Below are 144,179 nucleotides of genomic sequence, written 5' to 3'. Positions count from 1 at the left end.
GTAACATTTATCAGACCACATTTTCAGAGCCAAACTAAAATTTACCTCCCCCTCGAATTTCCCCATAAGGCTTAGGTGTTTAAATGATCCAACTTGGAAAGACTTCCTTCTGCTGGATCAAGGACCACACTCAGAGCTGAGCCAAAGGTAATCTGTCCCAACATCAATAGCTTCAGGAGGAACAGAAAGAGGCTTAAGATATTATAGTAAGAAAGTAGTGGTGGGAAGACATATTGAGAAAGGACATAGGGTAGTTATGTGAAAAAAAAGATGAGGATGGAGAGTTCTTGTGAGATTAGTGATAAGAAGCTGGAGAATAATCGGGAATGGGTTTGAGTTAAGGAAAGATAAAGTAGCCACAGGGAAGGAGTGGAGATTACAGATGTGGTTGTAACTAGGATTCTCATCTTTTTAATGAATTGTCTTGGATAACACAGAAGCAATTGCTACCTGATCCCCCCAATAATTATGAGTGATAGGGAGCACCCATTGGATGATGTGGTGTGAATTTTCCAAGGAAAGGATTATTCTGCAGCCTAAAAGAGTCCAAAATTCCTTTAGAAATTGGAGGCTGTAAGCAGGAAACATAGTACCCTTCTTGTAATTGTATAATAACCATTTCTACTTAGGCTTGTTATTCCATCCACTTGGGGGAAACTAACAACTTTATAGTCCATGCCACCTTTCACAAACCTTTCAGTGGAGACTTTGATCAAATGCTACACAGTTCGACCTTATCATTAGAAGCATTTTACAACATATACATTTCACATGCCATGTGTTAGTCACAGTCTGTATCCAGGATTACAAGTCCTGGAGTCTTGGTTTATAATTTTGAACTTTCCGGACCACATGTAATATCAAGGATATAGCGTTTGTGATTAAACAATATATTGGAAGAACCTCATGGTAATGGCATTTGGCTAGAGTTGAAAGCTTAGCTTTTAATGTTTGTGGAGATCTAAAAGAACCTTGGTTTTTGTTTTCTCCAAAGGTCCTTCTCAGTTAACTGCATAATATCCAATTATGCATATAAGAATGAAGGGTTGAGAAAACCCAGCTCCTATTGGCATCTTTGACTCTAGAGATTATGCTTTCTCAAAACCAGTGCTTATACAACTAAACTCTTCCCTCTGGGATTTAGTTGATTGTCACTACTTCTGAGTTTGCCTTGCAAAGCCACAGACCCATTACTGCAAAATGCTCCAGTTTACAATGTTTTAAGTCTTGTGTCGAAGCTGATTTTGTTCGATATTTGATCAGAAAAAAAGTCAAACAAATATTTTTTTCCTGAAGTCTTAATAGAACTGTGATTTTACTATTTAGTTTTTAATATTGTAGCAGTTCAAGTACATCATTCTTATAGGTGTGCTAAATGACTAAAATATTTTGATCTTAAAGATGGATAAAAACTACAATTGTCGTTTACCGCAAGTAAGCAGGGGGACCACACGGAGTGCTTTATTTAGTCTGATTCTTCTTTGTGATGAGGGGAATGGGAGGCTATCATACCAGCCATGTCGCCTAAACAAATTTGCTGTGGTTGCAGGTGTCATGTTCATATAAAAAGATACGTCATATGTCTGGTTTGCAGAAATACTAGGGTTCAAGGAGTTTATCAATACAATTTCCCCTAATTTGTTAAAGGCATCATATAGATAGCACTTTCCTTAGATCAAAAGCAAGAAGTGGGTTTGCAAACTTTCCTCTTATTGGGAAAATTATAGTAAGTAAAATTCTCCATTTAGTGAGTCATAAGTTAAGGACTTACTATTGGCTTAATCAGGCACTTAGAGACCTGCACTTCAATCTTCTAGATCAGGGTTTCTCAACCTCAGCACTATTGACATTCTGGACCCAGTAATTCTTTGTTGTGTCCTGCGCATTGTAGGAAGTGTTCCCAACATCCCTGGGTTCTACCCACTGGTTGCAGAAGGACCGCCACCCCAGCTGTGACAACAACAAAAAATGTCTCCAGACATTGTTAAATACCTGGTGGTGGTGGGAGGGCTCTGGGGGGTGTGTTTGAGTGGGTGGGTGGGTGTGGGGTGGCAGGGTAGGGAGGAGAAATTTGAGAACCACAGCTCTAGATTTAGTTTATATTTGGATATTAATGCCCTAAGGTCTAGTTTTAGGAGCCTGTGATTGTTAAGGTCACGTGTCAACTTGGCTGGGTTACACTTGTGCAATTGTTTGGTCAAGGAAGCAGTGGCCTGATTGCTACTGTGAGAGTATTTAGAGTATTTCAATCATTACTCAGTTGACTGCATTTATGTCTGATTACATCTACAATCAACAAAGGAGTTTGCCTTCAGCAATGAGAGAAGTATCATCCAATCAGTTGAAGGCCTTAAAGGGAGAACTGAGGATATCAGCAGTCAGAAAGAAAAATTTCTTTCTCGACTTCAGCCAACCAGCTTCTCCTGGGGAATTCATGGAGTTCCCAGCTGCCCTAAGTATTTGGACTTGCCAATCCCCATGACTGTGTGAGCTGATTCCTACAATAAATCTCTAATATTTATACACATAGATATATCTAATATTTATACACATAGATATAGGGTTCTCTGCTGAACCCTGACAATTATAGGGCATCAGAAGTCTCAGTGAACTTCCTTTAATGTTGATAGTGGCCAGGGAGTGGCATGTACTGATAAGCAAAAGAGTAACTTTCTTTTCAAGGGAGTGGGCCATACCTATGTGAGCTCTCTGAGTGGGCACAAAAGGAGTGGTCATGACTTTTAGAATGGACCCTGGGAGCCATATTCCCATCTGGGGCAGAGCTCAAGGCACTCAGGTCTTTTGAAAGTGTTTGGGGAATCCAGGATGGTCACATTTCCCAAAGGCCCAGTTCACTCTCATGTGGATACATCCTTTGCCTCCAAGTATGAATCTCTGTAAAAAATTCAGCAATACGTACCATGGGAAATAGGAGCTAGCAAAAATGTATTGCCACTTCCTCTTCCCCTCCCCATGGCTGGCACCACTTTTTGATGCTGAGTCTATTGTCAGCCTCAAAATCTTTCTCAACACAGGGCTCCAGGCATTCACTACCAATATCTTGGAATTAGCACTCAATTAAAACCTTTGTTACCCTTGCTTTTAAACTGTCATCAGTTATTTTAATGACAGGGGTAGAAAGTGATGAAATATGTTGTTTGAAATATAACCTGGCAAAGTCCAGAGTGGGAAAATATTTACCAAAATTCCTAAGAAAATACTTATGGCACAACTGTAAATCCAGACAAAGTCGATTTGTTTCTTTGACACCTGTGACATATGACATGGCGATTTCTCCTCCCATGGTCAAATACTCAATTAGGTTAAACGAGAAATTCGGAAATGCTGGAGATTTTTGTGGACAGTATGAGGGTCGTAAAAGGCCTGAACTTAGCTCCGGTATATGGCAGCAGCCCACCAGGAGTCACTTTTGTGTGCAGTCCTGGAAACAGGAGAAATGGAGAGAACTTCGAAACGGATGGATGGGCTTTTGGAATATTCATGCCAATGTGTGGAAGAGAAGGGATGCCTTCAAATCTGTAGGATGTGGGTTGCTGAAAGAAGTTAGAAAATTCACCCTGAGGCAAGAATTTGCTGGGGGAAGAAAAGTGCCTCAAATTGGGATTGGTGGTGGATAAATTTGTGGCAATCAGAAAGCTCTCTCCCATCCTTAAATGTGCATAAATTCTGGAAATTTTATCCAACTTCACCAACCCACAGGGAACTAAAATCAAAGGGGTCAGATTAGTTATTGGGCCTAACTACTGAATCAGAAACTTTGGGGGTGAGGCCCAGCAATCTGTGTTGTTAATCTTGTTGTTAAACAAGCCCTCCAGGTGATATTGATATATGCTAAAATTTGAGAAAGCTGATCTAAGGCCATTCTTATGTAGCTTCAATTTGCATAGCAATCACCTAGGAATCTCCTTAAACTACACAGTCTCATCCAGTTGGCGTGAGGTGGGGTCTGAGGTTCTGTATTTGCTGCTGGACTGTGGACCACACTTTGAAAAACAGGTATCTAAGTTTGGTCAAATAATTGCAGTTTCTCTGGGAGAAAACTTTCTCTTTAACCCAGGCACGCACTAGCCCTCAGGGTATGAAGACATTACCAGTGGTGGGGAGGTGGGGAGGTAGTGAGGGCACCAGTGGAAATTCAAGGGGCAGCTGCCTCAGAAGCAGGGAAAGTTCATGTCTGAGGTGAAGCAGAGAAAGCAGAGAAAGGCTTCAGGGAGAATGAAACTAGCAGGCAAGTAGTAGAACTCTTCATCGGCCATTGAACTAGCTGGCTAGTGACACTTTCCTGGTGTCACCTGGTATCTATTCACAAGGAGGACGTGGAATGCTGGTGATGAGGTGGGTCTGGCTCCAGATTGATACCATTGCAATTCTCACCTTACATCTGACTGCTGCCAAGACAGCCGTGACTAGGAAAATGACAATTGCAAGGAGCATGTTAGGTTTCTATGACGCATTGGTACTTGATCCTGAAGTGCTTTCACCAGCAAGGAAATTTCTATGAAATCATCTTTGACCAAAAGGCCATTTCCCAACTTTTTTCAGCAGACTGGGCTCAGAGTGACTTTATTACTTCCAGAAATCAAAATCACTCTCAAAAGACGAAGTTTTTGCAATCACAGAAATTAGGCACAGTCTTTGAAGGTGGTTCCAAAGAAGTTGTAGGTATCTTGGGAATAAGGGTATAACCCTTCAAATGAGTACTGAGAAGAGTTCAACAATCATTTTAAGGTATAAGCTCTAATACATTAAAAATAACTTTTCTGGGTCATTTATGGTCGTATCTTGCATGTCTTGGTATAAGTAAATAGTCTCAGAGTTTTGTTTAGGAGGAGAAGAAAATGTGAGGACGCTGGGCATCTTGTGAGGAGCGGAGGAAACAGAGAAACTAAGGGCTGAAGAGAGAAACTGCTTTGTTTGCATTTTGTCTGAGGCCACCTCTTTAGCCTTGCAAAATCACTCTTGGTGGGAGGGAGAGGAAGAGACAGGCAAAACCTCTGTGGTTCAGTGAGGCGGCTCTCTCCCCATAGGGTATGCAACCAGACTCCATGCAATGTTAATTATCTGTTAGAAAAAACTGTTTATTTTACACAATTTCAAAAACAAAACCTCAGTTCCTGGGTAGACTCTGTTACTTAACTCTCTCAACTTCCATTTACATGTGCTCAATAAAAGTACATGAAAAAAAAATCATAAAGAGGTCTTTTTAAAGGTGACAACATATGTTCTTTACTTTCTAAACCAGAACACCTACACACATGGTGATTGAGTTACAGTCAGAAATGTGCTATAAAATTACATTTCCTCCCACTATTTTAGATTGCCTGTGCAGTACTGGAGAATGGCATTAATCTTAAACACAAAACCGATCTCCATTCCAGCCATATCACAGGGTTCTTATATTTTCTTTGGTTATTTTTCTCGGCTCAACTTCCATTGTTTCTCCAGCTCTAAAGTGCACTTTATTTATTTCTTTATTTTGTTGGAGTGCACAGTCATAGCAATTTCCTTGTCCCGGTTCCATTAACTTCCTGGTAGTATTGTTCAAAGTCTCCAGACTCTGATGTGTAATCCAACTGTTTCCCTAATATGTGGGAAGCTGCAAACTGCTTGTTTATGTCATAAACAATTCTTGCTAGTTTTCATTTTTTTTTCCCCCACATCTTTTCCCATGAAAATTCTGGCAAGGTCCTAGCATAGTGTTCCAGAGCTTAGCATAAACCTAGTGTAGTGTGAACAGTCTAAGAATGCTAATGATTGAATGAAGTAAGTAAGATTGATCTAGAACATAATACCAAGTCCCACCAAGTTAGGCCTAACTATTTGGAAAAGAAATCACTATAGAATATTTTCATGTTTGTTTCTTATTGAATTCCTCAAAGTGTCAATATTGGACTTTTTTCTATTTTTTCTTAAGTCCTCGATTCTACCCAACCTTCCACCATTTCCCAAGACAAAGACAAATCATCTCTTCACTTCATTAGGCAGATTGAGATCCTGTGACCCAATCCCTTCAGCTCCCTTTCCCTCCATCTCAGAATTCCTCCACATTGCTCCTTTCTCCTCTGCCTTGACTCTAAACCTAGAACAGGCATACATTTTTTTTTTTCCCAAAGAAAATCCACCAATCTGTGCCCATAATCTCATTCCCTCCCATAACCTTGCTTAATCCACCACCCTTTTCTTTCACCTTCACTTTCTCTCTTTCTAACTTCTTCTCTTTCATCTATTAATGATGGAACAATCTATAAATAAAAGATCAATTCAAACCTAAGCTTTCGTAAACATAACACTCAGTCTTTGGAACCATACCACACCATCACTTGCTTTGCTTTCACTACAGAACATTTTCTGTCTTGACTTGCTTACCTTCTGTTCCTTTTCAAACACATATCATGTCTAATTTGGTTTCCAAACTCCTCCATAAATGTTCAGAACTGAGATTCTGACTTCTTAAGCAGGCAGGAGTGCAGGGGTGGAAAAGAGCAGAGAAAAACTGGAGGTGGGGAGACCTGGTAGATGCCATGATGTTCTGCATTAGGGGCCTGCCAGGTGTCAGAAGAGGAGAGAACAGGTGTAAGAAATACTGCAGTGGTAAAAATCTACAGGACCTTGCTCCTAATGGGGTGTGGCATACTATGAGACTGAGGATTTTAAAAAGTGATGACATCATTTGTAAATATAAGGTCCACAGGAGGAGAATGTTAATGCAAGTGGGGTGGGGCTAATAATGAGATTGCTTTTCAACATGTTGAACATGTGGGGAAGTCAGAGGTTAGGCAGGTAAAGGTTGGAAATCAGGTTTAGGGTCTGAGAAAGTGATAAGAGTTAAAGAGACATACTTTCGAGTCTTTAAACTATAGCTGTGATTGTCCTGAGAAAGGAAATACATAGAAAAAGAGAAAAGATGACTCAGGACAGCACTTTGGAGAAATTCTACATTTCAAGCACAGGCGGAGAAGACTCTGCAGAAGAATGGGAAGGAGAAATCCAGGGTTCTGGAAACCATGACCAGTATCAAAAGGGAAAGAGAAGCTGGCAAGGTCAAGTGCTATGGAGAGGTCAAGTAGAAGCAGGAGTGCAAGGACCCCCTGAACGTGGCCAATTATTCTTTTATCTAACAAGAGCTGACTGAGCTGAGCATATATTTTAGAAACTAGACTAGAGAATCCGTAACAAACAACAGATTCTGTTCCCACCTTCAGGGAGTGTACATTCTAATGAAAGAAGCAGAAAATTAACAAAGAGTGGGCATTTCTCTGCTGTCAGTGGATCTGGGCACCTGTCAGTCTTCCCCTACAGGTGAGGTCTCCAGAATCAGGCCCCTTGAATCTCAGTTTTGGCTCTTAGCTCACTTATTAGCTGTGTGATCTGTAGCAAGTTATTTATCCTCTCTCTCTGCTTCGATTTTCTCATTGGTAATTAAAAAAGTGATATGGTATAATCAATATATCTGCTTCATAGGTTTGTGATATGGATTACATATTTTAATACAAGCTAAAGCAGTGCCCGACACGGAAAAAGCCCTCAATTACCAATAACAAAACTTCTGTGGTGCTTACTCAGTGCCAGGCACTGCTTAAAGGTTAACTTTTATAGCAACATTATGAAATGTATAATTATCATCGCATTTTACTTATGAGGAAACTGAAGCACAGAGAAGTTAAATAGCTTCTCCAAAGTCACACAGCTAAAAGTGGTAGAGTGGGAATTGGGACCAAGGCAGACTGGGTCCAAGTCCACATTCGTCTCTGCTGTTCTGCATTCCCTAAAGTTTAGACAAACTGGTTGCTTCCTAATTGTTCTTACATTTTCCAACTCTACACTATGGTTCATGCCGTTCCTTTTTTTTTTTCATTTTTATTGAGACTGTTCAGATACCATACAATTATCCAAAGATCCAAAGTGTACAATCACTTGCCCCTGGGTACCCTCATACAATTGTGCATCCATCACCACACTTAATTTTTGTTCAATTTTTAGAAACTTTTCATTACTCCAGACAAGAAATAAAGTGAAAGATGAAAAAAGAAAAAAAGAAAAGGAAACTCTAATCCTCCCCTATCCCTAACCAACCCCCCTCAATTGTTGACTCGTAGTGTTGGTATAGTACATTTGTTACTGTTTATGAAAAAATGTTGAAATACTACTAACTGTAGTATATAGTTTGTAATAGGTATATATTTCTTCCCTATATTTGTGCCGTTCCTTTTGCCTGAAACTCCCTTTTGACTCTAACTCGGCTGTTGAATATCCTACCTGTCCTCCCAGGCCCCATCTCAAAAGCCAATTACTACATGAAGCTTTTTCTTTTAATCAGATGTGGTCCCTCCTCCATTTCCAGGCAGCACTGTATAGTGGAGAGGGCATGGTCTTTGGAACCAGAAAATCTTTGTTCAATTTCTGACTTTGCTACTTATTTGCTACATGATTTTGGGGGAAATAAATTAAATAAATTTGACTAGCCTTAGTTTTTCCATTTCTCAACTGGGAACTGGGGATAATATCTCTTTGAAATACTTTTATAAGATTATTCACAAAAGTACATGTATAGTGCCCAGTACTTAGAAGATACATAGTAACTATCAATTTCCTCCTCTTCAATGACTTTGTTTGTATCTCTTCTTACTCCCACATTATTACATTTGTATTATAATTACTTGTGCATTTATTTATTCACCCCTTACTAGGCTATGAACTTGAAGAGAGAGATGATATTTTACTAATTTATTCTTTTCTCTATTTTTTCATTCTTGGTATTTTAATGCTCAGCAACACTTACACAGAGTGGAAGGAACTATGCGCATTTGCTACTCTACAAGTCATTACAGCTAACTAGGAATGTCTTTCACTGTGTCTCAAATGCACAGACTTGCTTTACCTGCTGATAAAGCCTTTTATCCCCAAAGTCAATAAACCTGGAAAATAGAGCATGTCATATCAACCTATATTATATTATATTAATCTATACTATGGTGAAATTATAGATTCCCGGCACTAGGTTTAATGGGCAATGGGACTTTTAGAATGTGAATAGTGAAGAGAATGATAAGGAAGAAGAGGAACATGTGTCAAAAGTTGAGTTTTGAAGCTTCTAAGGCAAAATTTGCTTCTTTATAATTTTTTAACAGATTCGATAATGGAGTGAAAATAAAGTCAAATATAATATTTGTGCTATTTGCCAGTGAATACTGTAAAATGTGTGATGAGGAAGAATCATGAAACAATCCTGGGAAAGAGATGTTTGAATTTTCTGAGGATTTAAAATATTTGTGCCACCGAGTCTATTTCTCGTACGTATATTTGATAGAAAATTGATGCATTGATTAGCGAAGAGAATGGAGGATAAGATGTCAGTATTTTATTTTATTTTTTTTTTCTCACTCAGTCCATAATAAATTGCATGACTTGGGTTAAGCAAGGTGTGCCAGATTGAATGTATTATGTCCCCCAAAATGCCATTATCTTTTTTTTCACTGTTTTTTTAAATTAATTTTATTGAGATATATTCACATACCATGCAGTCATACAAAACAAAGTGTACATTCGATTGTTCACAGTACCATTACATAGCTATGCATTCATCACCAAAATCAATCCCCAACACCTTCATTACCACACACACAAAAATAACAAGAATAATAATTAAAGTGAAAAAGAGCAATCAAAGTAAAAAAGAACACTGGGTGCCTTTGTTTGTTTGTTTGTTTGTTTGTTTCCTTCCATTTTTCTACTCATCCATCCATAAATTAGACAAAGGGGAATGTGGTCTATATGGCTTTCCCAATTGCATTGTCACACACCATGAGCTACATTTTTATACAATCGTCTTCAAGATTCATGGGTTCCGGGTTGCAGTTTGTCAGTTCCAGGTATTTACTGCTAGCTAGTCCAATTCACTAGAACCTAAAAAGGGTTGTCTATATTGTACATAAGAGTGCCCACCAGAGTGACCTCTTGGCTCCTTTTGGAATCTCTCTGCCACTGTAACTTATTTCCTTTCATATCCCCCTTTTAGTCAAGAAGATGCTCTCCATCCCACAATGCTGGGTCTACATTCCTCCCCCGGAGTCATATTCCACGTTGCCAGGGAGATTCACTCCTCTGGGTGTCTGATCCAACATAGTGGGGAAGGCAGTGATTTCACCTGCCAAGTTAATGCTATTATCTTTGATGTAATCTTGTGTGGGCAGAAGTATCAGTGTTGATTAGACTGTCATTCTTTGAGTGTTTCTGTGGAGATGCGCCCCACCCAACTGTGGGTGATGACTCTGATTGGATAATTTCCATGGAGGTGTTATCCCACCCATTCAGGGTGGATCTAAATTAAAACACTGGAGCCATATAAATGAGCTGACAAACCGAAGGAACTCAGTGCAGCTGAGAGTGACATTTTGAAGAGGAGCTACAGCGAAGAGGGACACTTTGAAGAATGCACAGAAGCTGAGAGAGTAGCTGCAGATGAGAGATAGTTTGAAGACAGCTGTTGAAAGCAGACTCTTGCTCTGGAGAAGCTAAGATAGGACAAATGTCCCAAGAGCAACTGAGAGTGACATTTTTGAGGAGCTGTAGCCTAGAGAGGAATGTCCTGGGAGAAAGCCATTTTGAAACCAGAACTTGGAGCAGATGCCAGCCACGTGCCTTCCCAGCTAACAGAGGTTTTCTAGGTGCCATTGGCCATCCTCCAGTGAAGGTACCCAATTGTTGATGTGTTACCTTGGACACTTTATGGCCTTAAGATGGTAACTGTGTAACCAAATAAGTCCCCTTTTTTAAAAGCCAATCCGTTTCTGGTGTTTTGCATTCTGGCAGCATTAGCAAACTAGAGCACAAGGTAAGGTGGGTTGAATTATGTACCCCAATAAGCACCTGTCCTTAATCTTAATCCACATCCCTGTAGGTGTGAACACATTATGAATGGGAACTCTTGAAGATGCTATTTTTAGTTAAAGTTTGGTCCAAATGAATGAGTGTGGGTCTTAATCGGGTATTGGTGGCTTTATACAGAGAAAGACACAGGGTCAAGGAGAAAGTCAACAGAACCTGGCAGTGAATGGAAGTGAATGGAGGGGGCATTACTACATGATGACAGGAAGCAGAGATAGAAGTCAAGGAACCCCAGGACCAGAATGTTATTGACTTTGTGAAGAAAGCATCACCTTGCTGATGCCTCAAGTTTGTACTTCTCCAAGCCTCAAAACCATGAGCCAATAACTATTGTTCTTTAAGCCAAGCTATTGTGTGCTATTTGTCATAGCAGCCAGGCAAACTGGGACTCAAGGTTTCTCACCTCTGCTTCTTTTTATAAATAAAATGAGAGGGACAGTGATGGCCTACATCACAAAGGGACCAAAGGGCTTTAAATGTGAGCCCCTGGTTTTGAATTCACTTCATGCTCGTCTCCAAATAAGTACAAAGTGGGAAGGAAATAATTCTTTGTGATTCTAAAGCTTTGGAGGAGGTGAGAATCATTGGCCAGCTAAAATCTCAGCACTATGTAATATTAAATGTTTTGTAGCCTTACTTAAGAGATTGCAAATACCAGAAAAACATACAATTGAAAGTAATTAAGAAAGTCTAAAGGAACCCAAACTGTTTCCAGAGTCCACTGCTTCCTGTTCAGCCAAAATATCCATTTTACTGGGTGAAATATTGTACAATTTGCTCTAAATGCCTTGGGTGTAATTAGTCCAAATTTCTACCCAACATATACATTAGTTATCAGTTATACACTTCCTTTTGAGAATTACATATTCTTTAGAAATTCCTGAAGCCAAATGAAATCCTTTTTGAAACAAAACACAGTAAATTAATGTCCTACTAAATACATTTATAAATGACACTGCCTGCTGACATGATTTGCTACCTGTTGAGTTATCACTTCAATGATTATCAATCTGTTTTGTACTTGTTATATTCTATTTTGCTAAGAATATTTGAATTAATTGTGCAGTTGCGTTAGTATTAATCTCTGTAGAAGTTTGTGTGTCCCTAAGTATAAGAAAAGCTGTTTCCATGCTATTAAATTTTGGAGATACACTAGATGGCAGAAAAATGGAATATGATAATAGACTAAGAAAAGTATATTTGAATTAAGCAAATAAAATATAAGCTAGTCTTAACACAGGACTTTTCTGTTCTGGTAGATGGGACCTGCAGTTTCTTGAACCTTATTATAGTCTAGCCAGATTATGAATAGAAACAGGAAAAAGGAACTGGGGTGGGGGGTAGAGAGTAGAGTATTAACAAATTTTTTTATTTTTTAATTTTTCTGCAAAAAGGAAGTACCTGCTATTTAGGGTTGTGAGTGAGATTTTGAGGTTTATTAAGAGTTTGCAAAATCATTTTTCTAGAACAACCTTTGAGAATGAGGATCAGCACCCATCTTGTCTGATTGATGTAATCAGGAGAAGAGGATTGCGGCATGACAGAAGTAAATGATCTGCATTTATTTGCTGAGTGATGGTGCAGGATCCTGTGCATAAAAAAGTAATTTGGACCACAATCCTCATTTCAGGACTGAGGAGGTATGCAGAAGCCCACAAATTATGTGCTTGGAAATTCTCTCTGCTGAAAATCTTCTGTGTAATAGAGCTTTTGTCTCTGCTGAAAAGCTTCTGTGTAATAGAACTTTTCTGACTCATCTCCAAGTTTAATATTCATTTGTTATTAAATCAGCTTGAGAAGATGTGGTTAATTTAATGTTCTGATGAACACCAATCACAGTTTACCAATTTTCAAATAGAAATCAGCAAGAATATTAATGGTAGGAAATGAATATTGTACACTACACATTTTAATAAATATTCGTCATGAACAAAGTTATATTTTTGGAAGGGGAAATGTTGAAAAGTGATGTAGTTATAATTACAAGGCTTGCATTTTTCTGCCACACAGGAGAGTCAAATGTTTACATGGTTAATCTCAGGATGCTAAATCGAATCTGACTGGTGTTTGAGAATTGGCCATGAGTCAGGGACTGTGCCTCTTTCCATTGTCCTAGCATCTAGCATTACACTGGCAAATAGAGGTGCTGCATCAGTGATTGCTAAACAGGCATAAATAATTTTAAATCATAGGAAACCCACAAACCTGATTTTTAGCCAATAATTCCAACCGTATTTCCTACTGAATCTTTTATTCATGCACTCAATACCTGTTTCAGTAGACCAGTTTGAATTTCATCACTTTTTGACACCGTCTTTATAAAGCCTCTGAATCAATTATTTCATTCTTAAAATGCTTTTTGGTACCAATGTGCATGACAGTCAAAAAGAGGAAACAAATCAGTGTCAAATAAGTGGTTTTGTGAGTGAATATGTCTACATGCTGAATTCAATGGATGCAATGTCATACCTTCCATGTCTATAAATTTGGAGGACAGTATTAAGCTGCCCGGCACACAGGTTGGTCACCAGCAGACACCGGTAAAGGAAAGTCCTAGTGAGTCACTCATGAGCCCGAGAAAGGTCCTGTGAAGTCATTACTGATAATGACCCTAGATGGACTGTCATGCTGTCAACCAGATATAGACTATCTGGCCCTGTACTAGGCACTGTGGAGCATAAAATGATGAATAAGATTTGAATTCTTTAGAGTATTTCCTCATTACAGATCATGAATTTACTTATTTGTCCACTTAACAGACATTTGTTGTTCTTTTTATAAGTCTATGGATAAGCATTGAATTTCATTTCTGAAAATAGTCTTGCTTTAAATATTATCCTCTAAAGAACTCCTTAGTTTTGAATGAAAGACTGAGCAGTAAAAAATAGTAGGAAGGATCTAAACTGATCAAAAAGGTGCAATAATATGGTCCATTAATCCATAAAAGTAGCGTGTTCCACTGAGGAATATTACATTGGGGAAAGAATGCATCTAATAAATATCATCTTAGATACTGTCAAAGAAAAATAGCTGACACCAAATTGGCTAAAGGAAGATTTTACTCAAAGATCTTTTGAGAATAAAAAGTTTGAAAAGATAATATAAAAATACAACTATTAACTGATTTCACTGCGGTTGCTAATATAACTGTGACCTGGAGCCCAGTGGAATAAAATCTTTTAGTCTTGAAGCTTCAGATTATCTTTATGCCATAATACTTTTAAGAGCTTAAAACAGTTCACTTAACCAATATCAACTGCTCCTTAATGACTATAAACTATTCAGGAAGAAAAAATGAATCATGATGGATTCCAATGTGAAATAGGAAGGAACATTAAAGTCATTTTGTCCAAATTTCCTATTTTATAGAAAGGAAATTGAGACCTGGAGAGGTCAAATGGTTGCTACAATGTTACTTAACTTGGGTACATAACTCCTACTCTAGTATTTTCCATGCTTGATGGCCATACTTCCATTGTATTTGATAAATTATCTTTCTGGTGCAAAGCAATATTGCTTGCATTTTGAGTGGTATATGTTAACTCAGTGAGTTCCTCATGTAACTCTTCCATAGACACTCAAAACTAAACCTTGCCAAACAACAGAATCAACTGGAATCAACCTGAACTGCCAAATGGAATATATTTTAATACAACAAAATATGACTACTCTGATAATTACCTGAATTTGAATTTGATTGTCTCAGAGAATGACTCTGTCCTCTTTGTACATTACTAGTGTCAAATCAGTAAGGGGAAACCCACCCTTATTAACCAAGTGCTCCTCACCCCTAAGACACTCCTAAAGCAGAAGAGGAAAGTGAGGCTCAAGGAAAGTCTCACAGCAAGTATGTGGCAGAGCTGGCATCAAATCCAAGTCTGCAGATTTCTTCTTCTATGCTCTTGCTAGTACACCAGAGGTTAAGGATGTGAGGAATGCTTGCTCCCAACACAGAAGAAATTGGATGCTGTAATAGGATGGCAATTGTTTTACTCAGGGATCACTGATTGTAAGGAGCACAGACACTTCAGCACTATCTTTTAAAGTGTGTTTATAGGTGGAGGTTACTACAAATACGCAGAGAGGTCTCAAAGAAATCTGGCAGAAGCTTAACCAGTCTTTTTTTTAAATGCGGCTTTATTGAGATATACTCACACACCATATAATCTATCCAAAGTATACAATCAATGGCTCAAGTATCATCATATAGATGTGCATTCATTGCACAATTTTCAAACATTTTCATTATTCCAAAGTAAAGAAAAAAATATAAAAAAATTAAAAAAGAAATGAAAAAAGAACACCCAAACCATCCTACACCCATTATCCCCCACCCTATTATTTATATATTTTTTGTCATTATTTTATTACTCATCTGCCCATACACTGGTTAAAGGGAATGTCAATCACCAGGTTTTCACTATCACACGGTCACATGATAAAAGCTATAAAGTTATACAATTATCACCAAGAATCAAGTCTTCTGGATTACTGTTCAACAGATTCAGGTATTTCCTTCTAGTTATTCTAACACACAAGAAACTAAAAAGGAATATCTACATAATGCATAAGAATAACCTCCAGATTGACCTCAACTCTGAGATCTCTCAACCACTGAACAACCAGTCTTTAAGAAGAATTCCTCCTGGGATCGCAGCAGCAGGGATCTTCACTCTAGCAACTGTTATCAACCTGTCCCAGCAGCTCTCCAGGCGACTTCTGTCTCGCATCAACTCATTCAGTCCACTGGTGTTTCCTGCGACAGGGGTCTGTTGTTTCATATTACACCTTTGTCACCAAGATACCGCTTGCTGATGGACTTGCTGATGGTCGTGTGCTCCCACTCCCCTACCCCGGGACAATCACTTGTAACCTGGGTTTAGGGGCAGGAAAAGTCTCCTGGCCTGATGTCTGCTCAGCAAGGCATTGGGTGGTTGAAGATTGGAGGATATATCAGTTACCCATCAGTTCATAACAAATTTCACCACACTTAGCAGCTAAAAATGACAAACATTTATCATCTCACAGTTTCTGAGGGCAAGGATTCCAGGCGTGGCCTGCCTGGGCTGTCTGCCTGAAGCTCTCTCTGAAGACTGAGTTCGTCTCAGTGCCCAAGAGGGTCCACTTCCCCATGATTCACTTGGTTGTGGGCCAGCCTCAATTCCTCGTGAGCTCTTGGATTGAGGCACTCAGTTCCTTTCAGGCTTATAGCCGGACACCTTCCTTTGTCCCTTGCCACATGGGCCTCTCCACAGGACAGCTGGGTCAATGCAGCGAGCAAGCAAGAAGAACCCAGAGCAAAAGAGCATGAGCAAGAAAAAGTTACAGTCTTTGATAACCTAATATCAGAAGTGACGTTCCATTGCTTCTGCCATACATACTCTCCTTGCTAGAAGTAAGTTACTAGGTCCAGCCCACACTCAAGGGACGGCATTACACAGGGGTGTGACTATCAGGAGGTGATGCAGGAGATTTTATAAGCTGCATACCACACAGAAGCAGGCAATCTCCACCTTATCTAACAAACACTGGTTTAATCATCAGATATATTGCACAAAACTTAAGTTTTAATGGGATTTGCCTCTAGCGTTAGGTACTAGTTCCCCACCCAGCCAATAGACGATAACAATGTCCATGACTATTTGCATTCAGCCTGGAACTTCTTTTCCTAAAAAAAGATGTTATATTTATTCCTTAAACGCAAAGAAAGTTCTGTTATTCCCTGCCTCTTACCATCACTGACTAGTATAAGTGGTCAGTTTGAAGCAGTGAGGGCCGGAATAATGCGGGAGGGAGCCTTTGCAGCAAAGCTGGATTTGAGAATAAGCAGGAAGCATCCACTGTTGGGGGAGGTGAGCCCTTGCCAGAGGACTAGCTGTGTAGCTGTTGAATCCTTTTGAGAGAAAGGTATTCAGAGAGGTCATGCATTACAAGGGGAGACAATCAGGGCGGCGTGGCCTTGGGGTCTTGTAGGTCTGCGACAGACACAGCTGCTTATGCTGGCGGGACCGTCAGCTCCGGGAGAGAAATCACTGGAGTTCTCCGTGAAGGCCCCCTATGGAATAAATAGGACTTAAAAACAGGAACATATGTCTTAACAAAGGGCATTTTCAGGTCAAGCAGCTCTGCATGCTTGTACACCTAAAAAGGAACACAGATAGGAAAGATATTTTGCGGTATGCCTTTTAAAAAGGACACAAAAATATTCCACCGACCTAAAGTAAAACATCAACACTTTCCTGAATAGGAAGGAATTTAGATTCTGAACTAAATGCTTTAATGAGTGACAGATAATAAGTGTGAATTGAAACTAATTGGTGTTTCAGATCACTGAGCTGGTAGAAAAACCATTTGTGATGAGGTCTGTATAAGTTAACAGTCACTTTTAAATGCCTAATTAAACACCGTTCTGTCCCTAGTGAGAATAAAAAAATATATTGTTGCTCGTTGCACTATACTTAACCAAGTGATTAAAGTGGGCAATCAGTGAACAGATTCATTTTTTGTGTGTGTGGCAAGACTCTTTTTACCCCGGAGTAGGCTGATGTAGGTAGCCCTCAGACAATGACACACTGTGGCACGTACAGATGGGAATACAGGCTGGCGGTGAACACGCACAATGGACCAATGTGAGAAAGGAGCCCTGAGACTCTTGCTGAACAAAAGGCAAAATAAAGAGACAAGGTGAGAGGTAGCTTGAAGATGGTTGATTTTTTCCCCCTTTATCCTGGGAATAATAATTAAAAGGGTATCAATAAGAGGATTTTCAAAATTATGCTATTTGGGCTTTAAGGATTAAGGGCAAAAGTGTTTGAAATGAATTATATTCAGGAGAGATCAAGTCTTAATACTTGTAATTTCATTTACTATCTGCTGGAGCTCCCTTGGAATTCAATGAAAAGGGCATTAAGAGGACAGCCTGACAGATGGAGTACTGGAATGGGATCAGGGAGGGGTTGTTCTGGGACCACTGCGCGTGGAAAATTTTTCTGGGTTTAGGGACTGAAGAGCTATTCTGGAAATTGTGTAATTTCTTAGGCATACAAGAGGTACTGTATTACAAGGTAAAGGAAGGCTAATGAGACATCTGCTTTTCCTTCATCTCCTCACACTCCCTCCATCCCTCTCTACCTCCCTTTCTCCCTTTCTCCTTCTCTCTCTTTTCCTTCCATTTTTCCTCCCTCCCTTTCTTCCTTCCTTCCTTCCTTCTTTCCTTCCTTCCTTCTTTCCTCCCTCCCTCCCTTCCACTACAGCTTAATGCCTTGCTGTAAAGCAAGTAGTTACTGTATGGTCCAGTTTTATACTATAACTGCATAACAGTTGAAGAAAAAAAATTCTATAATTAACCTCCCTAAATGTTTGCAGGGTAATTGAACTGACTCTACTTGAGCATAAGTAAGGGAGTAGGTGTTTTCTATAATTCCAGTCAGCAAACAAAAAACTAATACCAACACCACAGATGTTAAAGAAAAAAAAAGATAATATTCTGATTATTAATACACCTGAAAAACACTCTCAGGATACTTGTGTAACCCTCTATTTTGTGTGGAAACATCATTTGATGATGCAGGTGATGACGAATCACTTCTCAGAGAAGGGAGCAGCTTTGTAGAAAGTGTTGGCAAGAGGTCCTGAGACAGCTGTAAAGAATGATGAAAGAGAAAAGAATAGAGAAAAAATCAGTTGGGGTTAAATAGTGTATGTTTCAATCTTATTTCAACTTCCTCTTTCTCCCCACTCAGACCAAAGTAAAGGTGACAAGTCAGGGCATCTAGGAGGAGAAAGATGTAATATTTATGTATTACAGGTATACATTTATTTAGATTTGTAGATATGTATGTGCATCTACTGTATATGATCCATTTGTTTTGCTCGGTATACTTTTGCAGACCCTTTCAGCTCTTATCATTCTCCAGAAATGCAGAGTTTTGTATTTTAGCTAATACATTTGCTTTTTTTAAAAAAAAAAATCTTAATAAGACTGGAAATTTTTTAATGCATTTCCACCCCTCCCCCTACTTCTTAGTAATCATTTCCCTTAAATAGCACACACGGTTTCTTATGCACTATTTGCACTGATATTGGTTGAATGAGTTGATCAAAAACAGTCATGGTTTCTGAGACCACATTTTCTTCTAGTCTACCTCAGACTGCGCCAATTTGTTTGTGTTTCTGAATTCCGTAGTGATGCAAGTGCTTTGGCCATTTCTATCTTTGACCATAGGGGTGTCCACCTAGCCCTGCCCATCTGACTGGCCATCAGGGTGTCATGATCTCCCTGAGAAGGGTCAAATCCTTCTAATTTAAGCCTGCATTGCTTGACTAGACCTGATTAGATCTCGATTAGAGTCTCACAACCAGTATGTCAATTGAATTCTTCTTGAACCTTTATTTCTATCTTCCCCCCACACTCCAAGTTACACTGAAAGTCCCCAGTGGAAGTCAAAGGGAGAAAAGGGCTAGTGAAGTGCCCGATCCTTCCGCTGCTCCGTGCCCGGGAGGCCTTGACTGCTGGCCTTCTTTGGATTGGTCACACTGGGCAGGAACAAGGAAAAAGAAGCACTTGGTTCAGCGTGAGAGAATGCTTCCCACCTTCTCCTCACGAAGATCAGTTTGATTTTTCCCTTAAGTGCTTTATAGAAGCCCCCAGAGAATTTCAGGCATTGGTGAAACTGCGTTGCCATTTTCTTGAAGTGAAAACCAGTCTGGAGATACGATTATATTCCCAAAGAGCTTTAAAATACTGGTTTGCAGAAAAAGAACAAGGTTTTACTGACAAAACTGTTTTGAAATAAAGAGGTTGTAGGGTTAGCTCACCCATTTTGGGAGTTAAATATCCAAAGACAGTTTCGATTTTATTTCTTTTATATCTTATACGCTGGGGAGAGGGAATGCAGGGCTTAAGTACCTGCTCTGCAGCCAGGTAAGTGGATCTCATCATGGCACAGGCCTGTGACACGCACTTGGGTGTGATTCATGCTATCAAGTCCCCATCTGTTTGCTTCAAACTTCTACTTTCTTCTTGTTCCGTTTTGCTCTCGATTCTCCCAACTACTGACGTTCATTGTCTCATTTTAACTTCTGAAGTTTTCAATTTTATGTATGTTCTGATGATTTCTCCTTCCTATCTGATTTGTGTCCTATAGAGCCTTGCCTCAGACTAGATGAAAGTTGGGCTATTTTAATAAATTATTAAAGTAATAAAAATATTGATGAAACTATGCCACGATTTGGCCATTGATTATATCTTCACTGCTGGAGAGAAATTAAAATGTTAAAGGAGTTGTATTAACACCTTTGTAACTCCTTTAACTTCTTCATAATAAGTAATTTTCTCCCCAAAATGAGAAGTTGATGAAGCAGATATGGAAGAATTCCAAATTACAAAGAAATAAAAATTGCTTCCATATTTTGTTTATAGTTTTTGAACATCTCTTATCCAGATAACTCTAATACTCAGAGTTAATGATTTTTATTATAAATCCCTAAATATGTTTAATTCTCAACATGAAAGATTTGCTGTTTAAACTCATGAATTATCATGTTGACATGTTTATTTAAAAATGAAAAACCTAAAGTACACAGCAAATGTATTTAGAATTCCAATAAGTTACAGTGAATCCCCCTCCCCCACCCTCCTCTTTTAGGCTGAGATAAAAAGCTGCCATGGTATTTTTAACCATAATGTGAAATAAATCATAATTACTCTATGATTATCAATGTCTTAACCTGCTGATTTTCATATTGCTGAAAGTGATGTTCTGTGATAAAACCCATATGAACAACATTTAAAAAAATACAAAAAGAAAGACAAATCAAATCAGCCTACTCACCTTTTTGTATAATACTGAGGGACTTATGCTGGTAAAAATAGAACAGTAGGGTAGAAGTTGTTATAAAATGGAAAATAATTCCTATCAATTGCTATTTGTGCCTTGGCAAATGATTTACAATATTAAGATTTCAATATCAGTAAATTAATACAATAGGAATTAGACCAGAGGCATCATGAGGCTATGTAATCAAAATTCTGGGTTTTTTTTTTTTTTTTGGAGGTTTAAATTTATATGGGGAAAGCTGAGATTTATATAGGAAAACATCACAAACAAAAGTAATGGAATGGTAAGGGCTACTTTATTTCTGGTTGTGCACAAGCAAACCGTGAGGTAAGCTGCTTACAAAGAACGTGACACATGATAAACGGAGACTAATAATGTTAAAAGCATGATATGGACCTTTTCACTAATCGGTCCCAGGTATTAAGCTTGCCTTTACCCCTTTGATAACTTTCTGTGCCTATTTTATTAGCTTGTGGTGTCCTGTCCATCTCCAAGGCTGCAAAGTGATACGCCCCTATCCAAGGATAACACATCTCTCCTGTGTAATGAAGACTTTAGTGTCCTTTGGTAGAGTTTTATAATTCTTATAATTTTCTTTGTAACTCATTAAGTGGGTTCTTAGTTATTTCATGATTAGAGTTACTCTTGTGAATAGATCTTTTCTTCTATATGTGTAATTGGTTTATTCCTGGGGAAACTATTGATTTTGGTATATTTCTGTTGTCCCTGTGTATTTAGGTTTGCTTCTCCTTTTTGGCTGAGTTGACCACTTTGATGAAAAGATAGGTTTAAACTCATTTGTAGGCTTGTCTTTTGTAAATGAAGGCATATTTTTTCTCTTCATACCACTGTTCCAGTTTGCTAGAGCTGTGATTATGCAAAATACCAGAAATGGATTGGCTTTTATAAAGGGGGTTTATTAGGTTCCAAATAACCTAAGTTCTAAGGCCAGGAAAGTGTCCAAACTAAGGCATCAACAAGAGGATACCTTCACTGAAGGAAGGCCAATGGCGTCTGGAACACCTCTGTCAGCTGGGAAGGCATGTGGCCAAAGTCTGCCAGTCCTTAGCTCTTGGGTTGCATTTCAAAATGGCTTTCTCCAAAATGTCTCTGGGCTTCTGTTTCTCTTAGCTTCTCTCTCTCAGCTCCTGTGCATCTTTGCTTGTTCTCCCAGGGTGTTTTTCTCTAAGCATCTGGGGGTCCTGTGTTAGCTTCCCCAGGGCAAACTCTGGGCTTCATCTCTTAGCTTAGCATGTTCAGACGTCCTTCTGTCTGCATGTCCAGATGTCTCCAAGCATCTCCAAGCATCAGCAAGCATCTGTGTTGGCTCTTGAGATCTTTTAAGTAAACCAGTGAACCAATCAAGACCCACTCTGAGTGGGCGGGGTCCACACCCCCATGGAAATAATTTAATCCAAGGTCTCACCCACAGTTGAGTGAGTCACATCTCCATGGAAACAGTCAAAAGGTTCCACCCTAATCAAAAGACTAATAAATCTGCCCCTGCAGGATGGCATCAAAGAACATGGCTTTTGCAGGGGACATAATAGATTCAATCCAGCACAGTCCCCTCTGATCTGCAGCTGTAAAGTGTTGACCTTATATCTTCAAGTTAGGAAGATAGTTCCTAAGGAAAAAGGCAGATATTGCTTGACTTCACAGTTATCCCCCTTCCTTCCATCCCACCAACAGCTCAACCTGTATCCATGTGGCATATGAATGGACAATACGTTTTGTGTTTTCTGTTATTTGTTTCTCCAGTTTCACTTGCCAAGCAGGAGTACATCTCAGCATATTACTAGCTGCACTGTCTGGTGCTCATGTGTTGGGGAAGTTAGGTGTGGGTTCCCCCAAACCTTCTTGATTTGATCTAAATTGTTTTACAACTTTCTGGCAGTCTTGTGAGTTTGAAAACTTGTGACTTTCCTTCTGTCAACACAGATTAATTATGGTAGGCAGAACAGTGGCCTCCCAGAGCTTGCATGTCCTATTCCCCAGCGCCTGTGGCTAGGCTACCTTACATGGGAAAAGGAGCTTTGCAGATGTGATTATGATGTCAGACTTTGAGGAGTATCCTGAATTGCCAGGTGGGTCCAGTCTAGTCACATGAATCCTTAAAAGGGAACCTTTCCCAGCTGTGGTCAAAGGAAGAGCTGTGACAACAGAAGGGTCAGAGAGAAATTCAACATTGCTGGCTTTGAAGATGGAGGAAGGAGGCTACAATGCAAGGAATGTGGATGGTCTCTAGAAGCTGGAAAAGGCAAGAAATGTTTTCTTCTCTAAAGCCTTCAGGGAGGAACGCAGTCCTGCCAACTCCTTGATTTTAGCCCAGTGAGACTCCCATCAGATTTGTGACCTCTAGACTGTAAGATAAGAAATTTGCATTGTTTTAAGCCATGAAGTTTGTGGAAATTTGCTATGGCAGCAATAAAAAATGAGTACATTAATTTAACATTTTTTGGTTTTTTAAATTACTTTTTCTTAATTTCTGAGTTTAATGTGTGTGTGTGTGTGTGTATGTGTGTGTGTGTTCCATAGGGGGCACAGGAATAATAACTACTTTTGATAATATCTCACATTTAAAGATTTTTGTTTTATGGCTTTTAATATTTTATTTTAAAATAATTTTAGACTTACAGAAAATTTACAAAAGACCACACAGAGTTCACTATGCCCTTCACCCAGCTTCCCCTATGTTAATATCTTACATAACTGTAGTACAATTATCAAACTGAGAAAATTAATGACACAATACTTTTAACTAAATTACAGATCTTACTAGAATGTCACCAGCTTTTCAAGTAATGTCCCTTTTTTTTTGTTCCAGGATCTAATCTAGGACCCCATATTGCCTTTAGTTGTCCTGTCTCCTTAGATCCTCCTAAATTGTGACCATTTCTCAGTCTTTCCTTGTCGTTCATGTCCTTGATGCTTTTAAAGAGCACTGGCCAATTATTTTTTCAGATGCCCTCAATTTGGGTTTGTTGGTCTTTTTATTTTTAAGGAATGGACTTTCACATAGCCAGAGATCAGGCTCTGGATAGAAGAACATGATGTTGCCTTTGCTTCCAGCGGGTATATATATTTTTTATCTCTGAGACTTCCAGACTGAGTGACATCAAGTTCAGTAGACTTCTTTTTATAGGTATGAGTCTCCTCCAATGGTCCCTTATAATTCTACCATTCTATCCAAAAGTCTCTGAACAAATTCAAAACAGCTGGAAATAACTGCATACCTAAAACTGCTTCAGTTAGTAAACCAAATCTGGGTCTGATTAGTTGATAAATGCCTCAAGGAGACAGAGATTGGGGTTGGGTACAGTAATGATGGCTAATAACAGCAAACATTATTTAATAATTACAATGTGCTAGGAGTTATGCTAAATACTTTACATCCATTATCTCCTTTAATCCTTAGAGCAACCCCTCGAGGCAGATATTATGATTTCTATTTTCTGGATGAGGAAACTGCAGACCTGAACAGTTAAATAATTTGTGTATGATCATGTAGTTTGGAGGATATTACAGTTTGGAACAGAGGTGATGTGAAGGTTCATAAACAGGAGCAAAAGCCCCATATAAGACAGTTTATCAGACTTAGGTATAATGGAAGACAGGGTGCAAATATATGAGTTGAGGGACTGGAAGAAAACTACAAAATCAAAGATTCTTGGAGCTGAAAGTTTCCTAAGCAATTATCCAGATTATTTAAGCTCTTACAAATTGAGATATTCCTGCATTCTTTTTCTATGAGGGATATTTCCAAACCTTGCTTAATTCTTCACAAGACTGCCCATTCTGTCTTCGGACTGCTCTAATTGTTTAAGTCTTTCTACTAGGCTGGCAATTGCTTTTTGTAATGTTGTCATCGGTCCTAATCAAGCTCTCTGGGGTTAACAAGGTAAATATAGTGTCTTTTCATTTACAACCCTTCAAATATTTGAAATAGTTATTTTCAAAACTTTTCTATTTACAAGCTCTTCAGCTCTTCTCCATATAATATGATTTCTGCGGGTAGCTGAGCTTGTGCCTCAGCTTGCCGGGCCTGGGCCAGGGGACCTGATCACCCCCTGGGGAGGGTAGTAGGTACGGGCGTGAGTGCCCTCTGCAGCCCCCCCGAGCCTGGGGAGCGAGGTCGAGGCAGCTCCCTTTTCCTCACCCAAAATGTCACGGGCAGGGGAGGCTTGCCGGAGGAACCGCCTTTCTCCCAACTGCCCTTTCCCCACTTCCTTATCTTACCCACTCACTCCCTGGTGCCAAGGCCACTCCTGCCACCGCCAGCGCGCATGCACCGTGGCCAGAACAACCCCCGCCCGCTGCAACGGCTCCTGCGTCCTCTCAGAACCAATCCTAGCCCCTCTCCCTTCAATATTGCCATTTAAGGCTACTTCACCTCCTTTCCAGCCCTGCCCTTCCTACCAACCTATATAACCTGTGATCACCCCTGAATAAAGCTCTCTTTGGCGCATGCTCCTACTGGATGAAGTGTCTTGTCCTTATCGCCGCCCTCCACACCTTGCACGCCTCTCGCCGAGGACCCGGCCAAGTCCTCCGCCTCGCCCTCGCCTCCGGGAAAGAGCCCCCGCCGCCGGTACCCTTTAAGCAGCCCCGAGAGCTGAGGGCTCAGCTACCGGCCGCCCCTCCCCCCAGAAGCAGTAACCCCGACCGCAACTGGTGCCCCGTGTGAGGAACATCTCCACACAACAGTTTGGCAGGTCGCCCGCTCGCCCGGACGCCTCTCCAGCTTCCCGTTTCCTCGCCTGCAAGGTAAGGGCCGCCTCTCCTTCGCCGCTTCCGGAGCCGTGGGAGGTTCCTTGCTCCGAAGCCGCTCCTCCCTTCCCCCACGCTCTCTTCATCCAGTAGGAACTCCTCCCTTCCCCCACGCTCTCTTCGTCCTCTTGTATGCGCACTTCTATGACCCCCGTTCCTCCTAACGCTCTCCCTCTTCCCCTCCATTACTTTGCTGTAGTTCTTTGTATCTTTCTTTCCTCATTTGGCACCGTGTGCCTCTTTGCAACCGCCCCCCCCCTGACTGCTCCCGTTGCCAAAGGGCACTGCTTTCTGCTCTCGCCGTCTCCTTCGGCCTCAAGGCCACGGTTTATCTCATTCTCTCTGCTCGGTAAACTCCTCCTCCTCCTCCCCGCCAGCCGGGCCGGCCCGGCTCGGTAAACAACCCCCCCTCCTCTCCCCTCAGCTATGGGTAATCGTATATCTACATGTCAGGCACCTCAAGTTCGTGCTCTAGCGGGTCTCCTAGACACGCATCGCTGTAAAGTGTCTGTCTGGCAGCTGCAAATATACTGGGACCTCCTGCTGCCCTTTAACCCATGGCTCACCACTTGCCATCTTTGGGACCCTGTTACTTATGATCGCCTTATTGATCGAGTCACTAATGCCATGGAACATGAGAGCAAGCGTTTCCCTCCCGGCTTGCTCCCCACTCTGATAACCATCCGCTCCTGCCTTCAAGGCTCCCTCCCCCCTGATCGAGGCCCCGTTAAATCCAAGGAGGCCCTATCAACCCAGCCAACAGATTCAGATAGCGATACTAATTCAAATCATGACTCGGACACGGAGTCCTTAGTCGAGCAGATTAACAACGCGCTCGAGGTAACTCCCAAAAAGCAAAATAACACTGCGCCACGCCAAGATGGCGAACTTCCTCCTTCTTCTTCCATCGAGGGGAGTAAATGCTCTGGCGATGACATCAGCCCTAAGCTGGGCCGGAAACCGCATATGCTCTACCCCGCCCTTCCACAGGGCGGAGCTAGTCCACCATCTTATGCCTTGAACCCACCCTTTCACAGGGCGGGGCTGATCCACCATCTTGTGTCTTAGCCACGCCCACCGCGCCGCCATCTTGCGACGCTTGGGGCCTCCCACTCCCGCCTCCCCCTTCGGCGAGCTCCCCCTCGGAGCCGCTACCGGCAGCTGCCGCCGCTCCTTCCACCCTGCCGACTAACAACCCCTGGCTGCCTTCTGCACCTCAAGGCAACCCTTGGGGCAACACTCCCCCTACCCCCACTCCCGCGCCAAGCCCTCTACAAGCGCGTCCTCCTTTCTCTCGTGCCTTTCACTGCTTTCCTCTTAACCTTGCCCCCACCCCACAGAGGCCGCATGACTGGTATCCCATTGACTTAGATACTATCAAGCGGCTTCGCAGGGCCGTCAAGGAGGACGGGTTAGGTAGCCCATATGCTTCCCAAATACTACAGGATCTCGCCATGAACTATTGCCTTCCCCAAGACTGGGCCTCGCTTGCCCGTTCAATTTTTAACCCCGGTCAGTTTGTTGACTGGCGTGCTCACTTCCAGGCGGAAGCAGCTAAGCAAAGTGAGCAAGACGCAGCCATTGGAGTCTATCATCCCCCCGAAGCCTATTTGGGCACTGGAGCGTTTCTAAATGCGTCTGCTTATATTAATGTCCCTGCCACCTTCTGGACTATCCTCAGAGGCATCGCCTTACGCGCGTTTACCAATTGCTCTGCCTGTCGGCCTAATAAATTCACCAAGCTCTTCCAGGAGCCGAGTAAGCCTTTCGCCACCTTTGTCTCCAGAGTCGAAGAAACCTGCGCTCAAAAGGTAAGTGATCCCCAGGCCCAATATTACATGTGCCCATCCTCAAATCCTGAAAAATCGTGCTGTAATTCCCCCAACAAGTACTACTGTGCATACTGGGGGTGTGAAACATTAGCCACTAATTGGAAGCCTCCTGTTCCTAATCATTACCTTACCTTAAAATGGACCCCTACAGGGTGCAAACTCCCTACTGTTAACTGGCTCGGCCAAGAAAGTAAGGGATCCTGCACACATCTTAATCTTACAGTGCAGCTCCCCACTGATCCCTCCTGGTTACTCGGTCAAACTTGAGGCTTCAGAATCTATGAGAAAGGAGGCGACCGAGGATCACTTATTCTCATAAAAAAGGAGGCTGTAAGCCAACCATGCCAAAATACTACTTTAAAAACACCCTCTGGCATAGGTCCCAACCAAGTCCTTAACCCCCTTTTTCCACAGCTCTCCAGCCGCACCTTAGTTCCAACTAAACGCACTTCAACTACATCTCAAACCCCACCACCCCAGCTTCCTCTGCCCCCTTCTCGTTACTCCTCTCCCCTCCTCAGCCTCATCCAAGCCGCCTTTGCCTCAGTGAACTCCTCCAACCCCAATTTTACCTCCTCCTGCTGGCTCTGCCTCTCCACCTCTTCCTCACTGTACGAGCCCGTTGCCTCCAACCTCTCCTTTTCAGAAAGCACAGAAGACAGCCCCTTGGAGTGCAATTGGAATACCTCTGCCGTCCCCCTGACCTTTCATTCAGTCTCCTATACGGGAAAGTGCGTCCGCCCTCGCTCCAGTAACTCTCCCGACCTCACTGCCTGTGCCAGCTACTCATTTCCCAGCAGCTCGGCAAAATTTCTCATTCCTCATAACTCCTCCCAATGGCTCTGCTCCTCTACAGGACTTACCCCCTGTCTCAGCACAAATATCATCAGTGAATATAAAGAAACTTGCCTCCTAATCGTCCTTATCCCTAGGGTCTTATACCACAGCGAAGAAGATTTCTTCCTCCATCTAGAAAAAACTGCAGCTCCTGCCCTTCTACAAAAGCGAGAGCCCATCACCGTCCTCACAATTGCCTCCCTCCTAGGTCTTGCCGGCACTGGCACCGGAATCGCTGCACTAGCCAGTCAAGGCTCCGCCCTAACTCACCTCAGGGCGGCTGTTGACGAGGACATTCGTCACTTACAAAACGCTATTTACCATCTAAAAAATTCTGTCAATTCCCTCTCTGAGGTCGTGCTCCAAAACCGCCGAGGTCTTGACCTTCTCCTCCTCAAAGAAGGAGGCCTCTGCGCCGCCCTAGGAGAAGAGTGCTGTGTTTATGCCAATTCCACAGGTCTCGTCGAGGACAGTCTGAAAAGGGTCCGAGAAGGACTGGAAAAGCGTAAAAGAGATCGTGAAGCCACCAGTTATTGGTCCAGTTTTTTCACTCCCATCCTCCCATACATCCTTCCTTTTCTTGGCCCCCTATTAATAATTATTCTAGCTCTCATCTTAGGACCCTGCCTCATCCGCAAAATTGTCCAGCTTGTAAGGAAACAAACGGATGCCATTTTTTCCTCGTTCGTGCAAATCCAGTATCAGCGACTCGCCACCTCTGACGCCCCCCACTCCAAGATGACAGCCAACCCTCCGCGACCTCAACGCCACCGGTCAACCCGCCGACCGCGAGGCCCTTCCCAATCACCTGAACATCGCTCTCGCCTCGAGTTCCAGCTTCTCTGAACCCCTGAACTTTAAACCCCTCACCTTCGCCCAGCCCGCTGCAGCGAAGCCCTTGTCGAGCGCCCGGGCACCACACCTACACTGAGCTCCAGCCTCACCGAGCCACCGTCAACCCCTTTTTCCCTTCCCTGACCTCCCCCTTCCCTCACCCTTAGCGGGCCTCTCCGGTAAAGCCTCTTCCTCTAATTAGAAAAGAAAGGGGAATTGCGGGTAGCTGAGCTTGTGCCTCAGCTTGCCGGGCCTGGGCCAGGGGACCTGATCACCCCCTGGGGAGGGTAGTAGGTACGGGCGTGAGTGCCCTCTGCAGCCCCCCCGAGCCTGGGGAGCGAGGTCGAGGCAGCTCCCTTTTCCTCACCCAAAATGTCACGGGCAGGGGAGGCTTGCCGGAGGAACCGCCCTTCTCCCAACTGCCCTTTCCCCACTTCCTTATCTTACCCACTCACTCCCTGGTGCCAAGGCCACTCCTGCCACCGCCAGCGCGCATGCACCGTGGCCAGAACAACCCCCGCCCGCTGCAACGGCTCCTGCGTCCTCTCAGAACCAATCCTAGCCCCTCTCCCTTCAATATTGCCATTTAAGGCTACTTCACCTCCTTTCCAGCCCTGCCCTTCCTACCAACCTATATAACCTGTGATCACCCCTGAATAAAGCTCTCTTTGGCGCATGCTCCTACTGGATGAAGAGTGTCTTGTCCTTATCGCCGCCCTCCACACCTTGCACGCCTCTCGCCGAGGACCCGGCCAAGTCCTCCGCCTCGCCCTCGCCTCCGGGAAAGAGCCCCCGCCGCCGGTACCCTTTAAGCAGCCCCGAGAGCTGAGGGCTCAGCTACCGGCCGCCCCTCCCCCCAGAAGCAGTAACCCCGACCGCAGATTTCCAGTCCTCTTATCAGGCAGTTCTCTACTATTTGGTTACAGGTGAGCAAATGCCAGAAGACTATTCAAGTTTGAGTTTAACATAAAAAGCAAATGAAAGCCATTTAATAACTAAGGGAATTTAGGTGTAGTGCCAGCATAAAGCAGCCAGTTGAGTGTGGGAACATAATCCATAGGAGAATCTTACGTGCATGATAGAAGTCTGGAAAAATTCAGGGTAATATCATTTCAATAATTATTCCTTTTAAGATTTCCCTTAGAAGTACACGTAACTTAGATTTCCTGAGGACATAATCTGGAGCACATCTGAACATTTATAAACTGTATTCTGCCTGGCACTTAAAACATTTTCCTATTTAGGAGATGAGATTGGCAAATGAGACTTTTATCTTTTGATGCTATCAACTGATATCCTGCAGAAAAAGTTGGATGATGGATTTCTTTTGGAACACATGATCATTCTGTAATTTACCTCCCTTTCCTTCACCTCTCTTTCCTTACTTGTAACTGAACCCTGAAATAGAACTTAATCTGTCAGTTGTACTTTCTATTTGTTCTTTCTGCACAGCAAACACCATTATTGTAGACATCTAAACTATAAATTCTTGAAATTAAAAATAGTAAAGTAAGGGTATAACTTTTGCAAATATATTTTAAATTCTTTTGTATTTTCTAGGTTATTTTTAAATACTGTCTTGTAACAGGAAAAACAAAAACATAGTTAAGTCATGTCTTTAAAAATTTTTTTTTTGCCTAATGCTAATTAACCAGGGAAACTAAATGCTAAATACTACTGAGATTTTGAATCAACTGAAAATCAAACTGAATCATTCTTAATCCTTTTCTAACCTTGAATTCTCTTTGCAGCTATTCTGCAGTGTCCTGAAATGTTAGTGGTTATAATAATTTGTGGTTATTCCATTTCTGAAGTGCATTAATAGGAGTCCAAAAGATTATTACTGTTCATAAGACAATGAATTATACCCTTCTGAAGAGAAGTGAGGTAGATACTTTGAAATAGTTTAGAGATTTCACAAGCCATTGTAAAAAGGAATCAAAACAATTAGATTCTTAAATCTCCTTAAAATTTGTTCATTATTAAAAAAAATATATATAGGTATTAACTTTATATCAAGGACTTCTGCCAAAGAAATCAAGAAAGAAGTGTTCCCTGTTTGCTGAAGTCTCTAGCTGTAAGGACTGGGTGATCTTGGAGCTTTCAGTAGCTACTTTTCCCCTGCAGAGAGCTTGCCCAAAAATGAAGCCAACACTGCAGGATTCTCAGTTACCTGAACCACTAAATTCCCAATTTTTGTTTAAGTTCAACTGTGTTAATATCTGTCACTTGCTACTAAAATGTTTCTTACTAAGACAATATAGTGGAGGAAAAACCATATGAACTTTTTTGTTTTGACCTAAAAAATAGCAATTTCAGTGGTTAAATCCAATGTAATAGAAAATTCAGGTTGTTAGAAGGCTCTAAAATCCCATCTCCACGCATTACTTCGTGTTGTTGGCTCTTTGAGCTCCAGTTTCTTCATATTGAAAAGAGAGGCATAACTATCTACCTGACCTTCACATATATTGGTTGTGGAAGTCAAATAAGTAAAGCACATGAAAATCTTTGTAAACTATTTGGCTCTATAAAAATCTTATCTATCATTACTGAGTGGAAGATTTGATCCCATGATATGTGTTGCAGTTTATTAGGATGATCTTACCAGTGGTACTTAGACAAACAAATTCCTGGAATTGGTACCACATGTGAGTGTGTGAAGATGTCGAAGTTTGAGGATGTTATAAAGCCTAAGTTTATGGCATACAAATCTCCCTACCTATGTGGAATTCAGAGAGCTCATCAGTATACTGGCTTCCAGTGGTTGGTAAGACCTGATCAATACAGGGTTTTCTTACTTTTGAATATTCTTACTTTTGGATATTCTTACTTGTGGGTATTCTTATTTTTTGGATATTCCAATTTGTGAGAAACCTGAAGGAGGACTCAGTTAATAAGGTGTTCTTAGAAGTCAGGAAGAAACTGTTGGAGAAGAGAAGAAAACTAATATTTATTTAATACTTATTCTATATTGCTTTAACCAGTTTAGTTAATATTACAACCATCTCATCAGATAAATATTCTCATTTTAAAAGATGGGTTAACAAATATTAAATGACTTGATCAAGATCCCAACTAAGTTCCTGAGGCAAGATTCCAATTCAGAATTGTCCAAGTCTAAAACCCAGGATCAGTTTCTCACATTGTTATTGTTATTTTGAAAAATAAAGCCACCTAGTTCCTCTTCCTCTGCAAATTAACTAGGAGGAGAGGGAGATTGATGAGAGACCTTTGATCGGATATAGTATTTCCAGTCATATGGGTAAATCAAATTTTATGTCACATCTTCATGAATCCATAGAAATATTTAAGGGGGGTGCAAAGCTTCTAAAATTTAATTGTTATCTTTTAAAAAGGCTATTTTGATGCTTGGTATATGTGTACATGTACACATATGTACATACATGCAAGCTTACCTACTTAAATGGACACAAAGTAAATCTAAGTTTCATAATTAAGACTACATGGTATATAACTCAATAATTAGGATATAAAATACCCTAAAAAATAAAAATGGTCAAAACATGGAAAACCCAGCTTTAAAGAAATATTATAATGAATTGCATTGGGAGAAAGACAATAAATCAGTTGAATAAATACAGACTGAAATCTGGATAGAATTATCTCAAATGAGTTAATAGGTTAATTCAAAATAATATTTTAGGCTTCCTGCCATGGGCTCACAGATTCCTGAAGTCTGTCCTCAGCATCAGTTTTCTGAATCTGTTCTGTATTTATTTTAGTGGAAATGAGTGAAGAATTAAGACATAATTACTTTTCCATGATGCATGTGCTGCACTGGTGCCTTGAAAACAGTTTTCTCAAAGTTTAATTTATCAATTGGGGTGTAAGACTAAAACAAAGATACTCCATAGACATACACAAATATACACAGATACACATTTATCTCTTGTGAAGCACCCAGTGGGTACTATGGACATAGAAAAAATTATGTCATCATGAACAGGATTTGTTTTATAAATGATTTCTAAGTTAAGTAGTTGCTGGAAGATATTCCACTGACATTCTATGATATTCCAAACTTGGACTTAGCAGAGTTAGAATCTGCTTTTTATTGCATAAATTGATTTTAGCAATATTCATAAACAGTAACAGGATACCAAGATATGAACATTAAAGACTGTTACATCTTTTGAAAATATTCAGAAATATATACAATGTAATGTTTCAGATAAACATAAGTAGTCTTATGCTTAGCCCTGAGAAGAAATTTTTATCCAAAAAAAGAACTATTTCCAGACATTTTTATAAAAGTTACCTGATATTAATATTGTAACCTTATATCAAGTACTCGTTTTTCTTAATATTACCTGGATAAGCAGTAGAAGACTTTTGAAACTTATATAACAAATTTTAGTATCCAGAATATATAAAGAACTCTTGCAAATCAATAGGAAAAAGTTAGCTACCCAATAGGGGAAAAATGGCAAAGGAAACAAACAGTGCAATGTAAAGAAGGACCAATAAACATGGGAATGCGTAACCACATTGGCATATAGGAGATGAAAATAAACAACAATTTCATATTTATCCTATTGGCTAATGAGGATGTCGGAAAACAGGAATGTGTATTTATCCCTAGTGGAATTTTAAATCAGAATCACTTCTTTAGAGAAAAACTCAACATCTAGTAAAATAAAAGGTGCCTATACCTTTGATCCAGCAACTTCACTTCTAGGCGTCTTTTCTAGAAGAAGCAACTTAACTATTCTTTTTTTTAGGGTAATGGATAAAGAAACTGTAATTTAATCATATAATGGGATAATATACAGTAGTAAAGTAAATGAATTATGTCTACATATGCTAATATGGATAAAACTAAAAAATATAATTGAGTAAAAATCAAGCAACAAAATGAACTAAACAACATGAAACCATTTATGTAAATTTTAGAACACAGAAATAATGGGATATATATTTTGTATATCCATTCATTTATAGGTAAAGTACAAAATCAAGTATGGCAATGATTGACACTGATTTCAGATTAGAAGCTACCTCACAGGAGAGAGGGACAAGTAAGGGAGAAGTTTATTGCTTTAATTTATACTGTTTATTCTCTTAAAAATAAAGGATCTGAAGCACATATTGCAAAATGATAACATTTGTTTAGCCTCCATGGTAGGTCAATAGTTTTTTACATTTTCTGGTTTTTACAGATCTGAAATATTTTGTAATTAAACAATTAAAATGTAGCTAATTGAATATGACTTCAAGTTTAATGTGCTAAAATATATTGTTTTCGCCTCTTTTCTTCAGCTTTCCCATTCTACTTATCACCCAAAACTAAATCTTGGGCAAATTATTGCAATTGAATCCATTCATCAAGGTATGAACCAGTCACTGGGACTCCTTTAGAAGGCTCTGATCTATGCGCGTCAAATGTATTAGGATTCCTCAGAGGGATAAGGGAAGTGATGTGTCCGTAGATGAGTGAGCCATGTGGTGGACATCCTGGGACCTACTTCAGGGGGTAGCAGAGAGGGAAGTATGCAAGGACAGGGGAGATAGAAGTGCTTGAACTCTTGGTTTTGCATGATTTATGGGGTTGAGAATGTCAATATAAGCACTGCCACCACGCCAGCCAAGCTTAGAGAGGTGAGTGAGCCTTTTCATGTGGAAAGCCTGGTGGTATCCAAGACCCTGCAAATGGCCTTTCACTGGGATCAGGACTAGGGAAGGCAAAGGCACACAGGCAGGTAGCATTGCTTCCATCTGAACTGGTAAGGAGCTGGAGTACAATTCCCTGGGAGACCTATCTTCCATGCCCAAGAGACAAGAGGTACTTAGGGCAGTTAATAGAGCTGATGTTGGTCTAGGATGTATTTTGCAAACTCTGACCGTTGCTCTTTTTTCAACTCCCAGCTCTACTTCCAATCTCATTGACACCTCCTAGTCAGTCAGGAAGCACAGAAATGGACTTGGGTACCGTGTTTGTAGGATTACACTGGTGGAGACTCAAAGAGAAATGCCATATTTTGATGAAGATGGGTAGAGCAGTTGGCATTTCCTGGGCTAATAGCCTTAGGCAATGCCAGTTACTAACCAGATAGAGGCAACACCTCTAAATTGGTGTGCAGGTATCAATATATGTTTAGGGTTTTCAGAAATAGCTGATTCATTGTTCTGATTTTATAAGGCCAGGAGTTGGTATCTCACAATAAAGGGGAGATGGAAATAGGATTAGAAAATTGCCAATAGGTTGTGTTCTCAAAATGTTTGACATATTTAAAAAATACCCCAAATTTGACTGTTCTGTTTATGGAAAAACAAAGGGAAGTAAATTTGGGAAATGATTAAAGACATGTAACCCCCCTCAAAAAATATCCAGTATATCCTTTTCTTTTTAGCTTTATATGATAAAATTTTTCACTTACTGTATGTCCAGTTATGTACGTCTTTGCAGAACTGGATAAACTATCCATAATATTGCTGCTTTTAAACTGAGGCATAGTGTTCTTTTTCAGCTGCATATTAAAAGGTAAACAAGTATAGAAACTTCTTTGAAGATTCTACATGAATCTGTTGTTGGTTAAATTTTTCTTGCAGAAATCAAACAGGGTTTCCTGTTGCATGTTTACTGAACCCTTTTTCTCTGTAAAGTACAAAATGCAGTACTGCAATTTTCCCATTTGCTAATTTTTCCCATTGAACCCTTTCCTTCATTTCAAATATCTTCTTTCTTATAGTCCACCTCATTTAGCAGAAAATACAGAGGATTACAAACATTCTTGTTAGATACAAAACATTCCAGGAAATTTAATTTCTTTAGTCATGGACTTTAGCTATAATGATACTTTGCATTTGTATAACATCTCCGCTATGAGAAATCGGAGCCACTTATTCATTATCTGGAGACAAGCGTTATTATCATAATTTTGCATCCTGTGTAACTGAGTCACAGGAAATGAACCAGAAATAAATCATACCTGGAGTGTAACTTGCAGAAGAATGGCAAAAAAGGAAGGATGATTGTATTGTGCTTCATGCACTTTCAGACTCGGAAGACAATTTGTTCTGTTTTACCCTTTAGGGAGGAGAGGGTTTTACTGATGTGGGTCTGGGGTGAGAGTAGATGGGGGGTGGGGGGGCAGTGAATGCATATTTGGGACTGCTTCTAATGCTGGACCATACTTCCTACTAGTCTTTTCCTGATTCATCTATGAAACTCCTATGCCCTCAGCCTGGGCCTGTCCAGGCAGCTCAGGACTCATTTGTCTAGGCCTGGGAGACTTCCTGGGCTCTGAGCCCGTGGACAGCCACGTCTCTTGGGGGTGGGGGATGGGATGGCTCCCTGTGCCTGTGAGCAGAGGCGTTCCTGAAACCAGGCTGAATCGCCCATTGCTCTGAGGAGCTGAGAAGATTTCTGTTTCTATATCAGCATGCCCAGAATTCTTAGTTGTCTAAGGCTTCATCCCCAAGAATTTTCCCAGATCAATCCAGCTCCCCAAACAGAGCTGATGTTTTTGAAAGAAAGAGAAGCTAAGAGGAACCAATATGGAAAGGTTGTTCCCTGTGTGTCCTTGGTGAGGTTGAATTCAGCTCAGAGCTTCTCAATCACCTTAAAGCTTTCTTTGCAATTGAGAGTGTACAGCAGGGATTCTCTGCCACCATTTGCTTTACCTAACAGATTCAGAAAGAGCTGGGTTTCTAGGCTCTTACTGTAATAATAATAATATTATTCTTATTATCTTAATAAACGCTCTCACTGCCACCCTATTCTTTGGTGCATTCCACAGCCCTCTCCTCCCAGAACTCCATGCAATCAATTTTACCACCAAAACCCTAATCCTAACTACCGTATTTCTATGAATCCGAGCATCCTACCCACGATTCCGCTACAATCAACTAATACACCTACTATGAAAAAATTTCCTCCCACTCACTCTAGCCATATGCATATGACACGTGTCCACACCCATCTCATTCGCGACCATCCCCCCACAAACATAAGAAATATGTCTGACAAAAGAATTACTTTGATAGAGTAAACAATAGAGGTTATAGCCCTCTTCTAGAAATACAGGAATCGAACCCGTACCTGAGAATTCAAAATTCTCCTTGCTCCCACGTTACACCAAAAGTGAGAGAATCAATAGAAGTGACAAAACAGGGAGGGTCAAATGATTCTCCTTCTTTCAACTTGGACAACAGAGTTTTCATTATCCTCTGTAAATGGGGCTTTGTATTCAGCAGCTTTACTGCTATTTCTGTTTGCATCTTTTTATTTCAATGAAGAAACCAATGAGTGACTTACTTTCTAGCAAGAAATGCACACTAACCAACCTTTGAAACGAAAATTATCAGTCATCACAAGCAAAGAGTATGTTTGACTAATAAATTATACCATGAGGAATTACGTAAAAAGCTGAATTATCTGGAATGTCTCAAAAGCAGGATATTTTCAAGTAAGCCCCTGCAGTTTTGTTGGTCTTCATCAAAAAGCAAAATATAACTTCTCTTAGCTAATTCTCAAAGGGATTCTGCCACAATTAAGTAGTAGATTTGTGTATGACGAAAATAGAGCAAGTTATTGGAATTTTGAGGGGCTTTCTTTATTTGGCATCCCACCATTTTATACAATTGGCAACAATTTGGGCTGGAGAGGCTCTGACAAGAAGGCAAGCCAGAAAGAGCCAGAAAAAGGAGAACCCTGAAATATGTCATCTTTTTGTGTATATATTGAACAGAGAACAAAAAACTCTCATGAGAACTTCAAGAGAGGAAACATACCATGTCTGTCGCTAAAAGGGAAAGAATGTCATCGGGCCAGTAGCATTGATTAGAACAATAAGAACTTCCTGGTGCCAAGAGTCAGAACAAATGTGTGAAAAGTAATGAAGGGACATTACCATACTGAGCCTTTCACAGGAAAATGCTATATAAACGGAGGGATTCATGTCAATATTTGTATAAGGAAACATGCTTCAGTCTGATTCTAAGGCACTCGACAAAAAAATTCTTGAGGAACTTTGTACAGTATTAACAATACCAACAAAAAAATAATACACTTGGAGTTTGGGGTGGCCATTCTCATGGTAATGAAATGTGTTTCAACACTGATCTCTTATTGTGAACTTCGGGGCTACACGTCTCTCCGCTCCCGTCAAACGGAGGCGCAGCTGCTGGCGGCCGCGTCGGGGCGGCGTGGCTTTCTGCGCCCCAGCTGTGAGGTTCTCAGGTCTTCAGTGCACAGGCAGGGCACACTAAATTAGGAAAGATTATTGTTTCATTTATCGACTACACAATTTATAAACAGCAAGTATATTACTCGTTTCACGTTTTATTTGTTAAGGTCATTTTTAGCAAAAGCCGGGCACCCGGAGCCACGTCTAGGGCAGCTGTGTCTCCAGTCAACCCAGTAGGAAGAAAATTGCAAACATTATTGAAATGAAATTGGACGGATGGTTGCTTTCAAGGAGCACAACCTCCCACCTGCTTTCTCTGAACCACCCATTTGGGGGAAGTTGGTTACACTCTTTTCAGTCTTGCCGGCATTTCCCTCTGGCCTGTTTCCACTATCTTTTAAAAATAGGTATTTTGGTATGGAAGTAAAATGCAATAATCCAAATCTTTGGCCTCAGGTTTTGAGAGGTTTCTGTTATACTGGGAATTTTGAAAAAGAAAGCAGAGAAATGCAATTGAAAGAAACAGAAAAATAAAAGCTTTCTCCTTTCCCTTTAGCAATAACAAAGAGCAAGAGCAAGAGAGAGAGGGAGAGAAGGAAATAAGGCTCTTTTCTATTTTAACACTTTAGTGTATAATGGCATATGAATAATATCATCGTTTTTCTGCCATTTATTCAGATGTGAAGGAACTCGGTGAATAATAATAGCTGCTGTCAAAGGTATTTATATTTAAAAGGTCTTTATGTAAAAAAAAAAAAAATTGTCAGGACTGATTTTTCTCTGAGAGGATCCCACCATCTCCTAGCAACCAATATGGCTATCTTTTTGAATAGATGCTGCATTTACAGTGGGTGCATAACCTTTATGTGGAAGCATTTGCAAATTTAGCAGTCAGGACTCGCATGAATTCAAAGCAAGTTGTTAAACTGATCCCAGAGCCAGACTTGTCTTAGAAGTCTCAGGGGGTCTAGTCTCTTGGCGAAACCGTACACATGTGATGTGCATCTCCCCCTTCCTGTGTTGCCCGAGCCTCACATGTTCTTCAAATGAAAAACGGCCCCTTGAGTAACCTGTTCACAGCACTTTTATCTATTTAAGAAGAAAAACAAGCTAACCCGAGGAAATACAAAGATTTTGCTCTGCAAATTACTATACTAATGGAAAGATTATCTGAGAACGTCTAGCAGGAGTTCATCTAAAAAAAAAAAATTTTTTTTAAAGAGTAATGGCCACATTTGGAATTCAATCATCTCTTTTGCTACTGCATTTAGATTATTTGTAATAGATTAACGTCATTTTCATTCCTTCTAAATCTTGCAAGAGGGACTTTCCAAATATTCTAAAAACATTGGCTAGGGCTCCTAATCTCTCTCTGAGATAAATATTGTAATAACCAGATTATAAATGAATCATCAGAGACACAAAAATCATAGAATGAAGGGAGATAGAGTTGGAACAGAAGTGGTTTCCTGTCATTTCTAGTTCTATGAGGTTGTGTATAACAGCAGAGTAGATATTATCGTCGAAATAAAAAGCAGTATTTATCTCATGAGGGCATGCACCCTATTATAACAAGTATATGATTTTAAAGGAACATTTCTTTTTAAAAAAAGCTTAAAAAATGAACCCAGGGACCACATTTCTGTATACGAAGTATTCATGGTATAAAAAGGAATACACAGAAATCTCTATCATTCCTGAGCAACTGTGAAATGTGCAGCTGCCTTCCAGCGTCACTGCACAGTGCTTTCATTTGTCCCTGCCCTGCTGAAGGTTAATGCAACTGACTTTAGGCAAGGTTATGAGGTCAGCAAAGTTTGTCATCAGACCACCCTCTTTCCCCTTTTATGCTCTCTTTCTCTTCCTGTCTTTTCAGGTTTTCTCTTCTCTTGACCATCCAAATTGGAACCACTCAGATAACCAGATATGACACTTGTTTATTTATTGAACAATTTACTTTGGTTCTAATTCACTTGCATTCAATATAACGATGTGTTTTGAGTCTACTCTTTCTCTGTTCCTAAAAAACTTGTTTCCCTTATTAAAACAATTTCAGGCATCAGTAATAACAATCCCTGAAATTTCTGCAGTGCTTTTCAGCTTCAAAAGGATCCACTTTATCTCGTCTGTCTTCACAAGGACCATCTATAGGTATAATTATTAACACCAGGAAACTGAACTTTGGAGAGATTACCCAACGTGCTCAAACTCATAAAACTAGTAACTGACGATACTAGAGTTCAAGAGCAGGTCGACTCTGTAGAAATCATTTGCTCCTCTCCTTAGATCACACTACTTCTCACAAAGAAAATGGAAAGAGATTCTTGGAGGCAGGTATTAGGTGGATAGTAAGACTGGATATGAAATTAACATTGATTTGGTCCTTTGAGAGTCACTAGGAAGTCAGGGAGAAAGGATAGATTGTCTCCATTTATCTGGGGAGGCTAACTGCCGGGCAGGCCAGCTGACTCTGAAAACCACTTCGGTTGAAGGAGTTTGTATTGCTTTGTTCTGGGTTTCTTGTAGGGCATGGAGAGGGTCCTGCCATCCAATTTGTCTCTATCCTTGACAAACAAATGGCATCTGCATCATCTGCAAGCTTCTTAAGAATGCAGAATCTCAGAGCCTACTCCAGATCCCCTGGAGTCAGAATCTCTGGGGTGTGCTGCCCAGGAATTTGCACTGATCAAGTTCTCCAGGTGATTCTTAAGCACTTTGATGTTTGACAACCACTGCTCTGGACTCCTGCCTCATATTATGTCTCACTAAAGGGGAACTTTAATCCCAACATCTGAAATCTTAACCCGAAATAAACTCTTCTTTTCCTCTGTTACAAGACTTCCAGATATATATGTAGCTACTTTCCCAGAGGAAATTATTTTTATTGGTATTTAAAATTGATGACCTCCTTTTAGCTGATGTTCTACAACACATTTCTTTTACTCCCGTAGTCTGTCTCTAATGTGAAGTTTCAACCCAGGTCTCTGAAAGGTGTTTTTTACCATTGAAAAATGATGTGGAAGGAAAGAGGAGAATGTTCCTGAAAAAAAAATTTTGTGAAATAAATCAGAAAGGAAAATGTTTTGAAATCTATGTTAGATAGTGATATTGATTTGTTCCTGGAGTATTCCTGCAGTTCTTACATAGAGCACTGAAACGGATAGCCTGGATGAGGCAGGTGTAACCACAAAGCTGACTTTGGCTGTCATCTTATAAATATGAGACAGTTGATCAATTCAGTTACGAATCTAGTTAAATCATAGAGAAAACATCTGATTGGTTGGTTGTAGCTGTAAGGCCAACCTTTTTACCTGCTCACCTGATTCCATGAGATTTTCTCTTTGAATGAACTCATTTGATATTCTAGAGAAGATTTTCCAAGTATGCCATTGTAAACTATTTCTTTACAACTATAGACTGAGGCAGGTGGATTTATTGTCATTTACCAAATAAACTCTAGTTAGGTTGGAGAAAGACACCAGCTGTTCCAATATTTCAATGATGTTTTATTCTATGAAGCTTTTATTTAATCCTAAATACACATACTCACAAACACTCAGATAGACTACCCTTTTTAACAAATGTGTCACAAAGCTTTGTTTCAAATTATAGAAAAAAATAAGACATCTATCACATTGTTTTCCTCCCACTTGAAAAATCTTCCTTTATACATTTGCACAGGATGAAACCAGATGGGAGAGATGGGCTACAGGAGAGCAACTACTTGAAGAATACTTGAAGTGTGCTTTAGCAAAGATTTTAGAGTAAGTGGTCACTCCAACTAAGTTTCCTGATTCTGTCCAGAAATCCTCAATTCAGATACCAAGAAGTGGGTTGAGAGGCAATTTAAATACAGCTTTTGACATGATCAAAAAATGTATAATTGAGATAAATATTGTAATAACCAGATTATAATGAATACCTCAAGATTGAACTTGAGCTATACCTTAAGGTATTGTTTCTCTGTTGTTCTATTTTAATAGCACCAAATGGAGACGATAAAGTGACATGACAAATAGTCTGTTATTAAGTTTCAATGTGTCCTGCTGATTCCCATTCGTTCTCTTTTGTCAGGTTACTAATTCCATGCCCCCAAATTTCTCCCAATTTACAGTACTTGAACAAATACATTTTTCATTTATACCTAACTGGCAGTCTGACTGAAAATAGCAAAGCTGCTACCAAGAACTTCTTCCTTAGTAGCTTCTCTTTTGAAAAGAAGAGGAACTATTGACTCAACTGGGTTAGGAAGATACAGAATTTAGTTACCTTGACATGATATATTTTATTTATTCCTTTTTTCTTAGGATCCTTTTTTGGATCAATTTCATTTTTAGTTTGCAGATAGTATCTTTCTTTAGCTTCATTTTTACTTCATTGCTATCTCTCAGTTTCTTAAATTGTAGGCACTTTTCCTGGCATTTTATGACCGGATATTTCCTCTTGATTTTCAGACATTCTAAGACTTATTTTTTAACAAAAGAAATAATTCAAGATCCTTCAAGTGAAATGCATTTGTTGTAGTATTTTATCTGATTACTTATTATCAACAAGGCTGTTTATAATTTTTATTTTCCTTCATTAGTGTGCTACTCTGGCAGTGCACAATTGCAAAATTCATGATTTAAGTTCACAGAAACATGATCTGGATATGAAGAAAACTAATCTGGAGCAAATAAGAATTCAAATAAAAGAAAACACTTCAAAGGTCTGAAGGCCACATCAGAGGGCCTCTGCCATCCAACATAATTGTGTAATTGTTGAATCAAACAGTTTAGAGAGGAAGTAACGACAACAAAAAACCCTCTGCTACTAGACAGAATTCTACCTCACCATTCAACACACATGGTTTTCCATTCCATGTTTTAAAATCATAGAGGTAGAATTTCTACAGCTTCTTTGGCAGACTTTGCTCTCTAAATTGTTTTACTTGGTCCAAGTAAAACCTTTATGGTAGATGGTGATGGCTACTTAGTAGAAGTATAAGACGGATGTCACTGTAGAGATTTAGAATTTTTTTAACACAAAGGAGGATGATTCCTTTATTAGTTCTTTATGGTTCCTATATAATCAAGGTCCAGAATTTTTGGTACTACTCTAAGGATTACAGGAAACTTGTTCCCTATGACCTGTTTCTGATTTCAGTGAACTCCACAGAGCCCAAATTTCAGAATCATTTTTGGCTCTTTCCTTTCTAGCTTCATTTAAATTAATAAAAAATAATCCTCTCTATTCACCCTAGGCACCTTTCTAATCTTTCCACTCATCTCCATCCCTATCCTCACTGCCCTTACCTAAATTCAGACTACTATTTCCTTTCTTGATTTCGAATTACTCACCTGACTCTACTCTTCATTGTCCCTTCCATTTCAGGGATAAAATGTCTCTCTGTGAGGTGAATCTTGCTTCTCTCTCTGACATTTTCTCTACCTGCAAAACTGGAGGCTTTGCTTCCTGCCACCCCCCCCCCCCCCCACCGGCTTGTTTATCGATGTGTTCCCAATGCCAAGCTTGTCAAAAGGTCTAAGGTAAATGTTTAGTGACCATCTGATGATTGGAAGAAAAGAAAGGTCATTTTAGGCTGGAGTGATGAGAGATGGTTTCAAGGGTGATCTGGGACCCTGCGTATAATATTTTTTACTATCAATTATTAGGCTTAAATTATACTTGCTTGGATTGCTACAATAATGTTTTTATTTGGTTCCTTGTCCTCCCTATATTCCATTCTCTTATGGTTATTAATTCCTTCAGAGAGTCAGCTCTGAGGACACAGTCTTGGCATTACTCCTGTGTCCTGACAAAAGCTCACACAAATGAAATCCACATCAGAGTGAAGCATGGGGTACAGAGCCCTGGATGTAGCATGACTGAAGATAGAATCTTCCTTTACCATTTATGTGACCCAATATATTTGCTTTATTTTTGTAGGCATGTAACCCAGACACAGAGGGCATGTGATGCTGGAGGTATCAGTATAAGCTCTCTGCAAGAAGTGATAATGAAGTTGAACTGTGAAGGATGAGTGGTGGTTAGGTTGGCAGTATTTTCAGGGCCCAGAGAGCTTGGAAAATGGGGGATCAGTTTGGGAGACCAGATGTCCAAGGCAGATGGAACATTATATGGGGCAGTATAAAGTAAGATGTGTTCTAGAAACCAAAGGAAGTGTAGAGAGACTATGGTTAGAGACGAGGACAGAGAGGAATACAAGCCCAATGATGCAAGGCCTTGTAAACCACTTTAGAGTTTTAGACTGCATGTTTGAATAACTAGGAGTGTCAGAAGGTGAGGTCATTATGACAGTTACTTCCATGTGTCAGCTTGGCTACATTATGGTGTCTAGTTGTTTGGTCAAGCAAACACTGACCTGATTGTTATTGTGAAGGTATTTCATAGATGGATTTATATCATTAGTCAGTTGGTTGCATCTACAGCTTATTGTATCTACAATCAACAAAGGAGATTGCCCTCACCAATGAGGGGAATCTCCATCCAATCCATTGGAGATCTATAGCCTGTAGATTTTCTTTCTCTCTGGAGAAGCCTGACTAATATAGTCATATTTGTGTCTTGGAAAGATAACTTTGGAAAATGGAATGGAAGGGGGTGGGAAGAGAGGTTTGGAAACCAGTTAGGACACTTATAATTCCAGAGAGAGAAGGTGGTAGGTTTAACTGGATTAGTGGATGACTTTGAGAGACACTTAAGAAACAGAATAGATACGACTTGTTGATTGTGGGTGGAGAGAGAAAGGAATAGCAAAGAATCAAAGTGCTCCCTTAGTTCCTTGCTAGGACAATTGAGTTGGTGATATTGTTCAACTGAGACATACTAAGTTTCAGACTGAGACGTTTAATTGGAAGTGCTAGTAGAATATCCAAGTAGAGCTATCCATTGGACATTTGGCTATAGAGATTTGAAGTCTGAGAGTTCCTTGGCCAGAGATTGAGATTAGATAATCATTGACAGAGATAGAGTTATTGAAACTCTTGGAATGAATGAGATCAACTTTTAAGAATGTGTGGAATGAGAAAAGACGTTAAGACAGAAACTCGAAATATTCCAATACTTAAGGGGCTGGTGGAGGAAGGGTTTATGCAAAGGAAACTGAGAAGGAGCAGTCAGAGAGGTAGGAGAAAAACTAGGAGGGTGTGTTATGAAAACCTTGAGAAAAGGGTTAATGGAGCCAAAGGATAAAGCAGTGATTTTTGTGAAAGCCAATTCAGCAGAGAAATCAAGGTGAAAGGCAGATTGTGGTGGACCAAGGACTAAATGGAAGGTCAGGAAGATGACAGAACAAGTATAGACAGTACTTCCAGAAAGCATGACTGTGAAAAAGGCATTTGCTAGGAAAGAAGATTTTGAGGTTAGCTGCCCCTCCCTTCCTTTCTTGTTTTCAATGTGAATGACTTACACTTTTAAAAGTGGCTGGCGTGGACCAGTAGAAACTTGGAGATTGAAGGAACAGGAAGTGGTGTTGCTGATAATAGCGGGAAAGGGCAGACCCAAAGCATAAGACTCTGCAGGTGTGTATCACAGAAAGGTGCCTGGTGAGGAGGGACACTAGACTAAGATCCGGCCTTGGTGTGGTGCTGCACTAGCCCAGAGGAAGTGCATGATTTTTTGTAATTTATCTTCTCAAAAAGATACTTAAGGGAGTAAAAAGCAGTAGCTTATAGTCATTTGATTGAAGGAGGTTTTGGAGACATAGAAACGGATGAGCTCTGGAGTGTGAGAGGGAGAGTCACCCATCTTGCAGACCAAACAAAAGACGAAAAGAATGGGTGCAGTTGCACGTAAGTTTCCTTGCTTAGAGGTGAGAAATTGAGAGGGTTCTTCTCCCACTGCATCCCATTTTCTCTGTGAAGTAGGAGGACAGGTTATCTGTTGAGAGTAGGGATTGGTTTGAGGAGAGTTGAAAAGTTTTGAATTTAGGAGAGAGAGCTGATCATAAGAATCTCCAGGTTCTTACTGTGCTGTAAGATCTCAATGTTACGTAACTAACATTAGAATTTCACCACCTTGCAGTTCCGTGCAGGGTTTTCTCATGAAAGCAGGGCGTCAGCAGGAAGAATACTGTTTCTTAAATTAAACATGTTTGAAATGTTTGTTGAACCTTGTTCATGGAGTTGGTTGTATTTGGTCAAGTTGTCACAAATACATTACTGTATTTATTCACCTTCTTATCTCTGCTTCACAAGCCTAAATACCACAGGGTAGTAGCCTGTGGTTCTGAAGAGGCAGCAGTTTTCCTGTTTACCATTGCCATGTACTACTGCTCTTTTCAGATCCATTCTAATGAGATATACAATAAGTCTTGGGAAAATACTAGGAAACTGGGAATTTAAAAACAAGAAGGTAGGGTGACACGAGAACTATCCAGATGATGGATTCTGAGAATGCTGAGTAGGAGTTAAGAAAGGGCTGTGGAGCCTGCAAGGAAGTCTTCCAAAAGACTCCTTGACATCGGTATAGCTAGTGCACCCGGTCTGGGACTTAACAGCTTGATGTCTTCAGATATTTCCTTGCTTAAAGCTATGAGTAGTCTATTTTTTATGATGATGGCAAACATGTGGGCAGACAGTCTCAGATCAAGCTTCCGACCCTTCATTAATTTGTAATATAGTGGATCGTTCTCACTAAATATAAAACAATTTACCTGCACGCAGAAAGGAATTTGCTTAATACACTGCATGACCACGGGGCATTTGTCTATTCCACTTCCCTGCTGGCTGCCTTTGCTTTTAAACCCTTCACACTGACATGTACAAAGAGAGTGTACAGCAAGCTAACCTCCCACTTCCCTGCATCAATCCATACAGGTTAGTGATTAAGTATTAGGTGTTCACTTTATTTCACTGTCCATCTTATCCCTCTCTCCGCCCCTTCACCATTTAAAAGAAACTGAAGGAACAATCTTATTCATAGGTTTCAAGCTATTCCTGTATCAGTAACAACATATTCTAAAGCACTACATGCATCCGGGATTTGTCTCGATGTGGTCCATTTATTTTAATTTGGGACTGTCAGCCGAAAAAAAAAAAGTAATTAAACTTGTGACTAGCATGGGAAAACATTTTAAGTTCTAACGCTGCAGCCTGATACCCACTAGTTTCACTAGATTTCTTCTACTTGTCAGATCAAAGTCTCAACTCCTAAAACTCAGCCATGCCTTGATTAATTACTTCATACAATGAATTTGCAAATTATAGTTCTAAGTGATTTATGTCATTTTTAGCTTCAATCAGATTTTTTTGGTTACTCTATTCACTGAGCTAGTCAGGCTTTACCTTGGAGAAAGCATGGTTTTAAAATTGCATTACAGTGTTTTGTGCTTTGGAAATAGTTATACATAAGGGTTTTCAATAATGGGTTGCATCTTAATGAGAAGGTAGAAGAAACTTGTTATTTGGAGATCAGACTTTAAAAAATAGGAGTATGTCCTTCCTACTATCCCTAAGTTCTTTGAGCTGTGTCTTACCCTCTTTTTCTTATCTGCCTCAATTTCTGTCCCTCTGCCTAGAGATTTCACATATGAAATATAAGGCATTGCTTTTAGACTTTTCTCCCCAATACCCTCTCAAGATAAATAAGGCTAAATTTATTTGAAATTATTAATTTTTTTTCTCCAAAACTAAAATTGGGAATTGATTTGAACAATTTTTAGTTATCATTTAGAGGTATTTTTTTCTTCTACCTCCTTTCATCCTTTTGTATTTTTTTTTTTAATTAAAAAAAAAGTTTGGATGGAATGTCTCTCAAAATTTCAACACAACTGATGATGTGTTTCTTTAGATAGGAGACAGGAAAATCCCCTCCCTGCTTCCCTAGCCCAGATCTTTCACTGAAACTGGAAAAGAAAATCTCCTGTCAATTGAAGGCACTTACCTGACACCTGAAATCTTGCTTTAGGGATGTGCTTTCAGGTAGGGTCTGACAGCCTCTTAGCCCCCATGCTCTTAAAATATTTACTTAGTGAAGCCCTGGGTCATGTCCTAAGGAATCTGGGCTCTTGGATTTTAGAGGGAGTTGGGGGTTCATGGATCAGCCAGGTGTGTTGAAGATTCTTGATAGGCAAAATAGGAATGGACATAATCCGAAAAACCTGAAAGTAAAGATTTTTCAAGGGATTACCAACTGCTAACCAGCTTCAGCTCATATACATTTACAGCTCAAAAGGGTACATATTTATAAGTGGAGCTTGACTTCAAAATAACTCTGTCAGCACATGCACGCTTGCATTCATTTGAAAAAATACCCACATCAGTGACACAAAGATCATGGAGATTAATATTTCTCCTTCTTAGTCAAAATGATACTCATGGCAGTATTGTTATCCATGAGGCCAAAAATGAATAATATAGCCAAAAAATATTTAATAAAATATTTTTATTATGAAAGTGATACAAACCGCATTACAACTAATACAGAAAATAGAGGGACCAGTCATCCATAATCCCACTTTATAAATCTACTCCTAGTTTTTTGGGTGCATTTCTTTCTAATCTGTTTTCTTTTAGGTGCCTATTAACTTTTGCATTATAATCAGAGTATAAATATATTTTATGCATTATTTACTTCCCATATTATATCAAGTGCTTTTTAAATTACTGCTAGTCTGCATAATATTTCTTTGAGCAAATACACTATAATTTACTTAACCATTTCGCTATTTGGGGATATTTAATTTTTTTGATCAGCTTTTTTTTTCTTTTCATTATAAATAATGCTGTAATGAAGAGCTTGGTGCACATAGGTGTTGCAGGTTACTTTCTCAGGCTTGATTCCCATAAGTGCAATTACTGAGTCTTGATGTATATACAGCCAAATTATTTTTCTTTTAAAAGTTGATCAATTTATTCCATGAAGGGCAATGTATAATATACCAATCTCACTGCACTTTGGCTGACATTTTGTAATTATAATTTAAAGTAATGATTCACTAATTTAGTAGGTGAAAATGCTTTTCTTTGATCTTCTTGGATTACTTAAAATATCTTTTTGTAATCTTTCTCATTTAGCTATATATTTCCAGACATCTTTTACTCACCAAGTCTCTTCCCATCTTGAATGGTTAATTCTCAACCCTCATTTTACTGACAGATTTGATTATTTCTCCTTCTTGAAGCATTCATTTGGATTCTCTGACATAATACTCTTGTTTTATCCTCTCATTGGCAGTTTCTTTTTTGTCTCTTTTCCTGGCTTCTCTTTCTCTATTGCACCTAGAATATTTGGGGTTTTTTTGTCCTATGTACTAACCTCTTCTCACTTGCCAACCTCTTGCTAGAAGATGGTGACTTTTCCCCTTGCTATAAATACAATTCTTATATAGATGACATACATTCAGCCACATCTCTCCTCTGACTCATATTTCTGGTTCTTTATGGTATGAATTTACTAAACACCTCAAAGTTAACAAATTTGAGGCTGAACTCTTTGTTTTCTCCAAATTCTGTTCCTCTCAGTCCTCCCCATCTCAGTAATAGCATCCCTACCCAGCTGGTTGCTCCCATGAAAACTTAGGCATCTTTTTGACTCCTTCTGTTCCCTTCCACTCATTCAACAAGCCCTGTAACTTGCTCGAAATCCACCTATTTCCATCTATCTTTATTGTCTCCTCAATAGTTCAGGCTTTGTCAATCACCTGGACTATTACAATAATTTTTAGCTAGCACCCTATCCTCTCTACATTTCATTTGCCATTATGCAGCCAGAGTACCATTTTAAAAGCAAAAATTAAATTGTCTCTCCCCTACATATAATCCTTCAAAGCCTTTCCGTTGTACCTGTAATAAAATCCCTATTCCTTGTTCTGGCCTATGGCTTTGCTTTATTGACCCCTGCCTACTTCAAGCCTTTTCTCTTGCTGCTTCTCCTCCACAACCCAGCCATACCATCTTCTTCCTGTCCCTCTCACATACCAAGCACTGTCCTGAGGGGCACTGAGATGTGCCTGGGTCACCTGTTCCCTCAGTCTTCACCTGGATCTCTGCTTTTTGTCCTTCAGGTCTTTCTTTAATGCCAATATCTCAGAGAGAAATTTCCTAACCTCCTTATCTAAAAATATTTCCCTACTGTTCTAATCTCTATTTCAGTGTTTTGTTTTCTTAATAACCCTCATCACAATTGTACCATTCATCACCTTATTGACTCTTTACTATCTCCCCTCTGGACTGTAAGCCCCATGGGGACAATGGCCATGTCTGTTTACTCCACTGTGCCCACAACTCACGCAATACCTGGCACAATGAAGCGCTCAATGCATAGTTACGGAATGAACGTACTCTGTTTTCCTTTGTCTTTTGGACAACAGAGAACCACTGAAAGATTTTCGTTCTTGAATTGGCTTTTGGGAAGGTCATTTGGCAAAGCATGGAGCATGGATTACAGAAGAGCACAACTGGAGATCAAGTGAACCAATTAGGTACCCACTGGAATCTTGAGGCTAGAGTTGATGAGGGTCTAAATACAGTGATAATACATCTAATGTACTAAATACAATGCTGAGTGTGAAGTGAAAAGAATCCATTCAGTAGGGAACCAACAAAATTGGCTTTTAGATTTAGTTGATTGTTTGGTGCAGAAGATACATTGCTTCAGGTTGAAGATGGAATGAGAAGTTGGGCCCAGCAGCCCTTGGGTATTCTTCTGAGGTATGTGGCTGTGAAGGGAAGAAGAGAGAGGGTGGTAATCAGAGGGCGATGTAGAGTTGAGGGAAGGATTCCAATTTTTAAGGGAACTCTTGACCACATGCTCTTATTCTGTGTCTGGGGTGGTGCGGGGTGGGGAGGCAAAGATCTAATAGAGAGAAAGAGGTTGAACATGCAGGGAAAAGAGAGACCAATAGGTGAGTATAGCCAGATTAGTTTGGATGGTGCATAGAGCAAAATTGGAGGGCTTATTCTTGAACAGGAGAACAGGAAACACTTTTTTCCTTTGAGACTGAAATAAATGAGGTGAGTGCAGAAATATCTAAGTTCTAAGTATTGTCGTCAGTGGTTTTCTTATCCTTCTAGTTCTGGTATATGCTCCTTAAGGATGAGGATATGAGTTTATATTTCCTTGGCATCTTCCAAATGCATACCTAATTTTTGAGCACACACAGAAAGTCAATAAATGGTGGTTACTGTGTTAGGTAGGGATTGGACCTTCTTAAGCATACTTGTGCAAACTTGTTTGAACCACGGTGCCCACACCAACTCATACAGTAACAGTTTGGTTGGATTTTTGTTACTCTGGAAACCAATTACGAGCCATGTGTGGAGCATCTTTAACAAAAGAGTCAGCCTCTCAGATTGCTATTTGTCAAGTTACTCAGCTGCTGTAGTTCTCAGCATTCCACAGCTGGGCAGCATTATGTGGGATCGTGCTTCACTCTATCAAAACATTTCTCCAACCCACTGCCCATGTTTTCCAGTAGAGATCGACTTACTCTTCTTTTTGCTCATTTATTAAAGAAGGAAGAGCGACAACTTAAAAGGTCTCATGGCAGCTTTGTTTTGCTTACACAAGTGACAATGATGTGTGGTGCTGGCCTCATATCTGCTGCCCACCAGGACGTTTCTACATTGCCTGCTTGGTCCTTTCAGCTTTGTGAGCTCAAAATGAAGTGCAGGGTTGCAGAGCAGAGCCACGATGCAGCCAGGAGAGTCAAAGTCCTCTTATGTTTTTACAGTCAGCTGTGAAAAGGAGTCCAGGGTCGGGAAAAAGAAATCAGATCACAGATGTGTTAATAAAACAGACAGGATCACCTATAGTACTATGCTACCCTCCAGGCTCATAATTTTGATGGCTATTAGCAGCTTCTTATTGTGACGTGTTAATGTGGGAAGAAACATAAAAAATTGTAGAGGATTGATCTAACTCTTGACCTGTGCCTCCTTTGCTCTAGCTCCCTGTTGGAGAGCAGAGGATTTTGTTCCCACTGTGAGTCCTTTTATCTAGATTCAGTCTACTGAAATGTGTTAACTAGTGGCCTCTCGTTAATCTAAATTGGATATTGTTACTGGCTGAACAGGTTCAGGCAGGAATGGCAGTTTCTGGAAGATTCTTTCAATAGCGAATTTCAGCAAAAATATAAAACATGCATATAAATATATATCCCTATTTCCTTATATCACCTAAATTCAGAAAAACTCTTTCCCTTCCTTTGCATATTTACAGTTGGATATTTCTGGAACACACAGACTTTGAGTAAGTTGGAATTCGGAGGACGTTCAATGTGAAGGGGTCGTGTGTTCCAGCTGATCTACTGGCATGGGGATTGGAGAAGCAACCTGTCTAAAAATGTTTAGGCATCAAGGAAATTCTGAAATTGTATGTGTACACTTTCATGTGTGGAATTAATAAGCAGCTTGAGAATACAGTGTTAATTCATGTATGTTAATTGTTTTACACTTATAACTTGCATAGATATGTTAAAAGTTGTTTGAAAATGTGATCTGATAGCATATAATCTACTTCTGGGCGTTTGAGAATAAATGCATATGTTTATCTATCCTTAGCACTAACTGGATACCAATAAACATGTGTAAATAACTAAATAATTAAAACTGGCCCATGAGCCTAAAGCACAGCAGGCAAATATTTCACCAGGGTTTTTGGCATGGTGAATGCCACGTCCGTCTGCTCTGTTGTGTGTCAGGTCCTTTGACTAATGGTTGTGATGGCAATTCATGGATCCCAGATTTGGTTAGGATCTCAGAGTTATTGAAGAGCGTTACCTAATCAGGGGCTGAATGATTTCTTTGCCTTCCCAGACTAGTGGTCACCCAGCCTGTTTGAACATTCTTTTATGATCATTGTAATTTATAGAGACTGTAAAAATCACAACAACAAAAACAACAAAGCCCTAAGGATAACTATTTTTAATGTTTTATTTATTTCCTTCCAGTCTTTTAAGCTCATATTTACAAAATTGGGAATATAGAGCATGCTGTTTTGCCATCTTTATTTCACTTAATATTATATCACAAGATTTCCCCTATTCATGAAAATGAGCTTTGTAATGGCTGCATGGCACTGTATTCCACTGTATGAAGGTACCAATAGTTTATTTCTCTACTTTCCTGATGTTTGACATTAATTTACTACTATAAATAATATTGGTATAGACATGCTTATACCTGAATGTTTATGCTCATCTCTATTTCCTTAAGATAGATTCTGAGAAGTAGAATCAATTTTAGTGTTTTAATGCATATTCATTAAGTATTCCTGGGAATAATGTACCAAATTATACACCTAACTTGCCTGTTTCATAATTTCCTTGTTAATACAGGGTATCATCACCATCCTCATCATCATTATAAAATTTTTTATTTATTACCCTTATGAGTGAGGGTAATCCTTTGTTATTATCCATTTGTAGTTCTTCTGTGATTGCTTTATTGATGCCTATTTTTCATTTTCTTAAAATAAAATATTGGTGTATATTTCCATTGATCTATTTTAGTCATTCTGAACCTTGACTGCACATTAGAATCACCTGGGTGTCTTTTATATATACTAATGTCAGGCCTCTCCCCCAGAGATTCTGGTTTAATTGGCCTGGGGTGGCTCACATTCTTGTTTTTAAGCTACCCGGGTAATTCTGATCTGTAGCCAGTGGGGGACCACTGATTTCAACTCTCTAGCTACTAACATGCTGTCTTGTTATAAACGTTTTTCCTATTTACTTTTCAAAAATACACAGGTGTTGATTTTTTTTATAAAGTCCAAACGTGTGTTCCATAGGGCTTAGGGTATATATTTACAAGTCAGACTCTGCGTTTGTCCTTTACTAGCTCTGTCAACTTCAGCAAGTCATTTTATCTCTCACTGCCTCAGTTTTCTCTGCTATAAGGTGAGACTAATTACAGTATTTACCTGATGCCATTGTTAGAAAGATTAAACCGATTGGTATTTGTTAAGTACATACATCAGTGTCAAGTACATTGTAAGCATTGGATAAATGTAGTTTTTTTTTTCTTTTATTAATTCTTTGATTAGTTTTATTCTAAGGATGTCTTTTTCTACCCTGAGATAGGTAAATATTGATTCATATTCTCTCCCAAGTTTTATTTTTTCTATTTCTCATTGCCTCTAAGTCTGTATTTCACTCTTTTCAGGAATGAAGTTAACGTAGAAGGAAGAAACAAGTCCATCAGGTTCCAAAGGACTGATTTACAATTTCCCCAAGTCTGCATTCCGCTTAAACCACATATTTCTGATTTCTGGATACCAGTGAAATTTGTTTTCTGATATTATCTCAGCATTCAACGCCCATGTAAAATAACTTTGAAATGTACTTTGCTGTACTTTTGAACCATGTCCTCTGCTTGACTTAGGCCTCATTGACTCATGTTCACCTGCACACCTTTCGGGATCTCAAAGACAGACCAACTGTCAAATGGCTACAAATTACTTTTGAAATACCTAATGATGACAGGTTCAAAATATGTCTGCAAAAATCAAAGGGAAATAATATTATCACAGGCACATGACTGGATGAAAAATCACTTAGGGCCTTTAGTCCAAAGTATTTTACTTCTGTGGTATCTAGGAAAGGTGATTAATAATATTAAGATGGGAAATTTGATTATGGGATTTTGAATGAGCCAGAATAACATTATTAAAAAGCACATCTTGGTATCTTTCATTCTCTTACTTATCATGACCTTCTGCACACATAGTCATTTCTTTCTTCAATTCTCCTATATATTGGATGTCAACCTTATTGTTTGAGCCCATGAATTATATTACACAATACATTAAATGAAAGGAGTTGAACAGCAGCAAAAGCAACAGTAAAATTTTTATGAATTTCACTTTAGGGAAAAGTGTAAACATCTTTGTCTTTAACTTATCAATTTTAAATCAGCTTTTTAGGAGCAGCTTGCTGTGCATAAGTTGCTTTCAAGAATGATAGCATCAGCAAACAAAGAAGGAGGCTGGTATGTGCTAGCAGCTGTAGTGATGCCAGAAATTTGAGGGTTTCGGTTGTTGTGTCTGAGTCAATCTCAATTCTGTGGTCTCTGTTTTTATTTCCAAAAATCTTTAATATTGATAGAGGCCTTTTGAAATGTATGGCTACCTTAAAAATATGAAGAGGCTTTATATTTACATTCTTTATATCTTTTGAATTAGAATCACCAAAGAAGGTAATTCTTTGTTATAGATATCTGAACTAAATAAATAGTGCACGTTTTAACTTTTATGCAAATCAATTTTTTAGGTATGGGATTCCTAAAATCATAGATGCTCCTACTTGCATAAATGCTGAGAGATATAACAATATAATTTAAGTCCACCACTGAGTTAAAATTCAGGCATAGAGAAATGTTTGAATGAATGAATGGAAAGTTATTTGCTCTATTAAAGAAAAATAAACATATCAGCTGAGTCATTGAATTATGTTCCATATGTTTAGTAAGTCTAATATCCCATTTAAAGTAAAGATATTGGACTGCACTGCACTCTATTAAGTGTTGAGTCAGATTTTCCCAGGCATCATAGAAGAACTACTACTGTAAGTTACATTAGTACTTGGAGGCCACTGGAGTACCCTTTAATGCAATAAGACTGTGTTTATTAAATTTCCGCTCATGCAGTTTCTGAAAGACTAACTCCCAAAGAGTAGTCCGAGCCTTAGGAAAAGCTAGCTCTCTGGCTTCTCCTTTTGGTAGCAATAGGCTAATGATGGGGGTGGGGTGGGAGTAGAACAATTATTTTTCATCTACTTCAACCTCTGCAGGAAAACCTCTGTTACAGCCGGTCACGTTTCTCTTGTTTACTTGGCTGTGGACATTTCTGTTGCGTAGTTCTTTTGTTTTTTCTGGATGTAATCTCTGATGCACATGGAGTTCAGACAATGTAGATGACCCTGTATTAGATGCACAGAGTTCTCTGTCAAGATATTGTTGTCCTTCACTGGGCTCAAGTCCCATTTTAGCATGAGAGAGAAAAAAAAAAACAATGGAGACAAATTTAGACACTGATGGGAAAAGAAATTCAGTGCACTGTCCACCCCAGCCCTTTGAAGCTACACCCACAAGGCAATTTCCTTTAACCTTCTCAGGGATTCCCAGTGACACAGAAGAGACTGTGTAAGCAAAGACAGACACCAGATGATTAACATTTGGCTCACCTTTTCCAAGTTAAGTTCAACTTGCAGGCATCCCTTTTCTTCAAAGAAAAAAAAAACAACAACAACAAAAAACCCAGTACCAAAAAAAAAAAAAAAAAAAAAAAAAAAAAAAAAAAATCATTTATCCCAAACAGAAGTGAATTTAATCTCTCTGTGAAGGTCTGGACCATGATCTTTATCAGCTTTTATTTTCCCAAACATTCACAATCAGCACTAAACCTTGCATCAGATGCAGTTTATGCTTTTCCACATGCATGCGCAAACCCATGCCCTCTGACAGTGAGTGAAAGGGAATGTTTACTAGGCCCATCCTTCACTCTGTTTCCCATTCCAGATAAACAGCTTTATCTCATATACTTGTGTGCTCTCTGCTCCCCCTAACGCTAGACAATGCAAATTTAGCCAGTGATGTGAAGAGACATTTATCAGCAAGTAAGATGGATGACTGATTTTGAAGGTATCAGAACTGTATGATATTTATGCTGGGATATATATGTCTACTGCAGTGGCCTAGATAATAAGTGCAGTAAGCAATAACAGTGCACATCTCCTCTTGGACTAGGTTGTTAATGAACTGTGAAAGTACACAGATGCAGTCATAAATACATAATACTATTTCACATGGAAATAACGTCTGGCTTAAAACCATCTATCACATTACTGGGAGATCTTGTTTTGGTTGGTCACTGAGAGTCTTGCAATTTTTTAACGTCCGTAATAATTATACATGTTTTAGTGGGAAATACAGCTTATAGGTGCTTTGTTAGCATAGCATCAGCATTAACATAATTATCTTAAATATTCAAATTTCCAGGCAGATTTAAAATCTCATTGAATAGGCTCTAAACATTTATATCAGACATAGTTATTTCAGTATATATATGTGTATCATATTTTGCTTAATTTAAGTGGATGCAACTTACTGAGCACAACTTTCTAGGCCTGCAAGCTTTTCTCCTGGTTTTAGATTCTGGTGGAGCCACTTCCCTTGCATTGTTTTTCTCCTCGGGTGTCCATTTGTTAAACATAGATGAAAGAGAATGTGGTTGGGGAGGCAGAGAGGAGAAAGGTAGATGGCATTCACTGGCACATGATTGAATGAGAGGACTATAAGACCGGGGTGGAGAAAAAGGAATCCAATGTTTACTTGTTATCTTCTTAATTCTGAAGAAGAGTTTGGCTGGCTGAGTGTAGGTGAACACACAGAGAGCATAAAATGGTTTAAAATAGAGGAAATGAAGTGAGGTGCAGGAAAATGCAAATGGTGCAGGAAAATGCAAATGCACAGTCTAATGCATGGGTCTTTTATCACTTTTCTTAAAACATACACAACTTCCTGGTTTCCCCAGAAAACATTATCCCACCCCAAATCCTAGACGTCTTTTGTAGCAGAATTGAGCACATTTTCACTTGAGACATATTTGAAACACCATATATTGAAAACTAGAATTTTTATCCTTCAATTTTGCTACCTTCCTTTCTCTCCTTCCATTCTTTTGCACAGCATTTATTAATCCTTGTCCAACATCATCTTGCCAGGATGGCTGAAAACTACCTTTGCCCTGCAATGCCTCTCATCTAGAACAATACAGCTGTCCTGCACCTCTTCACTCCACTGACTCTCCATCTCATTTCCAATTTCCGTGGGCTGCATCTTTTCTTCCTTTCTTTCACCTTGTTATTTTTCTCTCCCTGGATTGTTATCTTTTCTCTTAGAAGCAATTGTACTGTTCACTAGCAAATCTTTAGGATACAAAATGGAAACAAAGGCATGCTACATTGTATAAACCAAAATTGCATCATATAGTTAAGGTATGAGGAGCAATGTAGAGAGGATTCAAATTGGGTAAAGAATTTACACTTTATTTCTAGTCCCTAACATAGCAGCTAAAGACTTTATGAAGGTAATAATGATTATCTATTATGTTCTCTTGATGTGTTACACCTTTCTATTCATTTAGCACAATGAATATATGGTCAGTTCAATGATTCCTTCTGCCATATGAGAGGATATATGTAATCTGGGACAATAGCTTGTTTTGATCTCCTGTCTAAATTCTCTTTTTAATGAAGGGACTCCAGAATCACAGGCAAAAATAGAGTATTGCATGAAAGACTGGAGAGGAGAATTTAGAACAAGGTTTCTCAATCTCAGCACTGTTGACATTTGGGGCTGGTTAATTCTTTGTTGGGGAGGGCTGTCTTATTCATCGTGGGATGTTTAGCAGCATCCCTGGTTTCTACTCACTGATGCCAGTAGAACTCATTCCCCCTCCTCCCAAATGTGAAAACCAAACCTATCTCCAGGCATTGCCGAATGTATCCAGGGGACCAAGGACACCCCCATTCAAGACTTTGGAAATTGTAGCAATAATTACCTTCTCGCTGCAACAATTACCTTACCACATCAAGTTCAGAGCATCTGAATCTACAGCTCCTGCATCTTGGACCTTTTTTCTTCAGAACTTTACATGCTTATTTCCTCAAATCATTCTGTTCAAAAGTCACATCCTTGGAGAGATCTTTCCTGATAACTCTCTCTTAAATTATTCTCCACTGCTTCCTGGCTCTACCATCTCTACCTTCTTAACTTACTTCATTTTATTTCATAGCATTTATCCCGACCTGAATTTATTTTATATTTTTATTTGTCAGTGTGTTGTTGCCTCACTCACTAGAATATAAGCTCCTTGGGACATTAAATTCTAATGTGTTCACCAATATACTCTATGTAGTACCTGACATAGAGAATGTGCTGTATGTGTATTTGTTGAATGAGTGAATGGAGGGAAGAGGGAATTTGTTTATGTCCTAAACTGACGTCCCCACAAATCTTCCAGTTTCTATTCATTTATAAGTAAAACGGTGAATTCTTCCCACCATGGAAGATTTATCAGAAAATAATAGGTTCTCACATTCAAATTGAATAGGTCCTTGGTATTTAATCTTTACTTCTCACGCAAAAGAACATTGTGTGACTATTGTTTCTCCTTTTTCCTTTTCTAAATCATTATCAAGATGCTGAAGGAAATGATGCTAGTGATTCAACCAATGATTCCCTCCCTGAGTCAAACTTCAGTTCCTTAATTTAAAAAAAAGTATGTTTGTATATATTTTTCTTTCTTTCTTTTTTCCCCTTATTGAGCCAGTTTCTACCCTGGAAAGGAATGATTTTTGGAAGCAAGCTGCTGCAAAATGTGTTGGAACTCTCAGTGTTTACTTGCATGGAGAGCCTCCTTCTAGTAAGTAGAGGATCTATGGTTTTGCCAACAGCCTCATCATTTGTGTGAACCGCAGGGCATACAAATTTACGATCTTGAAATGTGATGTTCCTAGGAGGAAGAATATGTAATGGTGTATGAATAAGTCTATTTCCTACAGGCATTTATAATCTCCCTGCTGCTCTTACTGTCTCTTTAAGTAAGTTCTGCTCTATGGTTAGGGCAGGGTCTGTGGGCCAGACTGCTTGGGTTAAATACAGGCTCCACCATCTGCTAACTCTCTAACCTTGGTAGGATGCCCATTCTTTATAGGCCTCAGTTTCCTCAACTGCAAAATGAAAATAAATAGTTCCATCTACCATATAGGATTGTTGGATTATTAAGTGAGTTAATATGCGTAAAGCACTGGAACAGTGCCTGGCATACAGAAAGTACTTAAAAACGGTAAACTTGGTTGTTATTTAATGCTGTGTAATCCCACTTTGGGGTTTAAAAATCCTGTAAATTCTTGTTGGGAATATTTTTTGGTTCGACTGTGCTCAATTCTGGCCAAACATAATAGAATAAAACAATGGGAAGCTTTTCTTTTTCATTTTAAAACAACATTTATCATATTCCTTATTTATATAAGTATTATTTGTTCATTGTAGAAAATCTGGAAATTAAAAAAATAGGAAGATACAAACTGTACACACTCAACATTTATGTGTATTTCCTTTTATGTGTATATGTGTATAGAGAGAAATAAAGTTAATTAAGCTAAATTTCCTTTTAAAAAATAAACTCATTAATTGTTTCCATTACTAATTACTTTATAAAATTACATTTTGTAAAATACACACACACACACACACACACACACACACACGCACACACACACACACGAGAATAAAAAACTATATCACGCATGTCCTACCATCCAGTGGCTATACACAGTTAACATTGTGTTATATTTCTTTTTGGGTTTTTTTTCTACACATAATTCTGTTGTTGTTTTTGAACTCTAATTTTTATATTGTGATCTATGTTTTTATTTGCAAAAGAAATAAGAAAACAGAATGGACAAAAATTAGAGAACTGTCCTAAAAGTGCCTTTGACAGGCCCCGTGTATAATGAAGTCAGTATTTTGTGAAGTAGGATGAATTCAGACTTGGAAATGAGATAGCACAGGGTTCTAATACTCCCTCTCTGGCTGACTAGCTGTGCGATCTGCAGCATTTAACCTCAGTGAGCCTCAGTGAAATGGGGATAATAACGATTCAATTGTACATAGCAGATATGTAATATAGATAAAGCACCTGGCCTAATCCTGGGGCATAATATAACCTGTGCTTCTCTTAGTTCCTTCACATATTCTCCCAACCAAAGACATTGGAGAATACACCTGGACGCAAATCCCAATCTGTTCCTAATTTGTTGGGAGACAGAATTCCACTCTCCACAGGCTCCTACCTGCCCCTCTCCCCATCCCCTCACCTCCTGCTTTTTGTTTTTTAAGTTGTGAGAGCGCCTTGGGAGGATACTTCCAAATGTTATGATTGAAACTTTGCATTTGGAGGTGCCCAGAAATGCATACTGCCTCCCTAAGAGCAGAAGATATCTCACTGTGGCTCTGCAGCTCAGCGTTGAAAGAAGCAGGTTTGGGAGAACTCTAATTGACAAGATAATCAATGTGCAAGACTGAGCTCACTGTTAGCCTTACTGATCTGAAACGAGACCTGAGCTTTATCTTGACCACACAGCCCCAAGCCTGCCCTTTATCAAATTTTCTGCATAGGGATTTGTCATCTGAAAAATAAGATTCTTTTGGTAAAAAAAGTTCAGAAACAGCAGCTGTAAACAATATCATTGTTATAAAGAATTTCAAGAACTTGAAAGCATTTCTTATGGTTTCTGTTTAATAATTTTCAGACGTATTGTCTTCTGAGTCTTAAGATGATGTTCCAATCTGCTGATTGTGTGCATTTTTTATAGACTCCAGTAGAGTTTTAGCAGCCCCTTCTATTTTAATATTGTTTCAGTGTGTGTTTGCATGTATTTCATTCTTAAATTAGGTTGGCTTTAACTATACCTGGTGTTTTCCAACATTATATGTGTTTTGCTCTTGGTGGTCTCCCATTATCCATTTAGATAAAGGCAACAGATAGTTTGGATAAAAATATAAGACAGATACTCTGAAGAAGTTCTAATGGTGTGAGAGAAAATTCATAATATAGCATTAGGGGGAAAAAGCATTATAGCATCCTATGTATTATCATCTCAAGTGTGTATAACAATGCTCTCATACACTTATATGTAAGTACTGCGTAAATTTTCTATATGAATGGAATGAATCACATCACTGTAGAGCTGGATTTCGACATTTCACATGTTGTTCCATATGCCACTCAGTATTTTCCAAATTTTCTGTAATTAACATGTGAAATTGTTATGAAAGAAAATATCTATAGAGATCTTTTCTAATTTCCCAAATATTCAAATTATTTGTCTCTCAGAAATTATGTATATTTTATTTATCAGAACACATTTTTTCATGATACATATGTGTGCTTAATTTTCATGCTAGATTAGAAACAACTTGAGATCAGGAATTGAACTTTCAATTATTGTTGAGTTATACCTATCTAAATGATGCTCAGAAATGTTGTTGGGTGATCCACTGAACTATTTCAGAATGAAGACACAGAGTACCAAGTATTAGAAAATAGTTCTTCTCTTTACCCATCAAATTTATAGTATCTGTTGAAATTGATCTTCCATTGTTAAGTGAAAAACCAAAAGAATTATAAAATCCACTCAGATCAAGCTCCTATTGGATTGCTAGTAGTGATATTGATATGATAAAAGTTTTAAGTATGAAAAGAAGTGATGAGCTGATTTTTCCATCAGGATACCCAACTATAAATGACTCGAATTTCACACATCTGACTCAGAGAATTCTATCCCTGTGCTTTAATTGGTTAAATAATTAACACAAATCAAGTTTGATATATGCCTAGATTATATAACTAATTAAATGCCAAAAGCCCTATTTACTAGAAAATACATGATCCCCTTTTTTCCCTGAGGCTCTATATCTTGGTGTCTGAAATTCCTACCAAATTAATCCATCATTTGTGGGGTTAAAATCATTGTCTGTAGCAGGCATTTATGAAAATGCAAATATGGTACTTTAGAGGGGAACCATTAATACATTAGGACCCACTAGTAGTTTAGACCTGATAAGTATATCAGATTAATTCATCAACCAGTGAAGCACAGCACCCTATGAGAGTGGAAACGAGAACAGATACATTTTTATGATAGCACACAAGAGATCTAGTGCATTGGGAGTTTCCTATAGTGCAGGATTGCTTGGGAAACTTTAGGTAGCCAGGGGTTAGCACAGAGGCTCTGGTTGGTTAGGGATTTCATCAGGATCTGGACCTGAAGCTAGTGCTCTAGGTGAAATGTACATTCTTCAGAGGTGTATAGATGTGCACACATATCTGACTTGTTAATAGAGCACGCTGTTCACAGTTCCATGTTCTGGATGTTTTTACCTCTGCAATAGTACCGGGCAGGAGAGGAAAGTGTCAGGGACAAGGATGTGGTCAGTGTTCTCCTCAAGTCAAAGAAATGCAAGCATTAACAGCAGTACCTAGAGTCGGAATCCTACTCTTTCTATATGTGCTAAGAGAGCTATAGTCCTCCTAACTTCTCACTCACGAGGAGAAAATCCTTCCTGATAGAATGGGAAGTAGGACGCTTTGCTAATATGAAGCTACCAGTAATATCACACAGCACTCCTCAAGTAATCAAATAAGAGTATATAAACAAATCAATGAACTCCAAAGGAGAGAAGTTCACACGATGGAGAGAAGCGGAAAGTTACTGTGAGAACAACTTGTCAGAGTCTGAAGTAGCTTTCAGGGAAGTTTAAGGTGGTTCTTAAAAGAAAAATTGCTGGTTGAGGACACTGAAGCCACAAAGGTAGTTTTAAACATTGACTGACTGCAAAAGCACTAGGGAAAGACAAGGCATATTAAACAGACTATAACATTTTGAAACATGCCAACTTAAAAGTCTAGTCTAGGGACAGATGAAAGCCATAGCTATTTGACTCTGTCCTTTTCCAAATGCAGTCTCATAGCAGGGATGCCTTTGTGAGACAATGGTAAAATGACAATTAACCAACCAATACTCTAAACATACACACTTCAGGGAACCATATATTTTTAGCTGTTTTCCTCATTCTGTGTTGCTTTTAAATCAAATTCAGTCTTTCAGCTATTGCTAAGAGGTTGGACATGTTGTCTGGCAAATGAACAGTTCCTTTGCCAAGTAACTAGATCTCACTCTTGCTAAAGGAAGAACATTGTTCACTAAAATAGTTTGTCTTTTGATGCCAAAGGAAATCAAATTGTAATCAAGGGCTGAGAACAGACTGAAATCATAAAGGCTGTCTTGCCTCAGATTTTGGCAACCTCACATGTTCCCAGGCATATTAAATATAATTTACATTCACAAAATGGAGAGGCTTTATTACATTGGAAATTTGTTTTAAATAATGCCTAAGTGAACGACTGATGGAACAGCCAGCATCGCTGTCCACCAATGGCTCGGCTGCAGTTCAAGGACAGAGAGAATATAGCACAGATAAGAAGGAACTTAGATTTTGTTGAAAAAATTCAATATAGACAGAATTCCTTTAAGTGAACTGTGTAACTTTATTATAACCATATTGAAGTATCTCAGACATATCACCGTGGATTTTTGTTTTTGTGTTTGTGTGGGGTTTTTTGGTGGGAAGGGGTATAGGAATAAGGCGTGAGAGGGTGTGAACTTTTCTTTATAGATCATGAGTTCCTTGTGTTGTCCTAAAGATGCAATGCAATTCAAAGTAAATCTCATTTATTGAATGTGTATATTGCCACACGTTCTTCAAATGTACTATCTCATTTAATCCTTGAACCAAGATTTTAAAATTATATTTGCCTTGTTTTAGGAATCCAGAATTGAGGCTCATGGTGTGAGTAATTTACCCAAGGTCTCAAAGCTAGTAAGTTTCAGAGACAAGATGCAAGTTCAGGTCCCTTAGATTGCAAAGCTAATGACCTTTCTGCTTTGCTATCCTGTGCGGTGGTGACATAAATGTCAAGGAAGGAAAAAGAGTATAGTGTGAGCAGAATGTTTATGTCCACTGCCAACCTTACTCTGAGAGGTGACGTGTCCTGAAAGAGTAGTTTTTTGCACTTATAAAATGAAGCAGGGAACTGAGGTGATTTATTCAATGCCCCCAAATACATTTTCTTGGTTCTCTCTCTCCTGGGGAGTCATGGGAACTAGGTTGGTCTTGGTCATCTGTATGTGTTGCCCCATTTTCCTTTGCCTTTATTGATATGGTCTAACCAATGGTAGTGAAAGCACTATATTGAACTAGACAATACAGTACGATTTGGGCCCATTTATCTCGGATCAGTAGGCTTTGGAATATATAAAGTTAGGGCCTCCCTCTAGGTGTATAACTACATCCCCATACCTGGTGGGGCCCAAGAATATAAAAGATAGAGGGTGAAAAGAATTCTTCTCACGTTCAATATACCAAGGAGAAAGCATTTTCTAGATTTAAGGGAATAATTAAGTGATATCTGACTTATTTAAAGTATACATTTTTGTCTGAAAAAGAAATATTCACTTTTTATTAAAATGGAAAATAATCGAGGAAACTTTTTCCCTTCAAATTTTTCAGATGATATCCAGTTGGCTAAATTTTTCAAACTATTATGTTCATCAAAGTTTACTCATCTTTCAAAAGTGATAAAAAAATAAAAAAGTTAACCAATGCAATAGATTATATAGAAGTCACAGAGGCATCTGTAAGGCTTGTTTTTATTAGCTCCAGTTTATTTGTTTCTTTAATTTAACTTGATTTAGTAATATTCCACATTTAGGTACACAACCAGCTAAGCTACAAAAAAGAACCAAAAAAGCCTAATGCTTTGAGGACTAACATCATAACAAGATTTATATACGGAGTCCATTTTACTCATTGGCACAGAGTAATGAATGTTAGAAGCAGGCTACTATAAAACAAAATCCATTACACAAGCAACTGATTGCTGAACTATCCTCTGCCCTTCACTCAGCAGCTTTGCAGTATTTTGTTTAACAGAGCCAATCACACAAAGGAAATTATTATTCCACTGAAGGCTCAAAGGGGAAAATTAAAGTCATCAAAAATCTTATTTGAGTAGGCATTTTCTTTGAAAATGTGAAGCATGTTTTGATTCATCCTTGTCCCTTGCCAAGAATGCCACAGAAAGGACAAGTTTGGCCCTCAACTCCAAAGGTATAATTTATATTGCTTAATCCCATCCTCTGGAAAAGAAGAGGGTAACCCCCTTTCTTTTCTTTTTGGCAGGGAGAGGTGAGAGGGACATGCAAAGTAGTATAAAAAAATCTAAACAGGAATTCTCTGCAGCTGTTCTAATGTGGAATAAAAAACACTGCTGAAAACAAAGCAACCGAGGAAGCAAAGGTCAAACATGGAAGAGCAGAAAGTGGTGTTGATCCGAGGCACATTGGTACAACTGGAGCAACCCAACTTCCTTCCAAGGGGCACCTCTGACCCTTCCTGCAGGGTGAGACTCTGGCCTGTGTCAGCTGGCGTTTGATCAAACGGCAGCTTCCTCTGGACGTGTGCCCCTGTGCCAAAACTACAGCCACTCGGTGTGATGAAGATGAGTAATTTTTCCCTAGTGGCAGAAACATTCATGCCATGTTTTCTATCAAAGTTATGGACAATGATTGCATTTTATGATAATGAGAACAAAGTGCATCATGGCTAATGTGGGGAGTTATTTTCCCTCCTAACAACATGTTTCCACGTGTTGCATCCTCAGGAAAGACACTCTGGCATAGATTTCCCCAAAGAGAAACTGTCTTCAGATAAACTTTAATAATAGAAGATGATACCTGAAAGAACCCAGTGTTTATATAAGCCTTTAATAGCTTTAATGTCTTACAAGAAAAGAACCAGGAAACTCTCCCTACCATGTCAAGGAGACATTTACTCAGAATTCTTTTTTCTTGCACTTATTAAGTAAGGATCAGTTCTCTAATTCTGGGAAATGACCCCCAATTTTAGGCTGGTGGTTCTTTCCCATTATTCAGATGGTGGTAAGATGGTGGTTTTATGGGATAATTAAGTATTAAAAATATAACATTTTATTGTTTTTGTTAGTGTTCACAATCAGTTCCTTGAAACATAACCTGCGTCTTATAATGATTAGAATTCAAACAGTAGTAGCAGCACTTCCTTTGAATCATGATCTAATGCAAAAAACAATACAGTGCAAATAAATAGATTTCCTCCACCACGGCCACTCAAGTTTTCCTTATTATGCATGTCTTCATTGGGTATTCAAAATTGGGAAATGTCTTGACAAAGAGTTTCTCTCACTTCCAAGTTAGAAACCTCTTTCTCACCATTCTTTGTTCCTCAGATAAGTCCATATGCTTTTTCCCCCATTCAACTAAGACTGTGACTAAGTTCAGTAGCAGCCACTACCAAAGTTTGCACCAATTGTTGGAGTGGTGAGTGAAGGTCAGGCAGGACTGATGGGGACCCCTTGGAAATGTCAGCCTGTTATATTTATAGAGTGGAAAAGTTCAAGGACCAAAATATGGACCTTGCATATTGTTATCAGGTCATTAAGGAATACGAGCCAGCAATGAATTCTGTTTTCTTTTCTTCATGCGGGGAAAACTTGCCACTCTCCTTCCTGCGTTTAGATGAATTTTCATGCATTTCTCCACAGGGGTTTCCCCTGAGTACCCTGGGGCACAGTGGGAGTGAGAGAACAGTGATCTGATTTCCTTCAGAGAGACACAACTGACCCATCCTTTTGGACATATATATTTTATGGTACACTAGATGCTACCACAGGAACTGCCCTTGAACAAATCCAGAAGAAATAGTCATTCAGTCACTGATTCAATTACTATTTATTATGTGAGAGCATTGTGAAAGATACAAACAAGTTTAAGGTATGGTCCCACATATCAGGAGATTTACATCACTGCCTAATTTAAACTCATTGCAGTTTTAAATGACTTCATCAGCGAAATACGTTTGTCTTGGCTTCCACCACACTGAGCTATTCTTTTTCTGAGCATTCCTGAACATATTCTGCATGCTGCTTTGTCTCTGCTTTGTTATTTACCCCAAGCCTGGAATATATTTTGCCAATAATTAATTGTGTGCTCTTGTGAAGGTAACTTAACCTTTCTGGACTTCAGTGGCCTCATCTCTAAAATGAAGGGTTGATGCTAGTTCAAATTGGGTTTCCCTCATTGGATGTCCGGAGGGTGGCTGAAAAGACAGGATTCCAGCTGTCTTGCTATGTATTGGAATCTCCCGTCATATTTGTTTTGAAAAATGGGTTCTGCTGCTTTTAAATCATTGAACTAGATGATATCATATTGCCACATGACTAAAAAATTCTGTGATTCCAGGATTTAGTAGAATTCCTGGGAGTGAGGGTCCAAACTGACCCAAAGTGATATTACTAAAGAATTCATCATTCAAAGCCTTTAGGGCTGCCATCCCTAATCTCCGGGTAGGAACTTCACCAACTGATCATTCAGGGTCTGTGAAATCTTATTTCATTTTAGCTCTCCAGCCTTATTTTTCCAAGCTGCTCTACAATTTAGATAGTCAAGAACATCCCTAATTTTCAAATTATCTGATGCTTTCTGCTTTAGATCTTTGTTGATACTATTCTTCTTGCATCAAAGTCATATCCATCTTATAAGGACCATCTCAAAAATTGAAGATATACTTCCCACCACATTTGCTATATTATCCTTTTGTGTATTCTTTTTGGTTTACTTTTTTAAATGTTCAATTCAGGGGTTTTTAGTATATTTTATATATTCGGGACACAAGAACCTTATCAGATATATAGTTTGCAAATATTTTATCCCTTTCTGTTTGTTATCTTTTCACTTTCTTCATAGTGTCCTTTGAGACATAAAACTTCTTAATTTTGATGAAGTTCTTTTATCCTTGTTTCTTTTGTCACTTGTGCCTTTGAGGACATATCTAAGAAACGCTTGTCTAATTCAAGGTCATGAAGATGTAAGCTGATGCTTTCTTCTGAGAGTTTTATGGTTTTATCACTTTCATTTAGGTCTTTGATCCATTTTGAGTTAAGCTTCTATAAGGTGTAAGGGAAGAGTCCAGCTTCATTATTTGGAATGTGAATTAATTAAGTTGTCCCAGTACTATTTATTAAAAAGACTATTTTTTTCCAAATTGTTTTGACAACCTTGTTGACAATCAATTGCCACAACTGAAAGAGCTGATTTCTGGACTCTCAATTCTTTTTCATTGATCTCTATGTCTACCCTTATGCCAGTACCTTACTGTCTTGATTTCTGAGTTTTGTAGAGAATTTTGAAATCGGGAAATGTGGATCTTCCAACTTAGTTCTTTTTTTTCAATATATATATATTTTTTTTTTGGCTATTCTGGTTACCTTGCATTTCCATATGAATCTTAAGATCGGCTTGCCAATTTCTTCAAAAGAAGCCAGCTAGGATTTTGATAGGCACATCCACTGAATCTATAGATCAATTTGGTTAGCATTGCCATCTTAACATCATTAACAAGGATATTTTGTCTGATATAGTTACTCCATTTCTCTTTTGGTTACTGTTTGCATGGTACATTTTTTCCATTCTTTTATTTTCAATCTATTTTTGTCTTTGAAATAGACAAAACTGTCTTGGAGACACCATATAGTTGGATCACATTTATGTAATCCATTTTGCCAATCTCTGCCTTTTGTTTGGAGTATTTAATCCATTTACATTTACTGTAATTACTGATAAAGTAGGATTTATATCTGGCATTTTACTGTTTGTATTTTATATGTCTGATGGCTTTTTTCCCTTTCTATTCCTTCTTTACTGACTGATTTTCAAGTTCACTGATTCTTTCTTCTGCAAGTTCAGATTTGCCATTGAGCCATCTAGTGACCTTTTACTGTACTTTTCAACTCCAGAATTTCTATGTGGTTCCTTTCTATAATTTCTACTCTTTATTCATATTCTCTGTTTGGGGAGACATTGTTCACATACCTTCATTTAGTTCTTTAGATATGGTTTTATTTAATTTTTTGAACATATTTATAATAGCTGATTGAAGTCCTAGTCTAGTAAGTTCAGCATCTGGGCTTCCTCCAGAACAGTTTCTAATGATTTAAAAAAAAAAATGTGTGGGCCATGCTTTCTTGCTTTTATTCATGTCATATATTTTATAGAAAATGGACATTTTAAGTACTGTAATACAGCAGCTCTGGAAGTCAGAAATATCCCACTCCAGGGTTTGTTGTTGTTGCTTTTGTTTGTTTTCTGGAACTAATTCATTTAGTCTGTATTATTTGTTATTTGAGGTCACTGACATCTCCACTTGGTGAGTTTAGTGGTCAGTTAATGAATGGACTGAGATTTCCTTGAATACCTTGAACCAATAACTCTCCCAGCCTTTGACAAGAGCTTCTCTCTGTGTGTTGGAGTGGTCCATGTATGTTTTTCAACACTCCAGGTATCAGTTTACTTCTTTTCACTAGCTTATACTTTCTGTTTGTGCAAAGCTTCAAGGTTAGCCATAGGTGAGACATTAGAGCCTTCTCAGGTGATTCCTGGGTATGTGCACTGCCTGCACATGTGCAAGACCTTCTAGATTCCCAGGATTATGTTGGCATATCAGAGCTTTACAAAGACTCTAGGACATCTCATTCCCCATCTTTTCCTTTTAAGTTTCTTGACCAGCTTCTCATTTACTCCAACTCTACCAGTGGTTGTTTTTGATAAATGCCCTCGGGGAGAAATGGTTTGCAGTGAGTGAGCTCTGGGTCAGGTGAAATAAAGAAAAGCTCTGAGGGTGAAGATTTCTGGGCAACTGCCAGATAGGTCAAAATTGACAGTCCTGGGGAATGGGGCTTCTGGGTATCTCCATACCTGCCCTGTCTGCTTCAGTGGCTGCTAGGCTGCTAGTTTTCATGACTACCAGGGTATCTTATGGAGATACAATTGTTTTCTTGAATAAATTCTCCTAAGATTGTTTCAAGTATTTGGATAAATTACACAGTTCTGGAAAAGTTGATTTTTTTTTTTTAATCATCATTTTATTGAGATATATTCACATACCATGCAGTCATACAAAACAAATTGTACTTTCGATTGTTTACAGTACCATTACATAGTTGTACATTCATCACCTAAATCAATCCCTGACACCTTCATTAGCACACACACAAAAATAACAAGAATAATAATTAGAGTGAAAAAGAGCAATTGAAGTAAAAAAGAACACTGGGTACCTTTGTCTGTTTGTTTCCTTCCCCTACTTTTCTACACATCCATCCATAAACTAGACAAAGTGGAGTTTGGTCCTTATGGCATTCCCAATCCCACTGTCACCCCTCATAAGCTACATTTTTATACAACTGTCTTCGAGATTCATGGGTTCTGGGTTGTAGTTTAATAGTTTCAAGTATCCAACACCAGCTACCCCAATTCTTTAGAACCTAAAAAAGGTTGTCTAAAGTGTGCGTAAGAGTGCCCACCAGAGTGCTCTCTCGGCTCGTTTTGGAATCTCTCTGCCACTGAAGCTTATTTCATTTCCTTTCACATCCCCCTTTTGGTCAAGAAGATGTTCTCCATCCCACGATGCCGGGTCTACATTCCTCCCCGGGAGTCATATTCCACGTTGCCAGGGAGATTCACTTCCCTGGGTGTCTGATCCCACGTAGGGGGGAGGGCAGTGATTTCACCTTTCAAGTTGGCTTAGCCAGAGAGAGAGGGCCACATCTGAGCAACAAAGAGGCATTCAGGAGGAGACTCTGGAAAAGTTGATTTTGACAATTTTTTTTTTCCCATGTTCTTCTTGCTTTAATGGAGGAGTAGATTTTCAGAGGTCCTTACTTATCATCCAGAAGTGGCTCTCCTTTGTGGTATTCTTACATGTGCATATTATCTTGTTTCTATTAATTCACTCTACGCATTAGTCCAGTGATTCTATTTACCTTTTATTTAAATGCCAAGGCAGCTGTAAGATTTAATCTATCTTTTGTGTTATGTATTCCTGAGTATTGGGATTCTGAATGATGGGCTCCTTGGTAGAGTTTCTTTGGCAGATAGTTAGGGACAGAAAGTAGATGCCCATTGAAGTGAAGTGGATTTTGGCCTTGATTTCCAGCCCTGGACTTGCACTTTTGGTATCTAACCAATTACTAACTTTTGGATGGAGATAGCAGTGGATAACATATTGGAGACTCTTACTTTTCTTGACACAGATGTGAGTTCTAATTTCTTTTCAGATCCTCCTCCAACAGAATATAGAAAGTTCTTAGTAAGAATAGAAGCATGTACACGTGGGTAAAATGAAGCTGATTCTATGATAAATGATGGCATTGCTTTTGTAATAATCACATTAAAAGACACATGAAAGCAAAACCAATTCAGTAATGGGAACTAAGATTGCAAAAGAAATTTTCAAGGAATACTTAGCTATTATTTCTCCATTTTAGCAATAATATGCAAACACATAAAATATTATGAGTGGGGATTTGGTCTAATTAAAACATAAATAACAATCCTCATGCTAAGTATTATGTCAGCCATAAGTGACAGTCAGGGATGCCAGGAAAGTCATTTTCTGTCCCTTTTTCACAAGTTAAAGCATATAATGAGGAAAAACAAAGGATTGGACTAATGCGTCTATTCCCAAATTGCTTTACTTTAAAATATGATTTTCTTGATAACTTGAATGTATCTTTAAACTTAAGGAAGACTTGCAATGGGAGAAATCGATTTTTTTCACTTTACTGTTTTTTTATGTGCATATGTGGAGAAAATAGGCTGCATGCTGCTAGAGATATGCCAATTTCAATTCAAAATATTAGGGCAAAAATATTAAAAGCAAAGTTACATTTGTTGTTATTTATGGTTTTACAGAAATAACTCCTGCCCTGTTCTTTAAAAAGCGGAAAAAGTTTTTCTAAAGTGATTTATGTGGGTTTTTTTGTTCGTTTGGTTGGTTTTTTTTTTTTTTTTTTTTTTACTTTAAGGTTGACTGTGATATTAAAAAAAAAACTCCTCCTTACTTTCAATTTCTAAATTTGGATTTTTTATGTACACTTAAGTTTATTATTTTATAGAACACCCACTGTGAATACCTAGTCCATGTGTGGCACTGTACCATGCTAGGCACTGAGGTGGCAATAGCAAATCAAACTCAGTTCCTTTCATCATGGAATTTCAATGTTTAGGAGGAAACAGAAGGAAAGCAAATACATTGCAACAAGCTAAGTGCTACAAGAGGCACATTTCTAGGGATGAACCAGAAGTCTCAGGGTACAAAGGGTTGAGAAGGAAATGGAGTGGAGTTTTCTACAGGGGAAAACCTAGACACATGCATGTATGTGGGAAGTTAGACAGAGATGGGACAGGCAAGTTACACAGAATAATTTATTTTGGTATTCTAAAAGCAACATTGCCAAAAGAAATAAATATGAGCCATATTTGAGACATGACAGATACATTACAAAAATGTAAAAAGGAAATCAGGGAAAAAATTTTAATAATAAATTTTATATAACCCATACCATCCAAAATATTACCATTTCGGCATATAATAAATATAAAAATCATTAATGAGGCATTTTGCATTCTCTTTCATATTAATGGTCAAAAATCTGTACTCCTATAGCATGTCTCAATTTGTGTACTAAATTTTCACTTGAGACACTTGATCTGAATTTAGATTTCATAAAACTAACAGTTGAAAATTAGATTCACCTGCTCAAGTTATTCCAAACTTACTTAAATGCTTTCCAATAAACTGAATTATTCATTTTAAAATTTTAATTTGAATTAATTAAAATTAAATAAAATTTATAATGCAGCTCCTCAGTCACACTTGCCACATTTCAAGCACTCAATAAGCACACTATTGAGCACTTATAATGGAGAGCTCAGGTCTTGGAAATAACTGGCATATGACCCTGCCTTGAATTTTCAAGGTGCTTGGTTCATAGGGTCACTGGATAAGTATTTGCTGAATTAGATTAAATGAAGAAGTTGAGACCCAGTCAGGTTAATTGATTTGCTCAGCATCCCCCATATAATAAAAAGTAGGTAAAGATAAACTAGAACTCAGGCCTCTTGCCAGCTAGTGAACTTTTAAAATAGTATTCGGTGTTTGAGTTTCAAATCATGAAGAGAAAGAATTTGGATAGTGAGGGATTTTCTGAAAATTTTTCCGACTCGATTTGGTTCTCGAATTTGGAGAGAGAATGCTCTAATAGGAAGAGTTTGAATAGCAAGAAGTACCGTCATTTCCTCTATTAAAAACTGGGAAAATGCAGTAATAATAAATAAAAAAATAATGAATTTTATTTAGTGTCTTTTACCTATAGAGCATTACCATGGATCTGAGGATAATCTAGTTCAAGTGTCTGAAATGCATCTTCCTCTTCAAAGATGAAAGTCTGCAGAAGTGTCTGTGAAAGGTGTTCAGATTCAGGGTTGGAACAGAAGCAAGTGATGGGAGTGTGGGAGCATTGGCTTATGCAACTTCCTTGAAAAAGGGGTGGTTGAAATTCACCTTGTTGTCTGGACAAATTTCTTACCTGGTCCCTAGATACTGAACTTTAAGAGCTAGAGAAAGTTACATTTAGTTCAGTGTGAACTAAAACCAAATCGTTGTGGTTTAAAAAGTTATTGTTTGGCTTGATTAGAATATCATTTGTTTTCATCATAGTTGGAATGAAAGCAGTCAGTGGCAAGCCATTACATTTTAAGCCAATATAGCTTGTTTGAAATGGGCTACCTTATAGTCTGCCAATTTAAAAAACAACTGCAGATTTGTTTGCATTGTGTTTATATATTTAGCTTTAGAATATTGCAAGTAGAGAGAAAAAGTTCCCATTTCATTGATGGATACATCTTCTAGGAAGAAACCCATGTCAAATGACAGCACCACTGGGGTCAGTTGCTCTCTCTCCTCCATGGCATCCATGTTTATGTGAGAACCTCTAACGGTTGCCTCTGTTGATCCCATTGAGAGGGACCCATTTGCTGTTGACTCAGGCTCTTTCCAAACTTCACCTACATCTCTACAATGTCACACTTAAGTTTAGCTTCATAATATATCATTTTGATAAGGGAGATGGCAATGACTCTCTTATGTAGAATAAAGAACAGTAGTACTCTTTTCAGTATTATGATGGTTTTGGCTAATTGACATTCAGTGTTTTATTTGGGAACGTAATGGTGTATCCTAAAAATACATAAATCATCTTTACTACCTGATGTATTAAAGCTACTGTTTTCAGCAAATCTAATAGTTACGAAATGACCGCCTATGAGAAAAAAAGGTATTTTTAATGGAAACTTGAGGCATTTTTGGAAGCTGACAGGAGTAATTTTTGCTAGTATCCATAATCATTATGAGCTTTCTGAACATGTTCATTTACCCTCCCCCAATTTAAAAAGTACAAGCTTTTTTCTTCCACTTTTTAAATGAATCATGAGCTAAATATAAGTCCAAATGACATACCCTTAAAATAAATGGTTGTCTCTTTAATATAATTAAGAGATAAGTGTCATCCAAATCTTCATTTATTTTAGGGAAACCTAGACAAAATCATTATCTACTTAAGTAGGGTATATTCTATAAATTATATTAATTTGCTAATATGGGTTTAGAATGATTAAAATTCTGAAATTTAAAGTTGACATGAACTCAGTCTTAATGCTACTGAAGTAAAACTATTTCACAGAGGAATTTTAAAAGATATACAATCTTAAGTTTTGAGTATAAATTTGGTCTACTTGTGATTATGATACGTGTATTGGAACAACCCTGCATTTCAGCGGTGCAGAATTTCCTTATTTTATATCTGAGTTGTGTGTGAAGTTGGTTGGATGAATTTTCCATCCTGACCCAATCTGATTCCACAAAATGAGGCAGGAAGCCAGAGCAGAAAGCCAACTGCTGAACTTGCCACTAGCCTATGGGGACATGTTCGAGACAGCCAGAGTTAGTCAGAGAAGTTTCAGGCTTTTTGAGTGGTAAGGCAACTTGTAAACATATGGAGATAAAATGATACTCTCACCGTTATTACAGATTATGTTCTTTTTGCTAATTTTTAAAAGTCCTCTTACTTATGAGGGACAGATAGTTAAATAAGAAGAGATGTGAATAAAAAGTCTAGAGTTAGGCACTACATTTCATGTTATTTTGAGCATGTAACTTCGGACTGTATCCTAGTTATTCGAAAGCACACAGAATTTACTTGATTATTATTAGTCAATCTATCCATAACTTAGAAAAATCTATTTCCTTTGAACTCTTTATTGAAGCAAAGCTAATCTAATGTTTTATGATATACTGGATAAAATTACACCTTACGTACAGACATTAATACAATAACACATCCTTTAGCATCTTCAGGGAATGAGTTGTTTCACATAAATGGATTATCCTGATTACTAAAGCTTTTGTCTTTGGATTAAAATAAACTTAGAAATAAGGTTTCATTTTATTTTTTCACTTTTGTCAAACATCAATTTATAAGGATATATGAACTTAGCTACTTAAACAGAAATACTTGACTTTTTAAAATTTAACTTTTCCTTGATGACTTAGAAACATTTATAGAGAATTATGATACAATAACATTTTTAGTGTAGCATGCCTTTGTTAAGTTCAGTGCACATAAAAACTACCCAAGAGCTTGTCAAAAATGCATATTCTTGGGACTCATTTCAGAATCTTATTCAGTAGAGTCGGGTAGTGTACAGAAATCTGCATCTGTGGCAAGCTTTCCCCATGATTCTCATCTAAGGAGTCAGGGGACTCATACTTTAAGAAACCTTACCTTAGAGACCATTATTTAGAAAAAATAATAATCCAAACAACCACATCTATCATTGTCAGGCACTGCTCTACATCTTTCCGAGAATGAATTCATTCAACAACCCTATCAGACAGGTATTATTTTCATTCCCATTTTTCTGATGTGGAACTGAGGCCCGGAGTGATGTAAGTGTCTTTCTAGGGTAAACTTAGCTAGTAAGTGGTGAAACTTGGATTCAAAACTAGCCTCTCTGACACCAGACTTAACCATCATGCTGTACCACTCAATTTAGATAAGCAAGGGTAAATGTTTCTAAAATCTTTTATAGATTTGTTGCTTCCAGTCTCCATGTTAGGTTCTCTGTGTGTTAAGGGCCCCACTAATGTGGTATCAGTCATGTAAGATGGAGCAGACCTGAGGGTGGGGGATTGCTGAGAACCACTCTTGCTAGCAAGCTCACATGCTTACTTGCCCTCCTTTCTCTTCCTGATTTGCTAGTCCTAACCAGTTGTGCAATTCGGGAGCTGGATTACCATTTGCAATAGAGTTGGATCTAAAACACAAGCAGCTAGGCTCTGAGTGGCATTTAAAAATAGCTGTATTTAGTGAGTCATTTTTCTAAGGATAAGGATAATGCTGATTTTATAGTAATAATATGGACTCATGGTGGAAAATTTGGAAAATTAGTAAAATATCATGGAAAATGTAATATGTAAACAAGCCGGAGATACTACTATCAACATTTGAATCTATTTAAAATATTTTCTATATATTTACACATAAACATGCAAATATGGATTTGTGTGTTTAGATATAAATATGTAGGTATCATATATATATAATGCTATAATCTATGGTATATTGTTTTACACTATGGGATAACACTGTATATAATACTTTACATTATTCTTTCTTTGTTTAACATTGTTCTTTGAGCATTTTCTCATGATATTAATAATTTCTGGAAACTTTTTTCCATTAAAATTACAGGCATAATTTCCAATCATGGCTGTATTTCAATTTACATAAATCTGAATCTACTTTTGAATTTATCTTATTTCCATATTTAGCAATTATAAATAGTACTGAGAGAAACAACTTTGTATATAAATTTTGTCCACAGTTTGGATCGTTTCTTTAAAATAGAGTTCTAGAAGGGAAGTTACTGGGTTAAAGAGTATGATGGTTAAATTTATGTGTCAACTTGGCTAAATTACAGTATTAAACACTGCCATAGTTATTACTTAGTTGGTACTATGGAGATATTTCATAAATGGGATTAACATCTATAATCAGTTGACTTTAAATAAAGGAGATTATCCTGGTAATGCAAGTGGGGCTCATCCAATCATTTGGAGGAGGCCTTAAAAAGCCAAGAATTCAGGGTTCTAGATCAGAGGGAATTCTTCCTGGAGACCATATCTTCCCCTGCTCCATGGCCTCCCCTACAGTCTAGGACTACACCTTAAGCATCCACACTGAATGTTATCCTTAAAAAATAAATATGTGCTTAGTTAACAATTAAAACAATGTTATTTTAATTTTAATTTGTAGTTCTTTGATTATTATTGAAGTGGAAAATTTTCCCTATATATTTCTTAGCAGTTTATTTTTCTTCCTTATTACTTGTCTGTAGGTGTTGTGTTCCTCTTTATCTTACTTTATTGAGCTATGGTAGCTTTTCATATGTAAATTTTGGCCATATTTTCTATAAATATTTTGAGGGATTCTCTTAGGTTTGAAGAGAATGACTTTGTGACAGCAGTTTTGGGTTATTTAGAAGTATTCAATTTATTTCTGTGCTCTTGGCTCTATTAGAAACAGTTGATGCTAGTCAAAAAGTGACTTACATAAATGCATGGTGTATTTTGTTCTGACTAATAATTGTAGGTCAAATTGATATTTTACTCAAACCACTGATTTTTCAGAGACTTTGCAAGAATATAAGTTGAATGACATTTTTAACTGCTTTTTATTTCATCTGATTATTTTCAACCTCTGTCAACTACATGCCAGAAACATGATCTCAATTTCTGATATGGCATATTAGGCTCACAGAGGATAACTGAAGGTCAAGATATCAAAGCAAGTATCCATCCTGAAAGTTTTTAACCTTTTCTACTACATCAATTTGTTCACTCTTACAAATAACAATACATTTTATATGCTTTTGCATTTTCTGACAATTTAAGTATATGTTTTAATAGTATGACTCAACATTTTATAAAAACATCTAACAGAATTAGTTTTAAACAATTATAGAAGAAATAAGAAATAAAGTTTTAAGTTGCAATACAAGTAAGAACAGTACTAATTCAGACTGAATTTCAAAGACCATGCCCTGAAACCCCATCCTTAATTCTGTAATTAAACATGTATTTCTTTACTCAAAAAAATGATTTACTTTATTTCAAAAGAAGTAGAAGCAACAGCAGCAGTGAGAGAGGAAGAAGAGAGAAAGGGGAAGGATACAAGAAGCTGACTAACCAAACCCCAAAGAGTCTACTAAAATTCTCACTAGTTCCAACTCTACGAATTTATTTCAAAACCTTATAAGGTTTCTTCTTCTCATTAAAAAAATGAAAACAAAAGCCAAATAAATTTATTTTTAAATATCAAATGTAAAATGAGGGAGGGATGTCAAGGTCTTAATATTGGCCTTAAAGGCTTTAAAATATTTAAATTAGAAATGGACTAAATTAGGAAAATAAAACAACATTTTATGAAGGGAATGAATTCTTGATTAAAAAAAAAAACACTTACAGCAGAATGGTTTGTGTTCAGGGATTTTAATAAACCTAATTTGGCAAACACTGTCCTATGTCAATAAACCTGGTGGCCAAAGAGAGGAACAGTGAGCTCCTGTGTGCTTGGTTAGAGCCCAACCAGCATCGTGTCTATCTCGTGGAGTCATGCCACCAACAGAGTCCCTCTTCTATTCAAGTCTCTCCTCCACCTCTTTTGCAAATCTTCTCCTTCCCTCAAAACTTTATGATGTTTTGACTGGATTCTGAAGGTGGTTTGGAGCATCTGGGCTACCATCCTTCCCCCTCTTGAACAATGGCGCCCAGGCAAATAGCCCTGAATCATCCAAAAGCAAAACCCATCAGTAATGACGGAGCTGCTCGCCATGTATATCCATCACTCACCCTCAGTTAGAGACCCAGCAAAGCCAGAAAAGCCCTTATTCTTTCAATCTCAGAAGCAAATTGCTTGGGATTGTTCCATCATGTTTCCCTAGGTCAATTCAGCCAAGGTGTTGCTCATTTTCCTCCCTCCACACCCAGCTCCTTTCTCTGGTCATCAAGCCTATCTCCACTAGCCGCCAATTTCCCCAGGATGCTTTGCTTATTTTGGTTAAGAATTGACAATTATTGTTAACTTGCAGATCTAAAGGGTTTCTTTCCCCAACCAGAGTTGTGCACAAACCCAAAAGAAGCATTGTTAATACAATTCCTAAAGCATTATGGACTTGTTGGTTTTAGCATGACATAGCACGTAGTTGGAATGAGGCATTCCACTTTGGCTCAGTGGAATTTGTATCAAATCATTTGACTCATCTATCTATGTCTCTTTATTTAAAAAAGAAATAACAGCAATGTTAGGTGTGTGGGTATTTGGTGAGATTTCATGGCTGCCGGAGAAGGGTGAATGTATTTGTGGGGATGGGGGAAAAAGGGACTGCTGCTGGGTAGAACCTTCTCCCTCTTCTTGTGTCTCTGGTTGTGCCATCTGCTTTGAATGCTGTGCAATGGGCAGAAGACAAAGGGTAGGGGGGAGAAAGGAGGCAGAAGAAAGGAGTCCTGCAGGAGGAATATTAGAGCAGGCAGAGGACAGGAAGGAAAGGAGAAAACGGGAGGATAAATACATTCTTTATTTGGGGGCAAAAGTGGTGGTGGGGGGATGGGATGGATACAAAGTACATCTGAAAATCTGGATAACAGAGGATACCTCCATTTGCTCTTTGCTTTTTTCCTGTTTTCCTCCATTATCTCTCGGGCCCTGCCACTCCCCTCTAAACATACTCTCTACCAGGTGCAGAAGACAATCCCTTTTTTGGGAGTATCTTCTTGTTGACTGCCCCATATACAATTTTTAACCAATTAACTAATCAATCATTCGAAAAAATTAGTTTTGCTTTCTGTCTTCCATTTGTGTAGCTCCTGTCCTGATCTTGTATGATAATAAGTCCCAGTTGAAGGGATGGGTCCTCTCTCCCCACCTTCTGGGGAGAGATATCTGATGGAGGCAGTGAAGGGGGAGAGTGATGTTGCGGCATGTAATTTGATATCAAATTGATATCAAAGCAGTGCTTAATCCCATTTCTTTGGTTGGTTTTAGTCATGTTATTTAATTTATTTTGATATGCCAAATAACATTAAAGAAATGCATGATATTTTTACATTCACAAAAAGGGAACACAAGTAAAATAAATTAACAACAAAGAAATATAGAATCTAAGCAAGCCAGTCTACTGGTACAGAGAAGGAAAGTCTGGAGAAATTGTGATAAAAATGGGACCTTTAGTCACTTTGCATAATCATCTGTGCAAAGTTATGACTGAGAATCAAGGGTAGTTATTAAATTTCATATAAATAATGCACTAACTACTATTTATAGTCTGCTGGACAATACTAAAAGATGGAAAATCTTCATGAGCTAATTGTATTATTCTACCACAGTGCTTTATATAGTATACTTCTACAGACTATCCTTACTATAGTTAGTTTTTTGGAAATTTTAAAATTGTATGCGATTGTCTCTTTACATGGAAGTCCAAAACTTTTACTATTGAGGGAAAATAGTAATAAAAAAGTACATTTAGGATTACAATATCTGGGAATATCTTTTTAAACTCGTTTTAGTAATTCAATGGACTTTGGAAGCCAGAACTGAGTCTCTTGGATATTCAGGTTTTGCAAGGTAAAGAAATTTGTTATTCTTCCATTGGAAATGGAAGTATACATTATGACATCATTTCTACTTCATGCTGAAAATTGGCACCATCCATATCCATTCACTCACTCACCTCAATTCCTCTTCAGAATACCAGTCACAAGCCAGGACTTTGAAAAATGTAATTTTAAATAGAGAAGCATGTAGTTGACAGGAGGGAAGAGTATGACGGCAGGCTTGGCAGCCGTAATTGGAGCACTGCAGGTCAGGGAGACAGAGGACAGCTGATGTGCACTTGGAATAAACAAAGCATCTCCCATTTGTATAGTCATCTGTAGCACAGCTGCCAGGTGTGAAATTCACATGCGCTGCTCTGGTTTCACCTTCCTGGACCCTCAGCCATGTGAACTTGGCCAGCCCTGAGTAGATGTGGGCAGATGGGCACACGGAGTCCCACTCTGACCTGTGCTGTTACAGGTTTAGCTTTGCTCCTTTATGCCAGCTTGTTTTATTTGTATACACAGGAAGCATAAAGGAGGGGAGAGGAGGAGAAGTGGACTCATTAATTGACAAAATTCTGTTATTTAACCCTTTATTATAATGTCATAGGTCACATCACATTTTCCAAAACAACAATGAAAATCAAATCAATGGGCCTCTAGATCTATGGAGGCCCGTTGTATACTGGGGAATATGAGTGATAAAAATCACTAGAACTCTTTGCTATCTTCTGTGAGAATGAGGACCATTCTCAGAAACCAGACTGTTGACATACCAGAAAATGTCCACATCACACTGAAGGGAGACACAGTTATGGTGAAAGGCCCCAGAGGAACCCTACAGAGAGACTTCAATCACATCAATATAGAATTCAGTCTCCTTGGAAAGAAAAAGAGACTTCAGGCTGGCAAATGGTGGGGAAAATGAAAGGAACTGGCTACAGTTTGCACTATCTGTAGTCATGTACGGAACATGATCAAGGGTGCCATACCAGGCTTCCATTACAAGATGAGGTCTGTGTGTGCTCGCTCACTTGCCCTTCAACATTGTTATTCAAGAGAGTGGGTTTCTTGTAGAAATCCAAAGTGAAAAATATATCCGCAGGATTTGGGTGAGGCCAGGCATTGCTTGTTCTGTATCTCAAGTCCAGAAAGGTAAATTAATTCTTGAAAGAAACAACATTGAACTTGTATCAAATCAGCTGCTTTTATTCAGTACACCTCAACAGTTAAAACAAGGATAGCAGAATATTTTTGATGATATCTGTGTCTCTGGAGAAGGAACTGTTCAGCAGGCTGACAAATATGAACTAAGAGTTGTCCAACTATGGAAACAACAAGGTTCCAGATGATTCCTGACACTTATTTATGATATTTTAAAGATGCAATAAAATTAACCTGTTAAAAAAGGAAATGACTATATGTAGAATCTGCTTTGAAGGACTTCAGTTGAATTGCAGAGATAAGACATATACACACACATATATGAATAGTAAAAATAATACTAAAAAGCTTAAGCAACATTTAAATAAACTTTTTATTTTGGAATAATTCTAAGTTTACAGGAAAGTTGCAAAAATAATACAAAAACAATACAGAGAATTCCAATATATCCTCTTCAGGGATACTCAGATTTACCAACTTTGAACTTTTTGCCACATTTGTTACATCATTCTATCTATCATCTAGCTATCTACTCTATCTTTTTCTAAACGTTTGAGAGTAGGTTTCATATATCATGTTCCTTTAACATTTAATACTTCTATGTATATTTCCTAAGAACAAGGATTTTCATTTATGAAATCACATTAAGTACAGTTAGCAAGTTCAAGAATCTTAACATTGAATAAAGCACATTCTATATTCACCTTTTTTCAATTATCCCAATAACGTCCTTTCGGGAATTTTCTCCTCCATTATCAGATCCAGTCCAGGATTACCTATTGTATTTAATTGTCAATGTCTTTCTCTCTTTCTTTTTTATTAGAGAAATCGTAGGTTTACAGAAAAATCATGCAGATAGTGCAGAATTCCCATATTCCAACCCCCACACCCCAGAGACACAGTTTTCTCTATTATTAACATTTTACATTCTTGTGATACCTTTGTCACAATTATTGAACTAATATTGTTATAATTATTAACTATAGTCCATATGTTACCTTCAGGTTCATTCTTTGGGTTGTACAGTTCTATGTTTTATTTTGTTTTTAATTTTTATTCTGGTAACAGACACTCTCAAGTTTATCCTGTTTGTAATTGATTGGGCTTTTGGAATATGTATATTCATGTTTTATTTAAAGTTTTGTTTTCTTCCATTATTTCTTTGAATATTCCGTCTGCTCCTTTCTCTATTTCTACTCTTTCTGGGACTCCTATAATTCATATATTGGCACATTCGATAGTTCCTACAGGTTGCTTATTCTCTGTTCACTTTTCCTCACTCTTTTTACTTTCTGCTCCTCAGCCAGAATAATTCCAATTGTCTTATTTGCGAGAGCTTGGATTCTTTCTTCTGCCAGCTCCAATCTGCTGTTGCATACCTTTAGCTCCAGTATTTCTGTCTGGTTCCTTGTATGATTTCTGTCTCTTTATTGAGATTCTCATTTTTTTTTTTTCAAATATAATTTTCCTGATATCCTTTAGTTCTTTCTCCATGTTTTCCTTTAGCTCTTTGAGCATATTTAAACTACTTTTGAATGTCTTTGTCTGGTATGTCCGAAGTCTGTTATTCTTCCTTGATGGTTTCTGATATTTTATCTTGCTCCTTTGCATGGACCACCATTTTTTTTTTTTTTTTATAATTCAGTTTTACTGAGATATATTCACATACCAGACAATCATCCTTAGTGTACAATCAACTGTTCACAGTACCATCATATAGTTGTACATTCATCACCCCAATCCATTTTTGAGCACTTTCCTTATACCAGAAAGAATCAGAATAAGAAAAAAAAAATAAAAATAAAAAAGAACACCCAAATCATCCTCCCATCCCACCCTATTTTTCATTTAGTTTTTGTACCCATTTTTGTATTCATCGATCCATACACTGGATAAAGGGAGTGTAAGCCACAAGGTTTTCACAATCACACTGTCACCCCTTGTAATCTACATTGCTATACAATCATCTTCAAGACTCAAGGCTACTGGGTTGGAGTTTGGTAGTTTCAGGTATTTACACTAAAAAGTTTTATCTATATAGTGTGTAAGAATGTCCACCAGAGTGACCTCTTGACTCCATTTGAAATCTTTCAGGCACTGAAGCTTTATTTTGTTTCATTTCACATCCCCCTTTTGGTCAAGAAGATGTTCTCAATCCCATAATGCCGGGCCCACATGCATCCCTGGGAGTCATATGCATGGACCACCATTTGCTCTTTTGTTTCATGCTTTGTAATCTGGATATTTTGATATTTTAATGTGTTACCTCTGGAATTTAGTCTCTGAGGTGTCTTTTTTTAAGCTGGTGTCTAGCTTGTGTTAAGACAGAGATTTCCTTGAAAATCAGGAACAACAAAGCAAAAAGCAAAAATCAAACCAACCAAACAGAAAAGCCCCAACAATTTTAGTCTTTATAGATTGGCTCTGTGTTGGCTGGTGTTCTATTTCATAGCTTAGCCATCCTAACAATAAATAACAGCTTGAGGAGAAAGCCTGCAGTCCTCTCCATTCTTTTCTGAGCAGGTTATCTTGTCCTGGGCAGGTGCCTATGGCCTCAGGAATCCCCCTATTTACACAGTACTGTATTTGCCCTCTTCCCCCTAGGAAATAGTCTTTCCTCCTGGTACTGGGTGCATTAACAACTATCTTAAAGCTGGTAATTCCTTGTCCCAGGCCACTGCAATTTGATTTTCCTTACTCTAATTTAGCTGTTCTGGGAGCAGCTTCTGCATGCAAGCCAGAGATGTCCTTCAGACTACCTCCAGAAAGATTGGTACAGACATAAATACACCCCAATATGTGCTAAGTGGTTACTCTCCTTTTTCCAGATCCAGGACCAGAGACCCACACTAAGCCAGGGAGGGACTGCGGGAAGGACAAGGAAGAGCATCCAAGTTTTTCCTACCATTTTTAAAGTGCCTTTTTGTTGATTGAGTGCTCATCCAGTTACTGCAACCTTTAAATGTTCCTGGACTCTGAGAAAGATGTTTTTGCTTGTTGTTTAAAAATTCTGTGGGCAATGGGAGCCTGGAATGTCTCACTCTGCCATCTTGGTGAGGTCACTCAGACTTAAGCAACTTTTTAAGAGTATATGTAGACAGTCCTGATTTATAATGAGCTTCCAAATTCCTTGCATTCATAAACCTATTATCTTACTGTAGAAACTACTCAGTCTGCCCTAGACACATTTGGAGAAACTAAAGCATCTCATAGAAATACCAAGAGCCCCCTTGAAGAAATCCTGGAGTGCCTAGAAGAAGCTTTTGAAGTCACTTGGGGAAGGTAGTTCTTGCTTCTTTGGGGGGCCATGTGTTTCTGGCATCCTAAATTGAAACTCAAAGAATATGTTCACACAGAAACAACATGAAAGTGGTGAGGGCAATAATAAGATTAATACAGTGTTATATTAGAGTTAGATAATAATTTGTGTTAAATAGATATTTGGGACACTGATTGGGAGAGTAACTTTCATTTATGATACTAATTTCATTGAAAAATGTGTTCCACATTCGATATACATGGTTTCTTGATAAATATACTTTTTAGAAAACAACCAATTTGTAAGTCAGGGCTGATTGTGAAAGAGATGTCACAAGGCAGTATATGATTCGTTGCCAAATTTGTTCTGGGAGCAGCTTCTGACAAAAGGTGTTATTAGAGCTCAGAGGCAGAAATATCTCGTTTAAGCCTAGGATGGTCAACAAAGACCAAACTTAGAGATCTTGGAATGGAAAAGATTTTCAGATCCCAGCCATACCAGCTCCTTGTTGGTAAAGACAGGTAATGCATTTTATAGAAGAAGCAATCCAGACCCAAGATTTGACAAAAATCAGTAGCCAACCATGTTGGTTGAAATAAGCCAGACAGAAAAGGACAGATATTTATGGTTTCATTTATATGAGATAACTAGAAAATGCAAACTCATAGAGACAGATGGTAGATTACAGTTTTCTGGGGTGGGGGAGAGGGGAATGGGAAATTAATGCTTAGTGGGTACAGTTTCTCTTTGAGGTGATGGAAAAGTTTTGGTAACAGAAGGTGGTGATAGTAGCACAACATTGTGAATGTAACGAACACCACTAAATTATATTCTCGAAAGTGGTTAAAATGAGAAATTTTATATTGTATAAATGTTACCACAATGGAAAAGAAATAAAATCAGTAGCCAGTAAGTGGAAGAGAGGGGAGCTCCCTTCCAGGCAGGGCCCTTTTCACTTTAGCCTACTCTTTCCTTTAAAAATATACCTGGTCAAGGAAGGGTAAAACTCAAATAGTAATGAATAAGCACCAATATTCTAATTTCAGAGGCACGGGACCCTGGTACAAAATTTTACATTGAAAAAGTTGATACGAGTTTCCTAGAAGCCAGTTGATAAACTTATTTCCTAAACCTGATTTATATTAAATAATTACCATTATGATGTTAAACCAGCTTAAATTCTTTGGGCCAGATTCTCCTTAGTTCATAAATTACCAGCTGGAGTCCTCAGTTTTTTTTCCAGTGTCCTCCATGGACTCCTAGTGGCCTAAAAGAGCTAACAGGCAACCTGTCTGCTTGTCCCTTCCACACCAGCAACTAATTGGCTTCCTTGGAATGATTTCATTAGAGGGGAGAACAGATGCTCCCCTGTTTCTTATCTGGTAGTGCTCTGCTCACCCTGCACCTCCACTCCTTGAGAAGTTTACTTATCTCATCTATTAAAAGGACATGAAAGTGCTCTTTCGAAGATACTAGTGAACTTGCACTTCACTCTCCACATCACAGTCCTCTGTCGGAAGGATTCTTTTTGAAAAGATACTTCTTATCTTGCTTTACTTTGAAACCCCTTCAAAGGAGAGTTCTGACCCAGGCAGAGTCAATGTTGATGGAAGATAAGTTCTGCTTCTGGGGACAGAGTTCTGAGTTATGCTGAGGAGAGAAGGAGGGATTCGGTTTGCTGGTTAGCTGATTTCCATATTAATGACTTTGTTGGTATGGTCTAGTCTTTAAAAATGAGCGCCAGATCACTTTGACGATTGTGAATCTCCTTTACATTTTTTGATTTGGAATTCCTAGTTTGACAACTTTTTTTTTTTTTTTTTTTATTTAATAAGGCTCTTTTACTAAGATTCTGGTCTGTTTTTAACTATTTCGAAACTTTGATTTATCTAAAAAGGTGTGTTTGTGATGCCCATGTGCAAAGTTTTGTAAATTGTTTATAGTTATGTGCAATGTAAGGAAATTGGGTATTATCATGTGAATGCTACTTTCATTTATTACTAAAGATTAAGGTGTATGTATACAGGAAATAAATTTTGGAGTGAATATACTTAAATGATAAAATCCTAACACATTGACAGCATTGACATACTGGTGTTATAACATGAATAAGGACAATGACAAAAAGTGGGTTAACATTCATCTGTAATATATATAGTGATTTCCAGTCATATTACAAGTTATCACCGCTCTGCCATGTCTTAGAAATGCAGTTTATCTAGTAAATCATTGTAAAGTGGTACTTTAAGAACAAATCTATTCATTAAAAAAAAAAAAAAACAGTAATAAGGGATTTTTTTCTTGTTGTTTGCTAAAGAAAAGTTTTGCTGCAATAAAGGTATTTTCAGAAAATGACCAACTTACTTCATTCCTATTAGCAGCTGAAGTTAAAAAAGAAATACAGATGTGGCCCGATTTTGTTACTTGGTAACTGGAAGTATACACATTTGAGTAGGAAAGACATATTTGCCAAAAGGATGCATTTTGGTGACACCCCACTCCCTCTCTGGGCCAACTGCTCTTATTTGTGTATCAGGTTCAGTCTTTGTTTTGAGTTGGAGCATCTGCCTTGAAGTGTGTGCGGGTGATTTCCAGTTGGAAAAAGCTCATTTTACAAAATACCCTGTTTGAGCTGCTTATAGTATGGTCCGTGGGTTTCTCAGAGTTGCCAGAGGATGATTGCTTATTCAATGCAGCGGCTCTAATTAGCTCAGCCTTCTCTGGTGTCATAGCTGGGAGTCCTGCTAGGACAAACAGATATGATTGCTTATGCTTCCTTCTCATGAAAAAACAAAATAGAGAACCCCAGACTGTCCTGGACATTAAGATTAGTGAAGTAAGAAATACCAGTTCTCACTGTGATTTTAAATTGTTCTTGTGCGGCTTAGATTTTAAATTGTCTTAGCAATATATCCATACATGACAGCAAATGGGAAAGGGGCAATACTAAATAGGCCTGCTCAGAACATCACGACAATCTTACCCCAGGTTTCTTACCCTAACATTCTGCCTAGGTATAATCTGGAAGCACTGTTTTTGCTGCTATTGCAATATTAAAATGATGCAAATGGTCAAATTTTGGAGCTCTGGGTCAGGTAGGCTACAATGGTACATGCAGCTGAAAGCCTATCACAGTAAAAATGTTGGACTAAACAGGAACTAATTCAGAAAGGAATCAGTAGGCCTGACATGTTTTTACAAGGTGTTTCAAATTGATTGGTTGATCCTCATAACATCTGGAGTAAGGATCCACAGAGAGTAGCCCTCTGGAGGGTGCAAATAAACTGGGATTAGAATTGAGCCAGAGCAATTAGTCCATTAAACCCAAGAAAGCAGTGAGGGAATTTTTTATATTGTAATTGGATGATAGATGGCAAGTGATGCTTCATTTTGGGGAAAATGAATTTTAAGTATGTTAAACCCAATTAAAGTAAATCTTTGAGCCATTGCATTCTGAGCAAGATAAGCAAAATGGCTCTGAGCCTTTACTACATGATATTATTCCAACAGGAGCATATCCCATTTCTTTTTATTTATCCAACTGCTCTCATCCTTTAAGGAGCAACTCAAATTCTAATTCTATCTCCTCCATGAAGATTTTTCAGCTTATGATAATAGCTATGCTTTTCTGCTAAACCCTTTATTTCTCATCTTCATAACAACTCTGTGAACATTTTACAGATAAAACAAGCCCAGGTTTTAGAGCGGTTCTTTTATTTGCTCTCACAGCTTATGAAAGGTAAAGTCAGAATTCAAACTCACATCTGACTGGTTCCAAATCCTAGGCTTGGCATTAATGCACATGCCTTCTGAAAAATGACCCCCCCCATATTGTCATTAATCTAACATTTGTCTTTATCTTGATCATTATTTAAATGTCTATTATACATTATGCTTACTATTTATCAATATTACAATTCTTTGAAAGCTATATTTCTAAAGAAAATTTCCTAATAACCAGCACAGTTTGCAAAAAGTAGGTATTTAAATACTGTAGATGTGACTTTACTATTTAAAAAAATGAGAAAGAGGCTTATGTGCTGGGGCCAATGCTTGTCTTTACCATAACTGATATGGCCCATGTATGGTCTGAAATGATAATTCATGATAATATTAATGATAAATAATGTCTCTATGTGAGGTCTTGTTCTGAACATTCCCAATGTGGTATTTATGGGTTTTTCACTCCTGTTCTGAGACAACTCCTTGAGGGGCTAACTTGTATGGAGCCCGGCATGAAAAAAAAAATAATTTACCAGATTAAATGAATGATTGAATGCAAAAATGACCCTTACACAGGACAACTACACTCATTCATGATAGAGGAAAAACTTTTTCTCTGTGGCCAGTCAGCTTGTACCTTTGAGAGTGCAATTTTGTCTCTTTATAGAGAAATTTCTGGATAAATAAGCTTTTTGTTTTAAAAAATGCAATTTTATTGAGATATATTCACACACCATGTAATTCATCCAAAGTATACAATCAGTGGCTCACAGTATCATCATATAGTTGTGCATTCATCACCGCAATCAATTTTAGAGCATTTTATTACTCCAAAATAAGGAAAAAAGTAAAAATAAAAAAGAACACTCGAAACATTCCATACTCCTTATTCCCTCCTATTATTTGTGTATTTTGTGTGTCTTTTTTATTACTCATCTGCCCATATACTGGATAAAGGGAGTGTCAGTCACAAGGATTTCATAATCACACAATCCCACAATAAAATCCATATAGTTATACAATCATCATCAAGAATCAAATCTACTGGATTACAGTCCAACAGTTTCAGGTATTTCCTTCTAGCTATTCTAATACACTAAAAACTATAAAGGGATAGCTATATAATGCACAAGAATAACCTCCAGATTGACCTCTTGACTCCATTTGAAGTCTCTCAGCCACTGAAACTTTATTTTGTTTCATTTCTCTTCCTCCTTTTGGTCAAGAAGTCTTTCTCAATCCCATGATGCCAGGACTAGGCTCATCCCTAGGAGTCATGTCCCACATTACCAGGGAGAATTACACCCCTGGGGTCATATCCCACATAAAGGGGGGGAAGGTAGTGAGTTTTAAGTAAGTTTTAATAGCACTGCTAATCCCTGCTGCATGAACAGAAAATAACATATTTGGGCTGGGGTGATGGCATTGCTCTGAGAGGATTTCCATTATGCTTGTGAATGTGTTGATGGTCATCATCTTCCTTATCATTTGGACAGAATTTATAATATTTATCTCCAAGTGGATTTCCTTTCTCTGTAGAGATGCTATTTTGGTAGTTATCACTCTTTCCTGTACAAATGTCAAAATCTGCTTAGCAAGGAAATATCAGTGAAATGCTTCATCTTGAAAACCACAGTTGATCTTGAAGCTTGTAATTAATAATATGAGCAATGTCACAACAAAGTTGATTCTCCTGAGCCTAAAGTATAAGTTCTTATGAATCATTTGGTATTTGGGGTGAGGTGAAGGGAGATAAGCAGGAAAAAAATGCTGCATTATGATGTTTGCTATATGAGATAGAGAGGAAAGAAATTAATATTTGACAATACAACATAGTTTTGCAGCATGCATAGCTCATTTATTTCACTAACATCTAGGATACCTTTGAAAAAGGCAGTGAAGGAGAGAAATATGCCCAACTAATTACATAATTGCATTCTTTCTCATATATCCTACATCATACATGACAAAGGAACATAGGAGATGGCCTGTGGCTTTGATCCTGAAAATCATAATAAAATCATAGAATGTCAGTGCTGGAACAGATTTTAGAAATCCTTTAGGTCAGCTCATTTTTATTTGGGATTGTCTACCCTTACCTCCTGATAAGAATCTCATAAGAGCTTGTGATGTGATATAATTCTAACACAAGGCAAAACTAAATAGCATTGGCTCAGATTAATAGATTCATTTAGTCATTCATTCAATCATCCAACAAACAGGCATTGAATAACCACTATAAGTCAGTTCTGCACCTCTAGTTTCTAGGGACATGGGATGTCCTTTGCCCTTGGGAAACTTACGGGCTAGCACTGGAAACCAACAAGTAAACATATACTTCTGATACTATATGATGCTGTTAAAAGATGTGTGTTTATAAAATTCTATGGAAATGCAGAAGAGGGAATCTTTTATTCTGCTTGAGTTAGGGAAAACCTCTTAGAGAAGATGCATTTGAATTAGGACTTGAAAGATGAATGGATGTTCATCTGTTGCAGAAAGGAAAAAAAAAAAGGAATGTTATTCCAGACAGGAGGAGGAGGTGAAAATATAAGGTGAGTTCAGATAGAAATGAAAAATTTGCTATTGTTTGAAGGTGGATGGGTAGATAGAAATGATATCTACCATTTAACCTGAAGCTTTATTGATCGTACCTGTTGGAGTTTTTTAATGGGTAGGAACCCTACATATCCCGTTTCTTCTTTTCAGTCTTGAGCAGGAAGCAGTATTCATCTCCAGAATCATTTAGGTATGCTATGTAAACAACAAGGGGCAGCCTTCACAATAGCCTTATTTTCCTAGAGTTAGGTAAACAGGAACCAAACCCTGTCACATTATCAAAAACAAAGACAGCTGGAAATAATCACACTCTACAAATATACAGCATTTTTGTGATTTTATTTTAAAAAAAAGAAAAAAAAAATGATGAAAGGTGATGCATTTCCTAAATAGATACTCTTGACACTGGAGTATTTCATATTTCCTGTCTTTTCTTTCTAACCCATTAAAAACCATCCCTTTAGTTCATGTCTGTACTTTGATTTTCACAAATCCTCCTGAGAGAGTTCCACTTGACATTGAACTTTAGAGTTTAAGTTGGTGGTAAAGTCACAAAATGAAACAAAAGTACTTATCAGCCAGTGTAGACAGCCCAACATAAAGCTGAAGGAGTTTCAACTGCTCGACCTTAAGAGAGCTGTGGAAATCTTGATGGCTTTTAAGGACAAGTAGCAAATTTAAAAACAGGGAAATCAAATCCCATAACATTTCTTTAAGACATACTAGTACACTTGGGAACCATTTGTGTCTTATTTTTATGTTTGCATTTTCTCTTTGAAAATACACTTGGCAAAGTGCCTGCAGAACAGTAACTAGTAAGAATAATTAAAGCCTTTCTGCCAGCCTTTCCTTAATTTAACTGAGCCATCCATTCCGATTAAACTCAATTCTCTTGCTGTAGAACTTTTGCAAAGGTCAAGGCTCTGCTAGATGAAGTTTTTATTTAAATAAAGTCAGAAGCTTATTTCTATATATCTCCTTCCAACTTCCAAAAGCTCCGAGGATTCCCAACCCCTTTTAATCCTGGATCTTCTGATTCCTCAGCCAGCATAAAAACCTCACATTTGCAAGACAAGAATATGTCTTCATCAAAAATTGCATTTGCCAATTTGTTATTCCTTCTTTTAAGTGCCATTTTTTTGAGGACCACTGTAAAAGTTGTGACAGAAATAGGATGGCTTGTAGATTTTAGACAGAAATAACAAAGTAAGAGGCATATAGGCATTATACCACCCACAAAAACTGAAGCCATTGATTGGAATATATCACACAAAAACATGGTTTTCAAATAGGAGTAATCAGTAGAATTGCCTGTATTTTCCAGTTAGCTTCCTTAAAATAGGCCTCACATCAGAAAATCTTATCCTGTTGTTTTACCTCCTTTTGTTTGCATTGCTTATTCTGTCCTTTTATCCCTCTTTTTTATTTTCCTGTGAAAACAATTGTATGAAACTTCATTTAAGTGTTCCTCAGATTTTTCAATCATCCTCTCCCCAAACCCATCATTGGCCGGTTTTATAATACCAGGATGAAATGTACTTCTTTAGTGTTGTACTTATTAAATGCTTGTTGACTTACTAAGGAAAAAAAAAGTAGCCTCAGGTATTTGCATCAATTTCCATTCTCCCCAATGTTCTAGTAAAAATGGAGAATTTCTCTTTGTCTATTTGTTTATATTATAAGGGTCTTAAGGGTTGATTGATGTATTTTTGGTAAATTTTATATGGCAACTAGCAAATATTTGACACTACCAGGAAATTATTTTATTTTAATGATATTGGTGAACAAAGCTCCACTGTGCTTAACTGAAGCTTATAGTTTTCCTTAGGTAGCTGTCTTTGCTTGCCAGGGCTGCTATCACAAATACCTCACAAGCAGTTGGTTTAAACAACAGGAATTTATTGGTTTACAGTTTTAAGGCTAGAAGAAGTCTAAAATCAAGATATCAAACAGGCTTGCTTTTTTCTTGAAGACTGTAGCGTTCTGGTCTTGCCAGTCTTGGCTTGTATCTCTGCTCTTATCAATGGTAGCTACAAGTGAACTTCAAAATAAGCATTTGTTAGCCACTTACAATAAAGTGGGAAAAATTCTTTGGGTAAAATCACTTTCTCTCACACATATATGTCTTAATTTCCTATTCAGATTTTCATACAAATATGACAGATCTTGATTTGGATTATTATGCTTTTTGATCCAAGCCGTACTTGATTTGAAAACAGCGAATTTTAAAAAAGGATTTGTAAACCACAGTCATCAGTGTCTTGCTTTGGAAATCTCATTTTGGAAAGGATTAATGTTTTAAAAATATTTATAAATTCGATCTCCTATTCATGTGTTCATATTTTGAAAGATTTGACACTGAAGTTTGCATTTAACCTAAAGAGGTTAGAAACTTTTAAAAGTAAGAAAATCTGACATATAGGCATAAAAAGGAGCATGGTGGGAAGGATATTCCAAAGGAGACTTCCAGATGAGCTCACTATTGACGTTTCCTTGATATTCAGCTCCCTCCCTGAGGAGAAGAGGATCTCTCACCAGTTGGCGTGGGATGTGATGATTACATAGGCAGTCCCCTGTTCATTACCATTTTGTCACCACCCTGCTTTATAAACAATCTGTTATTCACTATCATCTGTATTTTGCTTTGGTTACCACAGCTGTCTGAGTTTATTTTCCCTATTGACTTCTTTGTATTTTTTTTTTCCAAATGTCTTACCTTTCATTCATTTTGAATAAATTTCATTTTCTTGGATTGGCTTTGGTAAAACACTTCAGACTAGGGATGACAGCAAGTAACTTTGAAATATCAGAGACATGTTCCATGGCATTATTCTCCCAGCACCCTTTCTGTGTCTTTTCCTAGCATTATTATTTCTGTGTTATTGTCTTGATGTCCTTTTTTTTTTTTTTAAGTTAATCCATTGGTGAACAAAACCTCCACTACTCTACTAGTATAAAATTTGCCTAGAGCCCTTATTTCATTGCTCTAACATCACCTAACCATTTATAGAATCCTAGAATCAGTGTAATGAAGATTGAGTAGCAGAGAAAGAAAATAGCTCATCAAATTAGCTCAAAATTCCTGGAAAAAAACAACAAGCAGCAAAACTCCTACAGAGAGAAACTCAGGAGTAGAAAAATTTCAGGCAGCCCAAGACTTCATTACAGAGAAGTTAAGAAAAACTGCAGAGATGTTTATCTAGGGGGCAATGTTTTTGAAGTTCTCACAAGCACTCAAGCTGAGCCTTGATCAGCAGACCTCTGAAACTTCCTTTTGCTTGATTTAAAGTTGCCATGGGCTTAGATATGGAAGACTGATTTGGTTAGCCATTGGCAGTTTAGTGTGTTGGGGTAGAAGATCACTTCAAACCTTTGAAAGTGACTGTTTGGTATCCTTTAAAATATGTAAGTAAGCAAGAAGTGTAGCTACGTTGGAAGCAAAAGTGACATTTCAGGGGAAAAATACATGACCTAAAAGAAAGGAGGTAAATTTGAGTGATGCATGAGGACTATGTCTCATTTTTCTAATGAATTCACTGGTATGAAAGTCTAACTGTAAGTAACTGGCCAGCTAATACAGGGATGATGAATGGCTGGACATTACTGTGGCAACTGAGCTTCCAGGTAAGAGTCAGTGCATATTTATTTGTTTGCTTGTTTATCTTTGTTTAAAATGGTTGTACTAAGATTGGACCAATGAATTCATTGCCCCTTCTTAATTACTGTCAATCTGAGTATAATTTGCTTCCAATTCATCTTTCTAATATTTGATAAACTAATGGACAATAAGTATTCACTTTGCAGTTTTCATTGTGACTACCATGATAAAGGTAGGTAAAATATAAAATAATAGCACAAAGAAGACTATTTGAATAAATTATCAATATGACTAGGTATATTATTATTACCAATTCTGTTTTCAAAAGAGTCCCCACATATATCCAATTCAGAAATGGAATTAGAGGCATAGTGATTTGCTTTCTGACAATAAAGATTGGTTAGAAGAGAAGCAATTTCCTTAATTAAAATGTTTCCATTACAATTCTTTGTAAACATTCACATCACACCTGTGTCTGAATCATTCATTGACAGAGCATCTTTCATTCCTGTCTAGACTAATGGGAACACATTTTTAATGCTTCAATTTTATGACCATTTTAGCAAGGCAGAAGGAGAATTTAAGGAATCACACAGGCTACAGCTATCCAAACTTTCCTGATCCTATTCTAAGGACTTCGAACTTTCATAGGCATACCTTTAATTTCAAGGAAGATTTTAAAAGTCCACTTGTAGATTTGCTGATATGGATATTGAGTTTCGAAATAAAGTACCCACCATGTACAGAAAATATTTCTAGGTATTTTTGTCATGTAAGGAAAAGGATTTTTCTTTAATCAGCATACCTCGCAAAGTCAGCAAAAGGTCAAAAATCACACAGCGTTTCATTCCATAGGTCATCAGAAATTTTAATGGTGAAGCGTAAAAAAATAAAAAAACAAACTGATGGGAAAAAAGCAAAAGGTTCGTTACTGTTTTAAATAAAATATTCCCTTGGTAAAGGTAACTAGATATTGAAATAGGCTGACACGAAATCTCATATTTCCTTCAAGTGTGACTAATGTAACACTCAAACAACATGCATAATCCTCAAGTATTAAGAGTCTCATAAAAGAACACTTCACCAAGTATGAACAGCTGAAGGTGAGGGGTTGTGCCTCAGATAGGCTGTCTCTGTGTGGAATATGTTGGAGTTGAGGCTGCTTTCTCAGTGGAATACTTGTCCGATAGCAAAGGCTCCACTGGCCTTGGTGGGTATTCTTGGACTCGGCCTCCCTCATTCCTCACTGTTTAAGTCTTAGTGGACAAGATAAAACTAAACAGTTTGTTTTGATCGGTTTGTGCTATTTTACTGTGAGGTGGAATAGTCATTGAATGAATGGGCATTTTTAATCCAAATTCTATCCCTTAGAAAGTAAGAGATGAACAGTGAAAAGGTAGTTTATTGTGAAGTTTTACTTTTGTTTCCTGATAGATATTTAAGACCTTTGGTCTCGATAATTCAAAAATATTTATTGCCTTGGGATCTATTATGAAGTCATCCATTAATTCCTGTTTGAAAACTTCTCAAAAAAAAAAAAAATCCAAAAACAAATCAGGTGACAATTAAAAATAAGCTAATTATTAATCATTTATTTTTATTTATACATATGTTACAAAAAATGTTTGAAGCAAATTAAATATTAAAGCATATATTAAATGAAGCAATTAAAATACAAAGAGAATGAAGATAAATTAAAGTAACAAAGAAAGAAATGAATCATAACTTAATGTTGAACAGCAAATCTGAATTTGAGCTTCCAGAAAGTAAGCGAAAAAAGATAATTGGATAGATTAAAGAATATTGGATAGATTAGATTAGGTTTGTCATATGAAAGGGAAAAAAAAAAGACACAACAGAATAGTGAGACATAGTTTTTATTGACTTAATTCTAAGAACAGTTCTAACAAAAATTGATAGTTTATATTCTGGTGGGCCACTTTCAACCATGGTTTTGGAAGAGATTTTCCTACCTAGGTCTAATCCCATTATTATCCACACTTGAAGCATTATGTTTCTCTCCTTCAAAGTACCTATCAGAGTTGTACTTTGTGTGTGATTATTTATTATCTGTGTCTTGCACTAAAGAATATAAATTCTAAGAATAGAGGCTAAATCTACTTTTGCTCTCCATAATATGCTTCAAACATAGGGCTGGCATAGGGAAGTACTCAATAAAGATTTGTAAAATTATTTAATTGATTTCTTCTAATGAATACCTTTTGTACATCCCTCCATATATAAATCTCAAGACATTACATTAAATTTAAACTTCTGAAACAAATTTCTGTAAGCGTGTGAAGATAATACAGTCTAGTTGTTTGGGTTTGTGATGATATGGTTATTTATTTAAATGAATTAGAGAACCCACAGTGTTCCTTCAGATATCAGGTGTCTCCAGTAGGTTTTTTGGCAAATGCTGGCCCACAGCGAATTCATGGCTAAATTTTCAGAAAGGGAAATGCTTGATCTGTTATTCATTGAAGAAAAATCTATAGCAACATTGAGATGGAACAGTTCATGTTCTTCTGTAAGGATTCAGAGGTCTGGATTATGTTCTTGCCTAGATGGGGAGCTCTGTTGCTTTCCCTGGGAGATAGTGTGATGCAATGAAATGAGAGTGGGACTTGGGAGCCAGTCAAGCCTGAGTTCAATTTCCAGCTCTGCCAGTTGATACCTGTGTGACATTGTGATATTGAGCAGATACTCATGTTTAAGCCACAGGTTTATTAAATGTAAAGTGGAGATAATGACGCCTGCTACTTCTCAGAATTAATGTCAAGGAAAGTGATGATGAAGGAAAGTATCCAGTGTATGGGAGGGAAATATATGGAATTTGGTTTTTCAATCAATGGTTTCTTAGAGGCCATTTCGTTAATGGAGTTGAATAATGCCATTCAGATTTACAAAAGGTAAGCCCAATTCCTGGGGGGAGTTCTGGAACCAGGAAGACTTTGGGGGTCAATAACATATCATTGACAGTTTTCCCAAAGCCTCCATAATACCTGGCACATATTGCAGCGCAATCAATAATTGCTGAATTAAAAGTGAATGTATAAGTTAATAAATTTTCATCTGAAACCCCTTAATTTTCTTTTAGGGCTAGAATAAAACCTTAGAGTCAAAAAACTTCGGAGTTCATCTTCGCTTCTGCATTTTTTCCCTTTTATGGGCTTATCTTTTGAATTTCTGGGATTTTGACAACCCTTGAAGATTAGTGGAGTTACAAGTTTTTAAAAGCCAACATTGTCCTGTCTCCTTTTTGCCATCTTGAGCACATCTTAAAAGAGTCTGTCAATATGCCTGGGCTAAGGTTATACATACAACATAAGGTTTATTTGACCACAAATTACGTATTTAATGGAAAGAAAAATATCATTGATTTTTACAGTATATTTTCTGGTAAATCTTTCTTTTTCTGGAAGCCAGCAGGCATTCAATGGACTTCATTAATAAATGAACATATGCCTTCTATTTAATTTCATTTAGACTTAATCTTAATTTATTATAGTCTAGGTGTCCCTAATATGCATAACTGCTTTAGTTACTAAAATTGGGATATTCAAAATTTCCTTTATAATAATCCATATTTCATAAAGGGATAAACAATTGTCTTTGTTTGGGAAACAGATTTCTATTTTAATAACTTACACTCTCCCATCTGCTCCAACCACAAATTGAACATACAATTTATCATCATGACAGGATGATGCCAGGTCAGAATCATTGGGCAGGAACAGAGCTTGAGTCCACTGTCTTCTGAAAAAATCACTGGGTCCTTTGTCACTCCAAACGGGTTAGTTTGAAGAACCATAGTATGATCCTGAAAGAAAGGGCACATGCTTCCAATTGATCTCAGAAGCAACACAGCTATTTTAGAAAGAGATATGGCTAAACATATGAAATAATATAATTATACTAATATACCAATTCCTAAATCTTCAAGCAATTATCCTAAGCTTCTGTTAGCAGTTCCAGAAAATTAAGTAATCCAAACTTTGAAAATAAAACACTTTTGTGTAAAGGTGAAAAAAAAATGATGAATGATAATAGGAAGCTTGAGCTCTAGACACTGACTCGACAGTCCACAGAAAAAGTGATGGACTACAAGTAGGCCCTTCGTGAAGTCAGAGGCTTAGCCCGTCAGTGAGTTTGTACCTTTAAGAAAAAAACACAGATGTCAACTCTGGGAAATATCAGATGTTTTGGAATTTTGGAGTGGAGAAAACTCATCTTGCTGTGCTTTACATTTGCAATTGTTACCGTTTGTTTACTAATTCTAATAAAATGAGTCATATTAAGTTTCTAAATTTTTAACCTATTTTGTTTAAATCTTCTAGAAGTTTCTGAATATCACTACAGGAACAAAGAAAATTTGAATGGCAAAAGAAAATAGCAGACCATCCATATGTATGGTGTCTACATTTTGTTAAAAGTGGTTGAAGGCTGTGACAACAGGTGGCCCCTAGAACTCAGAGAGCTGAATCAATTAAGTTATTACATAATGAAAGGAAAGTTTGTTTCCCTCATTCAGCAACTTGATGCTAGCTTAGTCAAGGACACTAAACATCTGTAAACAAAATCAAAAACAGAACCCATGGGTCAAAGGAAGGAGGATGATCAGCATAGTAAAAGAGGGTTAGAGGAGCAAAGATGGCCAGTTCTCGCCTAAGCCCGTTAAGACAGAATGAAGGTTTTGGAGGAACAAGTACCTCCAGTCTCCAGAGAGATGGAATATTTCACTGGGCCTTTCCAAAGCTTATATAAAATACCATCCTCCAAACATTTCTATTTTTCCCTGTTTGCTTCCATTATAGTTTATTAAACAAGCTATTGAGTAATAATTTGGCTTCTCACGTACCATTGTAAGTGGACACAAGCATCCCAGAAGGATAGGATGCTCCAAGAACCTAGAAAGACATGGCTCCCTCCATAAATGACTGAAGTGGCTCTTGGATTTGTGGAACAATTCCTTGTCAATCTTGTGATGGTGAATCTGATGTTGTAAATGTAGTCACAACTGGGTGCTCTACAGTTTCTTAAAAATCGGTTTCTGAAACTTGAAGGCGGAGAATAAGATGCTAGAACATGGTCACTTAATCCATCTGTTGCTTCCAAAGAGATGCCGCCTGCACCCAGTCAGCCTCCCTAGGGGATGAGGAAACTCAAACCCAGCAGACATTTCACTGTAGTGAAATGAGGCTGATGTAAGTACGGCTTATATAGTCAGTCTCATTGTTTTGTACAAGTGCCTTGAGCAAGGCTGAGGTCCTGCAGTCAGCCTGGGTTTGTATCAGAGCTCTACCACGTGACTAACCTTGATGACCTCACCTCCATTTTCTCATCTGATAGTATCTGTCACATGAAGTTTTTGTGAGGATTAACTGTGTTAGCACAAGAAAAGTGTTTGGAAAAGTTTGCAGTGTGAGTGCTGGCTTTGAGGAGTGGCACAGATCCTGTAAATCCTAGACGAGATTCACAGAGGAGGAAATGGAGGCCCAGGAGGAGAGAAGAGGTTTGTTTAAGCCAGGAAGGCCTAGCTGGGATGGGAACTCAGGGCTTCCAATTTCTTCCTTACTTCTCACTACTTGACGTTTCCTCTTTCATTCTGAATTTGACCTTTCAATTAAAGCAACTCTTGCTGGGCTTTCATTGACAGGTTGTACTACATTCATTCCAATATTTGTATGAGGCTTTTACAAGTATTTACAAAATATTATTTTATATTTTCCTGCTCTATCAAAATAAGTAAAATACCCTTAGATTATCCCTGATGAAAACTATTTCACATTATCATGTTTTCTCTTAAATACTTTTACATTTTTCTACAGAATGGTGAAAATATAGATTTAATAAGTTTTTTTCCAGGCAACTGCAAGTTAGTGTTGAAAAATATTCATATGCCTTTACTGTGGATAAGTACATCTCCTGTCCTACATACAGCCAGGAAAAAAAAAAAAAAAGAAATGATAATAAATTTACCCATTCTAATAACCTGCTTCTACAATTTCTCTGCTGAATTATTTTATTTCTTTCCACCTAGGAGAAAAACCAACTGAATGAGTCGAGGTAGGTCTGTGAGCATGGACAAACATTTCCCATAGGGGACTGTGTGTTAGATTTTGCACATAGAACCCAGACTGGTGGGAAATTGGAAATTAGATTTATGAGAAATTGATGCTGATTCTTAACTTCTTCCCCAACTTACAACCCTTTGTTTTCAGAAGAGTATCTGTTTCTCAGGAGCAAAGGAGAGAATCCAGAGTGAGAAACTAAAGAAAAATGAGGAGTCCTGGATTGGCATGATTTCAAAGTATATGATAAAATACAGAAATTCATAGGCCTGTGGCTGAGGTTGAACTGTTTCGGTCGTGCCATAGAGGGACTCAGAAAGAGCTTTAAAAAGCAAAGAGGGTTGGGGGACAACTCAGTAAATGTTTCAGGATGCTGGAGCCTAAGAACAACTAACAGCTGTTAGTTAAAACAGCACCCCCCCAACCCACTTACTTTTGGTGGTTTCTAGGTAAAGTGGTAAGGATTTTGACAGAGCTATTGTGTTCCTCTAACCCAGGAAAAGAAATTCAACACTCTGTTGCATTCACCCTGTGAACAAGCCTCATTTTATTCTGGGGGAAACAAACTGAAATTTCAGTGTAGACAAGATGGCTGTTTTCTGTTTCAGATACCCTGAGACTATTCCTAACAGAGTGTAACTCTTAATCAGGGTTGTTTATTCACACTGAAAGCCACTGCAGGTCATGTTGTTCGTTCGGTGCCATTTGGTCTGCCCTTACGCCTTCCTGGACAGGAAGTCCTTAAGATTAAAGATTGTATTTTTATGGTCTCATGCCTGCCTACTCCAAGCTATTAACTGAAGAGAAATGTAACTGGGAGTCAATTTCTAGAAAGGATATTAACAATCATTTGTGTGTGTGTCAGCATGAAAAATAGGAGGAAATCAAGGTGGAGTAATAGAGGGAAGAAGCACTATAGAGAAACCAGCTAAGTAATTGTTTGGAATATTGGATATAAGGGTGTTTCTGTGTTGAAGCAGAATTTTCTCTTTTGAGATCGGTGGACTGATTCATCAGTATTGCACATGTAATTAAAACAAAATTGATAAAAAGCAAAAAGACATCTGACTTAGAATATTAAGAGCTAGGCATATTCTAAGTCCAAATAAAGGATTTCATCTTATGCTCTGCAGCTGCCTTTCACAAAGGACTCTTTTTCCAAAACAATATCTTGGCAAACGGAAACAAGTAAATTTGTGAAGAAAGTAAACTGCATGTGAGTGCAAGAGAGAGAGGGTGTTTGTTCTTCAGTCTGTCTGGTTGCTGTAGCTTATCCTGCAATTATTTAAATGGAACACATTTTGAAAATCTAGTTTCTTCATTCAACCCTGGTGGGTGACTTACGATTCTGCATTTCACGTACACGCAATTTGAGTTTATATTTTTACATGAAGTATTTGTCAAGGTAAGGTAACAAGGTGCTGTCTATGACCAAATTATATCTGAAAAAATTCTTTAACTTTTCACAATGGATAATTATTAATACAATAGGAAATTCATATTTATTTCCCATACATGTGGCTTTTATGATGGTTTTAAGACTCACAACTTTGAATGTAAGTTGTAAGAGATGGCTGCATTTTTTGGAATTTTGGACGTGAGTATGTCTGTATATGCGTGTGCCATGTTTGAGTGCTCCCTTTCACATAAAAATGAAACTATTAACATTTTATATGGGGAGTGTATTACAACATTTGCTTGTTTCTAATTCTCTGTTAATCTTCAATGAAACCAGTACTAACTTAGTATATTTTTTGCAGACTGAGTCACAAAAATATTAAAATGACCTTTAAGATGGAAAATTATTTAAACAATTTCTGTGTTATCAATAAAGCAACTGCACGCTAATATACAACAATGACTATGCACATTATTTTCATGTTCATTTGAAAACTGGAGGGTGAAAAGTTTGGAATTAATAAAATAAATCCTTTCTAAAGGAATAGTAATAGCAGCTTCATGTTGGGGGAAGGATAAAAATAATATTTGATCTGAAATATATACCATGTAGAATTTTTTTTAGGAAAATGCAAAAAAGAAAATAACAATCATCCATAATCTCATTGGCCAGCAAGAACCACAGTAGACATTGTTTTTCCCAATTTCAGCTCCTTTTATGTGAACATAAATATGTGTAAGTAGCTCTAAACCACCTATCAATGAAGGTATTTCTTTTACATGAGATTCTGCTTTGTAATATATGTATTATGTATATACATATGTGTACATATGTATATGTAATATATGTATTATGTATATACATATATGTACGTATGTATATGTAATATGCTTTGTAATGATATGACAAAAACATTTTCTAATTTCATTGTTCTACAAATTAAATATTATTTATTTAATCAGCCCCCTATCATTGAGTGTTTACTTTGGTAACACTTTTTTTTAATAGCACATATTTTAAATGGTCAATTATCTCCCAAACTCCTCCTTGCTCTCCTCCTGATATTTCAACCCAGAGCTCTTCCTCATAGATTTCCCCCCTTGAAATCCTCTCATTATACTGCACTGATAGCTAACATCAAGCTGCAAATTTTATTTTGGATTTTTCATCTGAAGTAAAAAAAAAAAAAAAGTTCTAAACAGTTTTCTTGGATGTTCCCATTTGGATCATATGGATTTTTAAGACCCTGGATATTATTTTCAACCATTTTAGGTGCATAGTTACAGCACTTAAATATTAACATGGATTGTCCTTGTACTGATTTCCTCAGACACCCTGAAGGTGGCTTCCTCCCAATCTGTTAAAGCCAATTTTGCACTTATCTGACAGGGCTAAGATTGCTTGCTTTCCTGTTATTTTCCTCCTTTTTGTCTTTATATAGATTACTTTTTATAAACAAAAGGTAGACATTTTACACCAGTGACTGAGAAGTTTGGCTTGATTAGGAACCGAGGATGTATTTGTGAGAAGGTGTGATGGAACGCTGTGCTTACCACCTGGAAATGAGCTCTGCAGGTGAACTTTATTTCTGTTATTCAGATAGACTCATTGCTATGTTAGCCTCCATCCTGATACTTTCAAGGAAAGGAAAGTTTTTCACAGTTCATTCACATAACCAATGAAATGTGAAATAGGTTCCACGGTTAGCTAAAAATCCTGGATTTCTTTGAGCCACATCCCTAAGAGCTTTCTTTATTGTCCTCTGCATTAACTTGGAGACATGACTATAGAAACAATTCCAAAGTATTTATTCTACTTATGCATACACATATTATTATTTTTTTTACTTCAAGGGTTTGTTTTCTTTTTGAGAAAGAGAAAATGAGCAATTACTTATTACTTTCTTTTATTTCTCTATGTTTCTTTTTCTCCAAAGCTAAAATTATTAATAAACAAGTTACAGAACACAGAAAGGAAACAAAGTGCTTGGATTTGTTCAGACTCTGACAAGTAGTAGTCCTTCCATGGAATCTGTGAATACAGTAAATGGATTCTCACAGGTATCAATATGTGCAAGTGTATAGTTGCCAGAAGACAGTAAATCTACACCCAAGATCAGAGATTGTCACTAGTGCTGCTATAAAATAGAAAAAACAAAGCCCCATGATAAAAGCATGTGGAAGTTTGTTAACTTGAATGTAGTAAATTAAACAAACTAGAGTGATCAGAGTGTGTGTGTGTGTGTGGGGGGGGGACCCTAACCAAACTAATTAAAATTTTAACACTCCTCCCCAGAAGATTTGATTGACACTTAATAGTTAGGCGAGTCCATTTGTTTTTAAAGCTGAAGTTCCCACAGGACAAAAATAACACAATAGCTCCCGCTTGGCAGCTTGTGGACAAGTGCAAGGAGCATGGAGAGGCTCTGACGAGTCTATTGAAAAAGCAGCTGTTTCTGCCTTCACTTCTGACCTACTGGTGCACTCTGGGGTGGCTGCTTCCAAAACTCTTTCACTCTTCACTCGAAGCTGCTTGCTATTCACGGGAATAGAAGCAAGGCGTGTATTGGTTTCAACTACTCCAAGAAACAGATGCGGCAATTACCTTTAGAAGCAGGAGCAAGATGGACTTTGAGTGGTGGCCTGCTTTTATCATGGTGGTCCGTCCGGGGGGAACTTTTATTGCTGGTAATCCTTTTAGATCTTCAGCACCAATTGATCATCCTCACTTCAAGCTATTGTCAACACAGATGGCACTGGGTTTGGAATGCAGAGGGAGACAAATCCTGCTTGTATTTATACACTTTATCTTTCTATTAAGAGATTTAACTATGAATGCTAGTAAAAAAGAAAGAATATTGTCTTCATATTTTGTCTTTCTGTTGTTAAAACTAAGTAGGACACCTATACAGATTTAGAGATGAGCTAACATTAAATATTTATATAATATATATATTCATGTTTGTGTATATATATATATATATATATGGTACATCCATGAAAGATGAGTTTTTTAAAGATTTTTTTTGTAATAAATTGTTCACCTTTTTATTTAGTAATTACGATACCAAAAGGAAGAGTTTGAAATTATTTCCTTATTTTAAAAAATGAAAAATTTGCATTGTTTTCTTATTCTAACACATTATATTAGGGCAGTGCTTATCAGACCTTGTATACGTAAGATTCACAGGACAGGTTTGTGAGAAACACAGATTGCCTTGCTTTTGATGATTCTTGTACAGGTCCCAGGACTTTGGCTTTCAGCAAGTAGGCCTGTGAATCTGATGCTTGGGGGCTGCAGGACCTCCTGGAGAAGCTCTGAGGGGGATTTCTCTGTTTGGCTCTTCCTATTTTAGCAGCATCAGCCCCCAGGTAGTTCCCTGACAGCTATTTCCTCACTTTTTTTTTTTAATTATTCAAAAATGTCTTTTTTGACTTTTCGCGTCAATAGCTGCTGCCTGGTCTGGCTTCCCAGACTTTTCACTCTTTACTCAGCAACTCTTACTTCTCTCAGGGACTCAGGCCCAGGATCCCCCTTTCCTCTCACCAATCCCAGGGCTGCATTGTTTCCTTCCATTAGATGATGCTCCTTTGTATATGGGCCTACCAAGCCCTGCAAACCTTTTAAAAACTTCTGTTTTGTCTGTCCCTCTCTCTCACTCCACTCATGGCTAGGAGGGGAATGTCTGTTTTGTATCTTTTCTGATGTGCCCCAAGCCTTACGTTGTTCCTGGCAATAAGCAGGTGCCCAATAAAAGTATGTTAAATGAAAGATAATACTAATGGGAATTTAATAAAAGGCAGAAATTATATTATTAAAAAATAAGCCCTATGGAAAAAAGCTGTTAGTTGTAGTGTAGCAGATGCTGAGGTGCACGACTTGGATCTTCCTTTCGAGACAGAAGTACTTGTTTCCGCAGCTGCTGGGAGTGTGGCCTGCCGAGGGCCAGCCAGAGTCCTCCTCAGGGAGGACTATCTTGTCCAAGGTTACGCCGCCTCCCGGTAAGGAGACCATATCCAGTGACCGGTTGTTGTTGGTTCTGGGGTTCTAAAAGGCTCATCCCCTTGCATCAGTTGGTGGCAACTCTGAACAATTATCACAACTTCAGAGCTCCCCAGGGGAGCGGTTAAGGCCTCTGCTGCAACTGCACCATAATTCAACTTCTGCCTCTGTGTGCTCCTCCTTTTCTCACATACCCACAGTTCTGATCTGGAGGGCATTCCCCAGGGAACAACCTGTGCATATGCAAAGCTCCATTTCACAGTCTCTTTCTTAGTATAACTGAACTTTGCCATTTAGCAATTTATTTAGATCAAAAATTTGTTGAAAATATTTATTCTTCTTGAATTCAGCCAAGACACAATATTAGCTCTACGAAGCTTGGAGACAACTATATTGTTACAAATTAGTAATGAAATATTTTTGTAAACTTCTTTACGAAACAATATGTATTTATCCGTGGCGTTCCAAAGACTGGCCACTCCAAACAAACTAGCATCGTGTATGTAGCTTGTGTAGAGTTGTAATGGACTAAATCTTTTTCCATATGTATATTTTTTAATGTGACTATTATTGGCTTATTTCTGGAGCAGTGTGGGGTGTGGGGTGGATGAATACTGTTCCTTGCTCTTTATCATCCTTTCATCAGTAAATGCAAAATCTTCCCAAACTAAATTTATTTTAATTATGAAAAACAAGGTCTTGGGGTCAGTCCGAAATCCAGATCTGAGGTAGCTTTCCTAGAGTTCAATCCCTAATGCACAGTTAATACCTAATGCACAGTTTTCGTAAGAATTAAAGTGACAACATTGGTTAATTTTTAGCTCAGTGCTTGGCCTGCAGGAAGTACTGACTGAATAATGGTTATTGTTTTTTCTTAGCAATTCCCTCTCCCTGCACACAAGATGATGGGCTGTTTGAGGAAAGCCCAGCTGTGATTCACTGGGAGGGGAGGAAACAGTTAATGTACTAGTCTCCAAATCTGAGTTTAGTTCTGTAGCAGGGTGGTGGTGGGGGGCAGTAAGCTCATTTTTTTTTTCTTCTCTGGTCTCCAGAGAACATTCTCTCTGGGTCCTTGGCCTCAGAAAGTAGTGTTATCAAGTGTGCTTTCCTGGGCACAAAGTAAGATGAGCATCCCTGTGCGCTGCACACATCCCTCAGGTCTTATTTTCAAGTAGAAGCCTGTCTGGGTGGAAGGAAGATAGCCCGACACCAGGGTCAGCCCTGCTGCGTGGTGTGTCTGCCAGGAAAGCAGGTGGCCAAGTTCTCCCAGGTGCGAGGGAGCAGAAAGGTAATCTACCTGCCTGCACATCATGAACATCGGGCTTCAGTGTACCACATTTTGATCTACAGTGAGTCAGTCTTTCAGCTCTTACCCCTTCCGGCTTAGTTTGGCTCTATATATTAAGTAATTTAAATGAAGGATTAGCAAATCTCGTCTTTACTATGCTTAATTTTGGTATAGTTTTAAGCTCCAGATCTGAGGTGATCCCCTTTCCATAGAATGAGCACTATGAAAATATTTGTTTACTATATATTATTGTATGGCCTGTATGATTTTTGCAGGCATTTTATTTGTTTACTTCTCTGAACTTTTTTATTGAAGCATAATGTTCATAAAGTAAAGAACACAGGTTTTAAGTGTTCACTGTGATGAATTTTTACAAATATATATAGTCACGTAAACAACACATAGCTCAACATCTACCAGCATCATAATACTAGAATCTCAGAAGCCTCCATCTCGCCCCCTCCCACTCAATGCAAGATAACTATGATTTGGACTTCGATCCTCTTTCCCAAATTATATTTTGAGCCTTGAGGACTTATTACATGTCAGCATTGAACTATTTAACATGCATTATCTAACACAATTAATTGTAATTAAAAACAAAACATAAAACCTCTGTGAGGTAGCCAAAAGGAAGGGAAAACAATGCCTAGGAAAAATCAGTTACTTGCCCAAGTTCACCGAGCTAGCAAGTGGCAGAGTTGGAATTTCAACCTGGACCAGCTGATAACAGAGGCCAATACTTAATTTTTATATTATCTCCTATTTCTCCCAGCAATTCAGATATTACATAAGAAGGATAATAAATGGTGAAAACCAGTCAGCAGAGTTATTAAAAAAAAGTGGTCAGAAGAATTGTTTCTACATATGGCATTTCTTGTATATTTTTCAGACCTTGATCTCCAGGAGATCCCCTGGAAGGTATTTATCTGATCTGTATTAAGAATATGATAACGATGGCTAACCAGCACTGTTCTAGGTATAGATAGCCTCATATGTATTATCTTATTTAATCATCACAACTCAACCTTCAGAGGCAAGCACTAATATCCTTCCTGTTTTACAAGGGAAGAAATAGAAGCACAGACTAAGTAATTTGCCCAAGGTCATAGAGCTAGTACATGGTGCCTCCCGGATTTTAACCCAGAGCTTGTGCTCCTAGACACTACGCCATATATATTTTCTTCTCCATGTCATTTTCAAAATAGGTTGAAATCATATCAACAAGCAATAAAATTAAAACAACAAAAATTCAAGAATATTTAATAAAAAGTGAAATACAAACTCTTTAGCCTAAATTTATCTTGATTTTATTATATCATTAACACCTAGATTTGCAGAAACTATTTATTAGCTAAATGATAGGGGTACTTTTAGCCTTCAAGATAAATGTCAACTAGATAAGAGTTTTAGAGAAATGAGAATTAAATTAAAATCTCCATATCAAGGTTATATTTACCATCGAGCAGACCATCAGAACCCAGGGTTTCTAGGTCAGATGTATCTTGAAGAGACCACCCCAGAAGTCTAAGAGTCTCTGCCTTGTGCTTGATGATTTGACAGAGGATACCAGGCAGGGTTATAAAAGCCAGTTTCCTAGCCAGTGTTTTGAGTGATGCTAGATCAACTTCAGCTCTTTTTTATATATATTCTAAACTATTGTCACCTGTGCCCACTTGATTTGTGTTTTTTCTTAATCCCCAATGGAATATATTCTTATATCATCACCTCCAACTCCCTGAAATGGATCTTTCCCTTGGAAATCTTTCAGTCTAAACTGAAACACCTCAGCTACTGAATAGCCATTAATGTGTCTCTCAATTTTCATGATCAAAGGTGAAATTTTCAAAAGTGCATGCCTAGCTCTTCAAATGATTTTCCTAAGATGAAACATCTGTCAACCCAAAATGATTTATGTGTGTTGAGGGTGAGGTTACAGGACCCAGTCCTTCCTCAAGTAGGTTAAAGCAAATTAAAAATAATAGGAAGCTAAACCGCACAAACTTATATACATTTATATACAATACCCATTTTAAGTAAAGCGTCTAAATTTCTTAGCCACTTACTGAGGATCAATTATTCAACCTGCTGGGAGTTAATTATTCCTGTGGCTCTGATTTACATGATGAAGATTCAAATTCAAATGAAAGTATGCTAGAGTCAAAGCAATAAACATAGCTCCAGCTGCTTCTTTTTATCTTTTTTTTTTTCCTAATTAATAGAGTATTATTCTCTTTCTGGAATCATACTTAGGAAGTGAGAAAATACAGTATATATGTAAAATCCTGTGACACAAGAAATCAGAGAAGAGTAAAACCAATGCAACCTGGGATTTTCAGGCAGACTTTATTGGGAATGTAGAATTTGAGCTCGTCCTTGAAGAAAGTAGGATTTGGGTGAATGGAAAAGAAGCAGAAATATATTTTGGTGTGAAGCAACATTAGTATAAGTAGGAATGTATCTTTTGTTGGGAAGTATGAAACTAATTCAAAAAAAGAAAGGTTTAATATGGGGATTTATGTTGATACGGTTGGGCTTATAAATTTGGGTCCAAATTACAAAGGACCTGTGGAATTGTTTAAGTTCAGGATTAAGGAAAGACATGATGAAAGCAATGTCTCAGTCTTTTTTGGATCAGTCAAAAAAAACAGAAACTTTAGGCAAAGAGATGACTTTGAAAACAATTGAAATAAAGAAGCAAATAGGAGTGGAACTGAAAACAGGGAAAAAAAAGGAAAATTGGAAAAAAAATATTGTGGAATAATAAATGTTAGGGAAGGGACCAATCAGGATAAATGAATCCATTGGATCTCAAGGCATTAGGTCTAACAGTGCTACTCAGTAAAAGAAAAACAGGGGTAGAGAGCGTTGGAATTCTTGAAAGATAGCAAATTTAATTTTGTACATGTTAATCTTGATGATATCCAAATTGTGATGTCTGGTATGTATGTCCTCTAGGATGGTAACCATTGCAAGGTCATACAAAATTTTCTGTAACAAAGTTAGAGATACCATGACATGCCAAAGAGGACAGTAACCACTTGGACAGAACTGGTGTTTGCCTGATGTGGGGGTTAAGAGAGCAGTCAGAATCTAGGATAACTCGTTCTTGGGTCATTAGGCATTCTACATGGTGAGACGGGGGACAGAGAAGGAGCAAGTTTCAGGGACTGGAGCTGATGTGGGGAGTTGTTGACTTCAGTGTTGAGCAGGTTGAGATTGAAATGTCAAGGTAAAGATGCCTAGGAAGTAACTTTATATATTGATTTGGAACTTAGAAGAGACTTACGACTGGAGATGTTTTAAAAGTCAACAGCACATGGATGATTGAAATGGAGGAGGACCACTGTGAATTCTGCCAGGGGGTACACAGCATAAGAAGATAAAAAGGCTGGGTGCAGAATCCCAGGGACAACAACCTTCAAGGGGCTGGGACAACAACAGTTTTGTTGGTGGCACTAGAGGTTATGTTGTTTTGACTCATATTACTTGATTATATCCCCTAGCTCAGGGTGACCAAAGTAACAAATTTATTTACAATTTATACATTATTTCTTCCCTCCTTTTTTGTTTCTAATACAACCATTAATTTATAATAAGTAGAACTGGCATACAGTATAGAAGAATTTACCCTTATAATGCTGATCTCAGCCTGTTTTCTTTCATTCTCTTTGGACATAAAGTTTTGATGAAAGTTGGGTCTCACCACTTCTGGTCATCTGATGGCATCAATAGTGGGGGAGTTTTGCTTGAAAGAGAAGGGAAAGAGAGAGTTTAGAGGGTAAGAAAGAAGGGAGCTCTTATTTGAGTACCTACATTGTGCCAGGTACTTTACAATCATTGATACATTGACTCATTTAGCTCTTATAATGGCATGTGAAGTGGATATTGCTCTCCCAGTTTTACAGATGAGGAAGATCAAGGTTAAGTGGGTTGCCTGGGGTCAAATAGCTCGTAAGGACTACAGCTGGAATTTCATTCCAGAATTGACTCTTGCTCTTTTAGGACTAGGTTACCTGTTTTCTGTCTTTCCTTGAATCTTTGACCTGTGAGTTTTAATTAAGTTACAATGACCCCCCACAATCCTCTTCACCGGGTGAGTGAAAGGATAGGAGTTTGGAAATATCCAGGAAAGGAATTGGAGACAGAGCTCAGGTTGTGATGTCTATGTGGGTCTACTACCACATAGAAGACTATGTCTCCTTTGAACAACCAGCTAAATTTGGCAGGGCAGGAGAACAAAATGACTCAAAAAGCAGAGTCTCAATCATGTCCTCTGTGAACAAAGACAGTATTGTTTCTTTTTTTCCCAATCTGTATAACTTTTACATAATTTTCTTGTTTTATTACATTAGCTAGGACTTCCCTCATGATGTTGAATAGGTGTATGGGACGGGATATCCTTGCTATCTTATCTTATTTCATCCTTAGTAAATTTTATGAGAAAAGAACTATTGTTTCATTTAAGATTCAGTACTATCACATTAATCCCTAGATGTGATATTTCTGGATGAAATGGAATATAAACATTTAATCATATTTATTACCAATTTTCTCTTCTTTGGATTTGTACAAATTTTTACCCAACTCAATAATATTTGAGAATACCTATTTCCCCAATCTCTTAGCACATGGTGTGGTGGCTTGGAGATGTATGTACCTCAGAAATACATGTTCTTAAAATTAATCCATTCCTGTGGGTGTGAACCCATCATAAGTAGGACCTTTTGGTGAGGTTACTTCAGTTAAGGTGTGGACCAGGGTGGGTCTTAGTCTTATTATTGGAATCCTTTATAATAGAATGAAATTCAGACACACAGAGAGAGAAAGCCACAGACGGAGGAGCCAGAAAGTTGAACATCAATGGAACCCAGAAGAGAAAGGAGAGACCAGGAGACACTGCCATGTGCCTTGCCACGTGACAAGCTAAGGATCTAGGATTGCTGCAACCAGCCCCCAAATGCCAGTCTTCAGGGAGGAAGAATTGCCTTGGTTTGGATTTTCTCTTGGCCTCAAAACCATAAGCTAATAAATTTCCATTGTTTAAGCCGATGACCCACTGCATGGTATTTGCTTGAGCAGCCGAAGAAACTAAAACACACAATATGCTATCAAATATTTTGATTAAAAATTGAAATTAAATTCAGGTAAAACTGACACAGGGTTTATGATGAAAACCAAAAGTTTCCTTCCTTTGGCCTCCCTTACCCTAATTTGTTCTCCTCAGTGGCAACTACTTTAAAATATTTCAGCTATTTCTTCTTTTATTTATTTCCATATCTTAAAACAGTAATCTCATCATGCTATTTTTTAATTTTTGACTTTAGATATTATCTATTAATTTCCTGCTATGATTCCTGAAGATTGTTTTATACCTTACTTCCCCCTCATCTGCTTATATACTACTTTCCCTCCACTCATCTTTCCAATATGATTATATTAACATTTCTGGTAAAGGTTATTCAGTGTTTACATTATTGTGTAAGTATTATTCATAGCTGAGTCACGTGGTATACTGTGGCTATATATAATTTCTTCCTGTTTTTTTTGGCATTAACAATTGCCTCCTTTCCCACTTGCTTAGTTCTCTATGTACATATCCTTAATTTATCCCCAAATTTTCTGCCAGAGCAATAAATTCTTACTAGGGTCAAAATCATCAGATATTATATGCTTCACTTTAAACAAAAACCAAAAAACAACAACAACAACCAAAAAAAATACCTTTTCCTGAAGCCCCACTTCCTCTTGGCAGCTCTGAACTGGTGTGTTCTATAGGCTGGCTGCAGAGTTGTTATCTCGAGTTCCTTTCCACCATCAAATGAGAATTCTGTCAACTTTCTTCCCATCTCTGAATTCTAGATTCTTCTCTTATTTTGATGAAGTGCAGCCTCTACTAACTTCTTAAAAATGTGTGTACAGGAGATACATTCTTCAAGAACCTTGATTATCTGAAAATGCCTCATTTTGCTTGCCTTCTTGAGTGGTAATTTGGCTGGAAAGAAGACTTCTGGGTTGAAAACCATTTTTCCTCAGAATTTTGAAAGCATTGCCTATTATCTTCCATTCACCAATATTGTATTTTATTTCCAATTCTAAATTCTCATCTTTTATTTTTAGTTTCTAAGGGCTTTCTTGATATCTGATGGTCATTCTCAGCCTTTTATGTGTCTTATTTCATAAATGTGCACCTCCCCTCTCCACTGCTCCTATTACTTCTTTTATCTTTATCTTTCACATTAGTGTTTCTTCTCAAGGATCTAGTCCTGGCTGGCTGTTCACATTTCAGAGTGTTCATGGCATGATTTATCACCCCTGGCCTTTAGTGAAGGATAGTAAGGTGGCAAGCTGACTTGTTGACTTGGATGAATCCCTCGATGTTGGTGTCTGTTGCTCATGTATCTCGGTCTCTCTGTATCTCTAGAGAGCAATGCTCCATCTCCTCCCTGAGGACCACAACTTTGATCGCTGGTCTTCTCTGAGCTGATGGGCTTCATTATTCAGTAAGTGCACTTTCAAATATTCCCTCTTGCATCTGCTCCCAGGCTCCATCCTTCAGTTGAACAACTTTTTGCAGAGAGTGAAACTACTGTCTTGGCTGGCGTGGAGAAAACTGGTAGTTTTGTTGTACCATGTGGCAGATATGATTTGAAAGTGTAAATTATACAAATTTTCAGCCATGCTCAACCCACCACTTTGAGAAGTACCTGTTGTATCTAAATCCTTATCTTTTCCTGGGCCTTCTGGCATAAAGTTGCTTACTTATTGTTGGCTTCATCCCTGCTGATTTAGGTTTCAGGGTTTTCCAGGCTGGTAAATCACTTGCTATTCAGTTCCAGCTGCCAAACTTTGTTGGCATCTCTTATCTTCTGTTGCCTCCTCTCCTGTTCTCTTTGAACTTTCAGGTGTGTGTGTGTGTGTGTGTGTGTGTGTTTTAATTCCATTGTAACTGTAGTGGAATTTAGAGGGAATAAATGTGCAAAAGGATAAGACACAAATTTAGCCATTATTTTATCTTTTTGAGTTCTCTCTTTTGGATTTTTTTCCTCTTTTTATAACTCCTTGATTTAGATCCAAGCTCTTTTATTTTTATTATTTATTTGTGAGTAATATTAATACTTAAGGCATGACTTTTTCTCTGCATACTATTTATTCATTATTATTTTCATCAATATTATTTTCAGGATTTTATACTTTGTTTTACATCTTCTGTTATTAAGAGTTGTTTAAGAGAGAGATTTAAAATTTCAAGTGCTACATTTTAAATTTCATTTCAAAAATAGTTTTTAATATATTAGGATTATGAAATACAGGCTTATTTCCGTAAACTGGGGATGAGCACCTTGGGATACCAGGGATTTGTACTTACCAGGATTAGTAATTGGCAACATTCTTAGATCAGGGTATGGCAAGTTTTGTAGCATTATGTTTACTATCATTCCTTTGTGACAGTCTAGATTAAAAGATAAATGTTGTTTTAAATTAATGGTACAATAGTTGTGTGAGTACCAGTGTTCCGGTTTGCTAATGCTGCCATTATCCAAAACAACAGAAATGGATTGACTTTCATAAAGGTGGTTTATTTAGTTACAAAGTTACAGTCATAAGGCCATAAAAGTGTCCAAACTAAGGCATCATCAAGAGGATACCTTCACTGAAGAATGGCTGATGGCGTCTGGAACACCTCTGTTAGCTGGGAAGGCACGTGGCTGGCATCTGCTCCGGGGTTCTGGTTTCAAAATGACTTCCTCCAAAATGTGTCTGGGCTTGTCTCTCTTAGCTTCTCCAGAGCAAACTCTGAGCTAGCATCTCCAAACATCTCCAAGAATCTCTAAGCATCAGCTCCCAAATGTCTCTCCAAAAGTCTCTCTTGGTTGCTGTGCCGGTTTGATAAATGTATTATGTCCCCCAAAACACCATTATCTTTGATGTAATCTTGTGTGGGCAAACATATCAGTGTTGATTAGATTGTAATTCTTTGAGTGTTTCCATGGAGATGTGACCCACCCAACTGTGGGTGATGACTCTGATTGGATAGTTTCCAGGGAGGTGTGGCCCTGCCCATTCAGCATGGACCTTGATTAGCTCACTGGAGCACTATATAAACTCAGACAGAAGGAGCGAGCTTGATACAGCCAAAAGGGAAACTTTGAAGCATGCTCAAGAGCTGAGAGAGGAACTGAGGTTTACAGAGACATTTTGGAGATGGCCTTTGAAAGCAGACTTTTGCTCTGGAGAAGCTAAGAAAGGACAAATGCCCCAAGAGCAATTGAGAGTGGCATTTTGGAGAGAAGCTAAAGCCTAGAGAGGAATGTCCTGGGAGAAAGCCATTTTGAAACCAGAACTCTGGAGCAGATGCCAGCCACGTGCCTTCCCAGCTAACAGAAGTTTTCCAGACACCACTGGCCATCCTTCAGTGAAGGTACCCAATTGTTGGTGCATTACCTTGGACACTTTATGGCCTTAAGACTGTAGCTGTGTAAACAAATAAACCCCCTTTTATAAAAGCCAATCCATTTCTGGTGTTTTGCATTCCGGCAGCATTAGCAAACTGCAGCAGTTGCTCTGGAGCATTTTGTCCTCTCTTAGCTTCTCTGGAGCAAACGCTGGGCTAGCATCTCAAAGCATCAGCAGCATCTGGGCCTGTGTCAGCTCTTAAATTCTGTCTTACTCCAGTGAAATAATCAAGACCTATGCTGAATGAGTAGGGTGAAATCTCCATGGAAACATTCAATCAAGAGGTCAGACCCTAATCAAAAAGATTAATAAATCTGCCCCCACAAGATTGCATTAAAGAATATGGCTTTTTGGGGGACATAATATGTCCAAACTGGCACACCCAGTTTTTGCATATTTAGCTTCATTTAGGCATTCAATCTTCCTTTATTGATCTCTGAATTCCAAATACTTTACCAAAGTATGTCCTATTGTTGACAGCTCTTTGTATTTTTGTAATTGCTATTGTTGTTTCTTTCCAAAAAGTCTTTTCTGAATTTTGGAATGGTTGCAGAGACTCCTTTTTGGGGGTAGCAGCACCAATTATTCATATGTTGGCTTTCCTTTGTCCTGCATTATCTATCATTTCCTATCATTTTTTTCTCTAATACTTTTCAATTCTTAGTTCATTTCTGTTTCATTTTTCTTACTTTTAAAATTCTATTTTCCCTGGCTCTTATTAGGTTTCTACAAAACTGTGTATTTCTATTTTGCCATCTCCAATACGGCCTTCATGTCTGAGATGTTATTTTTTTATTTTCCACTTATTTCTTGAACTCCACTGTTTCAGGTTTCATCTTTTCCTGTTTTCTTGACGTATCTTCCCTGTGTTTTTGTATTACTACATGGAACTCTTGTTTTGTAAAAGTTATTTCATGATATTTTTTATAACTATATATCTGTTATAATTTTTTTAATGTGCTGTGTCATTGTTTTTCTGATGAGTGTTTTTTTTTTTTAATTTGCTTCATTCATTTTTCTTACAGTTGTATGGGTTCTGAACTGTTGTCATTTTCAACTTTGGATGAGGCAAATTCTAGGATAGCAGGACTTCTTCTTATGGAAGAGGATTGTATGTGTGATTGTATATATATTTTAGCTTTTATTCAAGAGAGGCCAGCAAGTAAAGAGCTGCTCACAATGCAGTGCTCTTTTTTCCACTCTTCTTCAGTAACAGAGGCTTCCTGGAAAAAATGACGTGCTTACATGGTTCCCCCCTTAGCTCCCTGTGTGTGTCTCCTGAAAGCCAACCCGATCTGGAGTAACTCCTGCTACCAGCCCTTTTCTGCTGCACTAAATAAGCTTGTGCAATGTGGTGGTTACTTTGAAAAATTGTGTTTTCCCCACTTAGCCTAAAATCTACAACTGCAGGCATCCCCTCTTCATATCATCCATAACCCCTTCCTTCACTATTTTTGGCAGCCTTTTCTCATATTTTATTGATTTTTCAGGTGTTACTATTTTCTGTAAAAATCAATGCGTGTGTCTTTTTCTTTTTCTTTTTTTTCCATTCTCCTAGTTGCTTTTGGGTGATTATGAAAGAAGAGGAGGGAAATACTCTCCTGTCTTTTGTCTTCCTAGTTGGAAAACAAAATAGGCTTTAAATCAATTAATTAATAAACACAAGACATAACATTAAATATTAAGAGGTATATATGGATGAATTAGGAATTCTTTCCCTTTCTAATAATCTCACAGTTTATTAATGTGATCAAGAAATACAAATATGAATAGAAAACTAATCGAAAAATAGACAATAAATGATTGATGCTTAAAGAGACTGTATGCGTATAGGAATTTGGACAAAGGAAAAATTGCTAGGAGATCTAATGGTCATGCTTGGAAGTTAAATCTTCTCCATTCCCTGCTTCCCCCTACTTGGGAAGCCTGCCAAAGTCAGAACAAGCCAAACTCATTCCACCTCTGCTGTCTATTCTTCCTTCCAGAGTTATCCACTGCAGATGTTGCAAGAGAAGCCTCTTTATAGAGAAAAGGGTAAAGCAACGTGTTGCCATGAAGAGTTTCCCAAACAGTGCCTGATCTCAAGAATCACCTGGCAAAACTGTAACTGAGTTGGGATCTCCAGCGCAAGACCTGGGAACTGTATCTTTCACAAGGACCCATAGTGATTTGTACACTCAGACAACTTTGGAAACCCTTACCATAGTGGACAGAGCAGTGTGCTGGATGTTAAGAGATCTGCATTTCATTTCTGGCTTTGCCACAAACTTGGTGTTTGATTTGGGTATGTTTCAATCTATCTGGGTCTCGATTTTCTTGTCTGTAAAGAAGGGAATTTGACCTGATGTCTAAAGTCCCTTCCAACTTTAATGCTCCATGATTATCCAAAAATATGCATTTGTTTTTTATAAGAGAAAGGAAATAAGGAGGATTAGCGGCAGGGGACAAGGGAAAGGAAATATGAAGGTCTTTCCCTTGTGTACAAAAGGGAATGAGGACTTTTCTCCTGTTATGTCTGGAAAAGAATTTCTAAGAGCAGAGCTTAAGTTGAACAGAGATTCAGTAAGATTTCAGTTTTAAGTGAGAAAACTAGAACCATTTACTGGCCCAGAGGGAGAAGATGCATACATGTTAGACGTGATTTGTATTAATTATTCTGTGATGAGCAATCATTCACGTGAACATTAAGTTTCTCAAAAGAAAAATCATAAAGTGCCAATGGGGTATTTTCCTCTCAACTTGATCACCTGAAAACCTTTTGGTTTTTATCTAAATGAAACCTCAAGTTTTTCCCTTAGTTGCTTTTCAGAAATAATGACTATTTTCTTTCTTTAGAAGTTTGATTGACAGGTCCCTACTAAGGAGGGAAAATGAATTTCAAAGGCAGACCTTAGAGAAACTGTTTTCTCTGTTCTCTCTGGACTTTTGTTGCTCCAGGTGTTACAGGAAAAACAAATTTCTCAACTGGTCTAGTCCTTAATAACAGTATTATTAAGATCCCCAAGCACATCTGATATTGCTCTTCCAAAAGAGTCTAGGGAGCTCCCTTCATTTATTGATGCAGCAGCCACAAAGGGATCACATTTTGCTTTGTTTGAAGGACCTGAGTGCCCTTATTATTTTTGTTTGTAGAAACACCGCGGTACTCTTGAAAGAGGGGGGAGGGCAGGGAGACATGGAAAAGAAAACAACCGTGGTCTCTGGCTGCCGATTGCCTTTTTTATTCACTTGAAAAGCCTCTTGGTTGATTGATTTGTGATTTGGATGTCACATCTCTGTCTTCTCAACCCAGCACTCTGAAGTTTGTGCCTGCCGTGCACAGCTGATACTCAGCAGTGTATGCCATAAGGTGAATGATTATGGTGGGGATATTAATTGGTTTGTTCCACCACATTTTCCTTGGAAGTGCAGCAAACTTGCAATTTTCAACGGCTGTGGGGGGCAAGAACAGCATGCATAAGTGGAATCCGCAGAAAAATAAAACTTCCTGCTTTACTGAATAGTTTCCAAAGTTCTACTGGATCAGAAGTGGGCTAATCCTGAAAGCAATGATCAGCCAAAGGTGGGGGGACATTTGCAATAGCCTAAGGCAAGGGACGTGAGTCTTATGATGCTAATTTATTGTGAGAACTGAAGATGAGAGGCTGAGGAAGGTTGCAATTGCTCAACCTAAGCAGTATAATTACAGGTGCTTAAACAACTCAGGTCAGGAAAAACTCTGGAAGGTCCTACTTATGAGGAAATTAGAATTCTAGAAGGCATCCTTCTGCAACTGTGACCCCTGAGGAGTATGAAAAATTGAGTCACCAAATCAATTTTTGTTGCACAGGGAAAGTATCCTGCAACTTTGGGTCATTTTTGTCAAGCCACGGAGAGCAAGCTATAAGAGCCAATTCAGAACAGGGAGATGAGGCAGGTGGCATGAAACAGCCATTCAAAATTTGATGTTGGTGCAGTAGGAGAAATAGCCTGATTTGTGAAAATGACCCCCCAAAATTGACCATATCATAGTACAGAGAAATAATTGGAGTCACATCGGATAAGATAAACTAGTTAGTATTGTCTAAATTGGCTTTGTCACCTTCATGATTCCTCTTCTTTACCCACTGTGAAAAATGCAAGCCCCAGAAATGAGAGCAGGGTTCTAGGCATCAGAGCCTTTTGGGATTCTTGATGCTCTGCCTCTTGTTCACCCCACACCCTAACACTTTCTAGTTTCACTGGCCTCAGTTACCTTTCCTTACATTTGTCAACGTTTCACTTTACTGCCCAACCCCTTTTGTGCCAATGTTACCAGCCCAAAGTGGTGGATTCTTTGCTCGATGGGCTCAAACAACCAATTCCTGAGACACTGGGGTTTCAAAGAGAGAGAGTTTCATTGGTAGGTGCGAAGCAGGAGACCAGATGGCCTTTGGGTCCAAAGTCTGTCTCCCCAAACTGCAGTAATTTTGATAGTTTTATAGTATCAAAAGATGGGCATGTTTTAGGATAATGAGCACAATGGCCCCAGATGATGTAATTAGAAGTGATCTAATTATTGAGCATGTGCAGATTGACTGCATGCTTAGTCACAGGACATACGGAAGAAAATGGTGGCCTTAATAGGATGACGGGCATGATTTTTAGTATTATAATGTGGTATAGGTGACTTGTAGATTAAAGTCTAAGCTACTCTGCACATCAGGCAGGCCCATTTTGGTTAGATCCAGCTTTGGTCTTTGGACTTGGGGTGGGTTAGTTCTGGGCTGACCCAAGACCCTCTATCAATAAACATTAGGGGCTGTCTTAAAGTCATAAGGCTTTAAAGTTGAAAAAAAGGATAAATGGGTACAAGTGAAGGTTAGTTACAAGGATTTTACAATCACAAGAGCACAAAATAAAGGCTAAACAATCATTGTGAGACATCAAGGCAGCTGGATTACAGTTCAGAGTTCAGGTACAGTATTTCCCTCTGTCTACTCTAATATACCAGAAAGCAAAAAGGAATATCTATATAATAATTCAGTAATCATGATCAGCCCTTAAATCCTAACTTCTCAGTTACACTGATTGTGATTCTTTGTTTAGACTGTTTCCATGGTGCCTGGAGCTTCTGTCTAGAGGCTTTCTTGTGGCCTCCCTTCCTTCAGAGACCCATAACCATGGAGCAGCCTAAACTGCAGCACCTTGGGGCTTCTGCTTGCCAGGAGAGGAGTTTAGACAAGCAAACTCTGTACAAGTGGGCAATAAAAGGTGGAATGATATATATTAATGACAGTGCTTAGCACAGAGATTTCCAGTTCAGAGCTTTGTACCAGAGGCACTTCTCCCACTCCCTCACCACCACTGTTGTGTGTAGCCCTCGTTAGCTCTCTGCTGGTTTATCTGAAGAAGCCTAATAAATTGGAAAAGATTCAGTATCAGAGATACCTGGGTTCACATCCCAGCTCTGCCACTTACTAGCTGTCTTTTTTGATGAATCTTATAACCTCTCTGAGCCCAGTTTTCTCATCAGTTGATGGTAAGGGTGGGGTGTAGGATGCTAATAATAATAACACCCACTTGGAAAGTTGGTTATGATGGTTGTGCTTAGCAAATTATAGGCTCCCCAAAATGTAGCTCTTCATCAATTCAGTCATTAGATATTTCTGAGTACATATATTGTGCCAGGAAATGTTCCAGTTGCTGAGAATGTAAGAATGAACAATGCAGATTCCCTTTAGACACATTTTCTCAGCCATCGGCACCTTTCTGCTCTACTTGCATGGAAGCAATCATTGTAACACTGCCCTAAGAATCCCTTCCGCCCTTAAATTTTGGCCATGCCTGCTATAGTAATCTCTTCACTGAAGGAAGTCTTCTGGCCATCTGCTTTAGCAGCTCGTATTCTAATATCACAGAACACTGTTGGAGAATCTCTTTCTCTCTCACATGTGTGTGCATGTGTAGATACGACACCCGTAAACCACACACCCACCACCTACATACTCACTAGATCAAATTTATGCTCCCTTGTGGGGCTTAAACCCTTCAGTCACCTCTTGTTAAATCCCTGAGCATATTCCCTACAACAGTTGTTGCAAATATTTTCCACTTCTGAGCCCCAGATCTCACCTTTACTTCCTCGTATCCAGCAGATGAACCTGCTCTGAGTTTGTGATAATATTTCTCATGAAATCCTCTCAAATCTCGGTTTTCTTGTGATGCAGATAGACCCCTGTGCTTCTAAAATCTATGATTAGACATGCTATTTGTTATAAACTTTTAAAGTTTCTTTTCTGTTCACTGCCTCAAAGTTTCTCTGCCTCAGAGTTTCTTGGGCTCTCACTCCATTTCCTCCTCCCTACCTCTGTCAGAGGAAGAAATCTCCTCCTTTCTTAAGGTGAATCCTTCTATGTCAGATCTTGATTCCAAGCCTTCCCATTGTCTTTGGGTTAGTGCATTCCTTATCATTGTTTCTATCCCCTTCCTACTTCTTCAGTCTCTTTCTCTCTTCCCTTGTCCATAAACATGCTCTAGACCTTCCTGACTTAACCCAACAAGCAACACCATAAACCCCACTTTATTTTTACCCTGCTACACTATAATACTCCCATTCTATTTTTTCCCTGTAACATCATACACACACTTCTTTAAAAAAATCTCTTCAAGCAAATATATTTTACTAACTCATATATAGTTAGTGATTCTATTTCATAAAATTGATATATTTTACTAAACAAATAGCACAAAATTTTTACTAACATCTGTTTCCTTCACATTTTCTTCTTAATACCCTTTTCTATTTTTACCATTTTAATAAAGTATTTTTACCCCACACCATCAATGTCTAACTGTAAAATCCAATTTTTTTTTTTGTAGGATTTTCTTCCACTGATTTTCTTATCAGCACTTGACTGCTGATGGATTGTAAATTAAAACCTTGTAATCTCCTTAGCATCATTCTGCCACATTCTTGATTTAACCTAGGGGCCAGCAGACATTTTCTGTTAAGGGCCAGATAGTCTACATTTTCAGCTTTGTGGACTATATGTTCTCTGTTGCAACTTCTCAACTCTGCCTTTGTAACATTATTTTACCATTCGTGGTAGGCTGACAAATGGTCCCTCAAAAGATATCTGTGTCCTAATTGCAGGAACCTGTGAATATTACCTTATAGGAATAAAAGAGAAGTCTTTGCTGATGTGATTAATTAAGGATCTTGAGAAGGGAAAATTATCCTGGCTTATCCAGGTGGGCCCTAAATGCAATCATTTGTATCCTTATAAGGGGACCAAAGGAGATTTGAATATATATTCAGAGGAAGAGACGGCCATGTGAAGATGGAGGAGGAGCTTGGAGTGATGAGGCCATGAAGATAGAAGCTGGATGAGGCAAGGGGTGGATTCTCCCCAAAGCCTCCAGAGGGAGAGTGGCCCTGCTGACACCTTGATTTTAGCCTCGTAAGACTCATTTCAAACTTGTTACTTATTGACCATTATCTCACATTCAGAAGGTCTTCTTCCTTTTGAGGTTTATGCTGTTAGGTTATACCCTCATGCACCTTTTCTTTTGTTGTCATTGACCAAATCCCTAAACATGCTCTCAAATTATTGTGGACTTTGGCTCCTGACTCATAATTTTTCCACCCTGAATCTAACCATTGTCTTGTGACTTTAAGACCCAAGATGATATCCAATCCAATTCCTAGCTTCTGAGTTCTTGACCACCTTGACTTCAACAAACTTTTTTTTCTTTACTTCAGCCACCCACTTCCATAACCACATCTTTTGCTGTATTGTCCCTCAAATTATTACACATTTCGAAACTTCAGTTCCAACCTAGATATGTAACTTGCACTGCCTATTTTTCTACCTACCTCAGTTCCTGCCACCCATTACTCCAGCTCTTTGACCAGAATCAGTGATCCGTTGCTTTAGTTCTTCTGTCTCCTTTCTTTCCTGTATAAACCTCAAGGAGAAATGCTTTGGCCATTCTTCTGGGAGTCCCTTAATTCTATTGCCTCCTTATTCTTCCATTGCACTTGGATTGAAAATTCCCAACTTCAGATCAGTGGTGTTAAATGCCTCCTTTATACTACCTGAAACTCACGGTCTCCAACTTACAGTTAGCTACTCAAAATCCTTTGGTCATTCTCTTGTAGGACATTGCATCTAGTCCCCTCACTACCCAAGTTTTTCTTCTCTGGAGAAGTTCCAGTTTATTAAAGTCCAAGTAAGAATTTAGTGCTTCCAGGAGAGACTCTTTCCCTGCCCTATTTACCTAAATCTTATTTTCTTTTTTTAATGTAGGCATTGCCTGTTTTTTTTTTTTTTTTTTTTTTTTTTTATAGCCAGACAAATTGAAGACTCCATCACTTCAGTTTACAGTCATGAAAATTTTCTTCTTTTGCCTGTGTGTAGTTGTGAAGCTGTTTTTCTTTTCTTTTCCTGTTTTTTACACTCTTTCATTTTTGATCCAACTAGAGAGTTTTACAAGTCCAGGCATCTGAAGTACACTGAGGCATCTATGGTTTTTAGTCTGCCTTCAGCATTCCATTCCTCCCTTTTCTTGCCAACAAAACCCTCCTTGTGCATCAATATTTCATGTGATTTATTTGGGAGTTTGATTTCTCTCTTACTCTTTTGGACATTAACTTCAGGAATAGTCTCAATCTGAATGCTTGGCCAATCAAAGGATTTTCTCACTCTGACCTGGGAACCAAATTGGGGCAATCTACGCCTTTCACAAGATTTCTGCTGGAAACAGCAAGAAAACACACTTATTCTCTGGTACCGTGGCCAGTGCTAGCCTAGGGCAGTCAGTGGCTGACACTGAGTCTAAGGCTGGCTGAGCCTACAGAAACAAAAGCAAATCTGAAAGATGGAGAGAAACTTGGAATCCCAATCATATATTTCAAGTCCCATGGGCCATCTCCCCACCTTCGGACCCTCCAAACTACAAAAGCCAATAAATTCCCTTTCTTAAGTTTTTTTTCAGATTGAGTTTCTATGACTTGCTATGGAAAGAAACCAGACTAAACACCTTCTAAAATTACTTGTTTTTTATTCTATCATCCAATGTATGTTTCAGGAGATCCTAATTTCTTTTCATTAAAAAAAAAAGATCAGCAAGACAAATATGCTCATCAGATGAGGACAGAAAAGGGCTCTTCAGCTTCCTGATGTGGCCATCATTTTAATTTGAGATCAATTGATCATTCCACATATTTTAAGAAGAGTCCTTCCACTGATGGCAAATTCCTCCCTCCATGTTGCTCACAGTATTACCATAATATATCTTTTCAAAACTGTTGCTAGAAAGTGCTTACATGGTGTTTATCCCATTCCATAGATGAGTCCTTCTAGTAATAGTATGAAGAAAATTATCTAACCAATGCACAAATTATTGTTTTAAGTGCTTATGGATAATTATTTTAATAACTCATTTTGAGAGTTGACATTCAGTTCACCTGTCTATACTTTACAGAGTTCATCTTTTCTAACTTCTTCCCAGCGTCCACAGATCTGCAAAGATTACAACGGTTTGTAATCAGAGATTGCAGCTGCGATTAATTTAGTTGGAATGATATATTTCGTTTAGAGTATGGATCATGTCTGAATGCTACCTTATAATGCCTTCATCTACTTGAGGTATCAATTTTCTCTCCTGCATATTTGTACTATTTTTCAATGCAAAACTAGTCTCCTTGAGAGAGTCAAAACAGGGTTTGAGATGTTTGTCATTCTCATAACTCATATATATTCCAGTTCTAAGACCTGGGCATTTATTTTCTACTTTTCCAAATATAATCAATAAACTTTTATCACATAATTTCCGATTTACAGTTTGCAACTTTCTTTCATTTATTCATATTTTAATTAGTTAGTTATTTTATATATTAGGGTTTCCTAAAGTATAAGGCTCTAGTTCTGCAAGAGGTGATCAAGATACAACGGAATAAGAGTTTCCAGGGACACATTTGTTAGGGAAAGTGTGGGTTATATAAAGTTAAATAGGTTTCTTTATGGCAGGATCTCCTGAGTATTAATATGCTAGTATGACTCACTAAGAAGGGGATTGTTGAACTATAAAGCCAGAACATGTAGCTCACACTCTGCTTTTAGCAATCCATGCACCCTCGAATCTGATGGACTCACCTTCTCAAAATCAGAACTGTGTGTAATTCCTAAAAGCCTCCAATCTGACCAACTAACTGATAAGTTATAAGGAGAGAGAAGTAAAAGGAGAGTTTTGGGTTAACTTTTTGTTGTCCAAATAGACTTCCTGCTTGCCCCAGCTCCTGCCTGGTAGAACAAGAGATTATGTAGCAGGTGATCTAAAGCTACAGCATACAACCCATTTTCAAGATTTGGGGTTCAGTTTTAGGTATCAACCTCTGATGCGCCCATCACAGCTCTTGTCATGGCTCAAATAAACTTAAGCATTTGAAGCACCACATTGTTAATCTTTTTCTGCCTCTCTGTATTGGATGACTGTAGTTGCATGGGGTTAAAAGGAATAGTTAAAGCAGTACAGAAGCAAGAACAAGAAACACCTGGGCCTTCTGTATCTGTCAGAAGAGAGAGGTACCAAATTTGGGGAGACTTCCAATAGAATATACAATGCATATGCCATCAGCTACAGCTCAGTCACATCCAACAGCAAGGGAAGTGGGGAAAAGAAATAGATATGGTATAAACTGCTGAAATCCTTACTTTCTTTACAAGTATTTTGAAAGCATTTCAGGCATGATTTCTTTAAGATACTGACATCAGTTGAACACAGCATTCTAGCATTGTTTAAAAACTTTGTTCTTTAAATGTATCTAAAGACTGCATTTGTTTTATTTTAGCAACCATATCATACTTTTGACTCAAATTGAATTTAAGTGAAATGTTGTTGAAAACCTAAGTTTACTATATGAATTTAATTCATGTTTCACTTAAAACTTTCCTTTATGTTACATTAGTTTTTCCCCAATTTTATAAACTATACAAATTATAGTGTCTCTCATTTAGCACACAAATCACCTCTTTATATGCTTAAAATGCATATACAGCCAGTTCACATTTCAAGAATTTTTTACAATGTTATAGCAAGTATGATAATTTGAATGAGGCAGAAAAAATATAACCTCTAGTTATGGGATTAAAATAATGTTATCTTTATTGCAATTGCAAACTTTTAATACCATATGTGTGCTCAAAGACATTTCGTGATAAATTCCAAATGAAATTGCTGAGCAACTCTGCAGGTTCCAGTGGAGAATGCGTTTGACAAATGTTAAAAGTCAGAAAGCATCAGGAACTGAAATTTACCTTTGATGCTGCTCTCCAGGGAGCTGACAGTAAGGTAAAAGGCAAAGCGTGTGGTTGCCAGGTCAGGAGGCTGTACATCTCAGTGCCATTTTTGGACACTAATGCTGTTTTTTTTTCCAGTTAGTTTTGCTTCAATAGAACAATGAGAAATGCCTCCCGATTAAATTAAATGTATTTATAAGTTGAACCCACATACAAATTCTTCAAGAAACTTAATTTTATTTCTTTAATTAAATGTTTAAGGGGGCAATTTAATACTTCACAAAATGGAATGTGGAAAAAAATTATACAAATAATAGTTCATTATTTATCTGTTGTTGATCCAAACTTCCTTGTGGATCCCTAATGGGTGGTGAAGGAAAAACATTTAAAATTGCCAAAGTGTTCAGATTTTCTATTTTAAATTAATTTCTTCTTAGTTAACTCAGTCTCTCACAGCTAAATGATCAGATCTTTTTAAAAAATGTACTATTATTTTTTTTAAGTGAATCTACATAAACTTCTTCCCAATATAGCATTTGGGCAGAGAGAACAACTATGTGTCCTTATGGCAATGAAATGAGCTTTGGGTCCAGGCTCTAGTTCTTGATGTCGTTCTCTGTGTCCTTAAATATTCGTTGCCATGCTTTGTCATTCATAACCCTGTTGTCATCAGCTGATGGAATCCACTTCTGGTGAACTTGTTCCTCTTGGCATTGGCCATGACCAGTGTTTTCAGTCTCACCTTGCTCTTGCCTGTTTTTACCGTCTGTGGGTCTCAACTGAAACTTCCAGCTGGCCTGTGGCTTGGGTATTCCACTGTTTGGCTTCTAGGGAGAAATCTCACCCCTCTGGATGGAAACCCCTTAACAGGCCTTCTGGCTCTTGAGTCAGTTACTTTCCATGGCCTTCACTGGGAATGCTCAATAACTTATAGATCCCAATAGGGTGCTCTCTTCTTTCCTCTCATCCTGGTGCAGAGATATCATGTAAGACAGTCTCCTTCAGTATCCAAAATGGAATATAGGACAACAGACCTGCTTTCAGCATCAGTCTCAATATATCTGGGGTGTTTCTCCCTCATTCCCTCGAGGTTTAACCATGTGAGGACACGGCATTTGACTTCTTGCCTTTCTTACTCGATTTCCCCTCTGTTTCATAAGAGCTCCTCTTTCCTCTTCCTGTCTGGCAGGAATGCCCTCTGCATCATGCACACCTTCTTCCTTACCCTACATACTTTCCTAGTTTTGGATAGTGCCTTCTCTTTTCTCTCCTGGGGCACTAAACTTCAGAGCTTAGTCTCAATGGTGGACAAGGTATAGAGAATTTAACTGATAAAGGAAACATATTATTTTCATATTATCAACATAAAATCTTGGTTACACTGTGGTGTGTTTTAGTGACTTCTGTCTTACGTTTAGCACATGGGAGTGCAAGCAAGTGCGTTGACCCATTCTTTCAATTCATCATTCACTAATGTGTCTCTACTATTCGGTTCATAAGATGACATTTCCTTAACACACTCCTTCCTAATATCGTGTCACTTCTCTTACCTTATTATTCGCTTTTTTAGACAAGTTTTTTCCTATTTTGGCCCTACATGATTGTGAGACACAGAAAAAGAGCATGGGCTCTGGAATCAGATTTCATTCATGGTTTCAAATTCTTACTAATTGTGGGAAGTAAAGCAAGTTATTTAATGTCTTTTTGTCTCTCTCTCTCTTTTTTTTTTTTTTTTTGGTCTGTAATCATATGTGCAATAATTGTTATTGTGATGATTAAGTGAGGATGATTAAATAATGCTCAGAATAGGGTTTGACATGTAGTTCTCACCACATTTTAACTTTCATTAGATGGAATCAAAGAATCTCAAATGTGGAAGGATGCTATGTGCAACCTTGATCCTTCAGTGTTTGAAATCTCCTATAACATCCCTGTTAAAGATTTATACCACTTCTCCTTGAATGCCTCTAGTGAAGTGGGACTCAATACCTTCGAGGGTAATTCATTCTATCCTTGGAGAGCTCTGGATATTGTAAGGTTCTCCTTTATCTTAAATAAATATCCATCTCCTTGAAATACCTATCCATTGTTCCAAGAAATATTTCTTGGAGCCATTTAGAATGTCTACTTCCTCTTCTAAGAGAGAACCTTTTAATATTTGAAGATGGACATGATGCATGTTTCTGCTTCAAATGATATTCTCTTATGAGCTAAATAACCACACATCTCTAACTGGTTTTCTTAAGATATGGTTTAAGTCCTCAACCATTTGGCCATGTAAAGTTACATAGCTGTTATTACTCCAGCAAGAGCCCATTTTCTGAGAACAAAATGGATTAGGAATAACTATTTACATTGCTTAGAATCAGAGAATAGTAAAATTCATTTTTTAGCACTTTGGAAATCACAGTCCACATGAAAGAATGGTAGTTCTTTCTTTACCCGCGTCATGCAGGAATGAGATGTTCTACATTTGAGAATTTTCCAAATAATTGAATATTAATTCTTTAATTGCAACAGTTTTTGGTAACTATTCATGCAGTTTTCAAGTGTGATTTAAATATTTCTCTAATTCTTAAATCTTATTGTAGGGGCTGTCAGTGCCTACAAAGTCAGAGAATACATAGTCCTTGCCACTGCTTGCAGGTAAAAAAAAATCTGAAAATCAGAGGAGACACATGCATACAAATCGTTGTAGAGCTTGGCAATGATGAACTATGTCACTCAGAATAACTCAGGGGATGTGCTATAAGTTTATAGGAGGGGAAATAATTTCACCCAAGAATGAGTTGGGAGGACTTCATGTCAAGGGAGAAGAGAAAATAGTTCTTCAAAATCACTAGAGTCTCAATAGGTGGAAATGTGAAGTATAACATTGCAGAGGAAACTGCATAGAAGTGGTAGATGGTGGGTTGGGTTCAAGAAATGAGGGAGTGTCAAGTTCAAGTCAGGAAGCCATGGAATAGAATGTTTCTATTCATTAATAAAAATTTAAAGTGCATGTGCTATGATCCCAAGTCTTCTACTGGGGATGCAATGTTGAACAAAGCAACATGGTTTCTGGCCTGGTGGTGTTTGCAGACCAATGTGACAGAGAGATAGAAAGTAAATAATTATGCAAATAAATGAAATGATTATAATTCTGACAGGGCAATGAAGGAAAAATATAAAATGTTGTGAGAATGTATAATAGTAAGTGCTGTGGGATCAGGGAAGGCTTCCTGAGGTTAACAGTTAAGCCTGGAACTAGTAGGAGTTAATTGGGTCGTATAGGAAGTTGGAAAGTAATAAACTCTCTAAACACTGGGAGTTGCAGGATAAAGACCCCCAAGGCAAGATGGAGCATGTCTTACTGGAGGAACTTGGAGTGGCTGGAGTTCAGAGAGAAGAGAAGAGAAGAGAAACAGGAGATAAGATAAGGGTCAGATTTTGGATGTTAATCCTGACACGTGACAGTCTTTAAGCAGAGACTGACGTGATCAGATTTGCATTTTAAGAGGATGTTGTTTTGGGAATGAATTGGAGGGACATGATGGATTTGCCATCTGACCAGGTGATCTCACCTCAGGAGCCAGTGTTACAACACAACAGAGCCTAACACTGAACCCTAAGAAACTTTAACATTTGAATGTCAGGGAGTGATGGAGGGGCTGATTAAGCAGAGTCTGAAAGACAGGGGACCACGGGGGGGGGGGGGGCATAAACTTCTATCAACAAGGTCAAGGCATAATTTTGGCATTTCTGTCCATTTTAAATACAACTTTCCTAACAAAGACTTTCTCTATCCATACAGCTGTCACCTCTTCATCTTTCACTCCCATAATATTTAATTTTACTTTTCCTTCCTAAGTCCCTTATCATTTCTCCATGAAATATTTTGTTTCACAAACATGTCATTTCTATGGACTACCCACTACTAATGTCAGATCTTATTCATCTTTGTGTCACCCAAAGTACCAAACAGAGGAATTTGCACATGAGTACTCTGTTTTTATTGAATTAAAAAATGATCCAATTTGTGTAACAGAAAGGTACATTCATTGTTACATACAAGAAGGACTGGTGAGGAGAAAGTTCACACAGCAGGTACAGAAGTATCACAGTTGCCTTTCTGAGAAGCAAAAGTTAATGGCCATAAAAATAAAAGGAATTGACCGAATTCGGTGATCTCATCCAATCAGATTGTTTAAATACCTTTTATACATTGGCAACTCCCATATTTACATGTCTAGCCTTTGCCTTGCTCACATGTGCAGCTACTGATTTGGCATCTCCGCATGACCTCCCATCAGCAATTCTGCTCTTCCTCTAGTCTTCCCCATATCCTTTAATTGCCATATCTAGCCATGAATTGCTTAGTAATACTCACTGATTCATGTCTTCCATCTTCTCTCCGTCTCACCACCCTATGTCCAGTCCAGAAGCATGCCTGACTCTATATTCAAACTCTGTTGCCAATTTGGTATCTCTCACTCTATTCCACTCCAGCTACCCTAGTGGACTCATCTTTCTTGTGGAATAATGCAGCAGCCTGCTGACAGACTTCACTGCTTTTTCTCTTGACTTTCTACACTCCTCTCTCCACCCAGAGAACAGAGAGGTGTTTTAAAAATGTAAATCAGAATATATTATTCCACTGCATAAAACTCTCCAGTGCTTGCCATTGCACAGAGATAAATATCAAAATCCTTACTTGACCCCTGCCTACCTTTCTGAATACTCTCTCCCTCTTTCCAACTTTGCACCCTTCAGCCAGCCTTTCTTCACCAGGTGCTGTGAGCAAATGAAGAAATAGTGCCTTGATGCATGTATTGTATATCTTGACCCTTATTTTTTATGCTTCTAGAATGGTACCAAATTTGAGAAAATAGTCACTCAAATAATTTCCTGTAGGGCTTATTCTCCCGGGAATCCTAGTCAAGGAAGACTGTTAGACACATAGACCTATAGACATTCTTTTTGCTGCATGAATGTATTAAATTAATCCCAGCCTCTGTGCCTTTGTACTTATTCTTCTCTCTGCCAGAATTATGCTTTACCCAGAACTTTAATGATCTGGCTCCTTGCCATCTTTCAGGATTCAGCTCAAAGGTTTAAAATGTTCAAGTTTCAAGTTCCAAAGAGGCCTTCCAGAACCATTCTTTCTAATATGTCTCCTCTTCCCTCTCTATCTCATTACCTTATGTTATTTTTTCCTTATCATCTCTTACACCATGAACATACTTACTTTTGGTTTTCTTGCCTAGGAGATTTAAAGTATTATGTTACAAATTAGATGTGCAGAAGTGTGGCTTTGTACATTTTTCACAAACCTTAATTCTGCTTCTGTATTAGAAACCCCTTCCCCCAAAAAAGACTGATTCTAGGTAATACAGTTACTTCTAATTTAACGCCATCATTTCTGATTTTTGGGTAAATACTCAGCCTTTCCTGGTTACCTCCATTCTGCCATCTCTGTTCCTTCTTCTGAGATGGCACAGGGTCTTCAAGGAGTCCTGCAACTTGATGGTGTTAGTGCCAGGCCCTCCCATCACTATCTTTTGCTGAGGTGTTTTACCCCACTTAGTCTTTGAGCCTCATGTGTAGACATTGGCTTTAGTTACCTGTTGTTCCTGCTGTTGGCTATGGTCAGGAGAACCACAATTTTTAAAATCTTTGAGCCTAAAATTTCCCCCTTCCAGTTTACTTGAATTCTCTGCTTCTGCCCCTTTCCCCTCCTTTCTTTGGAAGTTCAGGAACTCTCTAATGCTTTTCTTACCACTGCATTGTTTGGTGATGGTCTGGGTAGTAGCGTATGGTCTTGAAGCCTATTGTATCAGTCAGAATAGGTTAGGTTAGGTTGTGGTAACAAGCAACTTCCAAACATCGGTGGCTTGAAAAAGCAACAATTTGTTTCTGCTCATGTAATGTGTCCGTCAAGAGTTGGTGGGGACTTTGAACCACATCACTCCAGGACCAACAGATGTAGACATCATCTCGTGCCATGAAACATGTCATTTCCACTCACATTTTGTTGGCCAAAGCAAATCACCTGGCCACACCTAACTTTTTGGATAAGGGGAATACGATCCAACCACTGGCCAAAAAAGAGGACAGGAAATATTGGTGAAGAGTAGTAATGATCTCACTGCCATCTTGTTTGACACCTCCCTTCATCATCATTACTCAATAGCAGTGGTTCTTAAACTTGAGCTCACATCAGAATCACCTGGAGGGCTTGTTGAAACACAGACTGCCAGGCCTCGCCACAGAGCTGACCGTTCAGTAGGTCTGGTGTGAGACTAAAAATCTGCATTTCACAGGTTAAGGTAATGATGCAGATTTTGGGACCATGCTTGGAGAACCATTATTCTAGAGCTCAGAAAATATATTGGTTATGAAACCTCTCTAAGAAGCTTGCAGCCTCCCGGATCTACACTCTAGGAAACAAAACATACATCCCTGCATTCACCTAAGGAAATCTGGGGTTTCTCTTGAAACCTCTTCTATCTCGGTGCTATCCCACCACAGGACAATCTCAGTGGTAAAGTGCTGATCCCTTTTCAATGTCCAAGCAATAGACCATAGTCAGATTGGAATCTTCTTCATTCCCTAAACTGACTTAAATGAAGCTTTCATTAAATAAATAATGATGATGAGTTTCTTTCATACAAGATTTACATGCAGAGGCTTGGTCCTCTTTGCTGGTGACATTGAAAGAGCTTTAACTAGATAGCAACTAATGTCTCTTTCAACCCTTTATATAGTTATCCTATAATTCTAATGTACATGCTTTACGTAAATTAGTGACTATACAACTATGCTATATTTGTATGAGAAAACACAATTTATTACTTTTAAGCCTGTATAATTCAAGTTAGGTCAATAAAGTATTCCATAAGGAACTTGCTTTATAAATATAAAAGTGATGTTTGAAAAAACTTTCATGTATTTTAAACATTAACCCCGTAATTCATTTGTAAAATGAAAAATGATTTTCCTGAGGTCAAAATTTGTCTCAGTTCTGGTCCAAGCTTTTACAAACACCATATAGTTAGAGTCCACATTAGTAATTTCAGCTATAATTACACCTCACATTGATGTATTTGATTTTGGGTATATAGGTACAATTTTCATGAGTGGAGCTATTTCATCAGAGTAAATTCACATCCAAATGACTCATCCTACCCATTTTTAAATAGATGCTATCAACTCTCCTCTAAGTTTGCATGAAATATATTTGTTTCCAGCTAGAAAAAGAGAGGCTTAAGGGCATGATGAGTGTGCAAGTTAGATTCGTTGTAGATTTTACGAAGAGAAATATCCTGCTCCATTACAGCATTTTCTTTCTGAGAATGTTAATCTACTTTTTACCATCAAGACATTATAATAGCCTTTGCTATTATTTTTTGCACATCTGACCCTACAGATGTAATATACATATTCATCATAGAAATTCACTGAGAGATACTGCTAATATATTAGTTCATATCCTGTTATTTTTCTTGTGCTCATAAGCATGTCTTTTTTGAAAAATAAAAACAAAATGGTAATGTACATACTGTTAGGTAACCTACTTTTAAACCAATATATCATGAACTTTCCCCCAACCCTTTAAATTTTCTTTTTGTAATACAGTATTGATGTCTGCACCAAATTCTATTTAAATAAACATTCTATCTTAACAAAAGAAAACAAAATGAACTAGGGTTTTCCTGTTAAAGACATTGAAGGGAAACAACTTTCTAGGCAATTCATGATTAATACTACATGACATGGTCTTATTAGCATTTTTAAATACTTTTACTATTGATGGTCTCTGAGATAGCCACCAAATTATTTTATAGTAGTGATTTCTACTTCTCAGTAGGTGTAAAATTTATATTTTGCAATAATGGCATTTGGAATCAAGTTCCTATGATTTGCAGAAAGTTTGAGATGAGTCCAAGTTCTATGTAACTTTTTCAACACTTGCTGGGATAGAAGAAATCTCGAGAGAATACCTACTTCAGTCTAATATGAACACTTTCACTCATGTATCTTAATTTGAAGCTTCAGTGTACATAAATCTTTACAGATTATGTCTTTTATTTTTTAATTATCTATGAAAGAGACCCCACAATTGCCTTTGCTAGAACTTGCCTGTGTCTAATAGCTCCTGGTGTCCATTTTCTTCTCCTATGTAACTAAATTCCTCCTGCTGTATGGAACCACATTTTTAGCTTGTTTTAAGGTAGAAGAAGAACATCTGGTCACTAATTCTTTCTTTTAAAACACACCTGCTAAAGTTTGGATGAGTATAACGTGCAAAACTGAATAGACAACTAGTTGGGCTTCTGTGCATTCCAGCTGAGATGACTGTCAACGTGCCAGACACATGACACCTTAGGTATCAGCATCATTTCCATTTAATATTTATCCTCACCCACTAGATGTATGGCACTCCAAACAAGGTGTTTACCGTGAAAGTGATCTTCAGATTCAGTGAAACCAGTGTCACTTCACGTGCTACTTAAGTCTTAATTGTAGTATATTGACACCTCTGAAAGTGATAAAATGAAAAGTCCTTAAGAAGCAGGTACTTCCCCTCTGTGTTTACTCAGCGAGTGAGGATGGATTGAGTGTTGACAACCCATGCTTTACGCTTCATTGGCTAATTCTGTGGTTATTTGAAAAGCTAATTATAGTTTCTATGTTTGTTCTTGTTTCTCCACCCGTATTTTTAAATGAAATGGATAGCTTAACTTTATCCTTTTCGAACTGCTTAAACTTATTGAAAAGTGTTTTTTTTTTTTTTTTTTTTTTTTTTTGGCATACTTGTCTGTCATGATTTGTACCTCCTAGAGTGGAATCCTCTCTTTAGGAAACCTGTCAGGGTTTTCCTAAAACTCTTGCAATACCATTAGCTACCACATTGAAACAAATGGACACAATAAACAGTTCCATTCTTGGCTTCTCACTATGGCTCTTCATTTCTCTTATCTGTTACTGAATCTAGCATGACTTTCATAAATTTCAAAAAAATAACTATTTCTTGTCCTAATTTTCAAATCAAGTGTCTTTTTCCACCTGTTATTTTGCCCTCCTCTCCTCATTTAAGCTGTTAATAAATTAACTACTAATAAGTGATGTTGTAGAGTCTCACTGTGTGCCAGGTAAATTTCTGTTTACATGGATAAATTCAGTTTATTTAATAAAAACAAGAACAAAACTCTGTGATGTGGAAAATAGTCTTACCGTGTTTGAACAGGGGAGGGAACTCTTTAATTAGAGTAAGTAACCTGTCCAAGGTTACACAATCATGCAGTTCATGCTGTGCTCATTGCCCTAAAATAGGGATATATTTGGAAAAAATTCTCCAAGGGAACTTAGAAGATTCAAGGCTCAGACGAAATGATCAGGAGAATGATTAAGGTAGAGAACAGGGTTCTCCATTCTCCCAACTGGAGAAAAAAGAATTTCCCTGGGCTTGGAAGAATAACCCAAGAGGAAAAGGATATAATAATAACAGCAGATGCAGAATGACTCCCAGATAGAGAGCTCCATAACCTGCTTCCTGGTAGAGTGCTGGGGAGATGGCAAAACCCAAGAAATGCTCTTAAGAGAAAACCCAAGATAGAGTCATGGAATCTGAGAGCAGAGATTATGTGTTCCTGCTTTCCCATGCACACCAGAGGAGGGAATAACCATGTGGCAGATCTGGGCAAATGGAAACAAAGAAATGGCTTCAGTGAATCCAGGGCCGTCACCTGGCCTGAAGGCAGGAGGCCAAGATTCTCCTGTGCCTTAAAGGTACAGGATAAAGCTATAAGACCTGATGGGGCCTTGGGACAGTTTCACACCCCCCGGGTGGATTGCTAGCCAACAATCAGATAGACTCATCAATGTCTCATCAGGTACCTGAGAGAGGTGACCTGTGATTCAGGTCCACAAACCCTTCCTGGGGCTTCTCTGCCCATACCTCAGCATCACATAAGCACGCAGAACTTAGGCACAGGTGTAGGGAAGAGGTGAAGAAACATAAAAAGGACTAGATCAAGGTTTTCCTGTTCTGGTGGAGTAATAGCTTAACATGAGAAATTAGGTGAGCTATTTAGAAATAAAGACGGCGTTTCTTGCACACCTGATACTATGGAGTCAGGTATCTGACATGAGTTTATCTGATGCATTTACTTAACATTTTACTACTGTTATAGAATTTTACTAGATAAACAGACATTTTGCTTTGTTCTCTTCTGCTCTTAGGAAACCATTTCAGGTAATTGATGGATGATCAGGAATATTAATGGTGAGATCAGTTCAGAGAATATCACGTACAAAGAGTTGATATGTAAGGCATAAAGTACAAAAGAAAATGAATCTATGCTGTCAGAAGTCAAGATAGTGGTTGCCTTGGGGGTGGGGCTTAGTGACTGGAAGGGGGATGAGTGGGGGGTGGGGGGCTGCTTCTGCAATACCAGTCACCCTCTGTTCCTTGGTTTGATGCTGGATACATGGGAATGTTCAGTTTGTGAAAATTCAGCAAGCTGTGCCCCTATGAACTGTGTACTCTCCTCTTGTATACAATACTTTGGTGAAAAGGTAAAAATATATACCACAAAGTGTATGCTTGGATGACATTGAGAAAAAAGCCCTTTTCTTGTGTTCAGTTGACAGAAGGAATTTCACTCATCTGTGGCCTCTTCCTTTCCTGTGCTTTGCAAGGTACTTTGGAAGAAACCACGTGGGAAACTAATATAAGAAAATGGTCAAAATAGAAGCCGTTCAGAGAAAGTGAATGTAACTGAGAGGGCTCACATCACAGCACAGAATGACCCTTTTAGGGAGTAAATAAAAGAAAACAATAGTTTGCAAATTTAAAGGAAATTTGATTTCTCTCTTCAAGAGCTTATCTGCTCACATGATCATCACTTTTAAGTCAGCTGTAATTAGAGCTAGTTCTTTGCCAGACCCTACGTTAATGAGGCTTTGCTCACTTCTATTAGCTGTCGGGTATTGTTTCCTAATAGGTGTCTCTGGTTTGTCATGGAAGCATCCGCAGATAAGAGAGACCAGGGTGGAAAGAAAAGCAAAGAAGTCAGAACAGCAGGAAGCCTCTTCAGGCACTGGAAACACTGGGTAACTTTTCTCAGAACTGTCACTAGTATTAACTTCTAACCCATTAAACTCCCTTACAGGATAGCTTTAGTCAATGAAGCAGGATATGGCCTTTTCTTGGCCTCTCCATCTCCAATTTGAGCAAAATGAATGAAAACAAAAAGTTCACAAGGATACTGGTTGGGGAGGCAGTGTTGGGAGCTAGTGTTAGAAAGAGCTTTTAACTTGTCTTAACATTACTGTCCTTTCCCATTTCAACTTTCATCTGCCCATTAACTCCTTATGTTTGCTCATCCATCCATCAAAAAAAAAAAAAAAAAATCAAATGATGTGTGCAAAGATCTTCTAGGTGTTGCTAAGTCTAGGCTGCCATCTCCTAAATTTGTTTATACATGATTAGCTACTCATCAGGATATATTTACTCATTTTATGAACAGTTAGTAGTTATTTGCGATTTTTTTTAAAGCACTAACCTCTGAAAATATGTTAGAAGATTTCAAATCTTTTCTGACTCTGACAAAATGAACTATCCTCAAATGTTACAGGGTTAGTTTTTATAAATGGTGAAGAGTGCTTAAGATAACTTTTCAATACTTATACAGAGGGAGATGTTGCTAATCATGAAATACCACCCACCAAGTGGCACACACCTTTTCTTTGGAATAATTCATGTTAATTGTTCTGTTTATGGAATAAGAACAAAAATATTTACTGAAGTATTCATAGTTTTGATTATAAAATAGAACAAGTTCATTTTTCATAGGAATATATATCTATTTGCTAAACTTAGATATGATAGGACCTTGCTCAGATCATAGCTAATTCAATCCTGTTAAGGTCCAAAATGGAAACGGATTCTTGAGAGTGAAATAGACCAAACTGATTAGACAGATTTGTATTAGATTAGACTAAAAGGACCAAAGTGGAGAAAAGTATTTGTAAATAACTAAGGCATTTAAATAGAACTCAATCCAGATCAAAAGATGTTATTCTTTTTTCCTTCCTCCCTCCCTCCCTTCTTTCCTTCCTTCCTTCCTTCCTCTTTCTTTCTCTGTTTTTCTTTCTTTTTTCTTTTTCTTTCTTTCTTTCTTTCTTTCTCTTTCTTTCTTTCTTTTTTATCACTCTTTTTCTCTTTCCTTCTTTCTTTCTCTCATTCAAATAATTTTTGATGAGGATATTGATATAAAAATAAAAAAATTAATTCCCTGCATCAAAATTTTTACAGTCTTTAGTGATATAAACGTAAGATTAAAGCAATTTAAATATACTTCAAGACAGAACAAGAAAATGTTGTAATCTGAAAGCATTAATTGCTGAGATGGAGATTTACATAAAATCTCCAGAAATCAGAGAAGATGCATTTACTCATGATCATTAAGTAGAGACAACATTTCCCTGTGTTTTCCAACTGTAGTCGTTTTCATCCCCTCTCTCAGTATTATCATCCATAAAATTAGACTACCAGATAATCTCTTTACCCCTTTTTTTCTGCTTTTATGACTACTATCCTGATTGTTTTTGGAAGAATGAGAACAATTTTCAGTACAACTAATTGAAAGCAGCACTATTTGGTCACATACCTTTTCAGTGCAGTATCATTTTTTAGGACCTATTTGTGCCAAACACTATACTATATGTTGGGATTAGAAGGACAAATATCCCAGTCATTTGGCTTATCAATGAAATACAGTGTCCTCTGCAGATATTTCTACATTACCACAGTGTCTTATAATTGCTGCATATATCTAGCTCAGCTGCTTATTTGTGATCTCCTTTAAAGCAGGTACGATGACATATTCTTCTGTGTATCCCTGTCCCTAGCATAGAACTTCATGAATATCTTTTGAATAAATGAGTGAATATAAGAATGTAACCTGGCTCCTGCATGGCAACATTCACAGTCTAATAAGGGGGACAAGTATGTATATGACTGTGATACAAGCCAAGCTAAGAAGACTAACACGTATATAAACAATGTGTTATACGAGCCCAGAGATGGGAGTGATTAATTCTGACTGCAGGAGTGTGCTGGGTATGGACAGAGTAAACTGAAAGGGTATTTAGTTTAAGCAGAGAAAAAAAAAAGCTTTTTATGTAGAAAATGATGGTAAGCAGATGCCTCGCAACCTAATTACTACTTTAGAAATTCTTGAATCTGTAGTTCCCCACCCTCACCCCAGCTCCCCACAGGTTCATATCTGCCTTTTCACACAAGAGAAGTAAATGTGCACTCATGGTGAGATGAAGTTCAGGGAACTCTTTGAAAACATATTCTTGAGTTTATAGAAGGTATAATTTGTTTGCTTCAACTGATCTCCTCTGCCGGTTTGCTATGGCAGCGCCCTTTCTTATGACTAGGCGTGAAATTCCCACTATGAAAGTTACATCTCTGTGTTATGGAACTTGGAGTTTGGTCTCAAAGAAGTTCGAGAAGGGGCCCATCTTGGCTGGAGGGGTGAGCCCTTGGCTTTTACTTTGGATGTCAATTGGTTAGCTAACTGTGAGAGCACATGGAGTCTGGGTTTAAGGGGGTGAAGAAAAATTAAGCAGTTTTTAAGGAAAAGTGGAGGGAGATACCAGTGCCAAATACTAGTGGCATGAGGATGCTAAGGCAGGAAGGTAGACACAAGAGGATGGTGACATTTCTGGAGGAGGAAGGCAGAGCAAACCTCACCTGCCTTAGAATTTTGTCTACAGTAAACCTTGAGCACAACCATACTTGATTTTGAAGATGCCTGTATGAAACCTTGTGAACACCAGTTGATTCCAAGTCCAGCACACTCCCCAGACCTTTCTCTATTTAATTTGTTCAAAGACCGCTTTTCACCCAATCTGCTAATTCCTGGGGCATTGAAATGACCAGAGAAGTCACCTCAGGATAAATGTTAACACTAGCTGGACTAACCACAGGCAAGATCCATTTTTGGAAATTATTTTAAATAATAAAAATTCAAAATATTATTTTGCCTCTTCTTTTTCCTCTGTACTTTTCCCTCCTCAAGATCCCAGCCAATAGCCAGTACTTTGGAAGATTTTGACTCAGGAATTTCTGCAGGGCTAGAAAATAGAAGCTGCTTCCCTTGATGGTTCTTTTCTTTTTTTTTTTTTCCCCTTCATTTGCAGAAAAGTAAGTGCATGACATGCTCTGCAGAGCAGGCAGAGTATCCAGGTAGAGAAAAGAGCGTGTTCCCAGACTGAGAAGGGGAAGAAGGCCTTTGGTCCCTCGGCCAGTAAGAACCTGTGACCCCAGGTGGGGCAAAACTCAGAGGAGCCTGGCTGTGGGAAGCAGCAAAGCTCCCGGACCTCCTAGGACCATTGGAGAGCAATGGGAACCGGGGGAGGCCGCTCCTCAAAGGGTTGCCACATGCCTTGGGGGTTTCGGGCATGAGACACTAATAGCTGAGGTTGCATTTCCCATAACCCTAGAACTATGGCAGGTGTGTGTGGGGGGTGGGGTGGGGGTTGGTCAGAGCCAGAGTCAATTGATTTACAGAAAGTAAAGTAATATGTCCTACCCACCTTATTTTGTGGGCTAAAAGGCATTCTTTCTAAAATAATTATATTTACATTTTTTCCTAGAACAAACTGGGTTCAACTGATCAATTTACAACTTATCAATTTATCAAAATAACCATGCATTTAGACTAATTTTAATTGAAGCTCTGATAGTTTGGAAAGTGGAAAAACTATATAGGCACTAATAAATGTCTATTCCTTCTTTCATTTTTAAATATATTTCATATTTTATGGTATTAATATTTAAAAACAGTACAGCAAGGGAAACACACCAATACATTTTTCAGTACAGGATGCTATAGTCTTGAAATATAAGAATTTCTTAAAATCTACCACTATTTTTCATTTTGATAATAGAACTTTTTTATGACAAGAACATGGCACATAGAAGGCTCTCTATGTATTTTTGGTGAATGGCAGATTAAATGAATGAATCATAGCCTCAAATTCAAATTAACTGAATCAGATAGCCTCAAATTCAGTTAATAGGAGTTTACAGTGGCACAAACTTTTGGAGGGTGATTTGGCAGTATTTATAAGCCTCTTAAAAAATTTATACATTTTGGCTGAAATTCCATTTCTTGATAATAGGCAACAACTTAGAAAAAAATGCTCATCTGAGAGAGGTTTTTAGAAAGAGTATTTAAAAACTATAAAGAATTTTAATACCCTAACATAATATGATGGCTAAATAATTGTGGTCCAGTTATATAATGCAATCTGCAGCCATTAAAAATTATACAGAAGAAAATCTAACGCTTGAAAAGATATTCATTGTATATTTCTGAAGGTAAAATTCAGGTATTCAGATTTATAAAATACCTTTATACTAGTAGATCTGTCTGACTTTCTGTATGTGTAAATGTGATTTTAATTTTCTTCTTTTTATCTGTATCTTAATTTTCTACAATGACCAATCATTACTTTTGAAAATAAGAAAAGAATGTGAATATAGTGTTGTATTGTTTTCTGTTCAATAAAAAGGAAAATATGTTAAAAGAATAATGATTGTCACATGTCAACCAAAGTTGTACAACTGGCTTAAGGTTTATGATAGACTTTGATTTCAAAAATACATTTTATTTTGTTTTTTAGTTTTAAGTAGACATTACTTTATGGAACAGTTAGATATATGGAAAAATTTAGAAGATACTACAGAGAGGCCCTGTAAACCCTGCATCCAGTTTCGCTCACAATTAACCTTTTTCATTGGGATGGCACAGTGATTATAATTGATGAGCCAATATTGATACATTATTATTAACTGAAGTCCATAGTCTACTCAGATTGCCTCAGTTTTTACCTAATGTCCTTTTTTTTTAATTCGAGGGTCCCAACAAGGATACCACATTAGATACAGCTGTCCTAACTCTGTCAGCTCCTCCCAGCTGTGACAATTTCTCAGATATTCATTGTTTTGGATGACTTTGACAGTTGTGAGGAATGCTGGTCACATTTTTTGTAGGATGCCCCTCTA

The 144,179-nt window shown here is 37.9% G+C and overlaps 1 long non-coding RNA gene across 1 annotated transcript; it reads left to right on the top strand.

Annotated features, from left to right (window-relative positions):
• The first annotated feature begins 59,437 nt into the window (after positions 1-59,437).
• Positions 59,438-120,724, top strand: LOC119507351. Its single transcript, XR_005211212.1, has 3 exons — positions 59,438-59,535; positions 65,919-66,599; positions 118,835-120,724. It is a non-coding gene; the product is annotated as an uncharacterized LOC119507351 (long non-coding RNA).
• The last annotated feature ends 23,455 nt before the right edge of the window (positions 120,725-144,179 follow it).

Source organism: Choloepus didactylus, chromosome 12 (assembly GCF_015220235.1).
Source record: "Choloepus didactylus isolate mChoDid1 chromosome 12, mChoDid1.pri, whole genome shotgun sequence".
Taxonomy (NCBI): Eukaryota; Metazoa; Chordata; class Mammalia; order Pilosa; family Megalonychidae; genus Choloepus; species Choloepus didactylus.
This window is presented reverse-complemented; position numbering and strand designations above follow the sequence as displayed.